The following is a 143,391-nucleotide window of genomic DNA, read 5'->3' as shown; positions in this document are numbered from 1 at the left end:
AATAGAGTCCTTTGCTTTCGGCACGTTTTTGTTGGATTTTCATTTTAAATAACTAAAATTTATTTCATCCAGTGAGGTACTCCTAATCTCTTTCATTTGGGGATGCTGGATGACCAAGGATAAGTACTCTGGTGCTGTGACAAAGTTGCCAGGCTTTGACCGGGAAAATCTACAGCCTTTGTTGACCACAGAGTAATGGCCAGACCGTGAGGTCCTGACGGTTACTGGCAATCCAAGTGGCCCTAAGCTCAGCTCAATTAGACTAACATTAACAGAATGCCTAAGTAATGAATAGGATGAGAACCAGGTACCCAGAGAAGTGTGACTTACAGCAGAATCAAAATCAGACAAAAACCAAGGTACCAACAACAAAACCTGAGGATTGGCAGTTACTAATGAGGCAGACTCCTTTGCACACAACAGGCTTCTAAGAAATGGAGTCAAACGACGAAAAGAACTTCCAGACTAACAGTCCTTTGCTCGTGCATCCTACCATAGACTTGCTATGAACTGAGACTCCACGGAAAGTTCATAGAGCTTTGGTGTGGGGCGGTGCGCACGGGCCCATCCACGCTGCACCCTCTCCTCTGCCTCCGTGGTAATGGATGGGGCAGCAGCCACGGGGCGTTTTACCGGAAAATGTGAAGACGTTTGGACTCGAGACAAAAGAGAACTTGTAAACATATTTTAGTCTTTGGGGAAATCTTCCTGCAAAGTGCTCTGAAGAATGCAGACACAGAGAAGAGAGCCGGGAGGAAAGAGAAATACAAACTTTAAAACAAACAAATAATAGGTTTAGATTAGAGAGTTTGTTTCATTAATTAGCCTAATGGCCTAATAATTTGCCTTCGATCATTAGCGACTGGGTTTAAATGAAACAAATTGGGTAGGTACAAAGTGCTTATCAGACCTCTCTTGCTTCTTTCCCTTCTTTCTGGATTTGTAACTGATGGAGCCTCTCTCAGGACGCGATTTGTGTAGAAGAGACCTGGGCTGGACATGGGACTAGTCATTTGTTTCTGTAAATTAAATAATCAACACATCTACACAGCAGTGTGGAGAGCTGAGGCAGAGGTGGGGACTCTGAGCCATTAATTCTCAGCTGCTGGAATAAGGCAGAGCTGGGGCTGCTTCGTAGGGAGAGGGTTGGGGCCTCACTCTCAGGAGACACACTGTGTACTTGTGAGTTTGTCCAGAAAACATTTGATACCTGACATTTTTCTTTCTTCCTTTCTTTCTTTCTTTCTTTCTTTCTTTCTTTCTTTCTTTCTTTCTTTCTTTCTTTCTTTCTTTCTTTCTTTCTGTTGTTTTTGTTTTTGTTTTTCAAGGCAGGGTTTCTCTGTGTTGCTTTGGAACTCACTCTGCAGCCCAGGCTGGCCTTGAACTCACAGAGATCCGCCTGGCTCTGCCTCCCGAGTACTGGGATTAAAGGTGTGTACCACCACTGCCCGGCCATCTGATGGTTTTCAAAAGGTAATAAAGTCTCACAGGAAAAAGCAGAACTTTATATCTAGTTTGTAGTTTGGTGCTTTAAAAAAACAACAATAAGCCGGGCGGTGGTGGCGCACGCCTTTAATCCCAGCACTCGGGAGGCAGAGCCAGGCGGATCTCTGTGAGTTCGAGGCCAGCCTGGGCTACCAAGTGAGTTCCAGGAAAGGAGCAAAGCTACACAGAGAAACCCTGTCTCGAAAAACAAAACAAAACAAAACAAAACAAAAAACAACAATAAAAATCAATATCTTACTGTGGAGACCAGACTGTCCTCAAACGCGTGATTCCCCTGTCTCAGCCTCTTGAATGCTGGGCTCTTAGGCATGTGCCACCGTGCTCTGCTCAGCTTAGCACTTCTTTTTCTGTAATGCTGACCAGTCTTGTTCCTCTGCATAAATAAACCTACAGATAATTCAAGATTTTCATTTTTTTTTATAGTTTTTGTTGTTGTTGTGGTTGGTGGTGGTGTTTTCAAGACAGGGTTTCTCTGTGTAGTTTTGGTGCCTGTCCTGGATCTCACTCTGTAGACCAGGCTGGCCTCACAGAGATCCACCTGCCTCTGCCTAGTGAGTGCTGGGATTAAAGGCATGTGCCACTGCCAGCCTGGCAACAATTGCAATGTAACATGCTAAGTGCACCTGGCAACAATTGCAATGTAACATGCTAAGTGTACCTGGCAACAATTGCAATGTAACATGCTAAGTGCCCTAATAGAGGCGAATAGAAACTCTAACAGAAGAGATAAATTAAGTCTGTCTGGGTTTAATAGGTGTGGATTCATGGAGGAGGTGACATGGCCTGGATCTTTAAAAAGAAGAGGAGGCTGCTGGGTGTGATGATGCACACCTTTAATCCCAGCACTCAGGAGGCAGAGGCAGGTGGATCTCTGTGAGTTTAAGGCCAGCCAGTGTATATACTGAGTTCCAGGCCAGCCAGGAATACCCAGTGAGGCAAGACGAAGAAGGAGAACAAAGGGGTGGGGGAGGAAGAAAGAGATGAAGGAAGGAAGGGAGGAAGGGAAGAAGAAAAGAGGCAGAAGTGTTGCTAGAGTTTTCCTGCCTGGCCCACAGTCAGGGCAAATCTCTCTCACCCGCCAGTCCCAAGCCGCTCAAACCCGATCAAGTAAACACAGAGACTTATATTGGTTACAAACTGTATGGCCGTGGCAGGCTTCTTGCTAACTGTTCTTACAGCTTAAATTAATCCATTTCTATTAATCTATACCTTGCCACGTGGCTTGTGGCTTACCGGTACTTTACATCTTCCTTGTCCTGATGGCGGCTGGCAGTGTCTCCCCTCCCAGCTTCCTGTTCTCTCAATTTTCCTCTCTGTTAGTCCCGCCTATACTTCCTGCCTGGCCACTGCCAATCAGTGATTTATTCATTGACCAATCAGCAACACATTTGACATAAAGACCATCCCACAGCACCTCCCCTTTTCTTTTCTTAAAAAGGAAGGTTTTAACCTTTACACATCTCCAAAGTCAGCTTGGTATATTTGGGAATTTGGGCGTAGCTTCTCTTACTACTTCCTGCTGGAGGGGGGCGCTGTATCTTCTGGGGAAACAAAGAAAATTTTAGGATCATGGAGTAGTCCGTGAGGCTGTATCATCTGAGCCAGTTGTCTTGAAACGGTTCTGGATGTTGGATCATCTGGGCCATGGTGTCATCGGAGACCTTTCAGGTGGTCTTGGCTGGTCAAACCTGATGTGTCTTAATCTGGAACAAATCCATAGCCTCTTGATTTCTGTGGAAACAAAAGAGACTCTTTTCCAAAGCAACATATCCTTACATCCAAATTTTGAAGTCAAAGTATCTTTAAAATATACATACTGGTTTAACTCAGCTTCCTTTACAATCAAATATCTCTCTGTAGTTAAGAATCCCAAAGACAACACAATCCAGACTCTCTGTGTAATAGTCATCTCTACGTGGCTTATTTTTTATATTAATTTTACTGTCTCTTTAAAGACTTTTTTTTTAAAACCATGTATTTGTTTCTATACTGTATATATCACCTTTTTTTTGTCTCTTTCAAGCCTACGTATATTTTACACACATTTTAAACTATTACATCTGAATCTGTCTTATTGTGAATCTATTGCTTTAAGCTGCAGCAGCTGTGGCTGCTGGCTCCGCCCACCTCAGCTTCCCAACATGGCGGCAGTATGCTTACCGCCAGCTCTGGGAGCCATCGTGGGTCTATGCTTTTATCCAAGCAGCATATAGCCCAGAAACCTCTTTTTTTGTTTTGTACTAGCAAAGGCTAAATCCACAATGCAGCTTAATGTGCCATTTGCAGAGGCCTCATTCCTGCCATACTGCAGATCGAGCGTGCACGCACGCTAGGAACCCGCCAGTAGCTCAAACCGGCAGCTGCCGCTCATTTGAGAGAGACAATTAGGAAGCTGTTTTTAGCTCCGTTTTAGAATCTTTTTTCTCAGGTTTTAGGTGGAAACTCTTGCCACCACGTTGGACGCCATTTGTTGCTAGAGTTTTCCTGCCTGGCCCACAGTCAGGACAAATCTCTCTCACCCGCCAGTCCCAAGCCGCTCAAACCCGATCAAGTAAACACAGAGACTTATATTGGTTACAAACTGTATGGCCGTGGCAGGCTTCTTGCTAACTGTTCTTACAGCTTAAATTAATCCATTTCTATTAATCTCTACCTTGCCACGTGGCTTGTGGCTTACCGGTACTTTACATCTTCCTTGTCCTGATGGCGGCTGGCAGTGTCTCCCCTCCCAGCTTCCTGTTCTCTCAATTTTCCTCTCTGTTAGTCCCGCCTATACTTCCTGCCTGGCCACTGCCAATCAGTGATTTATTCATTGACCAATCAGCAACACATTTGACATACAGACCATCCCACAGCACAGAAGGGATCACTGAGTGGAAAATTAGGGCAAGCGCATCATGTGCAAAGCACTTATGGGGATGCTGGGGATGTAGCTCAGCTGATAGCGTGCTTGCATGGAGCCCTAGTAACCTGTAACTAGGGATAGTACTGTGTGCCTGCCCATAATGCAGCATTTGGGAAGCAGGAAGCGCAGGAGTTCAAGGGTCAGCCTTTGCTGACCAGTGAGTCTGAGGCCAGCCTGGGATACATGAGACCCTCGCTTTGTTTTTATTGTTTTTGTTTTAAAGCATTCAGGATAGACTTGTGATAAGTAGATTATACTTCAGTAAAAGCTGACTGGGAAAAAAAATAAAGGAAAGTGCTCAGGCATTAAAATGTAAAATACATTGGGAAATGGTGTGAAGGTCTTTGCCAGCAGCCGGAGGGTGCGTGTCTGAGTGGAAGGCAGCAAGGTTGGGTTGTAATCGGACGGTGTGCTTTTGTATGTCATAGTGAATTTAACTGGGAGGACATTCCAGAGACGGGAAATCCACAAATAGAGGTGTGAAGGAGGAGTGGACAGCGAAGCCATGGAGCTTGTTACCGTGGAGCTTGTTACTGGTAGGAAGAGTTGCTGTCACCTACCACTGAAAGTAAATCATGTTTTATTGACAGCTGAGGTGAAAAGAGACACATAGTGAGTTAGATAGCTTGGGTTAGCCGAGAAAGAGAAGCCTGTCAGTCTGTCAAAAGAGACAAACACCTTCATAGCAGTAAACTCAGAAGTGTTTCCAGGGCCAGCGAGATGGCGCAGAAGCTAAACGCAACGGCCACCAAGCGTTGACAACGTGGGTTCATCCCGGAAACCCATGTGCTAGCTCGCTCTTTCTTTTCTCCCTCCCTCCCTCCCTCCCTCCCTCCCTCCCTCCCTCCTTTCCTTCCTTCCTTCTTTTTCTTTTTTCTTGTCAACTTGACATAAGCCTAGATGTATCTGGGAAAAGGGAAGCGTAATTAAGATGACTGCATCAGATTGGCCTGTCGGCAAGTCTGTGGGGCATTTTCTTGATTAACGATTGATGTGGGAGAGCCCAGCCCGAGGACAGTGCCATCCGTGGACAGTATGGAGTATATAAGAAGTATGGAGTATATAAACTAAGCGAGCCAGTAAGAAGCATTGCTCATGGTCTCTGCTCTGGTTCCTGTCTCAGGGTACCTGCTCTGACTTCCTCAGGGATGGACCACAAGCTGTAAGATGAGATAAACCTTTTCCTCCCTAAGTTGCTTTTGGTCATGATGGTTTACACAGCAGTTTTACAACCATCTGAAATCTAGTTCTAGGGGATCTGATGCCCTCTTCTGACTTCTGAGGGTATCGGGTACATGTGTGGTGCACATACATACATGACAGCAAACATATATGTAAAATAAAACAAAATAAATCTAAAAAAGATTAATAAGATGAAATAAGTCACTGGTCATATTAGTTTTGTATTCATACACACAGAGAGAAGCTGTTTAGAATTCCGGAAGCAGCATTATAAGCTATGTCTGTTAGGATCAACTTCTGTTTGGTTTTGTTGAAACAGGATCTTGTTATATAGCTTGTGCCGGGTTGGAATTTGCTATATAGATCAGGATGGCCTTGGGTTTGTGACAATGCTCCTGCCTCTGCTTCTGAGTGTTGGGATTATAGACTTGCCTTTACTTACAATACTTTAAGACCTTTTTACCACAGCATTGTTCTGTAACAGTGTCTATTGTGCCATTTAATGGCTGTACATAACTTAACAATGTCTTATTGCTAAACCTGCATTCACTTTTCTAGTATTATGTATGTGTTGATGGTTATCCCTGCAAATAAACTACAGCGGCTATTCATGGTGGTTTTGGCTGAGGACAGGGGGTTGGTAATGTCAGAAATTGGAGTCAAGGCATTTAAAAGCATTATCTATTTATTGATGTGTATCAGTGTTTTGCCTGTTTGTTTATATGTGCACCAGAGACCAGAATGGGCTGTCAGAGTCCTGAGTTACAGACAGTTGTTAGCCACCATGTGGGTGCTGGGAATTGAACTTGGGTACTTGGGGAGAACAGCCAGTGCTCTTGATGGCTGAGCCATCTCTCCAGCCCTTTTGCTTTTTTCTCTTCGCACCAGAAGAAGTTCAGGGAAACACTGAGTATCCCTACCTGGGACCATGCCCATCCCTGAATCAAATCCTGATGGCGGGGCCAGAGCACTGAGGTTGAGTTCTGTGCCCATCAGGTGGGTGGCTCAGCTGCCCAACACCATTCCGATAAATTAGCTTACTACTGAATAAAGAAAGAGCGAGTCCTTAAAGGAAAGGATGTTGGTCAGACTCAGATCAAACTTCCTGAACTCAGATTTCTACAACAGGGCTACCTCAACCAATATACACTTCCCCGCTCATCTAGACAGCGGTTTTCTGGAGGTGCTGCCTGCTTCTGGTCCTGCCGCTGTCCACTTCCCCTACACGCTCTGCTATCTGAGCCCTTCTGTTTTCTGAAACTCATCTTTTTCCTTCTTGGTTTATGTTGTTTTACTTCTTGTCTGTTTTATCTTTGATGCACGTGTGGCGAGTGCGTGTGCACATGCGTAGAGAGGCGTGAGGTGGGGTGCCTGTCCTCCTCCACTGCCCTCTCTATATCAAAGCAGTCTTTGGTGAACCCAGAGCTCACAGCTTGCTTTGGGGACTCACTGCCTCTGCCTCACCTGTGCAGGCCACCACCACCACCACCACCACGCCCACTCAGCTTTTAAAGGCGTCCTGGGGACTTGAACGCCAGTCCTCACATTTGTACAGGAAGCACTGTACCAGGTGTTTTCTTTTGGGCCACCAGCCAGCTCCCAAATCATGACACGGAGACTTATTAGTTATGAATGCTCAGCCTAGCTTAGGCTTGTTTCTGGCTAGCTCTCTTAAGTTAACCTGTTTCTATCTACCTTTTGCCTCGGGTGGTTTTTTTTTTTTTTTTTTTTTTTTTTTGGTTTTTCGAGACAGAATTTCTCTGTGTAGCTTTGGAGCCTTTCCTGGAACTCACTTGGTAGCCCAGGCTGGCATTGAACTCACAGAGATCCACCTGGCTCTGCCTCCCAAGTGCTGGGATTAAAGGTGTGCGCCACCACCGCCCAGCGGTTTTTTTTTTTAAGCTTTCTTCTTTCTGTATGTCTTACTTCCACTGCTTCTCTATGCCTGTCTGTCTGTCTGTCTGTCTGGCAGCTGCCTGATTTCTGGCCCCAGGTGTGTCCCCCTCATTCTCTTCTTTTTTCTCCCCATCACTTCCTCCTCCTATTTATTCTCTCTGCCTGCCAGTCCCTCCTGTCCCTCTCCTGCCTAGCTATTGGCTGTTCGGTTTTTTATTAGACCAATCAGGTGCCTTAGGCAGGCAAGGTGAAACAATGCAACACATCTTTACATAGTTAAACACACATCCTTACATCGTTAAACAAATGCAGCATAAACAAATGTAACGCACCCTTACACAGTTAAAATAATATTCCACCGAATAAATCAATGTAACAGTCTTTGCCTAGTTAAAATAATATTCCAAAACAAAGCACCTTATCCACTAAGCCATCTCCCTAGCCTTATCTATCTATCTATCTATCTATCTATCTATCTATCTATCTATCTATCTATCTATTTATCTATCTTTCTATTTATTTAAAGAGATACCCTCCCAGTTATTTCCTAAGGCAAGTTGTGTTGAAGGTAATTTTTGGAAAACTTTAAAGATTTTGTTGGTGGTGGTGTGGGGTGGGGTGGGGGTGTGGCAGGTGCCATGGTCCATGTATGGAGGTCAGAAGACAACTCTGTAGTCATTTCTCTCCTTCCCCTTTACATGGGTTCCCATGATGGAAGTCACAAATCTTGCATGGCAAGTGCCTTTGCCCACTGGAGCCATCTCACTGGCCCCATTTGGAAACATTTTAAAATGTGAAAATATCTTTGTTCTGTGTTCCATATGACTGGTTATTTGGCTGTGACATGTTGGGTGGGAAACAATTTCTCCAGAATTGTGAAAACACCAGCCTATCATCTTCGAACTCGTCCTCACTCTTCAAACACTACTGGACTTGCCAGGGTGACTGTGGATCAAGGACAACTCATTTTAATTTGCATTTTAAATGAGCTGCATGAGCCATATTCTGGCTGTCCCCTGTGGACAGCCTCTACTTTTGTCTTTCGCCAACTCTAAAGAAGAAAGCACTTAAGATTTCTTTACCTGTCCTCTCTAAAGAGAAACCACATTGTAAATCTTTAATGTTCAACGTGGAATTTGTGTGTTGTTGTCTAAGGGAGACAGAGGTGGAGGGTCATACTGTCTTGTATTTGGCATAAAACTTAATTCCTCATTAGATATTTCTATTCATTCAGAAGATTATTTTTGGATTGATTGGTCATATCCTGAAAAGGAATTAAAGAAAAGCTTAGAGCCGGGTGTGATGGTACATACCTTTAATCCCAGCACTCAGAAGGCAGGCGCTGGCAGATCTCTGAATTTGAGGCCAGCCTGGACTACAGAGCAACTTCCTGAACAGACAGACTTAGACAGTGAAGAAAATTATGGAAAACAGAAAGCTGGTGAAGATGTAATTGAACAAGAGGGCCATGTTCCAGCCCCAGCAAGCAGCAGAACTTGGTAGCTTTGGCCACGTGGTTCTGGCTTTAGAGTCAAGCACAGAAGAAAGCAGTTATATAGAATTCCTAACTAAGACAACCACCATGTCCAACTTCCAGCTCTGAAAAATATTTATTTACTTAGTTTGTGTGTGTGTATGGGGGTGTATGTGTACATATTCATCATGTGGCTGCAATGCCATATGGAATCAGAGGATAGCTGAGGGTGTTGGTCCTCGCCTTTCCACTTGCTTTGAGGCAGGGTCTCTTGTTTTCTTGATATTCTGTGTGCTCCAGGGTAGCTGGCTGTGACCCTACGGAGGTCTCTATCTCCTCCATTATTGTAGGAGTGATGGGATCACAATACCACACGCCACTTTATGTGGCTTCTAGGGACTCCAAGCTCAACTCATGAGTTTTGCACAAGTGCTTTTACCTGCTACGTTATCTCCTGGTTCTTAACTTTGGTCTTTAAAAAAAAAGGTTTGTTTTGGTTTCTAGTTTCACATTTTAGGATTAATCTGATGATTTCTACAGGAATCCAGCCGGGGTGTTCGTCATAAGACACTGCTCCTACACATCTACTGGGAGAACTGACATCGTGGTGTTTAGTGTCCCCGCCTCCGGCGGCAGCGACTATCACTTCCGGTTTATCTGCTCTCCTCCCGTCAGGATTTGACAGTTGCCGGCACTCAGACTTACATATACTTGGAAATTTTACCTTACGTTTTTGTTTTTGGTGGAGTTATAAATGTTACTTTTAGTCTCAACTTTTACTCTTTTCATGGCTAGTGTTTTTAAAATACTGATTTTTGAACCCAGTGTCCTTACAGCTTACTAGAGCTAGTAGTGCTTTTTGTACAACCCACGGAATTGTCTGTGTAGATAACATGTCATCTACAAATAGAGATAGTTTTCTTTCTTTCTTTCCGGTGTTAACTTTTTTCTCTTTTTCTTAGCTCATTTCATTAGTCAGGACTCCTAGCAGGATTTTGAGCAGAGTGGTAAAAACTCTTCACCTTGTTCCTGACTTTAGTAAGAAAACATTAAGTGTGTGATATTAGTGGTAGGTTTATCATAAATGCCTTTATCAAGTAGAGGTGATTTATTTCTAGGCCTAGTTTACTGAGAATGTTTTCCAGCAATAGATGTCTTAGGCAGCTTTTTGTTACTGTCTTAAATACCTCAGAGAAATCCAATTATAGAGAGAAAAGGTTAATTTTGGCCCAGAGTTTTGGAGGTTTCACTCTAAAACTGTTTGGCTTTGATGCTTTAGGCCTGAGGTACGTCTGGTAAGAGCAATGGCGGGCCAGAGCCATTTACTGCACCGTAGAGTGAAAGAGGTGGGTGTCCTAATTCAATCCCCTTAGAGGGCATATTCCCAGGGACCTAAAACCTGCTGGCTCCCGTCACTAAGCTTTCCAAAACCTGCTACTAGTGCCAGGCTGGGGACCAAACCTTTAACACATGGCCTTTGGGGACATTTCAGATCCAAACCATGTCAGATGTTGTATTTTATCAAATTCCCTTTCTGTGTCGAGATGAACATATGGTTTTCTTTCTTTTTTAGCTTCCTGATATAAGTTATATTTATTGATTTTTCAAATGTTGTGCCAGACTTGTATGCCCAAGCTAAGCTTGACTGAATCATGAATTGTTATTACTATTATAACCATAAAAGGGTTTTAATTATTTTTATGTAAGAGTGTTTGCCTGCATGTGTGTATACCGTGTGTGTGTGTGTGTGTGTGTGTGTGTGTGTGTGTGTGTGTGTGTGTGTGTGGTGACCTGGTGACTGTGGAAGAGTGTCAGATACCCTGGCACTGGAGTTACAGACCGTTGTGAGCTGCCATGTGGATGCTGGGAATAGAGCCTGGATCCTTTGGAAGAACAGCCAGTGCTCTTAGCTGCTGAGCCATCTCTCCAGCCCCTTACCATTTTAAAAACGATTTTATTTTTAGTTATGTGTCCGAGTCTGTCTGTGTGTTGGGGCGGCATGTGCATATGAGTGTAGGTGTTCTCAGAGGCCGGCAAAGGGCATCAGATTGCCTGGATCTGGAGTTATGGCGGTAAGCCCCCTGACGTGGGTACTGGCAGCCGATTCTGCAAGAGTCTATGCTCTTAAGCCCAGAGCCAACTCCAGCCTCCGTCATCTTCTCCTCCCAGACAATCTCGCTGTGTAGCCCCAGGCTGGCCTTGAACTCACTCTCCTTTCTCATCTTTTAGAGTGCTAGGCTTACACAGCAAGCTTAGCCCACATTAGCTTTTTATATTGTTACATTCTGTGCTCAGTTCCCTTCTCCCTCTCCCCTACACAGTACTTACTTTGCTATCTCTGGCTTTCTATGCTTTGGGATCTTCTCCAATTTTTCTCATTTCCATGTAAGAAATTTAGCTTCATTCTGGCTCCTCGAAGCGTAAATGTTCATATCTATCCCACCCCTCACCAGCTGAAGGACCCGAAACCGGAATGGGCCTGCTAAGAAAGGAGATGGCAGGAGGGAGGTACAGGCTTTTTATTCATTTAGAAATCTTATTGTGAATTATTTATCCATTTTTATTGGATAGTTATCTGGTTCTTATTTATTTATAAGAGTGCTTTATTAAATCAAATTTCTATGAAATTATTTCTATGGAGCAGCAAGATACTGTAGCTTTCCTGTGGCTGAGCGGATACAGAAACAAAGCTAGAGCTTTGAGGATGACGTCTTGGTGGTCTTTATCTCTTTTGTTTTCATGTGTCAGGCTTGGCAGCAAGCCTTTACCTGCTGAGCCATCTTACAGGCCCTGGCAGTCTGGGTTTGAAAAGAGACTGAACTGGGCGGCTTTAACTGTTCACAGCCCTTTAGGATCCAGGAGTGCTCTCAGGAACATCGAAAGCCAGTGCAAATGTCACAAGGGTGAACTGAGCCAGTCCCAAGGCCTGAGCAGATGGAACTACAAACTCCAGATTGGAAATGCCGGATCAGAGAACAGCTCAGAGGCCAGACCAGGACCGATAGCGGAGAAAGCCGTGAGGACCAGGCCGACAGAACCACAGTGGAGACAGGGTGCCTCGGAACACACTGGGGAGGCACAGTGAGAGCAGACCAAGCGGGTGCCTGTTCTCTGTTCTCTGGCCAGGCAGGCTCACCCTGCTGAAGTTTCTGCTGTTGCTAAGGAAGCATTCTTCGTAAATCCTGCTCCCGTCACTTAGAACTCTGCCATTGGGTTCTGTGTCCAGAGCATAGCAACTGTGGGACTCTGTTCGATAAGCCCACAAGCTCAGCTCAGTGTATGCTGACAGGATAGAATGACTTTGAGACAGGGGGCTTGGTGCTCGGTACCCTTTGTTCCCAGAGACGAGACTGGTCCAGCCCCCAGCTGTAGGTGTCTATGTGCTAGTGAGGACCAGTGGGTCAGGCCACAGCCAAAGTTTCATCAGAAAACTTGGGGTTCACTTAGGCTACAGATGATCCAGAATCAACCATCGAGGCATCAAATCTCAGTGGATTAATTTTTTTCTCCTCTGTGTTCACACAATGAATTCACCCACATGACCAGCAATGTGGTAAGAAGTCAGCTGAGCTGAGCACCCTGCTACCTTCCTGTCCTTAGACCTACCTAAATGTAGCTAATGTCTTTACCTGAAGAAGATACAGTTTTGTCTGGTTTTGAATTGTTAAATGAAGTAACTATATGTACTGTGCTGGTTAGTGTTTGTCAATAAACTAGAGTTTCCTGGGAACAGGGAACCTCGTTGAGTTGTCTCCATCAGATTAGATTGGCCTGTGGGCATTTTCTTGATTGCTTACTGATGTGGAGGGACCCAGCCCACTGTGTGTGGTGCCACCTACCCCTGGGCTGGTGGTCCTGAGTTCTATAAGAAAGCAGGCTGAGCAAGCCAGGAGGAGCAAGCCAGTAAGCAGCACCCCTCCGTGGCCTCTGCATCAGCTCCTGCCTCCAGGATCCTGCATGAGTTCCGCCCCTAGCTTCCTTCATGATGGACTGTAACCTGTAAGCAACCCTTCTCCCCCGGTCACGGTATTTATCACAGCAACAGAAAAGCAGAGTAGGACATATGCTTTGTATTGTTCATTATTATTTTGATGCATATAACCGAAGGGCACAATGTGCTATTGGATGTGTGTAACAATGTGAAATGAGAAAATAGGGTGGTTCCCACTTCCTCTTCTTCTTCTCCTTTTTCTTCTTTTCTTTTTTTTTTTTTTCTTCTCAAAACAGGGTTTCTCTGTGTAACCCTGGCTGTCCTGGAACTCACTCTATAGTCCAGGCTGGCCTTGAACTCAGAGATCTGCCTGCCTCTGCCTTCTGAGTGCTGGGATTAAGGATGTGTGCCACCACCACCTGGCCCATTTATTTTCTTGTCTTTCTTCCTTTTTCTTTCTTTCTTTCTTCCTTCCTTCCTTCCTTCCTTCCTTCCTTCCTTCCTTCCTTCCTTCCTTCCTTCCTTCCTTCCTTCCTTCCTTCCTTCCTTCCTTCCTTCCTTCCTTCTTCCTTCCTTTCTTTTATATGTTTGGGTGTACCCTGTATGCCTGGTGCCCTTGGAGGCCACAAGAGGACCTCAGCTCCCTAGAACTGGTTTTTCGAGACAGGGTTTCTCTGTGTAGCTTTGCGCCTTTCCTGGATCTCGCGCTGTAGACCAGGCTGGCCTTGAACTCACAGAGATCCGCCTGCCTCTGCCTCCCGAGTGCTGGGATTAAAGGCGTGCGGCACCACCGCCCGGCCAGTCTGTGTTCTTAATCACTGCCATCTGTCTAGCCCACAACTTCGTCTCTTTAAAAGTATTCTCCTGGCCGGGCGGTGGTGGCGCACGCCTTTAATCCCAGCACTCGGGAGGCAGAGCCAGGTGGATCTCTGTGAGTTCGAGGCCAGCCTGGGCTACCAAGTGAGTCCCAGGAAAGGCGCAAAGCTACACAGAGAAACCCTGTCTCGAAAAACGAAAAAAGAAAAAAAAAAAAAGTATTCTCCTTGCCGGGCGGTGGTGGCGCACGCGCCGGGCGGTGGTGGCGCACGCCTTTAATCCCAGCACTCGGGAGGCAGAGCCAGGCGGATCTCTGCGAGTTCGAGGCCAGCCTGGACTACCAAGTGAGTTCCAGGAAAGGCGCAAAGCTACACAGAGAAACCCTGTCTCGAAAAAACCAAAAAAAAAAAAAAAAAAAAAGTATTCTCCTGAGGTATTTTTCTTTGTGAGGTATTTATTTATTTAGTTATTTATTTATTATTTATTTATTATTTATTATTTATTTATTTATTTATTTATTTATTTATTTATTTATTTATTTATTTATTTATTTATTGTTTTTTCGAGACAGGGTTTCTCTGTGTAGCTTTGGAGACTGTCCTGGAACTCACTCTGTACTCCAGGCTGGCCTGAACTCACAGAGATCCACCTGCCTCTGCCTCCCGAGTGGTGGGTTAAAGGCTTGCACCACCACCACCCGGCGAGGTATTTATTTTTAAGGCAGGATCTCATTCTGTAGTTCAGAACAGCCTGGAATTCACTATACACCCCATGTTGTCTTGAATTCATGGCGATCTCCTTGCCTCAGCCTCTTCAATTCTGAGTTCTAGGCACAAACCACTGTTGGCTGTCTCCTTTCATTTTAGAGATCATTCTTTGTGTTTCTTTATAATTTTGTCATTCAACTCTAAGTTCCCAAACACTGGATTTTAATATATACATATATGTAACAATAATAATTAAGAAGAGGTAATGGCTTTCAGGTGATGTGGCGGGGTAGGGGGTGTTGACACAGGAGAAGTTAGAGGGGGAGAGGGAAGGATGGAAAGGATATAAACATAGTATTCATGTTTGAGATTTCCCCAAAACTGATGAAGTTGATTATGTCATTCTAATTCTTTTTTAAAGATACCAGCTTCTTCTCATTCCTTTTCTTTAAGGGTTTATGTGTCTCTGTGAGTTCCTGTAGAGGTCGGAAGAGATCCCCCAGAGCTGGAGTTTCAGGCAGTTAGTTAAAGTTGCTCAATGCAGTGGGCACTGTGAACCAAACCCAGGTCCTCGGGAAGAGCAGCCAGGGCTTTTAGCCACTGAGTCAGCTCTCCATTCCCTCCATTCCTTTACCTTCCTCTTAGCTTCTCTGTTGGCAAACCTGAACCACTGGAACTGTGGTTTCCAACCTCCTGGCTTTGCTGGTTTCACTCTCATGATCCAGTTCACGGCACTCGCCTACCCTCTGTATTTCCTGCAAAATTGGCAGCTGGACCCAGGGGCTTCGTTGGCCTTGGTTCATTCTGGTAGCGTCATCCTAAGTGCGGTGACGTTGTTGCAGTGGAAGGCAGGTAGCATTAGGCTGGATCTCCCCACGTGATGTCAGCAGCTGCTAGTTCTCAGTATCAAGGTCCTTAACTCATGGTCGGCAGCAGAGTGGTGATGCTCTCCTTGACATTTTCTTTTCCCTTACCCATTGGAATACTTGGACAATGAGACATTTCCCTCTTTTACCATTTTGTTCTTCAGATGTGGTCAATGGGATGCTAGGACTACATTCTACCAGCTGACCAGGGCTGAATGTGTGCAGTCCTTTCCACCCACGTGTTCACCGATGTCAACTGGGAAGCTCCTCCCCTATCCACAGCCCTTTCCATCCACATGTTCACCAATGTCAACTGGGAAGCTCCTCCTCCATCCAGAGGAGAACCAAGGCTTCTCTTGCTAGGCAAAAGCTTGGCCCCCAAGCTACCTCACCAGCCCTCACATTGGAAACTTGAAATTGGCCACAGTAGTAGTGTTTGCACCACAGAAATGAACAAATGACACAACCCAGCCCCCTTCCCCAAGAAAGGCAGTTGTTAAACATTCAACAACACATGACCAGGTCTAGGTCATATGGCACCAGCAGGATAAACACACATTCCTTTCTTCCTTAAAACCTCTCAAGACAATGGAGCTGCTCCCTCGGATCCTGCGAGGTGATGACATAGGATTCTCCTTATGTCCTTGTGAATTTGCACACCTAAATATATCAGGAGCATGTCACTCCATTTCCCTCATCATCTGCATTTCAGATCTCACAATCTCTGGATCTCACAGTCTCTTTGGCCAGTGGGTGGATCTGGGATCTGCAACTCAAGACGCTTCACTGGGTTTGTGATTAATTCAAGTTTATAGTTACTGTCTTACTATTGTCTTTAATTTTTCCTACCTGAGTTTTTCTTTTTCCTCTGCACGTGTGTTACTTAAGTGTGTATGTGTTCATGTGGGTGTGTGCATGTGTTTGTGCATGCAGGTGGAGGCCATAGGTTGATGTTCTCTTCCTCCTTCACTCTTGGGACTGGGTCTTTCTCTGAACCTGGATGCACCAATTAGGCAAAATTAGTTTTCCAGAGAACTCCAGGGACCCTCCCATCTCTACCTCCCTAGCACTGGGTTTCCAAGTAAACACCACTATTCCCAGCTTTTTAGGTTCTGAGGAGCCAAACTCAGGTCCCCATGCTTATACATCAGGCACTTTACCAACTGAGACAACTCCTCAGCCTTGTGTCACATCTATTTTAAAATCTTCTTGTCTTATTTTGCCTCAATCAATTATTTTTCATTCTTTGGACTTTTAAAAGAAATTTTACTATTACTGTTGTTGTTACTGTGTGTGTGAGAGAGTGTGTTTGTGCACAGTGTACACGAGGACATAGAGGACAACCTTGGGTGTTGGTCCTGGCCTTCCACCTTGTCTTTAGTACAGACACAACTGTAGCTGAAGTTTTCCTGTGTCCCGGCCTGCCAGCAGTCGGGACAAATTTCTCCTACTTGCGTCCCCAGGTAAACACACAGGGACTTATATTACTTATAAACTGTATGGCAGTGGCAGGCGTCTTGCTAATTGTTCTTATATCTTATATTTTTTGGTTGTGAGCCTAGCCTTTAACGGCTGATCCATCTCCCCAGCCCCTGTTCTTATATCTTAAATTAACCCATTTTTATAAATATATACCTTGCCATGTGACTCGTGGCTTACCAGTATCTTACATCATGCTTCTCCTCATGGTGGCTGGCAGCATCTCCTCACTCAGCCTTCTTCCACCCAGCATTCTCCTCTCTCCTTGTCCCGCCTATACTATCCTTCCTGCCTGGCTACTGGCCAATCAGCGTTTTATTTATCAATCAATCAGAGCAACATATATTCACAGCATACAGGACATCCCACAGCACACAACTGTAAGTCAAATTCATTCTGGCTCCATGGAGGAGAGATGGAGTGAGGTGAGGAAACCAGCCAGAAGTGAAGTGAGGACCTGCATCAGGGTAGTGGAGGTGTAATGGACTGACCACCAACCATAGTTCAGTGATATAATTGATAATACTTGGTGACTGCCTATATCAGGTCAAGGAAATGGGGCATCAGGGATTCCTGGGCACCCAGATTTGAGCAGAGCTGGATACAACACCATTCAATGGGGGCCAGTCTAGCTGTCAGTATTTTAAAGCCAGGTGCCACCACTGTTGCTAGTCTAGGAGAGGAGGCAACTTGATTGAGCCCCTTTCTGACCTTTGCCTTTCTAGGAGAGGAGCCCCTTGGCGGAGCCCCTGCCCGAGAAGTCTTGGTGTTAGATATCTGAGCTTAACGCCTAGGAGGAAAGCAAAGACCTTCTCTATGTGCCTCATCAAAGGCATCATCACTTGAAAACATGGAAGCCTAGTGATCTCCTTTCCATTAATTCCAGATCTATTTCCCAGCCACTTCCTCCTATCTTCACATTCCATCTCCCCTAGGCATGTGATGTACTAAAACTGGAGTGCCTAAAAAAGCACAGCTCTAATCCTATGCCCTTCCTATGAAAAAACATTTGAGGAACTTGTTCATTCATTCACCCTAATTTATCCATTCAAAAAAAAAAAAAAAAGAAAAAAAAAAACCTGTTGCTAGTTGAGTGTGTTATCACTTGGAATATAATGATAAAGAAAGCAGATATTGCTCTCATTTCATGACATGTGCAGTCTGTCCTGTATTCATGGGCCTCCCCAAAATGACATGCCCATCACTCTCAGTTTCTCCCCTCTATCTCCAGAGAACAATCCTAAAGTGCCTCATATCACACAGGCTTCCAGAGAGCTGAGAACAACCATTACCTCCCTCTTTTTTCTGACTGACCCTCTCAGTCTGAAACAAGGCCTTTAAGAGAGGAAAACTGTTGTTCAGCTTTCCACAGCCCCACATTGGGTGCCTTCTGCTTTCTTTGGCTCTTTGCTCTTTTCTCTTTTGGCTCTTTGGGGGTCCTGCTCCCAAATAAATCACACACAGAGACTTATTCTTAATTGAAATGCCTGGCCTTAGCTTGGACTTTTTCTTGCCAGCTTTTCTTAACTTAAATTATCCCATCTACCTTTTGCCTCTGGGCTTTTTCTTTTTCTTACTTATGTATATTTTACTTTCACTCTTACTCCATGGCTGGTGTGTAGCTGGGTGGCTGGCCCCTAGCACCCTCCTCTCCTTGTTCTCTTGCTCTTTCTTCTTTTCCTCCCAGATTTCTCCTTCTATTCTCTCTTCTTGCCAGCCCTGCCTATCCTTTCTCCTGCCTTGCTGTTGGCCATTCAGTTCTTTATTAGATCATCGGGCATTTTAGACAGGCACAGTAACAGAGCTTCACAGAGTTAAACAAATGCAACATAAAAACATGTAATACATCTTTGCATCATTAAAGCAAATGTTCCACAGCATAAACAAAAGTAACACATCTTAAAATAATATTCTACAACAGAAAACATACCATAACACAGTGAAACAATCTCTACTACATAGACAGAAGTTTTCCTGTGTCCTTCCTGGTCACACCACCACTCAGTCCCAAGTAAACACACAGAGGCTTATATTAATTACAAACTGCATGGCCTATGGCTCAGGCTCATTATTAACTAGATCTCATAACTTAATTCAACCCATTTCTATTAATCTGTGTTTCCCCACGTGGCTTCATGGCATTACCTGTTCTCTCACATCTTGCATCTCCTGGTGGTGGCTCACAGCTTCTGCCTGACTCCACCCTTCTTCATCTCCATCTTCAGTTTGAATGTACCACCTAACCTTATTCTGCCTTGCCATTGGCCAAACAGCTTTATTTATCAGCCAATGAGAACAACATATATTCACAGTGTACAGAAAGACAAGACATCCCCTAGCACTACTTGGATGTCCCCATGCCTATCCCTCACCCCCACTCCCACCTGGGCCCCATCTCCACAACTCTTTTCTGGGTCAGCTGAACAGTCTTGACTTTTGCCACTTGGGTCCATATTTTAAAGTTTCGAGGCCTTCTGTAAGCAAACCAAAAGTGTGTGTAATACATTGCAAAGGTGGAACCATCAATAATACCCTGTGAGGTAAGCAGGAAGTTGGGCTTGTTTTCTGGTTATTGAGAACAGCTATATGTAGCTATCTACGGGCTAGATTCTCCAGAGACTGTGGTCTGTGGAGTCACTTGTTCTAGACTTTCCCAGTCTCCCAGTCTTTGCCTAGAATATACAGATGAACTTCCCATGAATGACCACAGGACATCAGAGCTTGGAACTGACCTTGGGGATGACTGAGTGGATCTCCTTGGATAGGGTCACGGTTACACCAGTTATTGTTTGGGTACTATCTACTCTAAGTGGCCATTACAGACTAGTAGCCTTAACTTGCCCCTCCCCCACAAAGAGTCATTTCCCTTGGAAACAGAAACAGTAACCTTAGCTAAGGCCTTCTGCCCCAAGAATCTCAGTGGCCTCATTTGTAAAGTGATGGAGATGTCCTTGAGACATTTGAGACTGCTTCAAATTCCAGAGCAAGTGAGTCTGGAACAGGAGACTAGCAAACAACAGCATGACATCCAACCCAGAGCTAAGTGGATGTCACTTTATATCAGTTACTTTTTGTGCCTTTAACCTCAGTATCTGATGTGGACAGGTTACAGGAGCAAAGATTTACTGTGGTTCAGTTTCAAAAGGTTCAGTTGTGGACCTTTGGCTCCACGAATTAGGCTTCATGGTGGGAGGAGCATGTGGTGGAGGGGAGCTGGTTGATACACCGCCAACCAGGGAGCTGAGAACAAGGAGCAGTCAGGCATAATGGTAGTATGCCTGTCCCCAGTCACCTAATTCCTCCAGATAGCCCTCACCGGTGGGAGTTTTTATAACCTTGAAAGATGGCACTGCCAGCTGAGGGCCACACTCTGAGATCATGAACCAGTGGGGGAGGGGCATTTCATACTCAGACTGTACCATTTCTGGCCTCTTTACCTGGTCTCACACAGAATGAAACGGAAAGTGTCTCTCCAGGCCTTTTCAAATGGTCTGATTTTCTAACTACTAGAGAGCACTTAATATTAAACACGACTTAATATTAAATTCATCTTCTGTAATAACTTCATCTCGGGACTCTTTCCAGCTCTGTTCACCTCCTGAAGGAGTGTGGAAAGCAGCTGAACCCTGCTGTTTTCACCCTGCTGGCAACTGTTTAGATACCTTGGGTTGTTTCCTTACCGTTGGCTTCATGGGCAAAACAATGCTAGGTACTTATAAACAACCATCATGACAACTGTGAGGATATTTCCTGAGTAACCTAACATTTGACAGCAATCATATTCGGCAGGCCACTGTGTATCGATTGTGGCAGTTTGAATGAGAAATGTCCCCCATAGTCTGGGGCATTTGAACACTAGGTTTGCAGTTGGTGGTGCTGTTTGGGAGGTTTTGGAGGTGTGGCTTGTTGGAGGAAGTCTGTCACTGGAGGTGGGCTTTGAGAGTTAAAGACTGGCACCATTTTGAGTTCTTCCTGCTTGTGGTTCAGGATGTGAGCCCTCAGCTTCCAGCTCTGGTCGCGCCATGCTTCCTGCCACACTCCCCCGTCATGTCAGACTCTTAACCCTCTGGAACCATCAGCCAAATAAACCTTCCTTCTCTAAGTCACCTTGGTCATGGTGTTTATCACTGCGATAGAAAAGTAACTGGTACACAGGTCCCTGAAACTACCTGACATTTAGCTACCAGTAATTAACTACTGTCATTATCCCAGACTGCTTCTTGCCTTGTTCCCTGCTTCCTGGCAAGACTACAGACTTACACAGATAACTCATGTGAGAATTTCTGATACTGGGCTGACAGGATGGCCCAGCAGGTAAAGGCACCAGCTGTGCTAGCCTCATTATCTGCATTTTATCCCGTGATCCCACTGTGGCAAAAGAGAGCCAACTCCTGAAAGTTGGCTTCTGACCTCCACATGCACACACTGTGGCATGAGCACACACACACACACACACACACACACACACACACACACATACACACACACACCAGACACAAATAATAAATAAAATAAAATTTAAAGAGAATTGCAAATATCAATAAACACATGAAAATACATGCAGCTTTGCTGGTAATCAAATATGTACAAATAAAAAATTAAATGTATGAGTTATCATTTGTACCTACTCAATTAGCAACACTTTTCAAATGATAGTGCTCTGTCAAAGATGAGGTAAAATGGGAGTCCATGCATGCACAATAAATCCACATATCCCTACTAGAACACACTTTAACTTCGAGACAGGGTTTGTCTGTTAGCCCTGGCTCCCCTGGAACTTGCTCTATAGACTAGGCTGGCCTTGAACTCAGAGATCTGCCTGTCTCTACCTCCTCAGTGCTGGTATTAAAAGCGTGTGCCACCACCATCCAGCTAACAGGTCCTTTGACTCAGGAGTTCTGCCTTTAGAATTCATTTCAAAATAATCAGAAAAGCAGATGTTGACATGCACAAAGATGTTCATCATAGTGCTGTTTAGGGGAAAATGGAAAATAAAATATCAAAAATAATTGAATGGTTGAATTTATAATATATCTTTATGAAAGACCGTTCTGAAACATTACAATCATCTCTTTGAAAAACTGTTAACACAAAGAAGTGTTAGGTTATGATATTCAGGCCGAAGATTCAAATGTAAAATTATGTCAGTCACTCAATTCTGTAAGAAAATAAAATAGAAAAATAATGGCTTGTGGTAAGGTTGAATATTATTTTCTAAAGTTTCTAATTGTGTACTATAATATTGTTCCCCATAGAGATAGTATCAATTTGCCCTCCTCCAACAAACTATATAGGAGTTCATATCTGCTGATCCTCAACAATACAGTGTGGTAGAGATTGTATCAATTTGCCCTCCTCCAACAAACTATATAGGAGTTCGTGTCTGCTGATCCTCAACAATACAGTGTGGTTTGGATATTACTGATCTTCGTCGTTGTGACTGATAACACATGGCAGCTCAATGTCTCTTTCCCTTGAAGGAAAGGCTGATTTACTGATTTGTGTGGGTGTTTGGTCTGCAGGTATGTCTGTGCACAGCCTGCCTGCAGTGCCTGTGAGCCCAAAAGGGAGTGTCCAGTCCCTTGGAACTAGCTACAGTTGTGAGCCACCATGTAGATTTGAACCTGCATCCTCTGGAGAACAGCCAGGGCTCTTACTCACTGAGCCATCTCTCCATCCCCTACTTGAAACTTTTTATGATTGAGGCTGGGCGTTTCTACAGCTTCCAGAGTTCCTCATAATTGCTTCACTATAAATTATCTACTTCCTGTCGCTTGACCGTTTTCCTTTTTTTATTTTCACATTTTTTATTTTATTTCTATTATTTATTTATTTATTTATTTGTGTGTGTGTGTGTGTGTGTGTGTGTGTGTGTGTGTGTGTGTGTGTGTGTTCATGGACAACTTGTGCACAATTTGTGGGACTGGAGTCAGTTCTCTCTTTCCACCATGTGGATCCTGGGGATTGAACTCAGGTCATCAGTCTCAGCGGCAGGCACCTTTACTGGTGGAGTGATCTTGTCAGCCCTGATCGTTTTTTTTGGATGGATTGGTTTTTGATCTTTTCATGTTGGTTATTGCAGACCGGTTGATTTAAGAGTATAGTGACTTCATCAAGTCACTCTGAACTCCCGTCCACAAAGCAGACTCCATGGAGTTCCACTGACTAGTTTAGTGATAGTCTCCAAACTATCACTATACAATCATTCCAGGAGTCAGTAATTTGGACAGAGTACATGGGGGGGGGGACTTGATTCCATTATGTGGTATCTAGGTCCTCAGCTGGGTCCTCACTCGGGCTGGTGGTGACTTGGTATCTGGAAACTCTAATCAGATATCTGATGTGGATACTGACTGGCACTGCCTGTGAGAGCCGGTGTGCATTCTACCCTAACCTCCTCTGCGTGGGAACTTTAAGTCTTGAAACCAGTTAGTTCCACTCAGTATGAAAACTGGCAAAGACTCTTTTAACTGGCTGGCACTATATTGGTGAAGTGAGTTCACTCACCTGCTGACTGTGGGCTAGGACTTCAGCTGAGTTGAAAGGTGGCCTCTCATGGAAGCTCTCTGGGGAGGCTGGCTTGTACCTCACAGCACTGATAGGCTCCTAGTGTGAAGAGCCTTGGAATGCCGGTCAGAAGCGGGATTGCCTTCCCTGGCCTGGCAATGGAAGTCACATAGAATCATCCTTAGTGTAGCTGTGGAGGCCCACAAAGGTTTCTAGTGAGATCTGAGCTTGCTTTACCCAGCAGGGCTGCATTAGAGGATTGCTTGGCCATGTGTGTGGTTACCAGGTGATTGGAAGGGTCTGCACCGGGCTGTGGTAGGGGAAGGTCTTTTGCTCCATCCCTTGGTGTTCCTATAAACAGCCCTTTAGAAGAGACAGAGGGGCCAGTGGATAAGGATCCAGGCCCTCCCGAGCTATCCTGTGTTTCTATCTGTTTCTCTCCCCTCTATCCTTCTCTCTAAATCTCTTATCCCTCACTCCTTAGGAGTACCCTGGGGGAAAATGAGGGAGCCGGTCTCCCAGCTGGGTTCCCACATGTAGTCACAAGGCTGCTTAGATTTATGGGGGGAGAGATGGACATGTCTCTTCTGCTCATAGGGAGTGTCAAGTCACATTAGGAGTCTGTGGGTTGGGAAATTTTGCCACAGAAAACTCTTATGACTCTTCATACTTCTGGAAACTTTCTAATTTTCTATGCACTGCAGAAAACAAAATATTTTGTGATCTTCGTGTATTCTTTTCTATGCTTGTTCACCGTGCTCCCTTGTTTTTTGTTGTTGTTTGTTTTTGGTTTTTTGAGACAGGGTTTCTCTGTGTAGTTTTGGTGCCTGTTCCAGAACTCGCTTTGTAGACCAGGATGATCTGCCTGCCTTTGCCTCCCTCCTGAGTGCTGGGATTAAAGGTTTGTGCCACCACTGCCTGGCCCTATGCTCCTTTGTTTTAGTTACTTTTCTATTGCTCTGAAGAGACATTATGACTAAGGCAACTTATGAAAAGGCTTTTATTTGGGGGCTGGCTTACAGTTTCAGAGGGTGAGCTCATGTCCATCATGGTGGGGAGCATGGCCAAAGGCAGGCAGGCATGGTACTGGAGCAGAAGCTGAGAGTTTATATCTGATCTGTAAGTGAGAGGCAGAGAAAGAGGGAATGTGCCTGGCATGGGCTTTTGAAACCTCAAATCCCTCCCTAGTGACACACCTCCCCCAGCAAGCCACACCTCTTAATCTTTCCCAAAACAGTCCACTAACTAGGGACTTAGCATTCAAATAGATGAGCCTGTGGGGCCATTCCCACTCAAACCACCATGCTCTCTAATGGGTTATACCAGCTGGTGCCACCGTTAGGTGCACTGGTTGGTGCTCCCCATGGCTGTGACCAATACCTGATGAATTCAGTTTATAGGATGAGGGATTAGCTTGGGCTCATGGTTCAGGGGATAGAGTCCATCATGATGGGGAAGGCATGGTAACGGTGCCTCATCTGTGACGGGGGAGCTTGAGGCACAGCTTGTTACCCGGGAGCAGGGAGCTCAGGGCAGGAGCAGAGTTGGCCTGTAACCTCTCAGAAGGCTGCAACCAGCAAGTGTCCAAGTGTTCAAACACGTGAGCCTGTGGGGCACGCTCCACAAATTTTAACAGTGAGAAGCATGCTTGTCTGTTGAGGAAACACCTCTTCTCTCCCTGCCCAGCTTTTCTGCTTAGTTTGTGTGGTATTTTGTAACGTGCTCAGTAACTGGTAGAGAGAGTAGGCAAATTTTTGGAAGTCAGTCTCTCCAGGTCTCACTTTGTTCATCTGTAAAATGGGAGCTATATCACCACACTCCTCTGCCTTTCAGATTTCTCATGAGGATGAAAAGATACGCCGAGTGTGAAAGTTAGAAGGGTAAGGCACTACTTGAGGGCGAACGATCACCTTGAGAATGAGTGGAACAGGTTGGGGAAGAGAAAGGAGGTCATTGGATGCTAGCTTTTAAATAAACCACAACATCTGTGAGCTTTTTTTAAAAGAATTTATATTGTATGTGTGCTTTCCGGGTGCCTGTGGAGGTCAGAGACTCTCAGCTCCTTTGGTGTGAGCCACTCTGCTGTGCTGGGTACCAAACATCAATGCTCTGCAAGAAGAAGTTCTCGTAACCACAGAGGCACCCCACCAACCCCATACCTGTGTTAATATCTTAATGAAATGACTTATACTCCAGGCAGCCATGCCTGTGTGGCCCAACAAGCACCTTTATAGTGGCAGGAAGTGGCTGTCCACCTGTCTGTCTGGTGGCTGTCCACCTGTCTGACTGTGAAGTGCTGCCCACAGATGCTCAAAAGTGGACCCCATTTTAACAACCTCTCTTGTACTTAACATCAGTTTGTTTTGCTTAACTCACTCCAGAGAAGGGGGTCTAACCTCAGCACTGTGGTACAGGAGGCCAAGGGCGCTGTCTGTGACAGCTGCGTGAGTGATGTTTTCCACATCTGTGTCTGTTTTCTTCTCATAGTGAGTAAGAGAACGAGGTCTCTGGACCTCTCGTGCTCACCAACAGTTTTGGAAGCTCTCCACTTAGTGAGGCCTCGGAGTTCCCGGGGGAGAGGTGCTTTGGTGTGCTCTAGCAGCTCACTTCAGTCAGCCACCTGCCTTAAAGCCTTTTCTGTTGTTTGTGACAGGGTCTCATGTAGCCCAAGCTGGCTCCAAACTCGCTAAGTGGTTGAGACTGGCTTTGAACTGATCCTCCTGCCTCCACATCCCATGGACTGGAATTTCTGAGGGGTGTGTGTCACTGCACCCAGCTGACTCGAATTTCTTTCTCTTCAAAGTATCCTATCTTCAGAATCCTGGACTTCTCATCTCACAGGGGCCTCTCCCTTCTCAGAAGTCCCAAGAGCACATCTAAGACTTTCTATGAGAGCATTTCATAGACTCTCCAAGTAAAAACGAATAACTAGTATTTCATATATTAAGCAGTTAGACCCAAACAATTTTGTAGTAACTAAGTTATTTAAGTCCTAGTAACTGTTAGAAAAAACAGTGCAATACGTTGAAAACATTATTACTTTATCTCATTTTTTAATTTAAAAAAATATGCCTTTATGTGTGTGTGGTGGGCAGTACGTGCACATGAGTGCAAGTGTCTTTCAGGGCTGGAGTTATAGGTTGTTGGAATGGAGCCAGGGACCTTTGCAACCTGCTCTTAACTGCTGAACCATCTCTCCAGCCTGTTTTATCCCATTTTGAAGTCACCCCTGTCATTTACTGATGGGATTGTGTGTCTGTCAGAGCCCCAGAGTTTTTATTTCCTCTACCATTCTGTCATGGCAGTCAACAAAAACCCCAGCTTTTACAGACACACAATGGCGCAGGAAAGATGGGCCTGACCCAGTGTTGAGACAGTGAAGTCCAGGGAGCTGTTAGGACGCACAGGTCCAGTAGATTTTGAGTATTGACATGTTGCCTTTAAAAACTGAAAATGCCCCATAGTAACTGAGTGAATTAGCTCTCCCGTTCTGGGAGCCACAACTGTGGTTTGGCCACAGTTCTGCTGCTCCCACTGGTGACAATGGCTGTATTCTGCTTCTGTGACAGCTACCTGAAAACACACATTGTATTCCTCATCACAGCCTTTGAAAGGTCAGGGCCGTGTCTAATTGGTCTCTGTGTCCGCCGTAGCACCTCTCAGGGATGGTAGCTAGCATTTAATGACCTTTACAGAGGCAGGGCATCCACACAGGCCACATGATCATTCTCTTCCCAGGACACTACTCTACCTCAGTGAGCTAGCACGGTGCCTTGCTCCTCAACACCTCGTCAGTGTTACTTAAAGAAATGAACTTGTGTGTGCTTACTTTGGTCCACACCTCGATTCCTGACAGCAAAGCAGAGCAATTCATAGGCCCCAGTCAGACCGAGTAGATGCCTCTACACAGCCAGTGTGAGGTGGGGCTCAGCATGCTGGACACAGCTCCTCACTTGCTTCTGCACTCCGATGAGCATTTTAGCCTTCCCTCCCCTGTGAAGCGTGATAACAACAGTACAGGGGAGAATTGTAAACGCCGAAGGAGATGTTGCCTGCACCAGGGCTTTGAAGGACATCCACGTGGTGTGCCCTAAAGGATTACAGTTCAGCTGTGGACCAGCAACCACGGGCACACCCTACCCTTCTCTTCCTGACTGGATTGATGGGGGAGGGGAAGACTAAGCGGAAAGGACTGGGGACGGAGGGGGGGCGGGGCACAGGGGGCTATAAGTAGCTATTTCTGATTCCCAAGTGACCATGCTTTAGGCTGAAGCTGAAATTCCCTGTGAGCTGCACTAATGGAGAAATTAGTATCAGTTGACATAGTAGCATATGCTCTGAAATGTTCTCCCATTACGCTTCATGAGAAATGGCAGGAATTCCTGGTCCATTCTAGGAAATCTGCCGCGACAACGTTAGCCTCTGGGAAAGCATGCCCTGATATCCCCTAGGCTCTGAAAGTCAGCTGGTAACTCCAACTTCTGAAGGATGCACAAAGTATTACTAATTTCTTAATTAAATATTACATTATTTCTTTTCAATTTCATACCGTGTATTTTGATCATATTCATCTTCTCTCCCCAACTCCTCCCAGATCCACCCCTACTAACCTGACGTCACATCCTCTTTTTAGTTTTTGTAAGAGTCTAGTAAGTCAAATTTGTGCTGCCCAAATACTCTTGGGTGTGGGGCCATCCCCTGGAGTATGGTCACCCTACCAGGGGTCACACCCTTAAAGAAAACTGACCCACCCTCTCACCAAAGCTATCAATTGCCAGTAGTTCCTTTCCTCATGGTGGGACTTTATGCCAGGCTGAGATTTTGTACCGCTTGAGCTCGGGCAGGTCTTGTGCATGCTGTCCCAGAGCGGGGAGGACATATGTGCGACTATCCTATTGGTGTCTGGGAAACACTGCTCCACTGGAGTCTCCCGCTGCCTCTGCATTTTACAATCTTCCTGTCCCCTCTTCCATGATAATCCCTGAGCGTTGGAAGAGGGGGTGTGTTATAGATGTCCTAGTCAGGCCTGAGAGCTCCCAGGTCTCTTACCCTCTGTATTGTGAACCTGTTAGGGGGTCTCTGTGTTAATTGCCGTCTCCTGCAGGAAAAGCTTCTCCGATGAGGCTTGAGAGATGCACTAATCCATGGGTATAATGATAGCTCATTAGGAATTAGTTTAATACTACGTCCATTTAACAGACTCTAGCACCTATGACCTGTCCAGCTACAGGTTCTTAAGGCTCAAAGTCTGTGAAAGAAAATTGTCTTTGTCCATCAACAGAGGGCTCATGAAAACATCTCTTATTCTTTGAAGGGGAAAAAAAAAATACTGTTTTCGTGAAACTGAGCATTTCAAAGCAAATGTTATTCTGACAACTTTGTGAGTACCTGCTGTTTGTTTTCAAGCTAATCAGCGTGTGTGATATTGATTGGCCAGTAGTGACATTTTGAAAACAAGTCTTCGCTGTCATTGGTAAGTGTGTGCTCTCTCACAAGCCAACAGCTCTATTAGGGAACCATCAGGACTGATTTGCAAGAAGGGTCTGTCTCTTTCAGTGCTGGTAAGGAAGCAAAGAAAGAAGGAACCAGGAGAGAAGGGAAGACCCGAGCTTTACAGACTGTGCAAGGCAGACAAGTGCCTTGGGGACCCAGGAGCTTGACAAAGCAAAACAACAGCTGTCATTTAGCTGGGAAAGTCCAAGGCATCCCAGCTCTCACACAGGATGTGTGTTTCACCCTCCTGAATCCTCACAGACTCTGGAAGTCAGTATTATCTCTGTGTTATGATGAAAAAAAACGGAGCCCACATCTGCTCAAGGACAGAACGCTAGAAAGGGCTTGAGTTAAGATTCAAGCCATGTCTGACCCAGCAGCCCAGATCCTTTCTAGAACATTCCTCTGATTCAAAGAACAGGCTGAGACACAGTGTCACAGTACATCGTGGCAAAACATGAACAAAGCCTTGTTTTTAAGAAAATCTGGGTCACCTTCCTTTCTTCTGTCCTACAGAAGACAGGAGAGAACATGGAGAAAATGGTCCCCGTGCCAGGGTCTCCCTGGGTCCAGCTCTCAGAACTTAAGGAGAAACACCAGCCCACACCCCCATCCCCCCCCCAATTCAGACTTGCCCAGTTTGTCTTTGACTCCAAGGGGTGGGTCCCAGCTCTCAGAACTTAGGGGTCAGGAGGAGTACCAGCTCACATGCCCATTCTCTCCATTCAAGTTTGTAGTTCTCTCCTCCCTACCAAAGTCAGAGAAATCCGGCTGCAGCTCTTCGATAGTGAAGACACAGGTAGGCTGGGCTAACACACCCAGAGAGCAGGACAGAGCCTTTTCTCTTTAAAGGTTTCTCCTTCTTTCCTTCCTTCCTTCCTTCCTTCCTTCCTTCCTTCCTTCCTTCCTTCCTCCCTCCCCCCCCCCCCCCTCCCTCCCTCCCTCCCTCCCTTTGTTCCTGTCTTCCTCTTTTTTTTAAGGCATATTTTTATTTTTACTTATGTGATTACATGTGTGTCTGTGTGTGGGTATGTACACCTGCAGGCTGGTGCCAGTCAGTGGAGGTCAGAAGGAGATGTCAGAGCCCCTGGAACTAGAGTTACAGGTGCCTGTGAGCCCTCTGACATGGGTGCTGGGAACAAACCTCTGGTCTTCTGGAAGAGCAGTATGTGCTCTTTTGTTTGTTTGTTTTCGAGACAGGGTTTCTCTGTGTAATAGCCGTGGCTGTCCTGGATCTCACTCTGTACACCAGGCTGGCCTTGAACTCACAGAGATCCGCCTGGCTCTGGTGTGCTGGCATTACAGGCGTGCGCCACCACACCTGGCATAGTGTGTCCTCTTAACCACTGAGCAGTTTCTCCAGACCCTTCTCCGAAGCCCTCCTTCCTGGGTCATTATAAGGCAGCTAATTTGACATTGACAATACTGTGGGAATAGACTCCAAGGCCATTCTAGCCTGTGGATCTATCAGGGTGCCATGTGAGAACCAAATTTAAATTGTGACCCCGTTGCCTGCTGGCTGGGTAATCTTGAGCAAGTTGCTTAACCTTGCTGAGTCTCCTCACCTGCAAGCTAGACACCATAATGCCTGTTTGTTGGAGCTTTGTGATAATTAATAGCATATTGAAAACACATACCACACAGGTGAGGTTTCTCTCTGTCCTCAGAGCCTCCGACAGGCTCTTTGTTCTCTGCCTAGAAGATGTGTCTCTTCTCCCTCTTCAGGTGGTTAACACGGATTCATCTCTAGTATCCTTCAGTAGACAACCAGAAGGAACTCGATAAGGTTGGCATTAGTTTTATCATCTCTAAGATGGTCAAATGGCTCAGTTGGTAAGGGACCTGCTGGCCAAGCATGAGGTCCAGAGTTTGGATTCCCGGAACCCACATGAAATGCCAGGTGTGGTGGCATCTGTAACCCCAGATGGTTTCCTAGAGCTCATTGGTCATGGTGCCTAGCTGAATCAGTGAGCTCCAAGTTAGTTCAGAGACCCTGCCTCAAAAGAGAAGGTGAATGGGCTGGGTGTGGTGGTGCATGCTTTGATTGTTTGTTTGTTTGTATTTGGTTTGGTTTGGTTTTATGAAACAGCGTTTTTTCTGTGTAACAGAAAAACTGGCTGTCCTGGAACTTACTCCATAGACCAGGCTGGCTTGAACTCGCAGAGATCCACCTGCCTCTGCCTCCTGAGTGCTGGGATTAAAGGTGTATGCCACCATGCCTCAAAGTGGTCATGCTTTTAATCATAGCACTCAGAGGTAGAGGCAGGTGGATCTCTATGAGTTCGTGGACAGCCTGGTCTACATAGTGAAACCCTGTCTCAAAAAAGAAAAGAAAGAAGGAAAGGAAGGAAGGTAGGTAGGTAAGTAGGTAGGTAGGTAGGTAGGGAGGGAGGGAGGGAGGGAGGGAGAGAGACAGAGACAGAGACAGAGACAGAGACAGAGACAGAGACAGACGACTAGGCAGGGCGTGGTGGCCACCCCTTGAATCCCAGCACTCCAGGGGTAGAGGTAAGTGGATCTCTTTGTCTTTAAGGTCATCCTGGTCTATACAGTGAGTTTCAGGCCAGCGAGAGCTACAGAGTAAGACCCTGTCTCAACAAGTCGGGTGAAGAGAGTAGAGGAACATATTCAACATTAGCCTCTGGCCTCCATGTACAAGAGAGGCCTTACATGCCTGTGCCTATACAGTCATGAGAGGTACATACAACACACACATAAAATAAAAACAAAAACAAAATAACATGGAAATGCTAATTATATATAATGCCTAGGGCTGTTACATGAAATAATAAAAAACTGGTTAGAATAGTGCTTGACAAATAATTAGGAATCAGTACTTTTTTCTTAATTTTCAATACATTTTCCAAAGGATATTTTGCATAAAGCCTGTGTTTAGCTTTTTAAATTCTCTTTGATATACTTTCTTTTTGAGACAGGGTCTCAGTATTCCAGGCTAGACTCAAACTTGCTGTGTAACTGAAGCTGACCTCTCAAGTCCTGGGATTCCAGATGTGCGGCTCCCCTGGTTTATGTGGTGCGAGGGGCAGAATCCAGGTTTTTGTGCATGCACACCCACCCCCCACCAGCTACTGTTCTTTAAACACCAGCCACCTCGTCTTTTGTCCCAGGGTTTCTACTGGCTTGCTTGTAACTTGCCAAGGGCTAGCTGGCCAGTGAACCCTAGGGATTTTCCTGTCTCCACCTCTCCAGCACCAGGATTGTAAGCATACACCACCACACTCAATTTGTATTTAATATGGGTTCTGGGGTTAAATTCAGGCCCGTATGCTTCCGGGGTAAGCACTTATTGATGGCACCATCTTCCCAGCCCACCCTTAATTATTACCTCTACACATATTGAGAATGACGTCCGACAATGTTATAATTAATTTCCCTTCTTCTATCGAGCATAAAATTTAAAAGTCAAGAGGAAAATTATAACCCACTATATTACTCAAACTTTTTAAGATTTTTATTTTATGTATATGAGTGTTTTGCCTTTATGTGTATGCACCATGTGCGGGCTAGGAACTGACCCTGGGTTCTTTGAAAGAGCAGCAAGTGCTCTTAACCACTGAGCCATCTCTCCACTCCCCCCCTTTTTTTTAACCATTGCTGTTATTCATTCTCCATTATTGATAATTTAAATTTGTTTCATTTATCATGTCCTATAGCATACTCTACGGAAGGTCTGTGGGCCACAGATTCTCAGGCTTCTTCATCCCACTCTTTGCCTTCATTCCTGAAGACTATCTTTGCTAGGTATGAAAATCCAAGTTGATGCTGACTTTCCTTCAGCACTTACAAGGTATCGATCGTACCACCTTCTTCTGGCTACTGTGATTCTTCTGAGAGGGCCACTGTCATTTGACTGGCATCCCTGGGTCAGACCTCTTAGTGTTGACACTGTTTCTCTGTTTTCCATTTTCAGTGTAATTATGACATTCTGACATGGGTTTCCGTGGCTTTATCCCTTTGGGTTTGATATTGACTTCTTGACTGTTGGCTGTCTTTTGCCAAATTTGGGAGAATTTCAGTGATTTATTTTTTATTTTTTATTTTTATTTATTTATTTCGTTGGTTGGTTGGTTTGGTTTTTCAATACAAGGCTTCTCTGTGTAGTCTTGGCTGTCCTGGAACTCACTCTGTAGACCAGTCTGGCTTCGAACTCACAGAGATCCACCTGCCTCTGCTCTCTGAGTGCCAGGATTCAAGGCATGCACCACCACTGCCTGGTAGCACTTGTTTTTAAAGATAGTAATGTAGTTCAAGCTGGCCTTGAACTCACTATGTAACCCAGGCTGGCCCTCAAACTTGTGATCTTTTGCCTCAGCCTCCTGAGTGCTGGGATTATAGGCGTGCACCACCACACACGGCCTGTGAACAGGTACTGCTGCGCAAGCTTTTTCAGCACTGTTCTTTACTCGTTTTGGGAATCTGATCTTGTGACTGTTAGCTTAATTCCGTTGGGGGGCGGGGGTTGTTTGGTTTTTTCTTCATTGTATTTCTTTTGCTCAGGAGAAAGACTATTGATCTACCGATTTTTTTTTTTAATCCTGTATTATTTTTACTCAGTTATTGAGTCTGGCCAGTCAGTTTTTGTTGTTGTTTGGTTGTTTGGTTTTTTTTTTTTCTTTTGGTTTTTCAAGACAGGGTTTCTCTGTCTACTTTTTCAGTCTTGGCTGTTCTGGAACTCACTCTGTAGACCAGGCTGGGCTTGAACTCAGGCATCTGCTTGCCTCTGCCTCCCAAGTGCTGGGATTAAAGGCATGAGCTTCCCAGCAAGTGTTTTAACTTATTTTCTTTTTAACTGTGTGTATGGGGGCAGTTAGTGCACATGAACTCAGGTGTCTGCAGAGGTTGGAAGTTGCTGGATCCCCTGGAGCTAGAGTTACATGTAGTTGTGAACTACCCGATGTGGGTGCTGGGAACCAAACTCAAGTCTTCTAGAAGAGCAGTCTGAGCTCTTAGCCCTCTCTCCAGGCCTGCCAGTGAATTCATAAATTCTATCAGTAAAGTTTCCAGTTCTATAACATCTGTTTGGATCTCAACATCTATTTTTTTCCCAGGGGTGGGGGGGAAGCAGGAGCTGGCATTGTATGTTTTCATTTATGTCAGAGAAGTCCTAAGTGTGTGTTGAGCATTTTCTTGATAACCCCAACACCTAGCAAATATATTTGGTATCTGCTGTCTGTTTTTTCTTATTCAAAGTGAAATCCTTCTTGTTTTTGTTATGACGGGTGATTTTTTGTTTTAAGTTAGATCTTGGACATTTACGTTTTATCCTGAGATCTAAATCCTACTTCAGTCTATATTGTAGCAGGTAATAATTGACTGTCAGGGACAGAACAATGTCACCACACTGTCACAGGGTGGGAAGATCACTCTGGTGTGATGTGTAAAGTAGAGTTAACCATAGCAAGGCAAGGCGATGCTCCCACTGACCAGTGCAGAGGAGTAGCAGGGGACGGTTGGGGGCCACTTTTCCCGTGGTATTTGGCTGGAATGGGGGTATTGTCACCAACCTTTCCTATCTCTTTAGCTCCAGAGATCAGGATCTGTTTCTCTGTCTCTGTGTGTCTCTTTCTCACCACCCCGCTCCCTGCCCAGTATTTCCTGCCTGTTGGTTTCTTTAGTGCTCTGTCTGAGATGTGTAGGAAAGAATTATATCACCCTGAGTCCTCAAGTTCTTTGACTTGTGCCTTCTCTCTGCAGTGTTCAGTGTCTGCCTGGGCTGTTTATATATCACACTTAGGGGTTTTAACTGTGTCTAGAAGAAAAAGGGTGTCTCTCTCATTTTATCTGGGACTGGACATCCTAGGGTTGTGTTTTTCAATTCATATAGCACAGCAAAATGGTGAATTTGTATTTGGTAACTCAAGTTCTTCAAACGCTCCTCTTTTCCTCTTTGGGACAGCTCTACACGCTTGTTAGTTTTGCTCCTTTGGAGACTCTTGTCGTTGGCGGCCTCTGGACGCAGCAAATTTGTCAACACTTGCACTTACAGCTTGCTGGGCTACTCTGATTTTCACTTCCACATTTGAAGTGGTGAATTTTTATTTTTATAGTTTGGTGGCTCCAGTTGAACTCCAACACACTAGCCACTACCTTGGTCTCCTGAGCATTTGAATTATGGTGGTGTGTGGCCACGGATGGCTGGAATGTTTACATTTAACAATTGTCTGTTGGGGCTGGAGAGCCTGCTCAGCAGTTAACAGCACTTGCTGCTTTTGCAGAGAACCTGAGTTCATTTCCCCGGCATCCTCACTCTAATCGTTTCTTTTCCATCTCTGTGTGAGTCTCTTTACAGTTCTTAGGTTTTTGTTTCTTTGTTTTTAATGTATTGTATTGCCAGGCGTAGTAGCGCACGCCTATAGTCCCAGCACTTGGGAGACAAAAGCAGGACAAGGACCCTGTGTCAGCCTCGGGTATAGAGCAAATTCCCGGTTAGCCTGGGCTCCATGGGACCCTGTCTCAAGAACAAAACCAAACCGAAGCGTTCTTTCTTCTTTACAAGACAGAATATCTATCCCATATGGTTCTGGGTACCAACTTGATGCTATCCCTTCAAGGACTTGACTCCCCTCAGTGACATCTGCTCTGCCTTGCCTGCTCCCATTAGTACCTGTCCAGGCCAGCCTGTTGTGGCCCTCTTGGGAGCAGCAGTTCAGAATCAAGAAAGGGAAGAAAGACACTACTACTTCTTCAGTGGTTTAATGGAGAACAAGGTGTTTTTTTGGACCTACTAGGCGGAGATGAAGTAGGAGAGACCTCTAGGGTCTCTGGACAGTCCCCAAATGAATGGGGAGGGGCTGGCTGCTGTGTGCCACCTCACTGTCTGCTTCCCAAGGGTACCTGGTACTTGCTAAGCTGGGTACCCTGGGGTGGAGCTACATTGGCCCAAAGGAAGGGCCAATTATCAGCTCATTTTCACAAAGACATCTGATAGTGAATGCCTTTTCTTTTTCATTTATGTGTGTATGTGTGCCTATGTGTGTGTATACCGGGTGTGTGTGTGTGTGTGTGTGTGTGTGTGTGTGTGTGTGTGCCTGTGGAGGTCTATGGAGGCCAAAAGAAGGGGTTGGATTCCCTGGAGCTGGAAATACAAGTAGTGTGAGCTACCCAGTGTGGGCCGGAAACAAGCTCAGATCCACTGGAAGAGCAGCAAGAGCTCTTAACTCCTGAGTTAGCTCTCCAGCCCCTGGACACCCTTCCTAATCCACATAGGATGCTGCGCAGGTGAGCAGTGGCTCTGGGAAAGGCAGTTTGGCCCACTTGGAACATTTCCCCCCAGGGGGCAGGTCTCAGTAGAATCAGGATATTTGCTCACAAGAGGACAGAGCCGCCTCTCCCTTCTTATTAATCATCCATCTCAGTTAGGATGAGGTGGGCCCCTTGGGCTCCTCTAAGATTGACAGCTCTCACTGCAAACGTACTAGGGAGGCAGGCCACTGTCTTAGTTACTTTTTGTAATAAATGCCATGACCAAGGCAACTCATAAAAGAAAGCATGTAATGTGGGGCTTACTGCTATAGAGGGTTAGAGTCCATGACCATCATGGTGGGGAGCATGGCATCAGGCAGGCAGGCATGGTGCTGGAGCAGTAGCTGAGAGATTACATCTGGATTCACAAGCATGAACAGAGACAGCTAACAGAGACAGAATGGCATGGGCTTCTGAAACCTCAAAGCCCAGTGTTACACCTCCTCCAATGAGGCCACACCTCCTAATCCTTCCCAAATAGTTCCACCAACTAGGGAGCAAGTATTCAAATATATGAATGCACCACAGCCATCTTCTAGGGTCTTGGACCTTGATTCACCATGAAATTTTGTACAGCATGGTGGAGCAGCACATTCATTGGTCCTACAGTGACTATCTTCCCCGAGGACACCCCCAGAGGTGTCCTGTAGTCCTCAGCTACAGAGTCCAGTGTTCTGTGTCCTCTAGTCACCCCAGCGGTGAGCTCAGCTGTAGGCAGCAAGCTCCTATCTGAAGAGAATGTCCCTGGGTAGTCACTCTAAGGTGACTTAGGGAATGTCTTCGTAAGGTGATTTGGTTGCAGCCATCTCCCCTCCACACACAAGATAGAACCCTGCTGCTCAGAGACACTCGGATCTGAATCCCATTATCAAGCTCTGCAACTCCATGCAGACATTTGACCTCTCTGAACTTGGCTCACTTTCATCATCTGTGAGATAGGGGGAAAGGTATTTGTCCTGCGTCACTCGAGGAGCTGGAAAGAATGAGACGGGGGGGGGGGGGGGGGGGGGGGGACACAGCTCTGACTCGGGTGTTGACAAGTGTAAAATTCCTTGGAAGGATAGAAGGTTTGACCATAGTGCTGGAAGATGGTACCGTCTGTTGCTGGGGTTGTAGGAAGAAGGCTGGTGGTGTGAATTTGCCACCACCCAGTATATCCAGAGCAGAACTCCCTGTAGGAAAAGGACCACGGGTAGTGGGAGAAACCACACTAGGAACACAAGAGAGCAGTCACAGTCGCTAGGGCGTGCACTCCTGGGAGCTGATCTCCCAAACCAAGAGATAGAAAAGACAGCATAGGAGATGCCGAATCCATTCCCCTATGTTCAACACTGTCCCCCAAACACTGAAGAATCTATCACCAGAGGAATGAGATCAAAGTGTACCACGTAAAGGCCATAAAGACCTTGAGTAATTTTTTTTTTTACTTGTGAGAATCATTCTCTACTCTATGCAAATGTCCTGATTTCTCCCTCTGTTTCCAAGTCATTAAGTCCATTGCATTAGCAAAATATTAGAATTCCAGTGTTATCAGTAGCATCAAGGAAAGAAATACAAGCAGACAGGCTTATGTGAGAGCGAAGGGAGCAATCCAGAAAGAAAATGTGTGCTCCAGACCCATAACGAAACAGAAGTGCCAGGAGGCCATGGTTAGTGGGTGACTGCAGTAAGTGATTAGGAAGGTTTGGAGAGTGTAGAAGACTGAGCAATCCATTAAGAAGGACATGGTGGCCAGGCATGGTGGCGCACGCCTTTCATCCCAGCACTCAGGAGGCAGAGGCAGGTGGAGCTCTGTGAGTTCAAGGCCAGCCTGGTCTGTAGAGCGAGTTCCAGGACAGTGAGGGCTACACAGAGAGACCCTGTGGTATCACTGTGACCAAAATGCCCAACAGAATCGGCAGAGGAAAGGAAATGTTAATTTTAACTCGTGGTCGCCTGGCCTCACATGTTTAGCAGAACAACATGGCTGTTCTGTTCATGGCAGCAGCGTGTGGTGGAGGACAGCTGTTTATATCTCAGCGGATCAGAAAACAGGGAGCATGTTGGAACCATGGGCCAGCCTACAGCATCCAAAGGCCACACCGAGGGACCTACTTTCTAAAGTCCTCAGTTCCCCTTAAACAGTACCATCAACTGGGGAATCAGCATTCCAAGCATGAGCCTGGAGGGAGGCATTCTCATTCAAGCTATAGCACGGACTTCCTAATCCAACTCAGTTCTTAGGACTTTATGACTAGATGATTCATTCTCAATAAGTGAGCAAGGATGTCTGCACCTTCATTTTCAAATCTAGGGAGTAAGAACTGTTGCTTTTAATGCCAACATTTCTCCATGTAGAGCAATAATTCCTTAGCCTCCGGCAGTCACGTGGTCTTCAGGACAGCTGCCTGGTTGGTTCCATCTGTAGAGCACAGCAGCACCTCTCCTTTGTGACTAGATAATGTTAACTCTAGAATCCAGATCTCAAAAATCAGTCAACAAAGGGCTCCCAGGGGCTTGACTGTCATCAGATACCATTCTTTCTCTTTGCAGAGGAGAAGCTGTAGCCCAGAACCGTGGCTTGCCATGTGCCAAGGAAGGGGGAACCAGAGTCAAGAACTCTGGCAGAGATGTCATAGAGGGGTGTTTCTTTGGTTGTTGTGACCACATTGGGCTCCTTATCCCTTATCCTTATGAGTGCAAGACACAGCTGTGCTCCACTATGCCTGCATTGGATGGGGCTTACTTCCAATGGTCCCCTGCAACACTCTTAACAGTTCATGGGACTTACTTCACCAGAGTCTGTTTTTTTTTTTTTTTACCCTTTTAGCTCTTTGGTGGGGCCACCCAGCTCCCAGATAAATCACACGGAAACTTATTATTACTTATAAATGCTCAGCTTTAGCTTGGCTTGTTTCTAGCCAGCTTTTTTGTTGTTGTTGTTTTTTCGAGACAAGGTTTCCCTGTGTAGTTTTGGTGCCTGACCTGGATCTCGCTCTGTAGACCAGGCTGGCCTCGAACTCACAGAGATCTGCCTGGCTCTGCCTCCTGACTGCTGGGATTAAAGGCATGCATCACCACTGCCTGGCACTAGCCAGCTTTTCTTAGATTAATCTGTCTACCTTTTGCCTCTGAACTTTTTTTTTTTTTTTTTGGTTTTTTGTTTTTGAAGACAGGGTTTCTCTGTGTAGCTTTGGAGTCTGTCCTGGACTCACTATGTAGCCTAGGCTAGTCTCGAACTCACAGAGATTTGCCTGCCTCTGCCTCCCAAGTGCTGGGATTAAAGGCGTGCACCACCACCGCCCAGCTTTGTCTCTGAGTTTTACCTTTCTCTATTTCTGTATATCTTTTCTTTCCATCTTATTCCATGTCTGGCTGTGTGGCTGTGTAGCCGTGTGGCCGTGTGGCTGTGTGGCTGGCTTCTCCTTTTCTCGCTTCTTCATCTCTCTTCCCAGATTTCTCCTCCTATTTATTCTCTCTGCCTGCCAGCCCTGCCTGTCCTTTCTCCTGCCTCGCTGTTGGTCATCCAGCTCTTTTTTAAACCAATCAGGTGTTTTAGACAGGCAAAGTAACACAGCTTTGCAGAGTTAAACAAATGCAACATAAAAGAATGCAACACATCTTTGCATCATTAAACAAATGTTCCACAGCATACACAAATGTAACATCTTAATATTCTACAAGAGTCCCAATGCAATTGCCTTTATTATGCTTCCTCATTAAGAAGAATTTGAATATAAGCCACTATTGCATTCCTTATCCAGTATGGATCTATATTAAAATCATTGCACTTCAAAGGGCTTAAGTCCATGATGGTCACTCAGCCAGGCTGAAGGAGTGGACAGACGAACGACTGCTTGGAACCACTAAGGACTCATGCCATTTAGATGTGAAAGAGACCTGAAGATCACTGAACCCCACTTCTCCTTTCTGCTGAGTCCCCAGGCAGGAGAGGATTTATACAAGTAGAAGAACACTATGTCACCCCTCCTCTGTCCTGCTTCAAGCCACAGTGATTTCTTTCACCCATCCTGCTTCTCAGTATTTTGATGTGAAGTCATTAAAATTGCCAATATGCTTGCATTCTGGCACACAAACTAAATATTTATAATGTCTAATATAAAATACTACTCCATACAAAATGGAGGGGTCAGATTTTTGTTTTTGTTTTTTTAACCCTATGGAATTTGATCATTCTGAAGAATACTCTGTGTTCTAAATCACTATAGACAGTAAAACTGAAATTTGAAGCAGTAAACTATTCTATTTTGGGAACAATAGAGGTGTAGTCAGGAGGAGCTGGGCATTCTAAGAAGGGAGTTGTATAAAAGAGCTCACTTTTAAGTCAGCTCTTAGGAGTATTTGAATGCAAAGAAGATTAGTACAGATAAAGGGAAGGTACAGGCACTTAGCAGATGACAAATGGCACCCTCACTGCCATCGAGAGAAGGAACTTTGAGCTGAAATGGTACTTATGGGAAATAAATTAAAATCTCAGATGTTTTAGTCAGGAAGTCTCATTAGGATGCAACACAGAGTCTCATTATGGGTTATTATATGGCGTGACTAAAAAAAGGAGAGACATCTGAGAGGGACGAGGCTCGACCAAATAGCAGTCTCACCGTGTCTGGTTCTGTATTAATACAGCAACACCTGATGCTGTCCTCCATCAAAAATGACTCTTCGGGGTGACGAAGGAGAAGACTGACTGATTTGTATTGAAATGACAGCTGTTAGGGTAAACCTCTTCTGAGAAGCTTACGTGTGTGTGTGTGTGTGTGTGTGTGTGTGTGTGTGTATTTGCCAATTTATTCATTCACTCAGAAGCATTTATGGCATAGTAGGAAGACAAAACCCAGTAAGGCATTATCTTTTTCAAGAGGGTCCCAAGAAGACAGACACACTAGCAAAACACTGTAATGAGTGTGTGTGTGTGTGTGTGTGTGTGTGTGTGTGTGTGTGTGTGTGTGTCGGGGGGAGGGGTGATTTATCTGACAGATGTGGAAATTTATCAGATACACTGAGGGAGACTAGGAGGGCTTGAAGAAGCAGAAAATATTAAAGGATGAGTTTGTCTGTCAGGCAGGGTAGAGGTGGGAACTGAGGAAACCTTCTAGTGGGTGGTGAGCACTCACGCCAAGTCTTCAGTTGTAAGAAGTTCTGATGTGAGCCTCAGGGCAGCTGCTTTAACTGTACGCAGGAAACTTACTCTCTGGACGCTCAGCCTCTTTCTCTGAGGTAAGCAGAGCAAGCACACTGTTATAAGCAGGTAACAGCCGATGGATTAAGCATCACTAACAGTGCTGGCTAGCAGGCCATCCCCCTGCCCCAGAGCAGAATTTAGATCATTGCCAGGTTGCAGGTGTTCCTGTGATGCCCCCTTTCCTGAGGAAGAAACCCAGAACAGAGGTTCTAGAACTTTCCCCAAAATTACACAGGGTAAAAAAGTGGCAGTATTGGGATTTGAACCCAGGTGCCTGGCTCTTAGTCTATATTTTTAGCACAAAGCTTGTGTCTTCTTCTTCTTTTTTTTTGATATGGAATGCTTCATGAATTTTTGTGTCATCCTCTTGCAGGGACCATGCTAATCTTCTCTGTATCCTTCCATTTTTTTAGTATATGTGAAGCTGAAGCGAGCACAAGTTCGTGTCTTTTATTTCATGATGTAGCCTGGGAACATAGGTGTTTGGTGGGCAGGTGTGCAAGGAGTGGAGATGGGCCTTTAGCCATAGTAGGGCATTAAGACTTAATTGCCAGGCATGGTGGTGCACACCTTTAACCACAGTACTTGGGAGGTAGAGGCAGGAGGATCTCTGGGTGTTCCAATCCAACCTGTCCTATATAGTGAGCTCCAGGTAGAGAGACTGTATCTAAAAAAAAAAAAAAAAGAAAAAAAGAAAAAAAAGAAAGGAGCAGCAGAGGAATCTTCAGGAAAGGGACTTATCAGATTGTGTTTAGAGACTGTGGCAGCGTAAGAAGGATGAAGGAGAAACTGGTGAGACGGGAGGTATTACCACAACCCTGGTAAGAAGCAGCGAGACTGAGCTGGACAGAGCTCAGTGGTTAAGAGTGTGTACTGCTCTTGCAGAGGACCTGAGTTCAGTTCCCAGCACCCATGTCAGGTGACTCACAACAGCCTGTTACTCCACCTCCAGGGATCTAATGCTTCTGGCCTCCATGGGCATCTACATTACATGTTCATATGCACGTGAGTGCACACACACACACACACACCCACACACACACACACACACACACACACACCATTGTTACGAGTCTTTCTCTTTAGTGCCAGCCCCCAAATAATGACACATAGACTTCTTACCAATTATGAAAGCTCAGCCTTAGCTTAGGCTTGTCCACTAGCTCTTATAATTTAAATTAACCCATTTATATTAACATAGATTTTGCCTTGTGCCTTTTTACCTTTCTCTCATTCTGTATATCCGACTCCCAGGTCTCATTGGCATGTCTCTGCACCTCAATTTTCTCCTCTGACTTCCTCTCTGTGTGCCTGGAAGTCCCACTTACACTTCCTACCTAGCTATTGACCATTCAGTTTTTTAGTACACCAATCACAGCAATACATTTTCACCCAATGTACAAATATCCTACAACATTTCTCCCTTTTTGTCTAAATAAAGGAAAGATTTTAATTCTAACATAGTAAAACTATATACAATAAGAACAATTATCAGGAATTAGATTTACAATGTCCAGTCTTATCTGTATTTGGCAAATTCAGATAAAATATTCCATTATCTATCCTATCTTGGTGAATCCAAAGTTTTGTACCTAATTTACCTTTTATTCTAACTTGTATTACCAATCCAAAACTATCTTTTTAGACTTTAAAACATTTTCTTAGATAAACAAATTAAGCTTTTATGTCTCTCAACCCTATATAGTTTACATCTATTATGTAAGTTTCTTTTCTGAATTTGGTAGCAAGGAAAATTGTAACTATAACTATCTTGTCTTTAATTCCATCATGGACTCGGAGAAGGATATATTACCTGAGTAAACCAGAAGTGCAGAGCAAACAACTTCCAAAACTATATAAACAACAGAGACAGCTGGCTGCCTGGACAGTCACTCAAGTTTCCTCTGTAGTATTGGGTCATCCATCTTTGGCCTACCAGTCTAGAATATCTGACAGATTTTTCTGTGAAGAAGGAATTTGAAGGACTGTCCTACCTTGTCTTGGCAAGGTTTAGCAGTCACTTTCTTTTGTGTCCTGCATGTCCAGTTTGTAGAGCATGCTGTCAGCAGCTGAGACAAGGGCAGTTTCTTGCCCAGTGGCTAGTTTTGCCACAATAAAAGCAAACTCCATATGGAGGTTCTTTGATGCTCATCATCCTTTTTTTTGAAGTGAATTGGTGCTGCCAGGAGCAGGTATATCTCACTGTCATAAAAGCCTTAGGTCATTAAACTTATTAAATGCCATATTATGTTGGTCTCTGAAGTATTTGAAGACCCTCTATCTATCTAAAATATATCTCTGTTTAACCTTGAAGGCATACCTAACATAACTACAAGTTTGATTATTATAGATGACTACTAACCTGTATTTCTTAATTATAGATTATATTTTTAAATGACCAGCATAGGTACAATACGTTAAACAAGAGTAGAAACATATATACACTATAAAAAAAACTTAAATTTGTATCAATATACAAAAATACATACCAATGTAAAATATTTGAGACTAGTGGTTATTCAAAAGTAGACCCAACAATACACCTCTTTATCCCATCATTATATGCTATATGCCCCTTTTTCCCTTAAGAAATGATCATTGAATCCAACCTTGTTGCTTAGTTTCCTCTCTTACCATGACCAGTAACAATTTTCAGCCAATCCATGTAAACAATTACAAACATCCATACCCCACCAAATGACCACCCACCCCACCTCTTGGGAATGTGGTCATCATGTTCCTATTGTCTGAGGGCAATGGCATCTTTAGGGGACCCTAAGAAAATGGGGATAATGGTCAAGTCTTGGGAAAACTAGCCGTATTATTTGTTGTTCAGTCTCTGCGTGATGGGAAACTGTACAGCTTAACTGAAGTCTTGGCTGGATAGTCTGTGGGGCTGGACCATCTCAGCCAGCAGCCGTGAAGTTGTTCTGGATGTAGAATTTTGATGAAACTGCTATAGAGTCATTCTGAGAGGTTGGATCACCTGGACTACATGTCTCCATTGGTGTTTGGTCCTTTTTTCTTTTCTAAAAACATACAAACTTTTAAAGGTAACATATATATCTGTATTAACCCAAGTTGGTTTGTACAAGTTAGCTAAATACTTTTTTTTATATTTGAGCAGAAAAAAGGCATCTGTCAACTTCATAAGTCTATTTGGTATAACCAAACCTCTCTCCATGCCATGTGAAAGGACAGTATTAATAATAAGTCATGAGGATTTTTAGCCAACAAGATTTATCTTGTCTCATCCAGTCTCAGAGCTGTTTGCATGAGGGATCAGCATATACATCACCTATCTCGTAGTTTTTCTTGATTAATTTCTTTATGTCTGTAGAAAAGATTTTCAGGAGGTCTCCCTGATCAAATCTGGTCTCTATTAATTTTGAAGGAATCCACAGCTTCTCATTTCCTGTGGAAACGAAAGTACAGCTTCTTCCCCAATGCAACATATTTTCCATTCTGAATTTCCATTCTGAAGCCAAGACATCCCTAAAGTGTATAGGCTGGTTTAATTCAGCAGTCCCTCTCATAATCCAATGTCTCTCAGCAGTTGTCATTTTTTATTCATTAGCATTTAAAAAAATTCAATGCCAACAAAGCACCATACAGGTTCCAGACACCCTGTGTACTTCCCATCTTTACATGGCTTTTTAAAAATACTCTTTTACTCTCTTTTTAAAGACTTCACTTTATAAATTTTAAACTATTTTTTATGAGTGTCTATACATCTTTTCTTTTCTTTCTTCAGCACCTAAGCACATTTTTAAGCATGCTATATCTGTTTAGAGGTTTTCTCAGTCTAGATCTGACTTTTTGTGCATCTGCAGCATTTTCTGACCATGAGGCAAATTTCATACTCCTCTGGCTGCTGGCCATGCCCCTCTGTTCCCTGAGGGCCTAGCCTCATGTCATTGGATACTGGGTGGGAGCTGTGTTTACTGCTCCAGCTCTGGGAATTTGTTGAGTGTGAGCAGCAGGCATTTTTCCTATAAACTGCTGCAAGGGCGATAGATGAAGAGGAGTGTGTAAGAGACATTAGGGAGACAGGGTGGACTGGACCTAGTGGCCGCCAGGAGTGAGGTTTGGCTTTGGTGCCTGTAGGAAGATGGTGCCTGCACAAGTAGAGACAGAAAAACATAATTTAAGGGAAAGATATGCATTTGTTCCTGGCTCTGTTGAGCCTGGGACCCTGGAGGGGTATTCGGGAGGTGTTCAGGCATCATTTGTGTGTCTGGGTTTGGAGCTCAAAAGAATGACTGGACTTGAGTCACCAGTCCATAGAAGTCAGATGCAGAAAGACAATGTTTTCTCTTATATGTAATTTAGACTCCATACATACACATATACTTGAAAATGGGAGACTATTTGGGAAGATAAAGAGAGCTGACTAGCCGGGCGGTGGTGGCGCACGCCTTTAATCCCAGCACTCGGGAGGCAGAGGCAGGCAGATCTCTGTGAGTTCGAGGCCAGCCTGGGCTACCAAGTGAGTTCCAGGAAAGGTGCAAAGCTACACAGAGAAACCCTGTCTCTAAAAACCAAGAGAGAGAGAGAGAGAGAGAGAGAGAGAGAGAGAGAGAGAGAGAGAGAGAGAGAGAGAGAGAGAGCTGACTAGGAGGAGGAAGGGGGATAGGAATGGGGTGGTAAATATGGCAGTACACTAGGTACTTGCCTGAAATGTCATGATGAAGCCTGTCACTTTGTACAATAAATATGTTCTAATAAAATTAAGAAGAATTGCTCCATAGGAGTGCAAAAAGAAAGACGTCCAACAGGCAAAGAATGGAACTGTGGGATCTACCAGGCTGGCAGATGAGGGAGAGCCAGCCTAGGAGGCTGTCGGGCAAGAGCGGCCAGGATGGCAGCCCACAGAGTGGGGGCTCTGAAGCCAAAGGTAGCCCTGCTGGAAGGACACCTCTGACCTCAGCAGCTAGGAAATTGGTGACGGATAGGATCAGACCTGATGGGAAAATTTTGCTCTTGTTGGACAACATGGCTGAGCTCTTGCTTTCCTGTCTGACACATGCCCTGTTTGGTGCTTAATCTGTACTGTGGGCATAATTTAGTTATTGATCTTCGTCTATGACATAGACATTCAATTAAACTTTTTTTTTTAAATTGTAGGTTCACAGGCTATTGTGAAATATATTTAATTTTCTTAAAGCTGACTTTAAACTCAACATGGCTTCTGAATCTTCCATTTCTACCCACTTCCCCTAGAGGTGCTTACCCTGTCTAGAACAGAAACAGGGAAGAGAGGCATCCACCCATGGAAATGGGTCTTCCAAAAATGGAGCCACTGGCGAGAGAGTGGCCTGGGTTTGGGACTGGAAGCTCGGGAGCTGGTGGGAGCTAGCGTGTGCAGGCCCGATTGGTTCCCAAGGGCCGAGGGCTGACCTGTAGCTTGCCCCACCTGACCTTGAATTAAGGATCCCGCCTGTCTCTGCTCCATTTGATTCCCAAAATGGCCAACATTTGACAATCTGGTGGCACCCCTTCCATCCCCAAAATTCATCCCATGAACCGGCGCCATTAATAACACAACATTATTACCATTGACCAGGAATAGCCTCCTCTAACTCTTCAGTACAGCTCCACTCCTGCCCCTGTTTCTGTGAAATCTGCGACATCCTGGGGTCTTCATTCTGGTCCTCTGCCTGGAACGCCTTTTCCACATTCTTTTTCTTTTTCTTTCTCTCCCCTCCCCTTTTTTGTTTTTTCCCCGAGACAGGGTTTCCCTGTGTAGTTCTGGTGCCTGTCCTGGATCTCGCTCTGTAGACCAGGCTGGCCTCGAACTCACAGAGATCCGCTGGCTCTGCCTCCCGAGTGCTGGGATTAAAGGTGTACACCACCGCAGCCACAGCCTGGTGCCTTTCCACATTCTGTTGGCCAACTCCAGTTGGCGGTCCAGTTTGATGTTCAGAAGGCATCCCCTCCAGCAGGCCTTCAGCAGGTGGGATGGTGCTATGGATGCCAGATCAGCACTTTATTAAGTCGGGTAGGCTGTACGGTCTAGAAAACAAGGACCATGTTTTTCTGGAGGGCGCTCCTCCCGTGTCTGGCACAGCATAAGCCTGGAGGTCTAGCTCTTGCATCTTAGAGACTTGCATGGGTAGAGAAAGGTGGTAGGGTTTTAACACAGAAACTGGGTGACCCGACTTGGGGGAATCAGAAGAGGCATGACTGCAAAGCCCCAGGTTACTCCAGCAGTTTATGGCTTCCAGATTTTCCGAGCCACGCAGGAGAACAGAAAGATTGGGGAGTATGGCTTCTCAGGGCAGAGGCAGGGGTAGTGGTCAACAGTGCCTAAAGTGCGGTCACTCCCTTCCACTTCCCTCAGCAGGAGAGACTGGGGACCAAGAGTGGGGAGACATAAGAAAGAATAAAGGTCCTCTGTGTTCCCCAGGGTCTCCTACCTCGAGGAAAGAGAGCTGGGAAGGCAGAGGTTAGAAAGGGATCATTGTGGGTTCCATCTCAGGCCGCGGGTCTGGGTGACCTTGGGGTGTCCCTTTCCCCTCCCGGCCTCAGTGTCCCCGTGGGGACGCTGCGTGTCCCGGGGCGGGTGAGGTGGGGAGAGCCAGAGGAGGCAGGGCCGGGGTGGGAGCAGGACCGCCCACTGCGGCGGGCCAGGACCTCCGGAGCCGGCAGGGGCGGTGCGCGGGGCTCCTCCCCCGGGGCGGGGGTCGCGGCGCCGGCAGCTGGCGGCCCCGCAGCTGCAGCCTCAGCACCTGCCGCCGCCAGACGGCGCGGGCGCAGCCGGGCCCGGCGTCTCCCCCCTCGGGCTGCAGCCGCGGCGCGGGAGGCGGAGCCCGAGCCGAGCCCGAGCCGAGCCGCTGCCCGAGCCCGGCCCGCTCCCGTGGCCGCCGCTGGGCGGGGCGCCCCTGCCACTGCTCCCGCCGGCTCCGCGTGCGCGCGGGCGGCGCCGCCTCTGCAGGTAAGGGCGAGGCCCCCGCGCCGCCGCAAAGTTTTGGGGAGGACCTGAGTCCCCCACATCCCAGGCCTGCGCCTCCGGGAGCTGCCCCCTCGGCTTCTTCCGCGCCGCCCTCCACGCTGCGCTCGCTCCCGGGTGACCCGCGCCGCTCCTCGTGTCCTCACTCCCGGCGCCCGTGCCTTGGCCGCCGGCTTGCTTGGGACCTGCAACGGTTAACTCTGTACACGGGATCCCTGTGCCTTAAGTTTCCGAGGTCTGCACCGTGTAGTTAGTGGGAGGAGCGGCCAGCCGGGAGGCAGACCTGGGTTCAGGTGCGGCCGCCGGCAGCGCCAACTTTCTGAGTGACCTCAGATGAGCCCTCCCTGTCCGGTCTCGACGGCCACACCTGGACCAGAGTGGGTTGAGTTGTTCTCCAGGGCGATCAGCTGAGGCGTCATGTCTGTATTGCTCTGTTTTGAGTGGAGGAGCACCCGGAGAGTGTTTCGGCTCCAGGGCTCATGGGGCGTGGAGAGGAAGGTTGGAGACACCAGAAGTCAGTATTGGGGGAAGGGGGTCACGTCACTAACTTACAGCAGCCTTGGCTGAGTTTTAGGATGGGTGTGGTGAAAGCCTCTGGAAATGGAGGCGCTCCAAGGGCTAAGTGTCCCGGGGCGATCCAGGCTGTGTGACCTTGGGCAAGTCCACGCACGGGTTTTGGCTGGTTTTGGTGCCTTTCTAAGGTAGGGTGGAAGTAGTGTTCATGAGATGTATTATTGAAATAGATTGAGATAGATTGGCTATACGCTCTACAGAAGGGGATTCTCTGAGCTCTGCCTTGGAGGGTCAGTTTGGGTGGAGCCATTAATTCACCAAGAATCTATCCAGCACTTACAAATTGGTGTTTGGAAAATGAAGGAAGCATTTGGAGTTTGCTCCAGGAGTCTCAAAATAGACATGGCAAGGGTTGGCGAAAGCGCGCCTTGCCTTCTCCGGTGCATTGGCCCATCATAAAATATTCAACGGCATAATGATTTGTTTTCAAAGTGGCTTATAGATCAGGAAATGTTTCTGTTTGTGAGGCGGTTATTTTTTGCAAAAACCTCACCAAATTGAGGGAGGAAGATAATGCACTGTTGTAGGGCCCTGAAGGTTGCTTGCGGGTATTTATTTCCAACCTAAGGTGAGGTTGAGATGCTTTCCAATGCAGGACATGGAGACTCACTCTAAACCAGGAGCCCCCTGGTGGGTGTGGTGTGGCCATGGGCTTGGAGAGGTCCATGGTTCAGGAAGGACAGGCCCTGACTTCCAGGACTGGTGAATTATGGTGCAGCCAGAGCAAAGTTGAGAGTGTGATACCTGACCATGTGTGGAGCAAGGCGAGCTTTGTCTCATTGCCCAGCGTCTTGTGCTGCAATTAGTGTCTCCCCAGTGAGAGACATCTCATGGAAGCAATTCTACTTGAATTCCTCCCTAGACATCCTGGTTTTAGGTTTCAAGCCTTATGAAGTCAGAAGGCTGGGGAGGTTGGTTTTGTGCCTAGGTGGACTTGTGATACCTAAGTTTGCCTTTCCTAGGTGATGTTCTGATTTGGAGACTAATTGGCCTAGAGCCTTTTTATCCCCCGCAGAGGCATTCAGACACAAGCTTGACTTACCCCCCTCCTCATTCTCTAGTGCTGGGTTCTCAGGCACTTTCTCACCACGCATTGGGAGGAAATGAGGAAAATTACTGACAGGTTCCCTCACTGCACCAGCTGAGGAGTAGAGAATTATACCGCGGGGCTCCTGGACTCCATCGGTGGGGGCTTGTGGAAATGGACTGTGAACTCCAGCTGGAGAGTTGGAGGAGCTGGCATGCGGGAAGACTGAGGGAAGGACAGGATCGCAACAGGTGGAAGGGGAGGTCGTTTTCAAGTCAAGGGATGGGACAGGCGAGCAAAGTTTAGGTCACGGGAGAGCAGGGAGTCTGGCGGAAGCACAAAGCCCGGCAGAGCCCGCTGAAAGCAGAGGAGGGGTGGGAAGTGCGTCAGTCTCCACTGGCTGTGGGATTTGGGTCCTCTGAGTCTCGATTTTCTCATTTGTCAAAGGAGAATAGAGATAATGGCCAATGCACAAGGTAGAGCGTATGTGAAAGCAACAACCATGGTGTTTGTATGTAATAGTGTTTGGTCAGAGTGGGTACCTCTTTTAGCATGTTCATGGGCAGCAGGTTCAGTATGTGCTGTGCACTCGTGGGATATAAAAATGGTGTCTTTGTTTGAACTTGTGCATCGATGTAGAACCTTTCTCCCAGGGTAGAGCTCTGGTGACAGTGTGTTCCTTTTCAGGGAACCTCCTGATCCCAGAGACAGGCACGTGTTCTCTGGAGGGAGCTCAGATCTGATTCGGACACTGACAGCTTCCAGTGTCCCGTAAATACCGAAGGTGGTGGAGGCTACCGATGGGGTCATCAGAAGCCACAATCCCTGCCCTCCCACAGGCTTATCACTGTGTGCTCAAGGACCCAGGCAGGAGGATTTGACAGTCACTTATAAATGTGTCAGCTTTGTCCATGTAGGGAACTGGGCCCTGGCTCCCTTCTGCTTTTGTGTAGGATGCTGAACACTTAGAGTGGTCAAAGAACGAGACCAGAGGGTGGAGAACAGCACTCGATACTTTATGACCCCGCGTAGCTCGACATAGCATCCACGACACTCCCCCCCCCCCCACCCCTGGTTCATTCAGCAGTTATTCATAGGATGGCTATGTGAACCAGAGAATTATTCTAGGATAACAAAAGGCTAGGTCTCTCTGCCTTACCGAAGTTTGTGTTCCGGTTAGAGAAACAGAATAAACAACTAAATACACAATTAAGGCAATTGCAGGTTGTTTGCTTTTTTTGTTTTGTTTTTCGAGACAGCGTTTCTCTGTGTAGCTTTGCGCCTTTCCTGGAACTTACTTGGTAGCCCAGGCTGGCCTCGAACTCACAGAGATCCACCTGGCTCTGCCTCCCAAGTGCTGGGATTAAAGGCGTGCGCCACCACCGCCTGGCCCAGCAATTGCAGGTTGTGCTATGAAAGAGACACTCGGGGCAGTATGGGAGAGAGTGATAGGCACAGAGCATGGGGGCCTTAGGGACGCTTGTCTGGGTCTCCAAATGCTACCGCAAAGGATCTAGGAAGGGGCTGTGCTCAAGCTTCCTGGAAGAGAAGACAGATTTGGGCCACACTACCTGGATTTGTCTATTTATTCTGCATGTATTCTACCTTTAGGTTACTTAGTATTTAAAAAACTGTGTGTGTATGTGTGTGTGTGTGTGTGTGTGTGTGTGTGCGCACAAGTGTGTGCCACAGTGCATGTATGGCGGTCAGAGGACATGACAACTTGTGGAAGTTGGTTTTCTCCTTTCACCATGTGGGTCCTGGGAATTGAACTCGGGTCTTCACGTGTGGTCGCAGGAGCCATCTCACCGGCTCCGGGTTGTGTGATCTTCTGAGATTCTATTTCTTTATTTGTATACCAGGGAGATTGTTGTGTCCTCTTGGTAAAGTTGTTGGGAGAATTAAATGTGTTGATACATGTAAAGTACTTAGAAGAGGGGCCTGGAAAGGTGGCTCCCCAGGTAAAGGCACATGCTGCCAAGCCTGATGACCTGAGGTTAGTTCCCAGGCTCACATGGTGGAAAGAGAGAACCAGTTCCCAAAAGCTGTCTCTGACTGCCATGTGCATGCCCTGATGCGTTTACACGTGCGTGCATGCTCACACAAATAAATATGATTGTGTATCACACATATTATTATGTGTAATATATATGATTTATTTTGTGTGTATGAGTGTTTTGCTTTTATGTATGTATGTATGTCTGTGTACCATGTGTCAGCCTGGTGCCCTTAGAGGTCAGAAGAGGGCATCGGGTCCCCTGGAACTGGAGTTATGGACGGTTGTGAGCCACCATGTGGATTCTGGGAATTGAACCCAGGTTCTCTGCAGGAGTATCAAGTGCTCTTAGCTGCTGAGCCATCTCTCTAACCCCTAATTTAAAAAAAATTACCCAGAAGAGTGGCGTGTATGTGATAAACACCAAGTAAAAGGGAATAAGGACCATCCCAGGTAGAGGGCCTGGGTGTTTTCAGGGTGAGACAGGCTGTGTGCACAGATGCTATCCCCACAGTTACTGGGCACATTCTGGACTAAGCCATTTGAGGGGTTCAGGAGAGGGGTCTCCAGGTCGCAGCACCCGCTCGAAGCTGCTGTTGCTTTGCTTGGGGAACGGCATGATCAGCTGACGTTCTTCAGGATCTCTTGTCCTCTCTCCCTCACGGCCCTTCCTCTCTCTCACCCCTCTTCCCTTTCTCTCTACAAGCCCTCCCCCTCCCCCCGAACAGCACCCTTTAGTTGCTCACTGATGAACGAAGGGAACGCTTGAGTGAGGTTGAGTGTCTGCCCATACCAGCCCGGATCCCGAATCCCTGACCTTGCCTTCTGGCCAAAGGGTGGTCACTACCCCGTCTTCCTCCCAGGCTGGAGACTCCACAGCAGGAGATGATAGTCACCTATCGCTGTGAGGAAAGTCATCGATGACTTGTCCTCGATTGCTCCCTCGTTATGGTGGTTACGAGTCACCCTGATATTTAACTTCTACAGCCTCTCAAACTTCCCATCTTTCCAGTCTCTCTCTGATTATCAGGCTTCTGTCATTTCTTCCTGAAGTGGCTCTGATCACATCCTGACCTTTCTCGTAGACTTCACTGGGTCCTGTGCTGGAAGTTGAGCTCCTCCAGTCTTGTAGACATGCCATACACCCTTCTTCACCCGTCCTCCACTCTTCGTCCCTCACCCCTGTCTCTCGGCCGCCTTATCAGGTCTCTGCCTAGCCTTAGTGGTCTTGGCTGTCCTTGGTGAGGACCAAGCTCAAGTCCTACCTCCCTAGGGAGCCGTCTTTCTAATCCCCTTGTCTCGGGTGTTCATCAGTCCCCGACCTCCCGGCACCCTTGGTAGTGCTCACGGAGAAGCAGTTGTTTGGAAGGTTGTGTGTGTCGTCCTCTGCGCATGTAGATAGAACCCACAAGAGGCCCCCAGAATGGCAGGTGCAGTGCCCCACTTCTCCCCACCCCATCCTCCTGTCGTAGTGCCCAGCTGTGGTGCATGCTCGTCACACACTTGCTGTTCAAGATTGACAAAAGCCTGTGACTTTCCTGAGATCAGAAGTGATTTGAGTGAAGCCAGAAGCACGCCGCCGCCGCCGCCGCCGCCGCCGCCGCCGCTGCTGCCGCTGCTGCTGCTGCTGCTGCTGCTGCATAAGGGTTGCATGCATGTGGTCCTCAGCTGAACCCACTCGTGCAGTTCTCCCGGCTCTAAATTAGGGCCTTACTGGGTGAAGAGTGATGCAGCCTCAAAATTGAGGAATTTTGAATTTAGCTTTTCAGTGTGACCTATGCTAAATACACATGCTGTGCGTGTTTGAGCCTTCAAGCTTTGAACGATAATATCATAAAAAGCCTTCTTTTGACAACTTAATTCATTATTGTAGGGGGGAGGGGAGAAACCCAAATTTCCAAGCTTTCCCAGCTGGCACCTTTACCCGCTGGGCCATCTCACCTGCCCATCAAAAGCATTTTTTACTGTACCAAGAGATCTGGTCCAGTAATCTTGCAAGTATCACACACGCCCATGTGCCCAGTGCCCTCCAACACACGGTTCTGATGTGTGCGTGCTGTTGTGTTTTTACTGTAGTCTAATGCATGCAGCGAACGGGCTCGGAAGCATAGCAGGAGCTTGTGTTTGTTTGGGTGAGTATAGATTCCGTCTGCAGCTCTGCACACAGGACGGTTTGTTTTGCTTTGTTTCTAGATTAACTCTCTGCCTGAGGGACAGCGAGAAGCCTGGTGTGGCGCTTTGCCAGTTGATGGGAAGCAGTAGCTATTATTTCACTGATGTGACATGATGTTTTCAGGGACTCATCTGATGTTTGTGGTGGGTAAAAATGGTCCAGGCTTCCAATCATTCAGTAAGCCAGCTGATGAACGATGTGCGTCCTTAGTGTTGGTTCTTTGGGAGAGAAAGAAAACACACACACACACACACACATACACACACACACACACACACACACACACACACACACACACACACACGCTGGAAAAGAGGTGGCAGTAGATGTGAAAGTGTCTTCTTTTAACCTCTCTTGAGGAATAATCTAAGAACCCAGCAGTTTCTGTAAAAGGGCAACATGGCAAATTTTCAAAATCCTGAACGGAAAGAGCTTCAGAGGAATTCATCCGGAGGTAACAGCGCTCCCTTCTCTGAGATTTTGACTTAAGAGAAGACAGATGTGCAGGCAGATGAGAAAGGCTGTACTTCCTGTCCACAGTATCCAGAATATGGACAGGGTGTAGGCTACAGCCTCTTAACCTTCCCTAACAACCCATCTCCCACCAAAACACCCACCCCACAGCTAATAAGTTGATGAGTTACTTCTGTGTTCTTAGTTGCAAATACAGAATTCAGAAGGGTGGTCTACAGCCATACCACCTTGAATGCACACGAACCCATCTTAGAAGCTAAAGAGGGCCAGGCCTGCTTAGTTCTTGGATGGGAGAATTTAGATGGAGGAGAAAGAAAAGGCAATTATCGGAGAGGGATGCTTTTTATTTCCTCTTAAGATAATTGAGCTGGTACCTGGAGTCTGTGCTCTCTGGTTTTCCTGGGAAAAGAGCATCAAACTCAGGCTGCGCAAGGCTCCCGGGCACCTGCTCAAGTGCTGTTTGTTGGCCGATGGTCAGCTTGGAAAGCCATGTCTGTCTGGAACTGCATGCCTTTCTTCCTCTCTGGGTCAGGGAACAACTTTTTTTTTTTTAATACGGCACAGGAAGAATTGATTGTTTCTCTCTGAGGCTCATTTCTGGGGAGGTTCTGTGCTTAGTTTTTCCACAAACACCATGTAATAATAAAAGTGGGAACATGCCTTGTCTTCTGCCAAAAACCTAAATTCACATCTACTTAAAGGATATTTTAGCTGTCAGTCACAGACCCTCCAGGGCTGCCAGCTGGTCAAGTGCACCCTTTGTCTAGGGCAGGAATTCCCCTAGCATGCCCAGAGGTCTACTTGGACTGACCTTCCTCCAGGCGCTCTGATCCCACCCTCAGCTGACTCTGATTATTAGAAAGTTTTTGTTACGCTGACCCACAAATTGTCCTTGGGCAATGAATTGCCCTGCTGCCTTGATTGTGTTGAGTCTTCCCCCTCCCAAATCCATTTCTTCCTTCCTACAATAAATAGTCATGTAGGTATTTAGACATTCAGAGATCAGGCTTCTCCTGCATCTTCAGGCAAAGTATCTTAGATTGTCTGGTGCCCCGCAAAGGACTAAGTTAGGACACAGCTGTGCAGGGGTCTGCTCAGCCCAGGAGCAAGGTTGTCACCTTACTTCAGGGTCTGTATCTGGGTTATTTTAACTGGAGTTAGAGTCAGAGCCTGGCCTCCAGCAGCCCTCAAAAGCAAGGCTCGGCCACCATCCTAAGACTCGAGAGAGAAAAGGGACTGTGAAAAGCAGAGAGATTTATTTAATATAAATTGGTCCAGTGACCCCACCCCACCCCCAAGTCCATCATTGGAGCACTGGCATGGGCTTTAGGTTTAAGCAGAGGAAGAATTGGAGCAAGGGACAAGAGGTATGCATAGTTAAATAATCCTGTTTTGGGCGTGGTTTCAGTGGTCATAGCTTTGGTCTTGCAAGGGTGTCCAAAGAACTTCACATTGATTGAGAGGACAAGTTGGGTGTTCCAGGGTGTGGCCCCCCTCATGGACTATGTCCTCAATTGAGAGGTAGACTGTCCCTTGAAGTTCCCTTAATCCAAGGTAACTCAAAAGGAAAAAGGGTCAATAACTTATCTCCAACCTGTCAATCCTAAAAGGGGGACATTCCTTGATTGATTAGCACACAGACCTTCCTATCCAAGCAAGTGACCCACAGTAAAGGAGGCGGGCACGAAATGAGGGTCTCTATCCTGCTTTTAGTATCCTGTGGGCTCAAGGGAGGCAAAGCAGCTTCTTTTAAGTAGAAAGGCAGCTTCTAAGTACTTAGAACCAGTGGCTGATACCGGGTGGCCTGGCCAGCCCGACTCTGCCTGCTTCTGAGCTGCTGTATTAGTTACCTGTAGATGCTGTAACACCATCACACCATGGCTTTTAAAGCTTCCACAGGAGGTCCCAAAATCAAGGTGTTGGCACTGCGGTCCTCTCTGTGGAGGCTGGGACAGGAGTGGGGGCGGAGCAGGGGAGGAGGATCCTTCCTTTGCTTCTTTCAACTTATGGTGGTTATATTTCTTTTTTTGGTTTGTTGTTTGCTTGTTTGTTTGTTTTTGGTTTTTCGAGACAGGGTTTCTCTATGTAGCCTTAGCTGTCCTGGAACCTTCTCTGTAGACAGGCTGGCCTCGAACTCACAGAGATCCGCCTGCCTCTGCCTCCCAAGTGCTGGGATTAAAGGTGTGCGCCACCACCGCCCTGCTGTTGTTATTTCTTGACTTGTGGATTCATGGCTCCAGTCTCTGCCTCCTGGACATCTCCTCTGCTTTCTGTATCAATTCTATCTCTGCTTTGCTCTTATAAGGACATTCATGATGGGTCTACCTGGACCATCCAGGTGGGCTGCTCACCTAAAGCCCAGTAATGGAATTCTATGTCGAAAAAAGACTTTTAGTTCCCAAATAAGAGCATATTTACAGATTCCTTGATTTGAGATTTGCACAGATTTCTTGGCTCTCTATTTTACTTACATTCTTTTGCTTGGGAAATTTTTAAATTACATTGGTGTGTGTGTGTGTGTGTGTGTGTGTGTGTGTGTGTGTGTGTGCGCCTGTGCATGAGTCTGCACCATATGCATGTCATAACTGGTGCCCTCTGTGAGCCACCATGTGGGTCCTGGGAATTGAACCCAGGTCCTCTGGAAGAGCTGCCAGTGTTCTTAATCACAGAGTCATCTCTCCAACCCCTAGTGGTTATATATACATGGAAGGGGGGTTGTTATGTAGACCAGGCTAGCCTCAAAGTTTTGATCCCCCGTCCTGACTCTCCCTTTTGGTGCTCAGATTATAGGAATATTCCAACAGGCCAAGCCCACCTCTGCTTTCCAGTCCCCGTGTGTTCATTCTCTCCTGTCGGTCAGCATCCTGGCTGCTGCCCTACTGGGTGCTTGTACTGCTCCGATCACCCTCTCCCTGTTTTGGGGGGTGGGAGGGGCGGGGCCTCTGAGGCTCAGGCTGCCCAGAGCAGTGCAAGTCTTTCTGGTCCACGCCCTCATTTCAACAGCGTGCTCCAGCTTGTCCGTGGAGTTTTATCAATGGGAAGAAGCTGCTGCTGCTGTTAAAATATTCAGCAGCAGCTCTTAGAGTTACAGACAGTCCCCCGGTGAGTGCCCTGGACAGAAGAGACAGGGGGGAATCTTAGGTCTTTGTATTTTCCCCCAATTTAGAACACAAGAATCACTTGTTTTCCCAGGGCCCATATACACATCTATTTCTATAAAAACAAAGATAATAAAACAAAAAAAACAAAACCAGGAAGTATTGGTTGGAAGTCCTGAAAAGAATGTTGCGTGAGCTCCCTTCCCGTCAACAAACTCCGTGCAAAGCCCTGCAGTCTTTTAAATGTGATTCACAATCTGCTGCTGCCTTCTGGGCTGGGGGGGGGGGGGGGCGTTTAGAGCACCCAAAAGCCTTGGGGCAAGCAGGAGTGATGGGTTTTATATGCAGTTCGCAGAGCTGAGGGAGAGCAGGGGACAGGATGGTGGCTTCACGGGCCAAAGTCTGAGCAGCTCCAGATTCTGCTCAGGGCTGTCCCCTTTGCTCCCAAGGTTCCAGCCTCACATCTGCCCAAAGCACCCTCTGGGGCTGCTACTCCATTCCCAGTTCACCCATGCTTTGCCAAAGGCCTGTGCAGGGCAGGAAGCAGGGGAGGGTGGGGAGGAGACTGATGAATCATTTAAGTCCCTGCCTCACTTGCAACTGACAGTCATTTGGCTCTGGGCAAGGTGCTGTACCTTACAGAGACCCTTGGGCATGCCTCGGGGAAAGATCTAGAAAGGCTTTCGGAAGGGACTGGCATTTGAACCCAGCCTCCATGAGTGAGTAAGACATTTAGAGGGAGAAGCAAAGCAGAACTATGCATTCAAAGGAATTGAGCTACAGCCTCACCAGGGACCCAGGTTGCTGTTCGGGGCCCATGGATGATGTGCAGGGGCCAGCATGATGGGCCATAGCTGGATCATAAGAATCTCAGGTTTAAAGGAGACATTAGACTCACGTGGTAAGAAAGATATTCACAGGGAGCTGCTTGGAGCCTGAAGGGCTGGGTAGGGGCAGGGCAGAGATCTGTTCTGGTTTTGCCTGGTGAGTCTAGAGGATGATGCCTTTCCATTTTGACAAGCCTTGTCTGCTAGAGCTGCTTTAAGACGTCTTCAGTTTACCTGTCTGGGATGGGATGCCTTTACAGGGCAGAGGGAGCCTTCCCTTCTGCCACTTCCCAGTTCAAGATGCCATCCCTAGAATTGCTTGGTCAGGGGGGGATTTCTAGATAGCCTGTCCCATTTTGGGGGGACCTTCTCCCAGGTAGGCACTGAGCCCTCCTCCTAGCTCACTCTGGAGGTTAGAAGCCGAGCACTCCAGGGCATAGACTCAGTGAGCTGTGCTGATTGAAGAAATAAACGAACAATGATGGTTATGACTGCTGGCATGGTTGCTTCTGTCTGGCTTCCGGCCATTCCGTGGCTCTTTTTATGGTCACCAGGTATATTGCCTAAGAGCAGATGGGGGCCTCTGGGGTGTTGTGAGGTAGACCTGCTTCTGGAGTCAGCGTGCCCTGCCAAGCAAGGGTGGCGAGAACTTGGGTGGTACTTAACCACTCCAGACTCATAGTATGGAGAAGCCGCAGCCCAGCTTCCAGCCTTCTGATCTACGCCTTGTTGTCCTGGACACACCTGCCATGTGCTCCCACTGGCTCTTCTTAGTGCCCTCTAGCCTTCAGACGGGAGACCGGAGGTCTGTGTGGGACAGTGGCAAGTACTTGGACTCGTGGCTCCATCAGCCTGGGTTTTCCTGGCTTCATGAATGGGCCCCACTATTTAGTTGTTCATTCATCTGATTGTCAGGGCATGTTAAAACTGCAGAAGCGTCAGTAAATGCCCACCTCCCTTTTCTATGACCTGAAGAGCTGTCAGGAGAAGAGAGACAAGGCGTGTTTGGTTGGCTGGGCGTGGCGGCACGTGCCCAGGCCCCTGATTTTTCAAGCCCAAAGCGTTGGTGATATTTTGGGGTTTTATTATTCTTTGTGTTTGTTTTGTTTTGTTCCTGAGACAGTGGCTCTGTCCATCCTTCATTTTATCATCGTTCATTTCTTCAGTTCACACAGTTCGTTGAGCCAGTGCCCTGGAGTGGTCAGCCTCTAGCTTCCAGAATGAACTAGAAGGAGGGCTTGGTGCCTACCTGGGAGATGGGTCCAGAAAAAATGAGACAGGCTATATAGGAATCCCCTGTGACTAAGCAATCCTGGGAGTGTAGTTTTTCAGGTAGCCCTGGCTGTCCTGGCACTCTCTCTGTAGACCAGGCTGGTCTTGAACTCGCAGAGATCCGCCTGCCTCTGCCTCCCAGGTGCCTGGGTTTTGTTATTTCACCAGTTGTCACCGAGTCTGTGAATCTGGCGAGTACCTCCCTGGCAGGGAGGGCCCCAGTGACTTCTAGTCCAGCAGCATTGACTCAGCATTTAATGCCTCAACGCAGGCTGCTAATCCACTGCCTGGAGAGTTCTTTTAGGCATGAGCAACTGTGGGGGTGGGGCAGTTCTCAGTTTTGTAGAGGTCACTTGGGGCGGGGGGGGGGGGGGGGGGGGGGGGGGGGACGACCCAGCAACTTAGCCCAGGGCTCTCTATAGCTAGGAAGGAATCCCTAGCCCAGGGAATCTGATGAACTTGGGGAATGTTCAGCCTTTTGGCCCTTGGGGAAGAATTATCTAGACCTGTTTGCTGCCTTCATGAAAACATGAATGAGAAAGGATTGAATTTTTGCCTTGAACTGGAATTGTCAGTGTGGAAAATCCCAGTGGAGATGGCGTGTGTTAGGGGCCTTTCTCCTTCTGACTTCCTGCGAAGGAAAAAGAAAAAATGCAAACCTCTCGAATTGATTGACCTTTGTGCACAGGGGCTCTTGGGATATGCAGCTTGGCTGGACAAGTGCAGCTGTGTGCCTGAGAACCGGCCATGTAGATGCAAAATTCACACCTGGAGGAAATTACTCCCCCTTTTAATATGATTGTGTTCGGAAACTAATCTTCAAAGACAGTTTCAATTTTCCCAGCTGTCTGGGCAACAGATCCATATAGTCTGTGTCCAGGCATCACCTCTCTTGTATTTATTCTGCTCAACTTAATTTGGTTAGATTCTGTACACTTTTATAGATTGCCTATTATGTAAGTTCAGTCGGATGTTGAGAGCTTGGGGTATGAGAGAATATATCACCAGCCCTGAGTTTTCTTTTCTAGCCAGGCTCCCGAGACTTGTGCCCAAGAGTTGTGGAACAGTGCTCTATTCACCGGGGATTGCTGAGTAGATTGGTATGCCAGCCAGAGCTCCTGCCCCAGGCACTGAGGTCCTGATGGATGGAAGGATGCTGAGGAGGGTTCTGTGGGAAGGCTCTTAGATGAATCTGCAGCTGAGATGGGCCAGGCGGGGATCACAAGTCTGAACTAAGATGCTGGGGAAGAGAGTGGACCACAGGTGAGGTAGCTCAGTAGTTTGGCCTGAGCTAACCTGTCTGTCTTCAGCCTCTCTATGCCTTGGTGATGAAAATATCCCCTCTGTGGCTGGTGCTTTAACAAGCTTCTGGACTTTGCTCTTGTACACCCCGCCCGCCCCCACCCTTAGCCCTGTTTTCTTCCCAAGCTCATTATTGACCCTGCCCTGGCTTCTCACAGCACCCTGGCTATTCTTTCCTCTTAGCGTGGTGCCACCCCCCTCGCAAGAGATAGCAGTGGGATAAAGAAAGACTAAATAAAGTGACTGACGTGTTCCATGTCTGGCTCACCGGTTGAAACTGAAATGTTTGCTGAGAGAGGCATGGGGGTGAAAACAGGTCCAGAGCGGGAAAACCACCGAGGTGTCCTCAGAGGTGGGAGAGACCCCTTTAGAGGAGCAGATATATTTTTTTAATATATCCAAAAATGTGTTTATTGGGCCGGTTCCCACTCATCTTGAATCAGGTGCTTTCCAGTGCGGCTTCCTCCTGAAGGAGCATCCTTCTGTCAGCCATGCTTTTCCACCTGTGGGCTGACAGAGGACAGTGGAGCAGCCGACAGACAAGACCACTGTCTGTGCATGGCTAAAGACCGTGGTGATCTTACAGCATCCTGGGCATTGCACCTCCATAAAGTAGGAATTGGGGCTCTGCATCAGGCGCTTTTTCTTACGTTTCCTCTTTTCCTCTTCCGGAGAGGGATGAAGGAGATCCTTTTCGTGAGGCATGTTCTCGTAGGGAGATTGTCACCACCAGAAAAGCGACTGCCAACTTTCTGATGATCAGACCCGCACTGTAAAAATACTCTGAAGAGTGCTGTTGACACTGACATTTGGGGACATCTCCAATAATCAAAGAGCTGCAAATAAAAGCAGCGACGCCTCTTTATTGTCTTATTTTTGAGAGAATGTCTCTTGTAGCCCAGGCTGGCCTCAAACTGTCTGCAGCTAAGCATGATCTTGACTTTCTGATCCTTCCACCTTCACTTTTCCAGTGTTGGGATTACTAGTGTGTGCCAACATACCTGGTAATAGTCCGTGCTTGGGATCAAACCCCGGCCGCGTCATGCTGGACAAGCACTCTACCAATAGGGCTCCATCGCTAGCTGCAATGTTACCTTTATACATCTATCAAATTAAAGGACAATGAGCATTTGGGGGGAGTGACTCTCCCACAGATGGAGGGAGTAAATTTGAGATAACCTGTCTGCCAGGCATTTTGGCTGTATTGGCTTTCAAAACTCATATGGGTTTGGTGCACACTGTAATACAAGTACTCAGAGGACGTGGGCATGTGTCGGGGGTCAAGATTTAATACCATCCTTGGCTACATAGCATGTTCGAAGCCAGCCTGGGTTACAAACTGTCTCCCCAAACAAAACCAAACAAAAAAGCTCTCTGCGTTAGTGTATAGTCTTTCACCCAGTAGGCCAGCCCTAAGAATAACCCGTGATGTGTCAGGCAAAGATGTCTCTATTGTCTGTAAGACACTGAAAAAAGAACCAAGTGTCCAGAATAGGGAGTCTCTTCAGACAGGATGCTCTGGCCGGGTGGTGGTGGCACATGCCTTTAATCCCAGCACTTGGGAGACAGAGGCAGGCAGATCTCTGTGAGTTCGAGGCCAGCCTGGTCTACAGAGCGAGATCCAGGAAAGGCGCAAAGCTACACAGAGAAACCCTGTCTCGAAAAACCAAACAAAAAAAACAAAAAAAAAAAAACAAAAAAAATAATAACTGTAGCAGAATAGCAAAGGCACAGGGGAAACCAGGTTATAACTCATCTAAAAGATAAGTTCTCAAGTTACGTTGAAAAATGTGTTTTCATACGAAAAGGAAAGGTAATTAGTACCTTGGAGATTTTAGAGAATATTTTCTTATTTCTAAAAGATGAAAAATTTCTGCCAGGCACATGTATGGCTCTTATAATCCGAGAGGGAAAATGATGTTGTTTAAGAAGAACAGAGACGCTTTGGGGAGTATTGTTTGAGCTCAGGTGCTTTGAGAGCCAGCCTAGCACATCATCGATCTTGCAGATTCTCAAACAGGTAGCATTTGCGAAGGCAGCGTGGTCTTGGGTCCATTTGTGTGAATATTTATAGACGTGAAAGCTTGGGGCGGGGAGGAAATAGATTGATTTTTTTTCCCCTTGAACTTTTGAAATTATTTTCTCCACTCCATTTGTAATTGAACCCACATAGCTATTCTTACTCCTTCCTTTCTTGAGTAGTACAGTAGGCCTAAAAATATTAACTGGCTTAGGATGTGGGCTTTGCTAAAATCATTCCCCTTGAAGTCTTCAGGGGGTCCTCTCATGCTTTGAAATGGGACCCCGAGGAAGACTGCCCTCTGACATTTATTTTGCCCTTCTCCTTGATGTGTTTTGGCCTTTATTTTCTAGCAACCTTAGACTCTCACACTGGAGACCAGTCCTGAATGTTTGGGATAATGGGTCCCATCAACCATAGAAGGAAGGAACCCGGGGGATAGGTAGCAGGGCTGGGCACTGTGTGCTGGAGAGGTTGATGTGGGGGCCAATCTGGCATCACCTTATCCTGTGGACGTAACATTAGTCTGCAGAAAAAAAGATCAGAGCCGGGAGTATCTCGTTAAATATTAATTATAGTGATGCCTTTTGCCACGCATCTTCAGAGAGCTCTGGGCATTTCACAGACATTACCTCATCATTCATTCTTGTGAGAAGCGTTCTTGGGTGAGAAGTTGATGGCTAGGGTTATGATCCTCTGTGGGGGCAAAGCATATCAAATATTTTATTGTATTACTTTATTTATATACAAGGTGCTAATTACCCTTCTAGACTTTTTTATGTGTATTTCTAATTTTTTTTTCATTTTATTAGTGTGTGTGTGCATGTGTGTAGGCATTGTTATGAATTATGTACGAGTAGGGAACCCCCCAGCTGGCCAGGCCAGAGTACCCCATGGTGGCGGCTCGTGGAAAGTCATTCACACCCAGGCGCTGCATCCATGTGGAGAGTTTATTGTAATAGAGAGATGAAGAGAAAGATAGGGAAGAGGGAGAGAGGGGGGAGAGGGAGAAGGGAGAGAGAGGGAGGGAGAGGGAGGGAGAGAGGGAGAGGAAGAGGAAGAGGAAGGGGAGGAGTTTTCCCTTAAAATGAGGCTTTTCCATCAGGATGCAGGGCGGGTCAGAATATTAACAGGCTTGTGCACCCCCTGTGGAAGTCAGAGGACAACTTTGAGGAGTTGGTTCTCTCCTCCCATTTTGAGATCTAAGGCTCAAACTCAGGTCAGCATACGCGCCTGTCAAGCACGTTTACCTACTGAGGCAGCTAGTGGCCTAGTTTATTTTGAAAAGGTCTCAGCCAGGCCTTTAATCCCAGCACTCGGGAGGCAGAGCCAGGCGGATCTCTGTGAGTTCGAGGTCAGCCTGGGCTACAGAGCGAGATCCAGGACAGGCACTGAAACTACACAGAGAAACCCTGTCTCTGAAAAACCAAAAGAAAAAAAAAAAAGAAAAAGGAAAAAAAAGAAAGAAAAGGTCTCCTGTCACCTGGGTAGGCCTTGAACTCACTGTGTATCCAAGACAGTGACTTGGAACTTCTGATCCAATTGCCTTCACCACCAAATGGTTGGGATTACAGGCGTGCCCCACCACTCCAGCTTATGCTGTGCAGGGAATAAAGAGTGCCAGGCAAGCACTCTAATGAATGAACTGCATCCATAGCCCCCTGCCCCCTCTTTCCTTTGAGATAGGGCCTTACTCTGTAGGCTTGGATGTCCTGGAACTCGTAATCCTCCTGCCTCAGCCTTCCAAGTATGTCACTACCTCTGGCCTCCCAGACAAATGTTTTAAATTGTTAAACTTGGGAGTGGTAAGGACTAGATAACAACCGGTAAAAGAAAGCAGAGGTGGGCTTTGTTTGGATTGGCATGTCCTCCTCCAGGTCGGCCTGCATTCCTCAGAAGGAAAATGGCCTCCCTGCCCTTCCTCGCACTCACGCTTACTGACGCTGGGGTGATTCTGGGAGTAGAATTTAACCTCCTTACTCCACACTTAAGACGTTTGTTGGCCTGGCTTCTCTGTGTCAACCCCACCCTCACGCCTCAACCCGACTCGACGTACCCTTTGTTTTTTGTTGGTGTTTGTTTATGTTTTTGTTTTTGTTTTGTTTGAGACAGGGTTTCTCTGTGTAGCCCTGGCTGTCCTGGAACTCTGGAGATCAGGCTAGCCTTGAACTCGCAGAGATTCACCTGCCTCTGCCCACCGCGCCCAGCTGCCCTTTGTTCCTTACCACCACCGTGAAGTCTGGGTCTTGAGGACAGCCCAGTGCCCTTCCCCCAAGTACTTTCTCTTTCTAGTGTCTCTCTGGCCAGCGTTGCAGGACTCCCTCTCCTGTGCTGCGGAGATGGGTCCCCTCCCTGGGACCTCGCTCTACTCTGAGTTCTCCCACAGACTCCTGGGTTTCCTACCAGCTCCGGGCCTTGCTGCCTTTCACTGTGTCTTAGTGGCTCACGTGTGCTCCCTGATGACATCCGCAGCTGGTTTTTACTGCAGGGGCAGGTGGATTATCTTTATGTCTCTCTGAGCGCCTTGCACACATTCCAGATGTAAGTGCTTATTGAGTGAAAGAGTGATAGGGGCACAGTTTTAAGCTAGAGGTCTGCGGTCTATGCCAAGTCCCAAGGGACGTGAAGGACAGAGGTCACTGACTGATAGAATCCCACTTAGCCTGACTCCGCCGCTGCCCGGCCTGACCCTTCCTTTGACCCCGTTCACTGCAGCCCTTGCTCCCTACCTGCCCGCTACACGCATGCCCATGCCATCGCTCTCCACTGGGTATTAAATACCTTTCTTCTCTTTTTTCTTTTTTGGTCTTTTTTTTTTTTTTTTTTTCCAGAGCTGAGGACCGAACCCAGGGGCCACTGAGCTAAATCCCCAACCCCGTCTTTCTTCTCTTGTGGTGGTTTAGTTTAGCACAGGTAAGCAGAGACAGTGAGAGCCCCTTTAACGTTACCCTGCTTGCTTATCTTTCTATTCTTTTCTACCTCTTGTGCTAGGCATCCGTGATGCACAGGATCCTAGAGTTATAAAGAGCTTTACCGGGAGCCTTCTCTGTCCCTGAGAGCTGGCACGAGGGCCCCGATCATTTTGTGCTCCACCTGGGGCTGGCTGCATGAGGCTGGGCAGGTTATTTAATCCTTCTGTGCCGTCATTTCCCCATCTGTTAAGGGAGGATAATGTGCTTGGGGGTGACCTGCCCCTCCGGGCTCCTGCGAGGCTTAGTGAACTAATGCTCTTGCCGTTCACGTCAGCCGAAGGTGACTGGGCAGAACCAGCTGGGGACCAGGTGTTGGGTCCCCATAGAATGGACCCATCCTAAGACCTTGGGTGTTACCGTCTGGGTTGCCCTTGGCACAGAGGAAGCCAGTGTGCCAGTCAAAAGCCTCTAAGGTTTCCTCCTTTGGCTGGCTCAAGTGGCTGAGGTCTTGGGGATGACAATGGCATCCAGAGGACTTCCGGGCTTGGTGCACTGAAAGGAGAGAAGCCAGCCCAGTCCCGGGAGCAGGGCTGCAGCCTGGGCCAGAAACCATCGCACTGTGCCCACATGGCCTCACCATCCTCTCCGCTCCACCGTATTGATGAGCTCTGGATACCCACATTCCTCTGGCTGCAGTCCTGGGAACGTTGGCCTTTTATCTTTAAGAATAGCCTGGGAGCAGTGTCCCGGGATGAAGGGGAAGTGTCCTTGTGGAGAAGAGGTGAGGGATTCATGCCTTGGAGGAGTCCCTTCAGCTCAGACTGACTGGTGAGTAGTCATTTCCCACTCTGAAATGAGTCCTGTTTGCTCTAGACTGCTCTCAGAAAGGGACCACTTTGACTTTCAGCTGTACTGTCTATTCTGTGCATGTGTATATGCAGCCATGAACATACCAGGAAACATTTAATTAAATATATGTATATTTAAATACATATCCATTTCAATAGCATGTTTGTTCTCAAGCATTCCACTAAAATCTGAGTAAAGGTCCCTTTTTAGTCGTAATGGCAACGTAATTATCAAGGTTTCTTCTCAAATATGTCTGGCAAATATCTCTTATGTGTGTGCTGGCGAACACTTGTATCATTAGTCATTTGTATGTAGATAGCATAATTATTAAATACTTCTGGCACTAAATTGCTCACAGATTTTCAAAATTATGGGGTTGTAGGATGTAAATACCAAGGAAGATTTCAGGTTCTCTGCAGGGTTCCTTTGTGTGTGTGTGTGTGTGTGTTGTGGGACTGGGGCATGGGTGCCATGGGACAATTGTGAATGTCCGTGGGCAGCCCTCGGGGAGCTGGTTTTCTCCTAGCATGACGTGAGCTCCAGGAGCAAACTCAGGTTGTCAGGCAGTGAGCACCTGGACCAAGGAGCTGTCTTGCCGGCCCCAGCTCCAGGTTTTGTACAGCACAGTGGTGTCCTGATTGGGTAATGAGTGGGCTTGGGCTACACAGTGACCTGGTGACAGGGTAGGGTCAGTTTTTTACTGAACCTCTTTCAAGTTCAGATTCCTCGGTCTATTGTCTAGACCTCTTTAGACACTGTAGACTTTAACTTCTGAAATGCACATAAGATGGGGGAAAATTCACAGTTTCATTGAACTTTTCCCTACGTCTTGATCTAATTACAGTGAAATTTCTAGTCTTAGAAAGATGACCCCGCCTTCCCATAGCTGGTTCCCTTGACCCCGAGTCTCTGGATGACCTGACAGTCTGCTCTGTGAGTCCTTGAAGTGTGGCTCCCTTCAGGGTTACACACCTGTGGTCCGAGTGCTGGAGATCCAGAAGCAGGAGGGTCAGGAGTTCAAGGTCATTATTGGTCTGGGCTACATGGACTGTCTCAGAAACAAACAAAAACCAAAAATAAAACAGGGCCAGAGGTATGGGGAAGGGAGGGAGAGAGGGAGGGAGGGTGAAAGACTTTGCAGAAGTCATGATGCTCCTGTTGTGGGGTAACAGCCAACACAAGTTTTTTGGGGTTGTGTTTGCTTGTGTTTGTTTTGTTTTCTGAGACAGGGCCTCCCCGTCTTCCTGGCTGTTCTGGAACTCACTGTAGAGCAGGCTGGCCTCAAAATCACAGAGATCCACCTGCCTCTGCCTCCCAAGAGCTGGGGTTAAAGGTGGGTGACACTATGCCTGCATGCCTAGGTGAACAGTAGTTTTGGCGTGGAAGATTTGGGGCTAAGTCAGTACATTCTAGACAGAGGAAGAACAGTAAAGGCATGTCAGGGATGCTGTGGGTAAAGGCATGGCAGGGATGCTGTGGGCAAAGACATGGCAGGGATGCTGTGGGCAAAGGCATGTCAGGGATGCTGTGGGCAAAGGCATGGCAGGGATGCTGTGGACAAAGGCATGTCAGGGATGCTGTGGGCAAAGGCATGGCAGGGATGCTGTGGGTAAAGACATGGCAGGGATGCTGTGTGTAAAGACATGGCAGGGATGCTGTGTGTAAAGGCATGGCAGGGATGCTGTGTGTAAAGACATGGCAGGGATGCTGTGGGTAAAGACATGGCAGGGATGCTGTGGGTAAAGACATGGCAGGGATGCTGTGTGTAAAGACATGGCAGGGATACTGTGGGTAAAGACATGGCAGGGATACTGTGGGTAAAGACATGGCAGGGATGCTGTGGGTAAAGACATGGCAGGGATACTGTGGGTAAAGACATGGCAGGGATACTGTGGGTAAAGGCATGGCAGGGATGCTGTGGGTAAAGACATGGCAGGGATGCTGTGGGTAAAGACATGGCAGGGATGCGGTGGGTAGTTTTGGATGGAGGTTATTTGAAGGTGATTAGAAGAAAATGAGGCTAGGTAAGTAGGCCAGTATCCAAAGCAGGAGGCTCTTCTTGTGCCCACCTAGGAGTCATTCTTCATCCCGGAGGCAGTAGGGAGCCATTGAGCGGTTTCTCATAAACGAGGCCTGGGCAGAGCTGTGTTTCCAGTGGGGTTAGCAGGCAGTGTGGGGCAGGGGGAGTGTGAGGAGAGCCTCTTGTTATTCTTGCTCTGTAACTTCTGCCTCAGTGTGTTGATGGATTGGAAATTGTCTTAATGTTTAACTAGGAGGTAATTGCTTTTCTTAGGATGGCCATTGGATTTTGAAAGGGCATAGATTATTGTCCCGGGGGAGGCAGCTCTAATTTCATAATCGGGCATGTGCAGGGAAATAGAAACTGCTTAACAGAATGGCTTTATAGGAAACTTCTAGAACAAACTGCTTCCCTCCTTCTCCTTTTGCTTTTCAACATTTTATTTTATATGTTTGTGTCCACTTTACCCAGTAATGGTCTGGGGATGTCAGGCCCCATAAAATCCACCAGTAGTGAATACCTAAACATGGGTTTCATTCACTTTTTCCTGTGGTGGTATTGTGTTCCCCAATATATTGTGCACCCTAATAAACTTATCTGGGGTCAGAGAACAGAACAGCCACTAGATATAGAGGCCAGAAAATGGTGGCACACATGCCTTTAATCCTAGCATTCCAGAGGCAGAGATCCATCTGGATCTCTGTGATTTCAAAACCACACTGGAAACAGCCAGGCATGGTGACACACACCTTTATTTATTTTTTTTTATTTTTTTTTTTTTTTTGGTTTTCCGAGACAGGGTTTCTCTGTGTAGCTTTGCGCCTCTCCTGGAACTCACTTGGTAGTCCAGGCTGGCCTCGAACTCACAGAGATCCGCCTGGCTCTGCCTCCCGAGTGCTGGGATTAAAGGCGTGCGCCACCACCGCCCGGCCGACACACACCTTTAATCCCAGGGAGTGATGGCAGGAAGCAGAAAGGTATATAAGGTGTGAGGCCTGATTCAGCTTTTAGGCTTTTAGCAGCAGTTCAGCTGAGATCCATTTGGATGAGAACTCAAAGGCTTCCAGTCTGAGGAAACAGGATCAGCTGAGAAGTTGGCGAGGTGAGGTTAGCTGTGGCCTGTTCTGTCTCTCTGATCTTCCACTGTTCACCCCAATACCTGGCTCTAGGTTTGTTTTTTATTAATAAGACCTTTTGAGATTCATGTGACATTTCCAACTCTTGTTCATCTTCCCTCACTCCAGACTGACTGTTGAGCACCTGGTGAAGCTCGTCTGACCCGTGTTGGAGTGGCTGTGAGAGGAATGTCTTAGGAGAGAATGTCATGTGCGTCATGACTGGTCATATATGTTGTGCCATTGGCTTTAGTCACTCAACCAGTATTAACTGAACACCTGTCTAGCACTGGAGTCATGCAAACCAGAGAATTATGGTAGAAGGCTTATTGTCTAGCAAGTAAATCATCAGTTCTGAGGGAGGAAAGGTGCTGGGCACTACGGGAGCACCTTGCTCAGAGTCAGAGGTATAAAGTGGAACCTAATAGTTACTTGGTGAGGGCTGGAGAGATGGCTCAGTGGTTAAGAGCACTGGCTGATCTTCTAGAGGACTGGAGTTCAATTCCAAGCACCCACATGGCAGCTCACAACTGTCTATCTATAACCCCAGTTCCAGGGGATCTGGCACTCTCTCAAAGAAATACACGCAGGCAAAACACTAATGCACATAAAATAAATAAGTTATTAAAATTAAAAAAAAATCATTTGGTGAGGAGTATGCCTAGAGTTGGGGGCATAGGGTCTTGGGAGTGCCTAATTATGAGTCTGGGGTTTGAGGGGAGCCATAAAGTTGCCCTGAAGTCAGATGCTCAACCCCATGGCTGTGCTGAAAGCAGGACTTTTTTTTTTTTTTTTTTCTCGAGACAGGGTTTCTCTGTGTAGCTTTGCGCCTTTCCTGGAACTCACTCTGTAGCCCAGGCTGGCCTCGAACTCACAGAGATCCGCCTGGCTCTGCCTCCCGAGTGCTGGGATTAAAGGCATGTGCCACCACCACCCAGCAAAAGCAGGACTTTCATAGCTCAATAAAGCTGTCTTAAAAAAAAAAAAAATTCATTCAGGGACTGTGGCTGTAGCTCAGTGGTAGAGTGCCTGCCTAGTGTGTATGAGGCCCTGAGTTTGAGCCCCAGCCCTACCAAAACAGACAACCAGAACAATAGCAGCAAGGGTAATAACAAAATCTCCAGGGAAGCCAGCAGTGGGAGGGCTATGCCAGCAATGAAAGGTCCCACTCTGGGAGCAGAGCAGGAGGAGCCTAAGCAGGGCTGGAACTCTCTGGAGTGTGAGAGTGTGGAGAGGCTGAAGGGAGAGACACACGGGGCCTGGGCAGTCAGGGCCTTGACGGCCTAGAAACAATGACGGCAGCCCCCGTTTGGGTAGCGTCTCTATGCCAGGCACCACGGCACGTTCTGAGCAGTTACACGCATTCCTTCCTTCAAGCCCACACCGGCCTTGTGCGACAGGTGCTGTTATTGTCGCCACTTTATCAGAGGGGAGCTAATCTGCCCAGAGTCACCCATCTGTGAAGGAGCAGAGTGGAGACAGAGCTCGCAGTGAGAACCTAATACATCACCCTAAAAGTTACGGGTGACGGAGAGGTTTGTGCAGGAGGAGTGACAGTCAGAGGCACGTCTTAGAAGATCATTCCGTGACATGTGGCATAGATAGAGAGAGAAACACCAAGGCTAGGGGGCCAGGTGCTGCAGTGGTCCACCTCTGAGGCCATGCCAGCTCCACCATGTCCGGTGGTGGTGGAGGCGGGAAGAAGTGGAGACTTGGGAAAGCACGTTCGCAGGAGCCGAGGAGTGGCTAGATTTTGCTGTTGCTCTGGTTTCTGTTGTTTCGGGCAAGGCTGGAGGAGCTTAGACCCAGGGTCTCATGCATGCTAAGCCAGTACTAACCACCAAGCTACCTCTACAACCCCCAAACGCTGATGGATGCCCCCCCAAGCCTGGGTTCTGGGCTTGGGAAGTAGAGTGGGGAGGGTTGCTGTTGGTACAGCTGTCAGGGTCCTGTCCCTGTGTGAGCTGCTGGCAGCTGCTTGTGACAGAATAGATTCAACTTCTGACTTCTCTGCCCATCAGAATCTTAATGGAGGTAGCGGGGCTTTGGGATGTGTCTTGATTTAAGGGTGGAGATGAGGGTACAGAAAGAAGGGCTTGCTGAAGCTCCTGTGGGGGGCAGGATTGGGGTGACCTGAGGTGTGTCCCTGCTGCTTCTTAGACTGGTGTGCCTTCACTTGGCACATTCGTACTCTCCAGGGAACCCGCGCTCCATCCCTTCGCAGAGACCTCTCTGAGCCTTAGAGGAGGTTTCCTTGCTGCACAAACAATAAGAACAGACACATTCCTAGAATTTACTCCCGAAACCAAAAACCCCACATGTTAGATCAAATTTGTATTTCTCACTGTCTTTGCCCAACATCGGGTTTGTTTCTTCTAGAAGAAAATGGCTTCACAGATTGTGGTCATATAGGTATATAGCCTATGGTTTACAGCCCATGTTAAATCAAAGTGTTTGATTTGACAGCAGTTTCTGGAATGCTCTACGGTTTCTGGTTAGAATTCAAGAAAGAGAGCGTGCGGTGGCTTGGCTACTCTGCTGCTGACTCTCACCCTTTCCTTCTTGTATACCTCAGCAGGCATTTAGTTACATGTCCCTTTCCTTCTCCCCATGGGCAAAACTGGGCTCTGCTGAGGCTAGGGACAGAGCAGAATGCTTCACAAGGGCTGGCTTTCTACATTTCCGGGGCCCTGTGGTGTGGGGGGATCTGTGAATCCCACTGGCATCCCTTCACAGCCGTCAGCGCCGCTCCTCACGGCTGCCATCGCCCAACAGCTGACCCGATTCCCTGAATCGCTTGCTGTACACGGTGCAGTTCTGCCAGAGGGAGAAGGTTCCCGGGCAGAATACTTAATTAGGGCCTAATGAAGACAGCCAGAGCGACCCTTCGGCCTGAACCCTGTGCAGGGTCCTGACTGGCAGATGGCACCTGGCACTCTTGGCTCTATGACAGCAATCAGGCCTCATGCAGAGATGAGCCAGACCCATGGTGCCCTGAAGAGTTATTTCTTAGACTCTACAGGGTGTGATAGGCATCCTTTTTCTTGAGAATCCCACACTCTTGACTTGTGTTCACGAAGAGTCATCTGTGTGTTTTATTTTGTCTAGAACATAAGGAATTCTTCAAGGGCAGGGGCCATGACTGGGTAACCTGGGTCCCCGATACCATGCCCCAGCACAGGTCTCAGTGAAAGAGGGGATTGACGAGAGTGGAATGAGTCATACTGACTTAGAGGCCCCTTTTTAACTTGAGATGGTTGAAAATTCTTCAAACTAGAGTCTAAACCCCAGGGTGTGGACTTGAAAAATGCAGAGTAAGACCATGGCCAAGTATCTCATCTGTGGGAAGCGTATGAGACAAGGGACCACAGGGTCGAACAAAGCCTTGGTGTCACCAGCCGTGGGTCACAGCCCTGTGAAGTACACCTTGGGCCCAGCTCTGGAAGCCATTGTTGATATACTATGCTGTGATTGTGGTTGGTTTTGATCGGAGAGGATTGGAAGCCCACCTCACTCCCTAGACAGACACATGGAGTCACAGCTCAGTCTGCTAGAGAAGCGAGCCGTGGCTCTGGGACCCCTCAGTCTAAATTTCCCAAGCAATGCAGTTGTGGATTTTGGTTTTGGTGCTCATGGTATCAAATGTGCCCAGAGGGTTTTGGAAATTTGCTAGTGCCTAGTGATATCTGATGAATCATTTCATAGTTAAAAACACAGACCTAGATTTTAGTCCTCACTGTACAATTTGGTTGAATTATCCCCCGATGATTAGCAATACTTCTACTAATGAGAATAAAGACATTTGTAATAACCAACATGTCTGTGGAGAAGGAAGAGACCCTCCTCAGTGCCTGGGGGTCACCAGACGCCACAGGCTCTAAAGAGCTCTGTGCTGAAGGTCCCTGCAGACTTCCATCCCTGCTCCTGGACGCTTTGTGCACCTGTGTAGTGTTGCACCCCAACAGGAAGGGTCCTGGTTGCCAAATCTGTGGTTCCATTCCGGATGGTTTTTGTTGACTCCCTTGTATATTTTTTACCTGGTCAGTTACATACTTTTTGAAATAATAAAATGCACAACAGAAAGTTTACCTGCTGAGCATCTCCAGCCCTAGCTGTTTTAATGTATACAGTTTGGTGGCATTTAGATATATTCACAGTGTTGCGTAAACATTACTACTATCTAAAGTTTTTTATCATCCCCCAAGTAAATCCTATACCCATTAAGCAGCATTTTTCAATCCCTCCTTCCCACCAGGCCTGGCAGCCACCAGTCTTTCTGTCTCTGTGTAGACTTGCTAACTCTGGACATTAAATGTAAGTGGGAGCATACAATATTTTATCCTTTGGGTCTGGCTTCTTTCAGTCCGCATGTTTTCATGATGTATCCACGTCATAGCATGTATCAGTACTTCATTCTTTTTAGTGGCTGAGACATATTGCATTGTATGGATATGTCGTGACTTCTTTACCCATTTGTTCATTGATGCCCTTTTGGGTTGTTTCTGCCAGCTATCATAAATATTTCTCCATGAACATTAGTGTACAGGTTTTCATTTGAACGTTTGTTTTCAGTTCTTTGGGGTGTATACCGAGGAAGGGACTTGCTGGGTCAGTGTTACTCTAAGGTTAGCGCACTGAGAACGCTCTAAACCGTTGACACAATCTGGTCAATCTTTGAACCTTCCTTCTCCTTAGTCTTCTCTAGTTGCTCTCGGGCCTCCCTGGCTAGCTCTTCTCACATGGCATCCCTGGTTCTTTAGCATCTGGAATGACAGTCCCGCCCATTCCCCCCTCAGCTCTGTCCATTCTCCCCCAGCGGTGTTCAGTGTTAGCTGTGCCCTGCAATCCCCAGGGTTCCTTTAACAGCACATGCCCACCATTGTGCATATTATCTAATTACCGTGGGGTGGGAGAGACGTCCCATTTCACTGGTGACAGGCTCTGGAAAGTCTAAGGTAACTTCCTGGTGGCATGGTTAGTGAGAGTTGGGGTCCAAACCAGGACATGTCAAAGCCTCTGCTCTTGACGTAAGGGGTCACTGGAGAAGACCTCTGAGCCCAAATGGAGGGAGGAGGGTCATGATATGACACCAGATGAGAGCATCTGGAAACTGCTTGAAAACTGTAGAGGTCTCCAGCAAGTGGTCCTTTTGTCCCACTCTGGATTAGGTGACATGTCTCTGACTCCTCCAGGGACTGTGAGGATTGGATTGCACGGTCTCTCCTATCCACCCCCACCCCGTCACTGTCTCTATCTGGCATCCTGCTGCTGATCAGTGTTTCTTATAGGAACATGTAGAAATCAGAGCGGGCTCAGGGAGGAAGAAAGGGAAGCAGTGGTGTTTGTTTAGGTGTGTCCTGGCTAAGTACCTGGGTACAGATTTGACTCAGAGACTTAGAAAAATGGGCAGAAGCCCAGGGTGAGATCTCAGAGTCAATGAAATCCAATGTGAAGGGGCTGACACTGATCCCATCTCTGTCCCCCAGCATTTAACACTTTCTGCACTCCTTTATTGTGCTTGGTGTAATAGGAGCCCCCACCAGAATGTATGAGGATTTAGAGTTTTGTTCCCAGTGTGTCCCAAGGCCTAGAAAAATACCTAGTGCAAACAAGATTCTGGATTCTGGATTTTCATAGGAAGACTGTAAGAAGGGCTGGGGGGACGGACGGTTCAGGAAGTAAGCGTGTTTGTGGTGCAAGCGCGAAGACCTGAGTTCACACCCACAGCCCTCACATAAGAAGCCCTGCATAACTGAGTGTGCCTCTAGCCGCAGCATTGGGGGGTGAAGACACACACTCCTGTAATATAATCAGGTTGTCCAAGTTCATTCGCACAAACCCTTCACTTTACAGCTGGGAAAACTGGGATTTGAGTGTAAAGGGGTGTGTGTGACTGGGTCCTGTGTCCAGCTGGTTGGTAACAGCAGGGGCCCGATTACAGATCTTGTGTCTCCCTACGGAGAGAGCTCCGTTCCTCACCCACTGAAGACAAGGGGCTTGGCAGCTGCATGTAATTCAACAGTGACATTTGCTTTTATCTCTGAGGGTTGCCTCAGGGACCCCAGGACAGCTGAGGTGAGGTGTAGGCCATACTGGTATTGGAGTCAGCCCTTTCCCACATCCTTTCCAGGGCTCATTGTCCATCTGATAAGGAGAATGAATTGTGTGACCAACTTCCCATCGTCCTCTTGGAGTGGCCTGGGCCCCGTGCCCCCAAATCACTGTCCAAAAAAAAAAAAAAAGAAAGAAAGAAAGAAAGAAAGAAAGAAAGAAAGAAAGAAAGAAAGAAAGAAAGAAAGATGCGGCCTGAGTTCCCATCAGTGCTGGTTGCTGCCTCTCTGGAGCTCCCAGAGGGCCATGCAGAGGCCATCTGCAGTGAGCTAGATAAGAAGCTCAGCTCTCTCTGAGATGCCCAATCTTGTCAGGCAGATGTGTAATCTGAGGACATGTGATCCCAGGATACCCTGGGCCATCATTTCCAAGAACATTTGTGTTTACCCTCTGCAGCACTGAGGACGATTTGGGGTGATGATGGAAATGGATATTTTCTGTTTAAATTGATGTGTATGCGTTTTTCTGTGACTAGGGGAAAAGCCAGACCTGACCAAACCTGTGGTTCAGTGAATATTAGTTTAGGGTGCCGTTAATGCGGAGGCACCACACCATGGTGTCATTTCCATGTATAGAGTGTGCTGTCAGGGTGGTGGCCTGGCAGTTTGCTGACATGGACAAAGTCACAGAGGCAGCTGGCAATCATCTGTCATTTGGGAATGCCGCCATGGATTGTGGTGACCCTGGGTGCTTTCTCCAGAGTTGTGTCCTGTGTCTCGTTTGCACCTGGTTCAGCGTGAGATGGCCGAGGATGCTGATGGCCAGGGCCTCGGACACTCCAAGTGTGAGATGAGAAGTTAATCACACAACTTATCGTCAGCATCAGATGGAAAACAAGCCCCGGAAAGGATGTGGGGGAGGACTGTGTCTAACACTCATGCTATGGGGCAAAGGAAGCCTAGGGAGCCAGTTGGGAGTTACTGGTTTTTCTTTGGTCCATGGTAAAACTCCTGTTAGGCACCAGAAGCCCTTTTCTCTAAAACAAAAGGCGTTGGGTGGAGATATCTCTTGAAAAGACAAGCTGAGGAAAGGAAGATGGAGGAGGCACAGGCGCATGAGATGAAGTAATGCCATTCAGCTTCTCCTGGACTGCTTTTATGAGAAATGAAGTAATGCCATTCAGCTTTTCCTGGACTGTTTTTATGGCCCGGGTGAAATGACTTGTGAATAGATTCTGTATCAGACCAGTGTTGACTGGGATCCTTCAAGGGAAAAGATATAAAATGCCTCCCTGGGGTCCTGGTGGCCGCTTCTAGAGAAGTGTCATGTGGTCTAGGACAGATGCCCCTTCTTTTTTCAGAATGACATTTTCTTGGTAAGTGGCGTATCAATCTGAATTCCTTCTAAGAAATTCAGGTGAATTGCTTATCCTTCACCAAGCTCCTTATCTATCCTTCATCAAGCCATGGCTGCTGTAAGGAACCACAGCAATAGCAACTCCTTTGTATTAGAGATGTACATACAAGGCTGGGTGTGGTGGTGCACACCTAGTCACCCAAATTGGATCCCTAGAACCCGATGGTAGAGGGAGAGAACTGACCCTTGAAAGTTGTTCTCTGACACACACATACAATGCAATTAAGAACTTTTTAAAAAAGACAATAAAACTAAAAAGTTAATATGAGCTTTCCTAAAATATTTACTAATAACTTTTTCTTTGGTTTTAGAAGTTTAAATAAATTATTCTGATCTTACCACTGCATTTTAGGCTTCTGTGTCTCTGTCATTCATTCAACAAACACTGCACAGTGCTCAAAAATCACTGCTAGGCTATGCATGGGTCCTACTCTCCTCCTCCCTTCAGGGAACTCATAGTTGAGGGGACAGAAAACAAGCCCGGAGTCCCCATGGAGTTAGAAAGCACAGGCAAGATGTAGATGAGCTGGCCTCAGCTGGGTAGAAGGGCATGACGTGGTACTGTGATTGGGGGCCTGTGAAACTGACCTGAATGTGGTGAGGCCCGAGCTATGTGCCGAAGGTCAAATCTAATTAGAATTAGTTCCAGAGAAATGGGAGGTCCTCACAGACACAGTGAAGGGCTTCAGAGGAGGAAAGAAGCCTCGGGATAGAGGATTGAAGATCTTTATCTGCTCCAGGCCTCAGTTTGTCTTCAAGTTAGCCCATGAATCTGTAGGTAAAAACGTTAATTTCTCCTCATTAGGCTTTGAGTACTGTGTCCCCCTAAAAGGCTTATGGATTGAAGCCTTCATTGCCTGCGGTGGGATTTTGTCAAGTGATTGGGTCCCAAGGCTCCGACCTAATCAATTAATTAATCCCTTGATGGATTCATACGTTGGCATATTGGAAGGTGGAACCTCCCTGGGCTAAGTAGTCACTAGAGGAATGCTCTGGAAAGATGGACTGTGTTCTCAATGAGGTGAGCAACTTCTGTGTCTACTACTGTGATGTTCAGTCTTATCCCAGGCCCATAGCAATGGAGCCGGCCAGTCAAGGACTGGAAACTCTGAACCAAACAAACCTTTCCTCTCTTGCACCCAGTCACGGACTGGAAACTGAGCTCAAACAAACCCTTTCTCTCTTAAGATGTATTCGTGGGTATTCCATCAGTCATGGGAAACTAACACACCCCTTTCCCCCAAATTTGTCATAAGAGCCGTCTTTTGGTAGAAGATAAAGTTATATTCATGCAAAAAGCTTGGAATTTAGGGATAAGGAGCCCTAGAGGAATAAAGGGAAATTACAGGATGGTAGCATTTCAGATCTGTGGAGAAATTGCTGGTGAGGTTAGCAGACATAAGCCAGAGGCCTTGCGACTTCCACACAGAGAGCAAGCCAGGTGCCCAAGTCTGAGCTCAGTGCTGTCTTCAGGAGTCCCCAAGTTTTATCTAAGACCCACGTTAAAATGAGCATTCTCAGGCCCCACCTGACACCCGCTGAATCAGTTCTTCCTTGCCTGTGGTTCTCTCGTTTCTTCTTTTTAAAAAAGGACTTAAAAAGTGTTTTTTATGTGCATGGGTGTTTTGCCTGCCTGCATGTCTGTGCAGCATGTGTGTGCCTGGTGCATGTGGAGGGGGCTGGAGTTAGAAATGGTTGTGGGCCGCCGTGTGGATGCTGGGAACCAAAGGGTTCCAGTGCTGTTAACCACTGAGCCATCTCTCCAGCCGCTGCCTCCCAGCAACTCCACCGCTGCAGTGAACATTGTTATTTTGTTTTCTCTTTTAAGCAAAATTGTTCTATTTTTCTTTTCAGAATAACAGAATCACATGGTGTTTCTATATTGTTTAAAACAAGGAAATTGAGTTATATGTAACAAATGACCTACAGCTTACAATGTAACCATGTATAATATTCTCATTTCTATTTATAAGATAAAATATATTAATAGTTTTCCTTAAATTAAAGTTTTATTTCTTAGGATAAATCCTACTTAACTGTGATACATAATCCTTATAATGTACTGCTATTGGAGTTTGTTGGCAATTTTTAAATTTTAAAACATTTATTAAGAATAATTTTATAAAGGAGAGGAATAGATACAAAGTACATGATAAATATGCATGAAAATGGCTTAGGTAACCTGTGTAATAAAAATGCAAAGATTAAAAACATGTATTAATTATAAAAGAGTAATGATTTAAATGTATACAAGAGCAGAGAGAGTAATATAGTGAACTTTATGTATCTATTTCTCAGCTGGAGGAATTAACATTTTCTTACTTGGATCTTATTTCAGAATTGTGTGAGCGATTCACAAATAAAATTGATCTCAGTATCCTTTCTTTAGAATAGTCTTGCTCTGACTTTAAACTCACAGCTATCTTTGCATCAATAAGATAGTCTGGTTATATGCTCTCCTTTTCTGTGCTGAAGAATATTTTCTATTAACTCTGAGGACAGGGTTCGAGTTCCTTACAGTTTTCAGGTTGTTGTTATTTCTAGTTCTTTACATGGGGGCGCAAGGGCATTGGCCTCCTTCAGTTTCGGTAGATCAGGCTGTAGTCGATTGGTCTTCATGGAGCTAAAGGTTAAAGAAGTTTGTGGAAACCACAGAGTAAATGAGCCAAGGCGTTTGCACTGGGCAGAGCGCAGTTTGAGAGCTGACTTCTGATTTAGGAGCTCTAAGCTTACTTTCCCCTCTCATTCTTGGTGACCTGCATGGAGTGGCTTTTAAACTCATTGTTTTATTTCTATGTATGTGTGTATGTACGTAGCATGGTTGGGCAGGTAGCATGGAGGCCAGAGGGTATTGGATCTCCTGGAACTGGAGTTACAGGTGCTTGTGAGCCGCCTGTTGTGGGTTCTGGGAACCGAACCAGGTCCTCTGCAAGAGCAGACATTGCTCCAAACTGCTGAACTCCAGTCCCATTTGTCATGTCGTGCCCCACCTCCTGCCAGTGAATGTATTCTTTTCTTTTAAATTTATTTATTTTTAGTTTATGTGCATTGGTGTTTTGCCTGCATGCATGCTTGTGTGAGGACGCACAGACAGTTGTGAGCTGCCCTGTGGGTGCTGATGATTGAACCCAGGTCCTCTGGAAGAACAGTCATTGCTCTTAACCACCGAGCCACCTCCCCAGCCCCCAGTGAATGTGTTCTTATCGAAATGGGTCTTTTTGCTACAAGCATCATGGTGAGCACATCAGGGGAAGACCAGAATTGACCTCTTAGTCCCCTCAGCTCCCCTTTCTTATTTCTCCCTGAATAGCCTGCATGGAATGTGTCTTCCGTGATCTAGGGAACTCTTATCAGGATTCACTCTCATGCCAGGGGTTGATAGTGAGGTCTTGGAAGAGGCCATTTCATGAAGCTGTCGTGAAGCCAGGAATCTGCTTGCTGGAATTCAGAGCCTTACTGGCTAACTGGAATGGTACGTTGCTAACAGGAAGCCACCTACCGCAGCATAACTAAGTATAGTCTTCGTCATTTCTCATTTTGTTAAGAATAACTTACAATACAGGTTTGCGAATTTTTGTTGCTCTCATACAAAACCATATTAACTCGGTCTCAAGTGGTATTTTATTCTAATTTGCTATCTTTTTCTGCTTTTATTTTAATTTTGTTCACTTAGGGAATGCCGCATTCACTCATTCAACCAATATTTGCTAGGGTGACATCGTCCTGAGAGAAAACAGAGATGTCGTAGTTCTTGTGCTCAGATTGCTAATAGTTTACTAGGGAGATAGAAAATGGTGGGGAAAAAGCCAAGCTAACGTAAGATCTTCACTAATAGGTTGAAAAAAATCACAGGCTAGGCTTGGAGAGATGCTGACTGCTGTTCCAGAGGACTCAGGTTCAATTCCCAACACCCACATGACAGTTTTCAACTGATAACTCAAGTTCCAGGAGATCCAATGCCCTGTTCTGGCCTGTGTGCACCAGGCACATATGTGGTACACAGACATACATGCAGGCAAAACACTCTTACGTACATACACAAAACTAAAATAAAACATTAAAAAAGAAAAATCACAGAACAGCACAGGTGTGTCTTTAAAATTTGAAGCCTTAAATATCATTCGTAAAAGCTTTACCTTCCCTAAAGAGAAGAATGCGTTTCTATCTCTATAATATGTCGTAAAACGCACAAGCCTAGGGGCTGGCGAGATGGCTCAGCAGGGAGAGGCGCTTGCTGTGCGAGCCTGGCCACCTGAATTTGACCCCTGTACCCCACAGGAAGGTGGAAGAAGAGAACTGACTCCACAATTGTCCCCTGACCTCCATAGGAGCACCATGGCATGTACACACACACCCCACTCACACATTATAATAGTGCACACGTGCGAGCACACATGCACACACACACACACACACACACACACACACACACACACACACAAATAATAATAATAAAAAACACAAGCCTAATCTCTTTCAGGGATGATCATTCCTTTTTTTTTAATAGATTTTAAGGATAATTTCTCTTTCTCTCTTTTTTTTTCAACTCAAGAACTTAGTGTGTGAGGAGCCTTTCTTGAAGTACATCTGAGAATTACTTTTTGTGTCCTTTATATTTGAAACACACTTTTCAGTTCAAGACATTTTATTATGATTTTTGCGTTTCTTTGCTGTGTTTTCCTCTTTTAATTCCTGTTGTTGATAAGTTGAACATACTCAACCTGGCTCTTGTCTGATAGTCCGATTGAATTGCTATTCAACTTGAAAGGTGTCACATAAGTGATTTCTGCCCTGCACGTTCTCTGCTTTCCCTCTGTTGTTAATTTTTCTGTAGCACGTGGCAGCTTTGAGTACCACCTCTCAGACCCCTTTGGGATGTTGATACCCTCAATTTAATGCCTAATTGCTTTTAAGATGTCTGTTAGCTTTTCATACTCAGTCCACCCGTCTATTTGCAAAATATTTTGAAAGGGTCTTTTCATACTCTGTTCAGTCCATACAGCCAGGAGTGGCTTCTGCTTGAGAATTTGGGCATTTAAGGGGTTTGTGCAGAAATGGTGTGAAGTCAGAAAAGACCGATCTAAAGCCACCCTGGACTGTGAAGAACTGCTAGAGGAGCCAAGGATGCTTAGTGAGGCAGAGGAGACCTAAAGGCAACACGATGTCTGTGTTGAGTCCAGAGGCCGAAGAGGGAGTGGGTGGGTGCGCACAGAGAGGATGTGTCACAGCAGCAGTACTACCACAGGAGACCAGGACTGTAGAGAGGTGGGATTCAGCTGCGGGCAGACACTTCCGTGCAAGGGGATGGTGCCAACAGTGAAGGACAGAACCATCGGGGGCCAGATGATTCTTGGCATTGGGATTGTAGCAGAGGTTCTAAATGGTTGGGGATTATCTGCCTCTTTCTTTGTTCCATTAGCCTAGCAGCCTGGCAGGCAAATATTAAAGCCATTAGCAGGTCATTCTCTTGACTTTAATGGTCCTGCTTGGACCTTGCTGAGTCAGGGAGCACTTTTAATGGGTTCGTTGATGTGGCCATCTGTCTGGTCTTTGGAGATCCCTAGATGACGGCACGGGCTTACCCACAGTTCAGATATATAACGCAAATTAATTATTTTAATTAGAGTCATATACGTTTATAGAAATCAGTTAGCTGAACTGTATTTGGCAGCAGTCTAACAATCTCTGTAAGTAAATGCTGCAGTTGGATGACCTTCCCTGGGAAAGGAAAGCTGGTCTTCAGTTCTTGTAGGTGTATGTGAGCTCTCAGAAAACTCTGCAGTCCTTCAGAGACTGGAACCACATGAGAAATTTCACATCTGTGGTGCTGTGTTTGCTCCAGAACTTCCAAACACTCAATGTAGGATTTTAAACCTAAAACAGAGGGCAACAGGTGTCAGCTCTCCCGGCTCCTACTCTAACGGAGGCTTCCAATCACATGGCTGGAGGAGCTGCAGAAGCTGCCCGGCCCCGACTCCATGGAAGCTTCTCTCTTATATTCCTAATCTTAATTCTTTACAAAATTCATTCCCTCCTTGGAGCTCAATAAAGGTCTTGACTGAGTGTGAACTGAAGTACTTCCCTCTGTGGCATTTCTCCATTAATCCTGGGTCTCCATCCCAGAGTCATGGGGATATGTACTGTCCATAGCAGCCTTTTGGCTATTTGTGAACCGTGATGATGCAGGCTACCTCTATACTGTCCACAGCAGCCTTTTGGCTATTTGTGAACCACGCTGATATTGGCTACCTCCAGGTTTTGTCTAAGATATTTCCAGATTGCTTCCCCCCTCTTTCCATGCTGGGAATGGAATCCAGGGTCTTGCCCATATTAGACATTCGTCCCTCATCCCCAGCCCAGTGTTCTCTGATTCTCAGGGAATTGTCACATGGCTTATTTTAAGCCTCCTTACCATCCTAGTTCCTTGAAAGTGTGATGCTAAAAAAAAAAAAAAGACAGTTAATATTCGTATCCTATGTCCGCCAGCTAACTTGATCCCCTAGATGAACTCGTGGGGGCAATCACCTTTGGAATCAATATCCTGGGGATGTCACTACACATTTACTTTCCTGTCTCTGTATTGTTGGAAATCTAAGACCTACGTTCTTTCTCCTCTATTGTCAGTATCACAGAAATCCAATGTGATTTTCGTGTCTGCGGCAGGGAACATTAAGTAACCTTTATTGTAAGAGTGCCTAGAGGTAAGGAAGGCGTGCCGACGTCCCAGTAGAAAACCAACAGGAACAAACGCAGGAAGAGCAAATGTGAACAAGCAGGGCCTGTGAGAAACATGTAGACAAACCGGCTGCGAAGTAACTTAAATCACACTGTAACGGGCCTTTGTGATGGAAGATGAACGTGATGTGTTTCCAGCTAAAAAGTGCAGAGTCTTGGGAGGCAGAGGCATGTGGATCAATGTGAGTTTGATACCAGTGAGAGCTGTATAGTGAGACCCTGTCTTAAAAAAAAATGTAGAGGAGTATAACATCCTATTTTTGTGGAAAACATACTTTTATATTGTAAAATATGGGTTTCTGTAAACTTAGGTGGGAGTTAGCATATTGTTAACAGATGTTAATCATGTGACCTCTGAGGTGATACTTGAAGTAGCCTGGGTATTTTGGCTTATTTTAACGTGATAGGGTGATGTTGTCTATATTTTTTCAAAGTTTGTTTGAACCAATAGCCAGACATAACTTTCTCCATCCTATTAGAACATATTCTTAAGGGATGTGTTTAATGTTTATGAGAGTATGAATATTTACTTTTCACCTTCTGTATTATACAATATAAATATTTAAAATTGTAATTTATTGTTGCTGGATTCTAACGGCTCCCTCGGGGGAGTGGGTGAAAAAGCGCGGTGTCAGTGGCACAGACCCTGGGAGTCAACAGTTGGAGGCAAACAACAAACTTGTTTATTTAATAACAGGGAAGCCTTCTATACCCTCCTCCCAGCACCCAGTCTGTGTCACAATCTGGTGGCGTTGCGTGGTCGTCCCTCATTGGCTGGGCATGATCAGGAACTGTGACAGCACCTGTTGCTAGGCCCTCAGGCAGACTCCAGGTTGGCTCATAAGGAAGTACGTTATGTGCATGCCTTGGCAACTGGTTTGAGCCAATTTCCTGGACCCTATGGGCATGTCCTACTACAATTTATTTTTATTTTACGTGTGTGGGTATGTTTGCCTGTATATGTCTGTGTGCCACATGTGTGTTCTGCTCACAGAGGCCAAAGAGGGTGTCAGATCCCCTGGAACTGGCATTATAGACAGTTGTGAGTTGTCGTGTGAGTGTGGAGAACCAAACCTGGGTCCTCTGGAGGAGCAGCCAGTGCTCCTAACCACGGAGCCATCTGTCTGGCCCCCAGGAATGTAAATATTTGGGTCAAGATTCGCAGTGTTTTCATCACGTTGATAACTAGAAAAATATTAATGTTTATAAATTCCTTTCGGGCAGGAGTGTGGATTGGCACTATCTTAGAAGCAATATAGACTTCAGATTTTTTAAATGAAGATGAGCCAGCAGAGCATGGTGGCGCACACCTTTAATCCCAGCACTTGGGAGGCAGAGGCAGGGGGATCTCTGTGAGTTCTAGACCAGCCCTGTGTACATAGTTCCAGGACAGCCAGGGCTACATACAAAGACCCTTTCTCAAACAACAACAGACAAACACAAAGAATATGTGCTTAAAGAATTTCACTGCTAAATGTTTATCTTAAGAAAATATCTGGTAAGTGGCCATTTGCCATGAATAGGATTTTCACTGCAAACCTCTGAGTGCGTGTTTGAGTGTGTGTACACGCGTGCATATGCATGCACTTATGTACACATGTGTACATATGGATAGCTGAGTTCAATGTTGAGTGTTATCCTCTGTCTTTTTCCATATTCGTTTTTGAGATAAGGTCTCTCAATGAACCTGGAACTCACCATTATGCTAGGCTGGCTGGCTGGCCAGTAAGTCCCAGGGATTCTCTGCCCGCCTTACACTCAGCCTGCTCTCCCTGCCCGCCTTATACTCAGCCTGCTCTCCCTGCCCGCCTTACACTCAGCCTGCTCTCTGCCCGCCTTACACTCAGCCCCACTCTCTGCCCGCCTTACACTCAGCCCCGCTCTCTGCCCGCCTTACACTCAGCCCCACTCTCTGCCCGCCTTACACTCAGCCCCGCTCTCTGCCCGCCTTACACTCAGCCCCGCTCTCTGCCCGCCTTACACTCAGCCCCGCTCTCTGCCCGCCTTACACTCAGCCCCGCTCTCTGCCCGCCTTACACTCAGCCCCGCTCTCTGCCCGCCTTACACTCAGCCCTGCTCTCTGCCCGCCTTACACTCAGCCCTGCTCTCTGCCCGCCTTACACTCAGCCTGCTCTCTCTGCCTGCCTTTACATTCAGCCCCGTACATGGGAACTCAGCTCCTCATGGTTTTGTGGCAAGCACTTTGCCAAGAGACTCATCTCCACTGTTTTGTAAAAGTGAAAATTGAAAACAACACAAATGTATGATGATAGATTGACTAATTTATAATCAGAGAAAAGACCATACTATAAAGCCATTTGAAATGACAGTATAAATACTTACATATGATATAGATGATAGAGAATGATGTTCACGAAACTATAAGAGGGAAAATTATAAGACCCCATTTTAATTTAAAAATGAGCTGGGCGGTGGTGCCTCACGCCTTTAATCTCAGCACTTGGGAGGCAGAGGCAGGTGGATCTCTGAGTTCAAGGTCAGCCTGATCTACATAGTGAATTCTAGGACAGCCAGGATGTTACACAGAGAAACCCTGTCTCAGAAACAAAACAAAACAAACGAACAAAAAAGCACACATGTAAAAATAAAAGAAGAATGATAAATTAAGCTAACATTGGAGAGTGGGGTTTTACATAATGTTATTGTACTTTCTAATGCTTTACTCTAAGCCTATATTATTTCAGCCTAAAAATTAAGTAAAAATATTTGAAAATTTAAAAAATGTAGAAATTTCTAGGATAAGTGGGTAGCTTTCAACCCCTAGAGACAGCATCTTGAAACTCTTCTAGTTGTTTCCTCTGGTGTTTTACTACAGATTTCTGGAAATAGTTTTCTTTCTTTTTTTTTTTTTTTTTTTGGTTTATTGACACAGGGTTTCTCTGTGTATCTTTGTGCCTTTCCTGGAACTCACTCTGTAGCCCAGTCTGGCCTCAAACTCACAGAGATCCACCTGCCTCAGCCTCCTGAGTGCTGGGATCAAAGGCGTGCGCCACCACCTGGCTTAGTTTTCTTTTTTGAGACAGAGTTTAGCCAAGGCTGGCCTTGAACCCCCTGCATAGCTGATACTGACTTCCTTATCCTCATAAGAGTTAGGACTACAGGTGTGACCACTTTGCTCAGTTTATGTGGTGCTGGAGGTTAAACCCAAGGCTTTGCATGCTAAGCCACTACTATACCAACTGATAATAACTAACCATCATGGTAAATGAGGATTAACTTGTACATACTACATGATTTTTCTTCACTATATTTTCCTGTGTCATCATATTATTATTATTTTGAGAAATCACCTCAGTGTTTACATTATTATAAAGATATAAATAGTGTCCAGTGCTGAGCCAAATAGTGAGCCATACTTTTCTTTCCTTTGTAAAAAAAGATTTATTTCTATTTATATGGACATGTGCATGTGTGTATACGCACATGTATGCAGGTGCCCCTGGAGGCCAGAAGAGGGCATTAGATCCTTGGAGCTGGAGTTACAAGTGGTTGTGAGCCTCCCTGTGTGCATGCTAGGAACTGAACTCAGGTCCTCTGCAAGAGCAGCCAGCATTTGTAGCATTTGAGCTTTAAGTAAATAATGCCATTTTTATTCTCAATTTTTATATTTGGTCTATTTTTCCTACCAAATGTTTAGAAGCTCTTTTCTGTTTCTAGTTTTTAAAATTTTGCCTGGCATAGTTACCTGTACCTTTATTCTTAGCACTTGGAGACAGAGGCAGGTAGATCTCTGTGAGTTCAAGGCCAGCCTGGTCTAGATAGTGCATTCCAGGACAGCCAGGGCTACATAGTGGCACCCTGTCAAAAGATAAAATAAAATAAAAAGTTACAGTGTTGTTCCCTGCAGTTTTCTTCATTCATTGTACAGGATGGGTTTGGGGGTGAGGTGAGGAGAGGGTCTCCCTGTATAGATGAGGCTGGCCTCAAACTCATGATCCTCTCGCTCTGCATCTCCAATAGCTCTCACAGGCGTGATCAGCTGCCTTTGCTGAGGTAGATAGTCTCAATCTGGAAATTTTAGTTCTTTGGGAAAAACTATTGAATTGAGACATTGTGACCATGGCAACTCTTATAAAAGGCAGCATTTAAGTGGGGCTGCTTACAGTTTTAGAGGTTCAGTCCATTGTTGTCATGGTAGGGTGCATGGTGGCATGCAGGCAGACATGGTGCTGGAGGCGTAGCTGAGCGTTTTACATCTGGATCTGCAGGCAGTAGGAAGAAAGTGATACTAGGCCTGGCTTGAGCTTTTGAAACCTCAAAGCCCTCCCCCAGTGACACACTTCCTCCAACAAGGCCACACCTCCTAGTCCTTCTTAAGTAGTGCCACTTCCTGATGACTAAAGATTCAAATATAAATGTTGTGGTTTTTTGTTTGTTTGTTTGCTGTTTTTTTTACTCTTTGGGGGCCCACCTCCCAGCTCCCAAATAAATACATGGAGACTTATTTATGAATGGCTGGCCTTAGCTTGGTTTGTTTCCAGCCAGCTTTTCTAACTTAAATTATCCCATCTCTCTTTCACTACGTTTTGCCTCTGGGCTTTTTAACCTCTCTTTATTCCATATATCTTTCTTTCCTTCTTACTCCGTGGCAGACTGGCCTCTCACTCTCCTTTCTCTTGAGCCTAGATTTCTTCTCGTATTTATTCTCTCTGCCTGCCAGCTCTACCTGTCCTTTCTCCTGCCTCACTATTGGCCGTTCACCTCTTTATTAGACCAATCAGGTGTTTTAGGCAGCCAAAGTAACACAGCTTTACAGAATTAAACAAATGCAACAAAAGAGACTGCAACACATCTTTGCATCATTAAACAAGTATTCCACAGCATAAACAAATGTAACACATCTTAACATAATATTCCACAACATGTGAGCCTATGGGGGCTTTTTACTGTTATTCTTTGTAATTATATGTGTGTGTGTTTTCGAGTGTGAGGGCACATGTATGTGTAGGTGTGTGCTGGTATCAGCTTTCATCACTTTTCCCCTTTTCATGGAGATGTAGATAGACTCTCAGTTGAAGCCAGAGTTCACCAAGCTTGTCTAGTCTAGCCAACTCACACCAAGGATCCCCTGCCTCTGCCTTCTAAGGCTGGAGTTACAAGCAGGCTGCTACACCCACCAGGCATGTATGTGGGGTTTGGAGAGCTAAGCTTCTGTCCATATATGGCAAGCACTTTACCCACTGAGGTCAATGAAGGGGCCATTGATGGCAACAATATGCACTTTGCCAGAGTTGAGGGCAGCTGTGCTGACAGGGTGTCCAATACAGCCAAATCTGTTTCCTCTGACCTTCACTATCATGTCTGAGTTAGTATGTCACAAGAAGATGTAGTTGTCTCTGGAATGTGGAGGATCACAGAGCCTAGAATTTATGTTTTATTGTATGTATGTCTGTGTTCACCTTTTGTTCATTAGTTTGTATTTGCTTCCATTTATTGAAAAGCATATGCTTCCAGGTTTTCAAGGCATTTGGTTTGGGGGTATCCTGTGCTCATTTGGATGTGCCTTGGCAATCCTCTCCCCCTGCACCTCTGGGAGGTGCCCCACTGTCACTCTGGGTTGCCTCTGGATTCTTTTTGATTGATGATGATGATGACGATGATTTAGTTTTCGAGACAGCATTTCTCTGTGTAACTCTGGCTGTCCTGCAACTCACTCTGTAGACCAGCGGGCCTCAAACTCAGAGATCTGCCTGCCTCTGCTGGGATCAGAAGCATGTGCCACCACCACCCGGCCCTTGATCATCATTTTTCAGACTATTCACTTTTCTTTAGTCATAGGGAAGGCTGCTCTTTCACCGCACAGCACCGTTTTTGTCAGAACTGGTGCTTGTATCATGCTGGCCCTACCAACTGGAAACTTTCTTATGCAAAATAGCACTGGGGAAAAGTAAAATGGCTAAATGCAAATAATCCTGCTTTGGGTCCTGGAACAGAAAAGGGACACTGGGGAAACTGGTGAGATTTTAATATTGCCTGCAGTTTGGTTAATAGTATTGTGCTGATGTTAATGTCTTAATTTTGCAAAAAAAAAAAAAAAAAAAAAAAGAAAATATTAAAGATTATGTAAGATGTTATTTCCAGAAAGCTGAGGGCAGGGAAGTTTGGCAACTCTGTGTTATCTTTGCAATGTTTTAGACACCCCAAAGTATTCCTAAATAAAAAAGGAAGTTTCTGTTCGGGATGTGTGTGCATGCATTTTGAGACAGGGTATTATGTTGCCCTGTTAGGCCTTAAACTTACTGCATAGCTGAGGATGATTTTGCACCTGAACTTACGATTCTAGGCATGCGCCACCCACCACACCCGATTTATGTGGGATTGAGCTGAAGGCCTCAGGCATGTTAGGCAAGCAGCCTCCCGACTGAGCTACATTCCCAGCCCTCAAAAATAAAAAGCTGACATAGAACAAAACCCCATCTTACAGATGTGTAAAACTCACCTTTGAACCTGCCCTTGCTGTCTGTTCGGGGAGGGAGGCAGAGTGAAGCCCTTTAGCAAATCTATGTGGTAAATGGTGTTTTAGATTTCCTGCCCTTTCTGGGGTCATCTTAGATGGCTTTTATTTTTCTTAATAATTCTCCTTGTCAGCCAGGTGGTGGTGGCACATGACTTTAATCCAGCACTCAGGAGGCAGAGGCAGGTGGATCTCTGTGAGGTCGAGGCCAGTCTGGTCTATAAAGTGAGTTCCAGGACAGACAAGGCAGCACAAAGAAACCCTGTATAGAAAACAAATACCTCCTGTCTCCAAGGTTTTCTTGAGCAATTGTATGGTGCTAAACAGCATAATGGCCTATAATTTGTTTTTATTTGCTTTGTATCCAATTTTATTTTCCACTATTGTATTTTTATTTTGTGTGGTTATTTATTGGGTTATGATGAAATTACTTTGGTGAATTGAGACCAGTGTTTTTAAAAAGTGAAATGGATTAGACAATAGAAATATCAATATACATTGATTTATGAAACATTAATCTTGAAATATATCTCTTTTCTTGGTGATCTGACAACATCTATCAAAGCACAGATGCATGTAGCTTTTGACCTATCACTAGTGAATCTATCCAGATATACAACTGTATACATGCAGAAATGATGTATATACTATGTAACTCATTGAGTATTGTTTATAATAGCAGAAGACTGGCAATAACCCAAATGTCTATCAACAGAAGACTACTTTTTAGATTACAGTACCGTACTGTAATCTAGATATAATGGAATAATCAGTTAGCCAAAAGAATGAAGAATGATTCTATGTACTGATATAGAAAGATATCAAGGATATGTATTCAAAAGAGAAGAGAAAAACCTGGTGCAGAGCAATGCATATGATGTGCCCCTTTTGCAATGAAAAGAAGTATAAAATCTTGGTTTGTATTTACTTGCCCAGGCATAGAGAAACTCAAAAGGAAAGAGAATAGTATGGGCCCAGGAGCTGGACAGAAGGGGCCACATACTGTATAAGTATTCATTTTTACCATGGTAAGAAGACTTAAGGGTACCTTCTTAGCAAACTGTTTCTAAGACAGGGTCTCACATCCTGAAACTTGCCATATAGTTGAAGAAAACCTACTTCTGATCCCCCTGCCTCCACATTCTGCGTCCTGGGATTACAAGATTGCACCATCATGCCCAGTTTATGAGGTGCTGGGAATGAAACCCAGGGTTCTTTGAATGCCAAGCAAGCACCCTACCAACTGAGCTACATCATTCCCCATCTCGTCACACGATTTTTAGCTCACAATACAAAGCCTTTACATCTTTTTTATAAGCTGGTATGGAATTATGCGGGTAAATTAGCTATTTAAAAATTAAGTATAAAACATTGAGCAAAAACCCGTATTCAGAAGAATATACCAGTCATATGACTAAGAGTGCTGTCCTGGGCTACAGAGGCATCTCAGTGAAAAACTCTGGCTGCTCTTCCAGAGTACTTGGGTTTGATTCCCAGCTCCCACATGGGCAGCTCACAGCCATCTGTAACTTGAGTTCCAGTGGATTCAACACTGTCTTCTGGCCTCCCTGGGCACAAAGGCATGCATAGATTGTGTATGTAACAGGGAGGCAAGACACCCTGCAGATAAGGTGAAACAAATCTTCAAAAAAAGAAGAAGCCGGGCAGTGGTGGCGCACGCCTTTAATCCCAGCACACTCGGGAGGCAGAGCCAGACGGATCTCTGTGAGTTCGAGGCCAGCCTGGTCTACAGAGCGAGAGCCAGGACAGGCACCAAAACTACACAGAGAAAACCTGTCTCGAACCTCCCCCCAAAAAAAGGGGGGGATTCTGTCCTGTCAGGTGTGATGGTGCATACCTGTAAATCCAGCATTTGGAGGCTGAGGCAGGAGGTTCATGAGTTCAAGACCAGCCTAGGCACATAGCAAGCCCTTAATCTCAAAGTAACAAAAACAAGAAAAAAAAAAAATCTGGAAGGAATGTTGTCACATGCTGGCAGGTCCTGGTGGCAAGTCAGCAGTGAAACCTTACCTATTTGAATTCCACCATCCTTAGGTGTGAGATGTAAAGGCATTCTGTTTGCCACAAGCCTGGGCTCAGACAGGGGATGCTGAAATGTTTGCTCTGTGGACTGTGAAGATCTGGGCTAGAAGGGGAACTAGTTATTTGTTCAGTGGGCTTTCAGCTGGGCGGGCATAGGAAGCATCACATGGATGTGGCAGAGTCCTGGACCAGGTTTGGGTTCGTGTCCTAAGAACACTCTTCTTTCGTTCATACCATTTAGGTAAATGGAAGAGCTGGAGGGCAGTTTATCCCAGACTCGGAGAGCACACAGAATAGAACAAATGGTTACAAGATGGCTTCGGCGCTCCCGGGACAGCTCAGCCCGGTAAGGCTCCTGGGCTGGCAGGGGGGGCGTGTCCGTGGAGGTTTGCTGCTGCTGTGGGAGGCAGCCTGTTCTGAGAGGACCTGGGGCTTGCTGTCTGTGGCTTGACCTTGCCATCTGCAGAGAGATAGGACAGGCAACTAGGCCAGCAGTTTGAATGGAATGCCTTTCCTTATACCCCTGCCCCAACATGCACCCATATATACAGTCACACTCACCCCAAACTCTCACACACACACACACACACACACACACACACACACACACACATCATCATCATCATCATCATCATCATCATCATCATCATGCATACTTATACGCATGTGCGTATACGCTTTCTGGGCACTTGATGTAAGAGTTGATATTCTTGCCATGTCCTCATTTCCGGCAGCTGTTCCTTCCCCCATAGTCCCTATTTCTTTCTAAACCAAGTAAAATGATATTAAATACAGACCTGAAATGGCTGCTACAAGAAAATTTTAAAATAAAATTGCAAAGCCTCCGTTTTGCTCTGGATGTCCCATCTGGTCCTGCCACGGAGTTGAAGTGACAGTGACAGGTGTTCCGGAGACACAGCCCTCCGAAGGGGCTGGGACAGCTGCTCTGCTGCTGCTGACACACTTGCTGCAGGCCACACTGCCTGAGCTCAGGCTCTCTGAGCCCCGGAATGCCGCGGGGATGCGGCCTGTAGAATTAGCTCCCTTTTACACAAACAACAGCTTAGGCTCGGAGAGGGACCAGAGTGCCTTATATGAGACCACTCTGGGCGGATGGTGGCGCACGCCTTTAATCCCAGCACTCGGGAGGCAGAGCCAGGCGGATCTCTGTGAGTTCGAGGCCAGCCTGGTCTACAACGTGAGTTCCAGGAAAGGCGCAAAGCTACACAGAGAAACCCTGTCTCGAAAAACCAAAAAAAAAAAAAAAGACCACTCTCAATCCCGCTCACAGACCTTTGATGGCCTCCATTTCATAAATACATGGGTGTTTTGCCTACATGTATGTCTGTACCACGTGCGTGCAGTGCCCACTGAGTCTAGAAAGAGGCCTGGCCAGATCCCTTGGAACTGGAGTCACAGATGGCTGTCAGCCACCATGTTGGTGCTAGGAATGGAAAACTAGGTCCTCTGGAAGAGCAGCTGGTGCTCTCGACTATCTCTGCAGCCCCTACCTGATAGCCTTTCAAAAAATGTTTTTATATTAAAGAAAACAATAACAACAAAATAAGTGTAGTGGTACATGCTTTTAATCCCAGTACTTGGGAGGCAGAAGCAGGCAGATCTCAAAGAGTTCCAGGCTGTCTTTGTCTACATAATGAGTTCCAGGCCAGCCAGGGCCACACAGTGAGATTTTATATTAAAAAGCAGCTTTTTTTTTTTTTTTTTTGGTTTTTCAGAACAGGGTTTCTCTGTGCAGTTTTGGTGCCTTTCCTGGAACTCGCTCTGTAGACCAGGCTGGCCTCAAACTCATAGAGATCCGCCGGCCTCTGCCTCCCGAGTGCTGGGATTAAAGGCGTGCGCCGCCACCGCCCAGCAAAAGAGCAGCTTTTATTAATATATATTAACTATACATAACAATGAGTTGCATTACGTGTTTTCATATGTGCACATAATGTGTTTGATTGAATTCCCCCATACTCTCCCATCCTGTCGCCTCCCACTTCTGTTGACCCTCTTCCTCTTTCCAGATACTCACATCTACTCTCCTTTTTTAAGGTTTGTTTTTGTTTATGCATGTGTGTATGTGTGTGTCCCATTGAGTTTCATTAGGGTTATTCACAGAGGTGTGGATGAGTGTTGATTTACAGTGACTACACAACTGAAGAAAATGTCCCCCCCCCCCCCCCATCAAACTTTAACCGCACAGCATCCCTCAGCGAGGGAGTCCCTCCTACTGCTAAGACAGAGGGTGGCTTCCGTTTCAGGTTGGACTTGGTACCTTCCTCAGAGGACAGCATTCATGCCTGATACTGTGAATGTGGTCAAAAGCCCCTGGCTGGGGAGGTCAGAGGCCCCTGCTCTTTTGCAAAAAAGACATGATATGCCTGTCAAATTGCCCGTTTTTTTAAAAAAATATTGTTGTTATTATTATTATTAGTTTGTGTGAGTGTGTGTGTGTGTGTATGTGTGTGTGTGTGTGTGTGTGTGAGAGAGAGAGAGAGAGAGAGAGAGAGAGAGAGAGAGAGAGGGAGAGAGAGAGAGAGAGAGAGAGAGAATGAGAATGAGAATGAGAATGAGAATGAGAATGAATATGAATCTTGGGCATCAAACTGGGTCCTCCGGTTTGGTGGCAGGTGCCTTTAACTACTAAGACATCTCCCCTACCTTTACTTTCCTTATTTCTTTTTTGAGATAGATTCTCACTCTGTAGACCAGGCTGGCCTTGAACTCACAGAGATTCACCTGCTTCTTCTGCCTCCCAAGTGCTGGGATTAAAGGTGTGCACAATCATGTCTAGCATTAGCTGTTTCTTTCTTTCTTCCTTTCTCTCTCTCTCTCTCTCTCTCTCTCTCTCTCTCTCTCTCTCTCTCTCTCTTTCTTTCTTTCTTTAAGACAGGGTTTCTCAATGTAGCTCTGGCTGTCTTGGAACTCGCTTTGTAGACAAGACTGGCCTCAAAGTCACAGAAAGTTACAGACAGTTGTGATCTGCCATGTGGGTGCTAAGAATTGAACCTGGGTCCTCTGGAAGAGCAGTCGGTGTTCCTAACTGCTGAGCCATCTCTCCAGCCCAAATATTTTCTTGATTTTAATTTTATTTTACGTGTGTGCGTGTTTTGCCTCTGTGTTGTGCTACATGTGCGTGTCTGGTGCCTGCAGAGACCAGAAGAGGTGTTGGATGCCCTAGACGTGGAGTTACAGCTGGTTGTGAGCGGCCGTGCGGGTGCTGGGAACTGAACCTGAGTCCTATGGAAGAGCAGACAGCGCTTTTAAACGAGAAGCCATGGATTTTTTTTTTTTAATTTTCATCCTTCCTTCTTCCAAGAGGACATCTTGATGGCTTACAGTTTTAAAACACCAGAGAAACTGAAATAGCGATTAGGAATGTTAAAAATACATCACAAACACTAGGCCAGGACTTAGCATGCGAACACTCACATTAGCCCGGGGTTTCCTGGTGGCCAGGGCCAGCAGTGAGAGAAATTCCCTGAGGTATTTATTGTGGCTCAGGAAGCGGTTACCTGCAGTCACACCATTTTGCTTGCATATTCTCTGTTTTGTTTTGGTTTTTTCTTCAGAACTTCAAAGACCAAATAATTTCAGTCTTCACTTTTACTTATAATTGCCACTTTCTACAAACTATTTAAACCTTATGCTTGATTTATATTACCTGGGAGTAAATCAGCTCAAAGTGGCCTAACCTTGTGAAATAATGGCTAACTTCATGCACCTGGAGTGATGTTACGCTCCTGTAATGTGCCTTCAACCGGTGTTTACTGCAGGGAGTGTCAATTCTCAGTGCTACTCAGATTTTCTGAGTTTGAAATAAGTTCTCACCAGGTGTTATTGGTACCGTCATTAGTCAAATTCAGCTGTAGTAGATTTGAATGCATGTACCCAGGCTGAGGGAAGCCGAGGGGTGCTTGTAATTCCGGGAAGGGGAGATTATGCAAATACAGTGAAGCTGATTCCCAGATGACCACTTGACTTCATATTCCATTATGACAATAATGTGTTCAGTGTCAGTGTTCTTTTGGAAATAGCTAACCCATAGGGCTGGAGTGATGGCTCGGAGGTTAAGGGCATGCATGCTTCTTGCAGAGAACGGTTCCCAGCACCTGCATCAGGTCATTCACATCCACCTGTAACTCCAGCTCCAGGGGATCCAGGGCCCTTTTCTGGGCTCTGCGGGTTCCTGCACTCAGGTACACATACCTACACATATGCACATAATTTCAAAATAATAAAATCAAATCTGTTTCTTTTGAAAAAAAAAAAAAGAAATAGCTAATCCCTCAAATGGCCTCTTGATAAGATTTTTGTCTTGGTTACTTTTTTTTGTCTTGATATGGGCTAGAGTCGTTTGAGAACAGGGAATCTCAGTTGAAAAAACTAGATTCCCTGTTTATAGGGATTTCCCTATTTACACTAGATTGGTCTGTTTACAAGCCTCTTGGGCTTTTCCTTGATTAATGATTGATGTGGAAGGGCCCATCCTGCTGTGGATAGTGTCACCCCGGGCAGGTGGTCCTGGGTGGTATAAGAAAGCAAACTGAGCCACGAGGAGCAAGCCAGTAAGCAAAGTTCCACCAGTCTCTGCAGAAGTTCCTGCCTCCAGGTTCCTGCCTCCAGTGCCCACACTGACTTCCTTGGATAGTGGACTGTAGTGTGAAACTGTAAGCTGAAATATGAACCCTTTCCTCCCCGAGTTGCATTTGGTCATGGTAGTTTATCACAGCAATAGAAACTACTAAGACAGGTTTGAAATTAATTAATTCATTAATTATTTTAAGGCAGAGTCTCACTGTGTAGCCTAGAGCTCATTATGTAGACCAGGCTGGCTTTGAACTCACAGAGATCCACCTGCTTCTGCCTCCTGTGCTGGGATTAAAGGTGTTCTCCATCATGCCAGGCATAAATGGCATGATACAGGCCTGGGGGTGTAGCTCTACAGTAGAACATATGCTTTATATGTGCAAGGCCTTAGGTCTTAGCTACGGAACTACAGAGCATGATAATTATGCAGTACAGGCAAAAAGAGCTGCATCATTGTATAATTGTACCACAAAATTCATAACTTGTCATTTTCCTTACAATTAAATCAGGTTTTTTGTTTTAGTTCCCCCCCCCCCACACACACACACACCCCACACACACCGTTTGATTGTTTTTAGACAAAGTTCCCCTATGTAGCCTTGGCTGATCTGGAACTCACAGAGATCTGCCTGTCTCTGCCTCCTATGAATTATTATGTGTTTGTTTGATTTTGTTTTGTCCTGTTTTTTGAGACAGGGTCTCTCCACATAGCCCTGGCTGTCTTGGAACTCACTCTGGAGACAAGGCTGGCCTCAAACTCAGAGATCCGCTTGCCACTGCTGGGATTTAGGCGTGTGCCACACTCGTGACCCAATTTTTTTATATCTGTGGGATTATAGAAGTAAGGCTATGCTGTTTTAGAAGCTCTCATTCCATTTCTCCTTTTTTTTCCAACAAAAGTTACTATATTTATATAGTTAAATGCATTTCCTTTCCTTGATGAGTTTCTTTATTGCTTCTAAATTTAAAATAATCTTGACCTGGAGCTAGAGGGGTGGTGTAGTCAGTAATGTGCTTGCCTTGCGAGCATGAGGACCACAGTCCAGGTCCCAGCACCCATACAACAGCTGGGTGCAGCAGGATGTGTCTGTAACTTTAGCAATGGTGGGTCCCTAGAGTTCCTTGGCAGCCAGTTCACCCAGTGCTGAACTCCAGGTTCAGTGAGAGATCCCATTTCAAAACAATACATTGAAAAGAGAATGTCTCCAAAAAGGAAACAAAGGGATTTTGAATATTCTCGTGGAGAAGAAAGATAAATTACCTTGATTTGAACATCACATGATGTATATAGATGTATTGGTACCCCATAAATTTGTATAATTATGTGTCATATATATGCAAAAATTTATTATTTCAAAAGGAAAAAAATAAGGTGGAATATTATCCAGGAAGGCACCCACATCAACATCTGGCCTCCACACTCATACACACGCAAAGAAGAATTGTTTTGTAAATTTTGACCTAATGAAAATTTAATTTTTAACGAAGTATAGTTTAAGATAGCTATTATTCTATATTTAGTTCTTCAGTGTGGAACTTATTTTAATATAACCTAGGAAATAAAGATACAGCTTAATTTTTCCCCCAAGACAGTAAGCAGTCGTGAGTCATGGTCCTTGTGTGTTTCCCTGCTTAACTGACGGGACTGTTGCTGCATCCTGAAGTGGGAGATGGCATCCGTTTCTGGGACGTTGATCCTCCTGCCTGCCTTATATAGCTGGGTTAAAATTACTTATATTAATTGTATCCTGCGTCTCATTTCCTGCTAAACTAGGCTTTTCTTGGGCTTCATTTTCGGGGCTTTTATGCTCAGTTGCCGTTTTTTGCCATCCAGAATCATTTCACTTGGTTATTAAAATAAGCATGAAATTGACTGACTTTTCTAATCTTTGGAGATGAGAGCTCTCCACAGCAAGATTTTTTTTTTTATCTTTAAGCTCAAAAAAGATTTCTTTCAACCTAGCTTGACTCTTAGAACTGAATATATTGAATATATGTACACACACGTAAACACATATGGCATCTCAGTAGTCACAAGCCCTTTCTGCTGGTTTCATACACTTTCCAGATTTATTTGTTCATCCCCATTATAAATAGTCTACTAGGCCCGGCAGTAGTGGCGCATGCCTTTAATCCCAGCACTCAGGAGGCAGAGCCAGGCAGATCTCTGTGAGTTCAAGGCCAGCCTGGTCTACAGAGTTGAGTTCCAAGACAGGCACCAAAGCTACACAGAGAAACCCTGTCTCGAAAAACGAAAGAAAGAAAGAGAGGAAGAGAAAGAAAGAAAGAAAGAAAGAAAGAAAGAAAGAAAGAAAGAAAAGAAAGAAAAGAAGGAAGAAAGAAAGAAAAAGAGTAGTCTACTTACCATAAAAATAGAGGCAGCTTTGCTTGTCCTTTCTAATATTCATAATGATATATCCTTTCAGGTACCAGATTGTTTTTATTGCTTCTTGACCTGTGAGCAAGTTGAAAGATTTGAGAATAGTCTAGAAGGCTCCTGATTAAATCTACAAATTACATTTAATCTACACTATTTCCTAAACCCTTTGCTTGAATTGTTTGTGACATATTCTCAGGCTGGCTGTGAACTCATTGTGTTGTCTAGGTTGGCTGAAAACTTGGGATCTTCTGCCCCAGCCTCCCAAGTGTTGGGATTGCAAGCTCGTACTGCCATGTTAACCCCTGAACCATGTGTTTAAAGTAATAACACACCTGGGACGTAATATAGTAATAGTACGATAGTAATGTGGTAATAGTGTGTAAGGCCCTGGGTTCCATCCCTCTTACCACAAAAATAATAAATAGTGATAATGGACATTCCCCTCTCAACTGTGGGGGTGCTATACTCACAATACCTACATTGACTGCCCCCCTAGATACTGTCTTAGCACAGGAATATTCCTCCAGCTATGACAACATGCTAATTCCCTTTCTGATACGGACTTGCCTCTAGTCCAGCTTTTTCTGAATACATTTCAAATTACAAAATCTGGTTTATACCAGATTCAGCTTTTAAAATCACTCAAGCTAAACATAATAAGGTGTTTAAACATAGATTTAAACTGCTTCTCCGAAAGCTGCTGGAACGTGAGAGTGATTCCGAACAGAGGCAAAACACTTCCCAGAGTTTCAGAGAACAGAGAGAGAAGGCCAGAGGGCGTTTGAAGTATAATCTATTTCCACCTGGCATTTTTTCTTTTCAGTGTTATTGATCAGCTCAGCATGAACTTATGACCCATAAGATTTAGCATTAGCGTCTACAAACTGTTTGTGATATATTGAATGTGTTTTCTCTGCTCCTACCTTAGGGGTAAATCCAGTTATCTGATGGGAATTGCATTAGTATAACGATGTGTCTTCTGCACTTTGGGTGTAAGCTCACAGAAATGACCTCAGATTTATGGTTGGAGCGTACCAGGCATTACCACAGTGGTAGACAGATATTTTTGGATCACCACTTAGTTTTCTATTTCAAAGATGTCTCAGAAGAGGACATTTCGTTATAGAAGCCATTTCTTTCAGCCACTGTCAAATATTAAATGTTCTCTGCGAGAGCGGCCAGTCCGGTCATGTACTTAGATAATCCCTTTCCAAGCAAAAGCTAGACGTGGCCTTTGGGAAAAATGTCAACTCCAGACTTTGAACCAAAGTCGCTGACGCTACCCAGGGATTAATGGACACAGTGGGGCCTTGTTTGTCTACCATTGTTAAAGAGTACGCCCTCCAAAGGGAGAGTGTTAGATAACTGAAGCCCACTCATTTGGAAAGCATCGAGATGGATTCTGTCGAAACCCCGTGGTAAGAGTGTGTGTTCTTTCTTTTAGTCTCCAGTTACGGAGACTCCAGCTGGCTGAGTTCCTCATGTGGATCAAGAAAGGTTCAGCTCTCGCAATGTAAACTACAGTCTCGAGAGGCCTGCAGCTTGCATTGGCCATTACACATATGAGGTCTGTTTGAAGTAAGGGAGTAGCTGGGTGTGATAGTGCAGGCCTGTAATCCCAGCACTCAGGAGGTAGAGGCAGGAGGATCATGAGTTCAGGCCCACCCTCAGTTACGTAGGGCGTTTGACGCCAACCTGGGTTCAAACTTCATAAGACATGCTCAGAAAAACAAAGGGAGGTGCCAGGGAGACGGCTCAGTGAGTAAAAGTGCGTGCCACACACGCCTGACAACCTGAGCTCCATCCCTGGAAGCTCTGAGGAAGCCGAACGCAGTGGCGCATGCCTGTCATCCCAGGGCTCCTGTTGTGAAATGGGAGACAGAGACAGGGGAACTGGCTACAAGCTTGAGGGCCAGCTGTCTGGTGACAGAAACAAGAAGAGAGAACCCAATTACCCTGTGACCTGTGCGTGCACGCGCGCGCGTGTGTGCGCACACACTATTAAAAATAAGAGGGAGACTTCCTGGTTCTTTGGGCACATTCAGCAGATGGATATTACCCAAATTATAAGACTGTATAGGAATTGAACAGGTAGAGTGCATGGTTGGATATGTTGAGAAAGAGAACACTCTTTGTGTGTGTGTGTGTGTGTGTGTGTGTGTGTGTGTGTGTGTGTGTGTGTGAGACGTTTCCAGGCAGAAGAAAGAGCTTGCCTAAAGGCTAGCATGTTTAGAGAACTCAAAGGAGACCAATTCAGATGGAACTGAAATAACAGAGAGTGAGTGGCCTGGTCTTGGAGGCCAGAGTGACGAGGAGGGGCTGTACTGAGCCGTATTTACAGGTTTGAATTAGGTCAGTCAGGGGACACAGAGGAACAAGACAGAGGATGAAAAGTGGGGCAGCTGGTTAAGAGCCTGCTGGCACAAGTCCACCACAGGACCCAAATAGAATGGTCGCCGTGGAGATGGGAAGAAATGGACTCTTTCAAGATCTTTTGGTGTCAGGACTGATTTGATGTTAGGGGTCAGAGCAAGGGAGTATCAGGAAGGACTTCTGGGAATCAGGCCTGAGAAATTGCTGTCACCCCAAGATTACCATTACTGAGTCTGGGACGTGGCAAAGATGAGTCCTGGCTAGGACAGTAGTCATAGAGCTGAGTGACACCCAAATCAAGCAAACGTAAAGGAAAATGAGCAGCACTGAGTTATCCAACATAATTCATATTGCTAGTTACTAGTGGGTTTATATACATTTACACTTCTGGCTAATTCATTGGCTTTATCGGATCATTACCTTAAGGAATGTCACAGCTAACTAATGAGCAGTATCATGCTGCATATCTATAGTATTTTGTTCATTTACACACCCAATAAGCTCTGTCAGTCACATCCTGGAGAAGCCTTGATGCTTCCTGTGCACTAACATCTCCCCTTGGTGCTGTGAGAAACACCCAAGTTAATTTCTGCTCCCATGAGTCTACTACAAGCAATGATATTTGGGTTAAATAGCTTTCAAAGGTTCAAGTGCTCTGGGGTATAAGAGGCCAGAGCTCTGAGGAAGAGAAGACATTTCAACTTGGACTTGGCTTGTCCTGATGATTTCATGCAGTGATTAGCTGGAAAAGTTAAAAGCTAAAGGTTAAAGCTAGTGTAGGTGGGACGATCAGGCTAGAGTGAGGTCTGGGAAGGGGCATGGGCCAGTGGGTCCTGGCCAGCACTTCAAGACTGGGGTGAGGGACATGGGGACAAAGGGACTTGTGTTCTGTGAGTGGTTAGGAGATATGATGTGGGGTGTGTGTGTGTGTGTGTGTGTGTGTGTGTGTGTGTGTGCAAAGCAACCACTAGCTCATCCTTAGGAAGGGAGTTCCAGTCATAGCTTAGAGGTTGTTCATCTCTTTATCAAAGCGAAAATATCTCATGTGTTTATTATGAGGGCTACGTGAATAAGTTACATATAAAACGGGCAGCAGTGGCACACGCCTTTAATCCCAGCACTCTGGAGGCAGAGGCAGATGGGTCTCTGAGCTCGAGGCCAGCCTGGTCTACAGAGAGTTCCAGGACAGCCTCCAAAGCTACACAGAGAAACTCTGTCTCAAAAAAAACAAAACAAAACAACAACAACAACAAAAAAGTTACATATAAAAATGTACTCCTTCATTGATGGGCATGCTCCTGCTGTGACTGCTGCTGCCAGTGTTGTTCCCATTAACTGATCAATTTTGCTTTCTTCTTTTGGATTTTTGAGACAGTCTCAGGTAGTCCGAGCCAGCCTCAAATTCACCGTGTAACTGAGGATGACCTTGAACTCTTGATCTCTCTTCCTCTACCTCCCAAGGGCTGGAATTACAGGCATGTGCCACCATGCCTGGATTTAGTTTTCTAAATTTATTTTTTAATCTGAGAGAATTTCTAATCCATAGGACATTAAATCTGTGTTTTAACGGAGCGCTTTTGTTCTCCGTTTAACCCCCACCCCCACCCCAGGAACCTGGTCTTGTACCGATTTGCCTTCCTTTACGGCTTCAATGACAGTTTCGTCATTCCCCTTCCATAAACCTCTCTGACCCTGAGTTAATGAACACACACCACTAATTTTGGTCGTGGAATCCTCTGGTGCTGTTTTCTAACTACCTAGCATTAGTTCATTAAAAATGCCTGGCACCGAATATCCCTTCCACTAATCTGTTTTTAATGAGTTGTTGGAGTCTTTCTGTGGCCGGGTTTTGTTTTATCCTGCAGCTCCAGTGATTTCTAGTCTAGGAAAAAGCTGGGGCCGGGGGTGGTGGCAGAGAGATGGCTCGGTGTGTAAAAGTGCTCACCCTGCAAGCCTTCCAACCAGGGTTCAGTCCTCAGAACTGAGTAACGATGGGAGAAGAGAACCGACCCCACAAAGCTGGCTTCTAACCGCCATGTGTGTGCAGTGAATGAGCACACACATACACACAACACACACATACACACAAACACACACATACACATATATACACAGCACACACATATATATACACACATACACACACACACACACACACACACACACACACTAAATAAAATTAAATGAAAATGAAGAAAGGTGATACTTGCCCATTTTCTATGCTCATTTCTCTTATTTTCATCCCTGATTAAATGTTCTAAACTTTCTTTTGTAACATTAAATAGGCATAATTATCCTTTGCTTTTTTAAAAACACAGATGATGTTTTTTAAAAGGTTATTTTATGTGTATGAATGTTTTGCCTGCATGTATGTGTATATGTTCACTGTGTGTATGACTAGCATAGGCCAGAGGGCATCACATTCCCTGGAACTGAAGTCACAGACAGTTATGAGCCACCATGTGGGTGCTGGGAATTGAACCTGGGTCCTCTGCAAAAGCAGCCAGTGCTCTTAACTGCTGAGCCGTCTCTCCACCTCCAAATGTTGAGCGCTTTCTGTGTGTGTGTTTATGTGCACGTGTGTGTTTTCGTGCTCATGTGTGTATGCGTGGATGCATGTGGAACCAGGGGTTGACATCTGGTGTTGTCTCCATTATTAATCTTGTTTGTTGATGCAGAGTCTCTCACTGAACCTTTGGTTAGATTGACTGTCTAGCAAGTTCCAGGGGTCTGCTTATCTCCACCTCTCCAGTTCTTGGGTTGCAGGGTTTATAGGGGTTATGCTGCCTGGCTTTATGTGGGTTCTGGGGACCCAAACTCAGGTCCTCATGATTTCTCCGCTGAGCCATCTCTCCAGCCCTCAAATAATGAATTTTTGCTTTCAATGTAAAGTATATCATTTATATTTAGAGCATTTATAGTCTGGGTGTGTGTGGGGTGTGTGTGTGTGTGTGTGTGTGTGTGTGTGTGTGTGTGTGTGTGTGTGTGCCTGGGTTGCTCAGGCTGGCCTTGACTCCTAGGCTCCACTGTCTTCCTGTCTCAGCCTTCCAGCAGAGAACAACAGATGTGTTCTGCAGCCATGTTATAGCTTTAACACCTGGAGAGACGGCTCAATGGTTAAGAGCACTTGCTGCTCTTGCAGTAGACTGGAGTTTGGTTCTCAGCACCCACATTTGGGTGGCTCACAGCTACCTGCAAATCTAACTCCAGGGGATCCATCTCCCTCTTCTGACCCCAAGGGTACTTGAAGGTGTGTGTACATACACACAGATACATATGTACATGTAGACATATAAATTTAAATTTTTGTATTGTTTTTGTGTTGTTTTTCTGAGACAGAGTGTCATGTAGCCCATTGTGGTCTTGAACTCGTGATCCTCCTGCCTCTCCCTCTCAGATACTGGCTGCTATGGCTGGAGTTTTGTTTTTGTTTTGAAGTAGGGTGTCCTTTTTGTTTGTTTGTTTTTAGAGACAGGGTTTCTCTATGTAGCTTTGCGCCTTTCCTGGAACTCACTCTGTAGTTCAGGCTGGCCTCGAACTCACAGAGATCCGCCTGCCTAGGCGTGTGTCACCACTGCCCGGCCCGTAGAGTGTTCTTATATAGGCTGTATGTTTCCTTGAGCACCTCCTGCATCAGCCTCCTGAGAGCTGGGATTATAGGTGTACTCACTACACTTGGCTTAAAGTTTTGGTTTTTAAATCTGGACTGGCTATGGATTTAAGACACATACATTTTTGTGATTTCCTGTCGTATGGTCTCTCTTGTATTAGGTCTCTCTGCTGATCCTTCCTCATGGGGACTCATTGGCTTCCTGGAGGAAGGGCCCTGCCTCTAAGCAGCGGGCCTTGGTTCCTCTCTCCAGAGTTCGGCTGTGCTCATCCATCAGTGGGCTCCTGGACGGAGAATGCGTGGGGTCCAGAGAGCTGGCTCTGGGAGACAGTGTTTCAAGCTTCCCGATTCTTGGTGGGACTGTGAGGTCTTTATAAATGGCACAGTCCAGTAGGTACAGCCCTGCCGCATCAGGCAGGGTTCCTGACAGTGTTTAGTAAATAGAGGAGAATCAATTATAGACACGTGCTGCAGAGGCCTGAGGGAGCTGTTACTTCTCCAGTCCTCTTGTTTATAATAATGATAAACACCTCGGCTCATTGCTTCTTGCCCTTCCTCAGAAGGAACTGCTGAATGTTAGGGCGAGAAAAATCATTTGCTGCAGATAGATGAAAAATAGTTTCGGATTCGCTTTGTGGTTTTAAGGGGTAGAAAATACAGCTTTCAATTTCCCTGCTTTTAGATGTAGAGAGAATATGTATGTTTTTAGAAATTTAATACTGAGGCAGTCCTTGCTCACTGGCATTTCAGATGGAAATCCTCACAGTTACAAAGCTTAGCAGAAAAAAAATGCATCATAAAGCTAAACAGATAGAGCACCTAAGGAACATCCATCTATAAAATAGGCCGTCATCAAACATCTAAGCAGAGTACCTCCGGGGCTGGAGAGACAGTCAGAGCCTAAAGCACTGGCTGCTCTTGCAGAGGACCTGGGTTCAGTTCCCAGCACCCATGTTGTGTAGCTCCAGGGAATCCAGCGCCCTCTTCTGGCCTCCATGAGTCCCCACACATGTGTGCACATGCACACATGGACATACACAGACACACATAAAAAAGTTAAAGTGAAACCTTTAAACAGAATAGCTCTTGCTCCTGTATTTCCTGGTTTTCCTTCTCTGCTCAGGCAGGCCTCCTCACTGGAGTGCCTGTCAACCATCTGCCCCTCAGTCATTGCTTCTCTTTTAGACTAGAACCTGGGCTGTGTTTCTCTAGGTGCAACCCAAGCCCTCCATCCTGTCTCCATCCCTACAGAATGGACCCAGCTCTTCCGCCTTCTGGGTGCCCATAGCAGCCGTGGCCCCACTTCCAGAGCGTGGTGCTAAGTCCTGTTTGGTGCTGACGCCAGCACTGTGTCTCGTCCCTCTCCGTTTGAGGCCAGCCTAGACTGTATAACCATTCCTTATATCCCAAAACCAAGCCCTGAAGATTTAGCCTGGTGGCTGAGCTCTTGCCTACCACAGGCGAGGCCCTGGTTTCTCCGAGCCTCTGCACTGGAAGAAAAGGCCTGGTGTTTACTTAAGTCTCCTGTCTTTCTGTCACCCCTGGGGCTTACCCAGCTGGTGTCCACTTTTTGGAGTCCTGCATTTGTTTTTTTGTTTGTTTGTTTGTTTGTTTTTGTTTTTCTTTAAACCCACTCCTTCTCTTCCAGGGCTAAAGTTGCTGCAGCTGATGGGCCACCCGGGAACCCAGCCCAGGCTCTCACGACAGTGAGGCACACCGTAACACTCGACAAGGATGCCCTCCTCCAGAACTATGGATTTCACATTTCCGAGACACTTCCTCTCACAGTGGTGGCTGTCACGGCAGGTAGGGGCTGATGGGGAACCGTGGAAGGGTTTTGGCCTCTTAGGGAAAGTAGCTTCTCCTCCTGCCCCCTCTGGCCTGTAAGAAAAGGCACAAAACTGCTACCTGGGAAGCTGGAAGATTCTGACCTCATTCTGTCTTGGGCTTTTCACCTGATTTTTGTGCCAGAATGGAGTGGCCTGGGAGCACTCGATACTCTGAGCCCTAGGCTCCCACTGGCCTCAGCCCAGGGCCCTGCACTCTCCTGGCTTCCAGGCCTGTGTCAGGGCGGGGAAGGTATTTGGAGAAGCTGGACCTCCTCTTTGGATCCTGCATGTCCAGCCTGTCAAGCTTCTGGAGAGAGAGTACGTGTGTGTAATAGAAACCATTGATTTGTTTTCGTTTGAGTCTCTGTGACATATAGGCTGTGCCGGACGGAGAGGAGCAGGCTAGGAGCCCGGTGCTTTTCTCAAGCTTGAGCTATGTGTCCGTGTTGGACTTGTGGCTGGTTAAAGTGTATTAATTTCCACTTATATACATAGGAAGGTACACACTTTCAATTCCTTGGAGGGGAATAGACCAGCCCCTCGGCAGCCGCGATGGCTTAGACGTTTCTGTTGCTTTTCTTTCTGTGGACCGTCTCCATCTCTTGAAACTGAGGGAGAATACGTATCTTTCCCATGGTTTATAATAAGGAAAAGTATGCTCCATATGAGCCACTGCCCAAGGGACCTCGGCTACCTTTCCGGGGTACACTGTGACTTGTGGGGTCTCAGCCTTTCTAGCCTGAGCAGTGACCTATTTTCTGTCCAACAGGTGGCTCCGCTCATGGCAAGCTTTTTCCTGGCGATCAGATTCTCCAAATGAACAACGAGCCAGCTGAAGACCTTTCCTGTGAACGAGCAGTCGATATTCTCAGGTACTCCGCTGTCTTCCAGCATCCAGGGCCGCACAGGTGATGGAGGAGCAGAGCTAGTCCTTAGGAGAGCTGTGGCTGGCCCCGTGCCCAGGCAGGCTCTGGCCCCTGTACAGCACCAGGAATAGTGAGTGTTTGGCCCTGACTGTAGCGTGGTCTGCTGTCTTCCACCTGCCTACAGAACTTTGACGGGCATAGAGTGCTTATTTCTCAAACCTTCACTAGGCCCAAGACTCCATGCTAAGCACTGTGGGGCGTGTACTGGTGGATACTACGTTGGCCCTGTCCTCTAAGGACTGATGGTAGCATACGCCAAAGCTTGAACTAAATACGTGCTGGTATGCTGGCTTGTCTTTAATCCTGTCACTGTCTTCTTGGGTGTTCTTTGCTGTTCCGGCCTGACTGACATATATGTGATTTCACTGGTGTGACATCTGTATCTCCCTCTTGTGACACTGTGATTTACGTGAATGTTTCCCTTTCTGCCTGGACCTTCCCAAGAACAAGACAGATGAGCAGAGGCTACTCAGTGAGATGAGAGGCCGTGTGGCACTGAGAACCCATCACCGGACTGAAAGGTAGACAGATGAGCCGTGGTGAGGTAGGGGAAGCCTCGGAGACAGCGTCAGGACATGCACGCCTTGGCTTCTAAGTTTGGTGCTGCTTTGTGACTTTAATATTAATAGAGACAAGAAGCAGAGTTAAGTGAGAGTACTCTGTGCCTTTCTGGGAGCTGGCTGGCCTGGCTTCATGGGTGTGTGCTTCCGTGAGCCTGTCCCAGGCAGCCCTGATAGGTGACACACACAGCCAGAGGAGGGACTGACGGTGCAGAGCCCCACCTCTGCCCTCAGGAAGCACAGTCTTTCTGTGGAGACAGACAGACAGAGTTCAAGGGAAGATTCACAAGGAATCTCTGGAGCCAAACCCAGGATTGCTTCAGGAGTGCCAGGAGCTTAATTGAATCTGTGAAGCTGACAGGAAAGGATTCGATGATTTTAAGTGAATATAGAACCTTTGAAGTTTGCTTTCTAAGTTATTGGGCTGTTTTCCCAAAAAGGATCGCTTCCAACAGATTTTTCAGTGCCACTGATACTTCTGTCAGCCTTACACTCCAAGGGATCAAGGAATGTATTTATAACTTTAAGCCACAGTCTAGAACTGGTGTTTAGGTAACAGTTGGCCCCTATCTGCTTACTGAACATCTAGTCTGGGCAGGGAACCCTGGGAGGCAGAGGCAATCTGCTCCCCAGCCACTTATAAGCCTGTGCAGGTCCGTGTGTGTGTACAGCCTTCTGGGACGAGGATGAGCAGGCGTGAGAAACAAGGTTATGTCACCAGAAGTCCTCCAACAACAAGGCTACAAACATGAGAGACTCCCAGCTTAGGTAAAAGCTGTAGCTTGACAAAGCAGAGAAGAGTCCAGAAATAGTTCAGCCATACCTGTTTCATTTTATCTATTCATTTGAGACCAAGTCTCATGTAGCCCAGGCTGGCCCCAAACTCACGTGACCTTGAACCTTACATCTTCCTGCCCCCACCTCTCCAGTGCTAGGAGACAGGTGTGTGGCACCACATCCAGTTTATGGGAGGCTGAGGATCAAACCCAGGGAGGGCTTTAGGCATACTAGACAAGCACATGCCAGCCTCTGCGGCAGGACCTTTCTTGCTAGGTAGAACTTGGGTGATGATCTGGGTAAAATAATGAACTAGGGCCATAAGACTGGGAGCAGGGGAGTGCTGAACACTGCCCTTTGCCTCAAGGATTGTTCTGGGGAGTAAAACCCAGATGATGGAGGATCCTGGGTGCCAGTTTGGCAAGATCCAGTGTCATTCTCTCTGAGAAGGGCCACCACGGGGTTATAACTCTGCTCCCTGTACATGTGGGAATCCCAGCATGGATTGCTGTTGTAGCTTGGTGTCCTATGTCTGAAAGCAGTGTGTTGCAAAGGGTAAACAAACTAAAATAGCTTGACAATAACAGCAACAAAAATCTCTAGTTTCTCCAAAGAGCTTTGAGGCCCAAATATCCTTTGTAGAGCACCAGGACCTTGGATTTATGTGATTTACTTCTGAAAAGGCCTGAGCTCACATGAACTGGAGCAGAGGCGACCCCCAGACTGTGCGAATCTTCAGGTTGAGCTTAACCTTTGCGGGGGAAATGATGTACCCTCCTCCACTGGCCTAAATGTTTGTATTGCAAGAAGTCAGATAAAAGTTTGCAAACTGCTTCTCTTTGTAAGTAGACATGGCAAGGCAGGGTGGAGATCTGCCCCAGCTCCTTGGTCCTTTGTTAAAGAAAGTGGAGGTGTGACAGTTACCTGTTTGATCGCTTTTGAAATCTCCAAGATAATTTGAGATAAAAATGTCTATTCAGTGTCTTGATTATATGCTTTGGACTCACTGAAGTGACTGTGTGTACCGAAACACCACAAAAGAGTTGACTCCTAGCTGATAGATGTTATCGACAGAGGAATGTTTAGCCTATGTGTTTGGAAATAATTAAATTACCTGTGTTGCCACTGTGCTTTTAAAAATAAAATTATCTTTAGGCATAAAACTAGCCAGTATCAACTGCGTGAGTTCCCTACCGCAGGAGAGTAAAGGAGGAGGCTTAAGGTAGTGGCTGTGGAGTGTCCACATGGCAGAAGAAGGCATCCAGGCAGGAGCACTCCTGGGTCCTCCTTAGCTTTGCTGAGCCCAAGAAGCCTTTCTAAAGAGGTGTTTTATCACAGTGTGCCACACACACATACCACACACACACCACACACATATATACACATATACAACACACACCACACACATATATACACATATACAACACACACCACATACACACTACACATCACACACACACATACACACCACATACACACACTATACACACACTACACACACACCACATACACACACACACACCACACATTACACACACACATACACACCACATACACACACACCACACACACTACACACACACACCACATACACACACACACACACCACATCACACACATACACACACACACACCACACACACACACACACACCCCTCACATCACACACACACATACACACATACCACATATACACACCATATATACACACCACACCACACATACACATGCGCGCGCGTGCGCGCGCGCGCGCGCGCGCACACACACACACACACACACACACACACACACACAAATGACTGAATATTTTTCTTTATCCTCTTCTGTTTTTCAGGGAAACTGAAGATGCTCTTTCAATTACAGTTGTCCGCTGCACATCGGTAAATCTCTCTCTCTCTCTCTCTCTTTTTTTTTTTTTTTTGTCCTATATGTTAGTTTCACTCTCCCTGACCCTGAGACTCTGGTGCTCCTTGAAGATATCCCTTATAAATAGGGCAAAGGGTGGCAGCTGCCAGGCCGTGGGTGACTAGTTAGCCAATGCTATCTGAAGACCTCCTGGCCACTGGTGCTGTGGAGGAAACAGATACGGTCCAGACCTTGGGGACTATAGTTCAGGGGAGGAGACCATGTGTAATGCAGAGTGGGCTAATGGGGGGGACAGCACACTGGGATGGGATGGCTTTGGACAAGTCCCTCCTTCTAGTTCCCAATGGGTAAAATGGTGGATGACAGTAACTGCCTTGTCTGCCTAATGGATTGTCCAAAGCACCAAATGAAGTGTCACGTGTGACAGTTTTATCAGCTGAGGTAGGATGTAGTTGCCATGAGTCAGAAAATATCAGGCCTGGGTCACCAACAGGGCCAACAGGGCCCTTGATGCGGGTAGAGGGAAACTCCTGGGATTGAGTTGTAAGAGCAAACTGACCGGGGAGGAAACATTGAGAAAAATGCACATTTTGAGAATTTGGCTACACATACATCAAAAAAGGGAGCAACACAGGGAACTTTAACGATATATTTAATAACCTAACCTAATTGACCATATATTAGATTATCAAGAAAATGCAGTAACACCCCCCCCCCCCTGTTGTGCAGTATTAGTTGAAGACGTGTTGCATTCATTTATGCTGTGGAACATTTGTTTAATGATGCAAAGATGTGTTGCATTCTTTTATGTTGCATTTGTTTAACTCTGTGAAGCTGTGTTACTGTGCCTGTCTAAAACACCTGATTGGTCTAATAAAGAGCTGAACGGCCAATAGCTAGGCAGGAGAGGGATAGGCGGGGCTGGCAGGCAGACAGAATAAATAGGAGGAGAAATCTGGGGAGAGAAGATCGAGGAGCACGAAAAGAAGGAGAGAGGACCCCAGGGGCCAGTCACCCAGCTACACAGCAAGCTCCGGAGTGAGAAGTAAAGAAAGGTATATGGAATAGAGAGAGATAAAAGCCCAGAGCCAAAAGATAGACAGGATAATTTAAGTTAAGAAAAGCTGGCTAGAAATAAGCCAAGCTAAGCCTGGGCATTCATAAAAAAGAATAAGCCTCTGTGATTTATTTGGGAGCTAGGTGGAGGGCCCTCAAAGAGCCAAAAGAGTTTTTAAAAAAAAAAGCATATAGGTATGGGTGTGGAGGCTTACACTTAAAATCCCAGCTCTCAGAAGGCTGAGGCAGGAGGACCAAATGTTTGGGGCCAACCTGGACTTCAGAGCAAGTTCCAGGCTATCTTGGGTTATAAATGAGACCCTATTTAAAAATACACAAACAAAATATTTAAGGCTATAAAGGTTCCTTTTCCTGAATATAATTTAAAGTAAAAACTAACCTGGGTGTGGTGGCCCACACATTTAATCTCAGCACTCAGAAGGAGGGCCTATGAGTTTGAGGCCAGCCTGGTCTCCCTAGTGAGTTCTAGGACAGCCAGGGCCACATGGAAAAGGCCCATGTCTCAAAACAACAACAAAATTACTATGTGTTGAAGCTGTGATCAGGGTAGAACTCAGAGTCTTAACTGTTTTTACTGTCTGAAAAGAAATACATCAATTAAGTTTTGGTGAAAAGAAGTTGGAGAAAAAAATAAAACTATTTAGATAATCAAATGTGGTGGTGCATGAAATTGTCAGGCAGAGGCAGACGGATCAGAAGTTCAAGGCCAGCTTCAGCTAATACCTAGATGAAGGCCAAGCCGGGCTATATGAGATCCTGCCTCAATAGACCAAAACAATCAACTAAAATGATTAAAGAGAATAATAAAAATAAAAATCTACATCTTATAGTGAATCCTTCTTCCTCAGCCTCCTGAGTGCTGGTATTATAGGTGTGTATAACCACCCTTAATGTTTTTAAGTAGTTGGGATACAGGCAACCTTATCACATACATATGGTGTTACAGAATATATATTGCTGTCATGCCTGATGACCAGAGTTCAATGCCTGGGACCTAGATAGTGAAAGAAAAGAACCTCCATGTGGGCATTGTGCTCTCTCTCTCTCTCTCTCTCTCTCTCTCTCTCTCTCTCTCTCACATACACACACACACACACACACACACATGCACGCACGAACACACGTGTATGCACACAGTAAATAAATGTAATTTTAAGTAAATAATAAAAATAAGATGTAAACAATATGGATGACTGACTGTCAGACCATTGGCTATTGAAGGATTTCCTGTGCATATGGGGATAGGAAGAAATGGCCTTTCAATTGTGTGGAAATGTAACATTTTTGTGGTCCAAACATTCCATAAACAAAGAACTCATCTCCTCTTCCTGTTCAAGAAGTTTTTTCTTTTATTTCTTGGGAACAACAGGGGGGAAAGTCACCCAATTAGGATTAAAATGTTTGCTCTAAATATGACAAGCTGGATGTTCCATGCACATCTATTTTCTATTCTAACCAGTTTGTCTATGAAATAATGTGAACTCAATATAAAAATGGGGATAGCTAATCAGTGTAAATAGCAGTGCAGGTGGTAAGCCGTTCTTTTTATTTAGCTTATTATCATCTCAATGGGAAGCATCTCAATCTTGATTAGGTGGGGGTTTCCCACAGCAAGTCCATGAAATGGACAAAATAGAGCCCTTGGTTCTGTGAGGCAGAGAACAGCACATAGCTTTAGTCCTTAAAAATTGAAAAGTAGGGAAGGAAAAAAAAAAATGTCTATGTCCCAGTACCAAGCTTTCCAGGTAGAATGTGAGTACCACACTCAGGAGAATCTGTAGGAACACCCATTTCTGGCCACCTGGACCCCTGAGAATGTCCTGACCATAGGCTGACCTCCTGGGCCTCGGTCAGGAGCATTCAAAGCATTTTATAGACATGGCAACATGAGCAGACATGACATGCTTCAACAAGGAAGCTTGGCATTGCTGTGGTCATGGTGGATTCTTAGAATCCTCAAATAATTTTAACAGATTGGGAATTATCTAGTCCAAAACTAGAGCCAGGCGATGGTGGTACATGCCTTTAATCCCAGCGTTCGGGAGGCAGAGGCAGGGGGATCTCTGTGAGCTCAAGGCCAGCCTGGGCTACAGAGTGAGTTGCAGGAAAGGTGCCAAAGCTACACAGAGAAACCCTGTTTCGAAAGACCAAAAAAATAAAAATCCAAAGCTAGAACATTAACTACTACTTCTCACAGCTAGGACACAGAATTGATGGAAAAATATATTCTGGCTTAAAATTTGCATTTTAAAAAATTATCCTTGTTATTTTTCTTAAATTAGGTGTACTGGTATGTGTCCGTGTGTGGGTTTGTATATGTGAATGCAGTGCCAAGGGAGCTAAGTTACAGGCAAGTACGAGCCACCTGATGTGGCTGCTAGGAATTGAACTCAGGTTCTCTGGGAGAGTAGCAGGAATTATTTTGTTGTTTCTGAGACAGGGTCTCACTATGTAGCTCTGGCTGTCCTGGAACTCGCTCTGTAGACCAGGCTGGTCTTGAACTCACAGAGATCCACCTGCCTCTGCCTCCTGAGTGGTAGGATTAAAGAGTATGCTACCATGCCCGGCTGACAATTTTCTCTACTCTTAACACTTTCAAGCATTAACTCTGCAACAAGAACACATTTTTTATCAGTGAACCCAGGAAGAGTTCAGAAGTCCTAGGACAAATGGTGGTTCATATCCTCCAAATTGTTCCTTTAAATATCAGTGCACTTACACAAGTGGTTTGCAGAGTGTTAAGATGCTGGGCTGCCTGGATTGTGGTACTGACACGCAGATGTGAAAACGCAGGAGCCACCATGGGGCCCATGGCTTTTCCATGACGGATGATGGTGCTTTCTTTCTCAAGGCAGCCAGTTTCATGGTTCCAGGAGTGACGGGCCCTATTTCCATGTAACTCCCACTGACTATCCTACTTCAACATAGTCTGCCTCGTCTGAGGTAGCTCTTCTGAGACTTGGCAGCATGGCTTTCATGTCTTCACGCTGAACAATTACTTCTTGGAGGTGTGGTTTTTGTGACTTTTCTCTCTGCTGATGGTTTTCTGGATGGATTACAGTCTTGTAGTGATCCTTGCTGTGATAGTTTGAATATAATTGGCCCTCAAAGGCTCATAAGGAGTGGCACTATTAGGAGGTGTGGCCTTGTTGGAGGAAGTGTATCACTGTGGGGGTGGGCTTTGAGGTCTCGGCTCAAACTTCACTCACTGTGACACTCATTCACTTCCTGTTGCCTGTGGATCAAGATGGAGGAATCTCAGCTCCTTCTCCAGCACCATGTCACACCATGATGATATTGTACTAAACCTCTGAAAATATAAGCCACCCCAATTAAATGTTTTCCTTTATAAGAGTTGCCATGGTCACGATGTCTCTTCACAGCAATAGAAACCCTAACTAAGACACTTGCAGATGGTCTAATCCAGAAAAGTCCCTGGTTCCACCAAGAGCCAAAGAGTGCTCCTGGGAATGAAGGGTCACTTCTGATGTGCACCAAGAATGCTCGTGGAGCTCGGGAATGGGTTAACACTAGGCCAATCACACTGTTAGCTTGGGTGAAATTTGTGGTCAGTGAAATACTGAGCTGGTTTTCAAATGAATAGCTTCTAAGTGAGTCCACCACCCGTGCTTGTCCAATTGATTTTTTTTTCCCTCGGATCACTCTCCCTATTAATCCCTGTCGGGTCGTGTTGCCTTGGCGGGTGTTTTGGCCACAGGGCTTTCATAGTCCTGAGACTAAAAGGCTTATTTGTACAGTTGCCAGCTATAATCACCATGCTTTCTTGTCAAGGAACCTCCTCTTCTCAGGTCTCCTCTGCTCCTAGTGCTCTTCCAAAGTGTGTTGTGTTACTATTTTTTAGGGAACTCCCAAGTCATCCTTCTTGACGGAGGAGAAGAGGGCCCGGCTGAAGACCAACCCTGTGAAGGTGCACTTTGCTGAGGAGGTGCTGGTCAGTGGACACAGCCAGGTGCGTCACCAGTGAGAGATGGGAGTGCTTGCTCAAGTGGACAAGCCTCTTCTAGCACATGCTTCCCCGAAACTCTGGACTCTTCAGAAAGCATTTGCAGGAGGCTTAGTGTGCTTCCTCTGGGAGGTGGCTGCCGGCCCTGGACAAGGGAAGCTGGTGGGACCCTGGCTATGTGGGATGAGGAACAAGCTCTGGGTGTGGCTACCTGGTGTTCACCAGCCCCAGTCCCCTGCTGTGATTGCCCTACAGGTTCCACTACTCATTAGGAGCTTACCATTCCCTCGAAAGGAAATATTAATATATTGCTAATAATGATGGTGGAAGCTAGGATTGCTGTTTTGATTTTTGTTGTTGTTTTTGGGTTTTTTTTTGGTTTTTGGTTTTTTGTTTGTTTGTTTGTTTTTCGAGACAGGGTTTCTCTGTGTAGTTTTGGTGCCTGTCCTGGATCTCACTCTGTAGACCAGGCTGGCCTCGAACTCACAGAGATCTGCCTGCCTCTGCCTCCCGAGTGCTGGGATTAAAGGCGTGCGCCACCACCGCCCGGCATGCTGTTTTGATTTTTAACATCTGAGCCCGGCATCTTATTGAACCTCTGTTATGAACTGTAAACCTTTTCTGTGCCTAATCCTCAGTCACCACCATATCCTGTAAAGGATGAATTGTAACAAAAGAAGAAACAGAGGCTTAGATTAAGAGAATTAACTGCTAAATCACACAGAAAGGAAAGAGAGGAGCCTGAGTCTATGTGACTTCCTTTTTTTTTTTCCCTAGACATGCTCTCTAGTCCTTTGTGATAGAGAGATATCCAGGGTGATGGGAGAAGGCTGGGAGTGTGGGGAGTGTGATGTCAGAAGACATATTTGTTAAGAGAAATTTAGGCCTTCCAATTAATTGTTTTAAGATTAATTATTTTTTATTTATGTGTGTATATCTGTGTTTGTCTGTATACTGTATGTGTGTATATCTGTGTCTTTCTGTATACAGTGAGTGTGTGTGTGTGTATGTGTGTATGTTTGCATGCATGCTCACAGAAGCCAGAAGAGTGCATTGGATCCCCTGTGGCTGGAGTTACAGTTGTGAGCACCCTGTGGATTCTGAGAACTGAACTCAGGTTCTCTGCAAAGAACAACCAACATTCTTAACCATGGAGCCATTTCCCAGCCTGAGGCTGATGTTTTTAAATATGAATTTATTGATCAAAGGCACATTTACTCATAATTTACAAAATGCCTGGCAACTATTGCCATTCTGAATCCAGCAACCAGTGTTAGATTTTAAAACTTCCAAGTCAAAACCCCTTGTCATCCAGAGAAACTGAAAGAATGGGGTCCGTGGCCATTTAAACCAAGGATCCGGTTGACCTGGTCCACATTTATTCTCTTTATTTTCTCTCTGCCCTACTGTCTGACAGACATCTCCAGTTAGACCCGAGAGAAAAAGATAAGCTTGTTCAGAGAGGGCCCGCAGGGCCTAACACGTCAATCTGTAACCTGGGCTGCTGCCTGTCGGCAGGGATTTGAGTCTCAGAGTTAACACTTGTGAAAATGGATTGAACCTCTCCAAAGATTAAATTTAGATTCAACATGTGCATTCACGTACTCTTAGCCAAAAGGCCAAAAAGCGATCAACTTGCAGACTGCAGAGTAAATACATGAGGAGCAGTGGGAATAAAAAACAGCCCAGGACAGAGAGAATGAAGGCACCACGGGTGTGGACCGGGTAACCTGGACTGTTACCTTAAAAATGGCCATCATCCCTCATCCTCTGGTGTCTGTTCTGAAAAGGCAAGAGAAGGACACATTTTGAGACAGGCTACTGAACTGGTTAAGGGTTTTGGTGGGGATGGGCAGTTTAGAGGACCAGTCCTCCCCAAAAGTGTCTCTGGGAAGCTCACAGGTTGGCATCTGCACCAGCCATCCACGGACGAGGCAGTGAAGCCGGTGAGCACTCATCCCTGTGACCTGCCTCTCCTTCCTCACAAGCGTTTAGAGGCTGATAACACTGATTGAACTTCCCTTGAAAAGTGAGAAGACAGCTCTAAGGGCGCACACCATTCTAGAACCGTGGTTCTCAACCTTCCTAACGCTGCAGCCCTTCAATACAGTTCCTCATGCTGTGCTGACCAACCATAAATCATTTTGTTGCTTCATCCTAACTGTAATTGTGATACTGTTATGAATCCTGATGTAAAATATCTGACATGCAAGATATCTGACATTGGACTCTTGTGAAAGGGCCATTCAACATCCCACCCCCTGCAAGGGGTCGCAGCCCACGGGTTGAGAACTGTTGCACTAGGTTGTTCTAGAGTAGTAAAAGCCAGCCTTGGAAATGGGTCTGGCTTGGTTCACAGTTAAAGAGACACAAAGGAAGCTGTTACAAAGTGATGGAGCTGGTGAGCTGCCAGCTCATCAGTAAAGGAGCACACATCAGAAAAAAATGTCAGCCTGGATGCTGAGAGAAGCGTTACAATCGTGCCCCCACTGGGGGCTTTGTGAAGTAGTGTACAAACTTACGGGGGAGGTGGAAAAAGACACAACTCAATGTCTGCCATGAAATATGGCCAAGACATCTCACGTCTATAAATTTAGAATATAAGGAAATTCAAATGCAAGAAATGCAGATACAAAAAGATAGTTGTAGTATCAGTATTTTAAATAGCCAAACCCAGAAAGACGCTGTGTGTCTAGAATGGAGAGGTGGTTATGTCAACTCCAATATTTCAGTTCCTTAGAATATTCTAAAGCCTTTGCAATAATAAATAGAGAGCCTACATTAAAATTATGTATGAAATGTTGAAGAAGAGTGAAAGAATGTAGAATTGTGCACAGTCTGTTTTTCAGCTCTCCAAAATCCATGTACAAATTTAGACAAGAATTGAAAGAAGCTTTAAAGAGAAACAAATGGTGTGAGATGTATGTCAGGGCGGTGGTTTTTTGGAAGCCTTGTAAATCACAGATTATAATATTCTAAGGAGAAAAGCCCAAGTGGGAAATCCAAAATGAGATTTCTACTCCCAGAGCCAGAAATGGGAAATGAGAGCAGAGGGGCTGCTTGAATCAAGTCCCACATCGTGGCTGAGTGGGATTTGGTATTGGAGCCTGTCTTAGCTAGGGTTTCTGTTGCTGTGATTAAACACCATGACCAAAGCAACTAGGAGAGAAAAGGGTTTACTTCAACTTACAACTCCATCACTGAGGGAAGTCAGGGTAGAAACCCAGGGCAGGAACCTGGAGACAGGAGTGGAAACGGAGGCCATGGAGGAAGGCTGCTTACTGTCAGGTTCCTTCCCCGGCCTTTCTGAGCCTGCTTTCTTATACACCTCAGGACCACCTGCCCTGGGGAGGAACGGGCTGGGCCCTCCCATATCAATCATTATCAAGAAAATGTACTAAAGACTTGTCTATAGTCATTCTGATGGAACATTTTCTCTTCCCAGATAACTCTAGCTCGTGTCAAGTTGACCAAAAAAGAAAAAACAAACAAACAAACAAAAAAACAACCAGGACAGAGTGTGACCCTATCTCTTACCTCCATAAATAAAAACATTGTATCAAAAAAAATTTTTTTTGGTTAGCTATGATATTTCACCCTAGAAGACTAGATTCTCATGGGGAAAATGCTGTCAGGTGGTCTTTTTTTTCTGGGGGGCAGGGGTGAGGAACTTTCTTGCCCAGTTGGGATTTCTACCCAGATTCTCCATAGAGACACATAGATACTCCTCATAGTCCTGGTTCAAATCCTGGGAACTCGAGAATTTCTCACTAGTTCTCACTTAGTTTCAGCTCAACTCAGAGATCATTTGGATCCCCTCAATGTTTCCCTGCTCCCAGGAATCCTGACTGGCATGGAGTTACTAAAGACTAGCCCTATGCCTCCTACTCCCAAAGCCTGTAAGAGTGGCAGGGTCCCTTTGAGAGGTGATGGTTGGGGTCAGTGGAGGGACAGGGTGTCTCTCTCTGTCCCCTGCTGATGCTTCACTGCAGAGCTGCTGTAGTAAAATGGGGGAGGGGAGGCTCTAGGGAAGCACCCCACTTCCGCCCCCACCCTTATTCCACACCAGCCCCACACAGAACGGTCAAGAATCTCAGAAAGGCCCCACATGAAGAGCACAGAAAATGACAGATAGAGCGGTCATCATTTTTCAATTGTGTCCCTTAAGGGTGGCGACCAACAGATGCACATCAATGAACAGTTGTCAGCCACCGACGGGCTCCTGCAGTACTCGGACAGGGCAAGACTCACCTTTCCGCCCCACTCCCCATCACCTGAGCCCCTCGCATGCATGTTCCTGGACAAAGCAGATCCACCTGCCCTGGAGAAATCCCCAAATGCTAACAGGCAGCTGGGGATTGGTACACCAGAGCCAGAAGAGTGGGTCAGCGCCGTAACACCACTCTCGTGTTTTCCAGGGGAACTCTCTGCTGTGTATGCCCAATGTGCTCAAGGTGTACCTGGAGAATGGACAGACCAAAGCGTTCAAGTTTGAGGCAAACACAACTGTGAAGGTATGAAGAGTAAACCTGGACCTTGCTTCCTAGCTTAATGGACTCCCAGACAGCCTGCCCTCTGTCTGCCTTAGTGTTCTGCCCACTGCAATCTGAGTGCCCATGCCAAGATATGTATCATACTATCTCATTTGGTCCCACAGCCACCCAGTAAGATGGTGTTTTTGTTACCTCCTGCAGGGAAGGGACTCAGGATTCCGAGAGGCAAAGTGCCTTGTCCAAGGTTATAGTACATCTCCTATGCCTTCACCCTTAACCACCAGACTTCCCTGCCTCTTGTCTCCACCTGCTACCCAAACACCAAATTAGCTAAACACCAAAGCAAGATGTGAGAACAAGCCCGGGCCCTTGCATGCTCTTATACATAACAAACTCCCTCTCGAGAGTCTCTAAGAGGGGGTTATTGAGCCTGGTAAAGACCGCGGGAGGGAGCCTTCAGTCAAGTTTAGAGAGAGTGGGCATCCCAGAAACTCCAATTGTCCACAGCAGAGTAAAATGAAGCTACAAGAGGTGGGATGCATCTTTCTCATGCCAGCAGGGAAAAGGACATGTACTTGAGCAGCTATGAAGGGCAACCAAGATTTCCGGTGCACACCAGGAAAACAGGCATTATCAAGCGAAGCACGCGGTTGGGAGCACAGGCTGTTCTCTTGGGGGAGGGAGGGGTGGTAGCCATGGAGGGCCTCCAGTGCCAGACAGCACTGTCCGGAGATGGGAGAGATGGCTCCAGTTGTTCTTGAGCACGGAAGGAAGAGGTGCCAGAGAGAGGCTGCAGAGAGGAAGCAAACTGTCGGCGTTGTTTTTAGAACATTAAAAGCCGTGAGAGCTGAGTGTGGTGACGCACGCCTTTAATTCCAGCACTCAGGAAGCAGAGCCCAGCTCTTTAGGGGCTGAAGAACAGGTAGAGGTGGGATGGTGTAGTTGTGGGTTATAGACGGCAGCAAGACACATACACTTGTACAAGTACACACACACACACACACACACACACACACACACACACACACACACACACGCACGCACATACACCTAGGAACATACCTAATATTTCACTCTTGTACCTTCCTTTGGCAATTTCCCAAGGTACTCCAAATTCCCACAGTTTCTCCCCGAGTGTGACTTAGAGGGTAGAGAGAGCCCTTTGGAACCCGGGAAGCTCCAAGCTGTTGGAGGAGAAAGAGGGAGAAATGGATGGGTTTCACTCACGCCAGCCACTCTGCTGAGCACTTCCTTGTGTGCTGTCTAATTTAACATCTGACTGACCTTGAGAGGTGACTGACTTGCAAGCACTATCCCAACAGGCCCCATAGGTCCCCAACTTGTCATGATCCACTGGCTTATAGTTGCCATCAAGTTTGCCTGTTGCTGAACTCTGGGCTGGGCTTGCCTCCCCTGTTCTTCTGCTTCAGGAGGGAGGTTTTGTGAGCGCACCAGGCTCAGGCTTCTGAGAGGCAAAGTGGCTTGTCCAAGGTCATAGTACATCTCAAATGCCTTCACCTTTAACCACGAGACTTCCCTGCCTCTTGTCTCCACCTGCTACCCAAACACCAAATTAGCTAAACACCAAGGCGAGATGTGAGAACAAACCCAGGCCCTTGCATGCTCTTATACGTGATAAACTCCCTCTTGAGATTCTCTAAGAGGGGTTTTACTTCTGTCATCTTCGATCAAAGGAGTGTGGACGAGGGCAAGTAAGCCTTCAGGGGCAGCCAAAAATACCTGGAGGGGATTTACAATAAAAGTTCATGTCACAGGGGAATTAAGAAGATAGAGTTATGACGGTGAACAAAGGCTTAGCCAGATTAATACTGGCTAATCTTATCTGCAGTAGCCAAATTTTATAAAGTGTGTCTTTCCGTGGTGGGTATAGACAATCCCTACTAGTGAAAAACGGAAAACTCACGTGAGCTCATCGGGGACTTCTCCTGCCCACTCCCTTACCAAGGGAAGAAAATTCTTAAATCAAAAAACTTCCGTTCTGGGACCAGGTATATAGCTCAATTGGTAGAATTTTTGCCAAGTCGACATGAATCCCTGGGGTCATCCTCTAGAGCAGTGGTTCTTATCCTGTGGGCCACGACCCCTTTGGGAGTTGAATGACCCTTTCACAGGAATCGAATATGAGATATCCTGCGATTCAGGTATTTGTATTATGATTCTTAACAGTAGCAAAATGACAGTTGTGAAGTAGCAACAAAAATAATTTTGTGGTTGGGGGTTTCCACAGCCTGAGGAACTGTATTAAGGGGTCGAAGCATTAGGAAGGTTGAGAACCACTGCCTAGATCTACATGATAAAAGACCAGACAATAAATGTTTTAGGTTTTGAGGGCCATCAAGTCACTTACTCAACTTTCCTATCATAGTGACTGGCATGGCTTTGTTCTCATGAATTTTAACAAAATCAGCAATGAGCTGGGCTTGTTCCATGGCTGTGGCTCCACATCTCCTCTCTGGATGGTAGGTGGAGGACTGCTAGGTGGCAGGAGGGTCCATTGGACAGCACATTGCCAAGACAGCAAATATGTCCAGGGAAAGCTGGGAAAAGGGACTGACAGAGTCGGGCTTGCCAGCCAGCCAAGAAGCAATAATATGGACCAGTGAAATGCCTCAGCCGGTAAAAGCACTCACCACCAAACCTGACAAACTGAGTTTGAGCCTCAGAACCCACAATGGTGGAAGGTGTAACTGGAGAGTTTCTCTCCGGGTACCGCCAAGCCCCAGCAGTCCTGCAGCCCACTTATAAAATAATCACTCAGACGCTTAATTTACGTATAAACTGTGTGGCCTCGGCAGGCTTCTTGCTATCTAGTTCTTGTATCTTAAATTAACCCATTTCTATTGATCTATAAGTTGCCACGTGGCTCGTGGCTTACCGTTATCTTAACATCTGCTTCACATCCTGGCGGCTGGCAGCGTCTCTCTGCCTCAGCCTTCCACTTCCCAGAATTCTCCTCCCTCTTTGTCCCGCCTATACTTCCTGCCTGGCTACTGGCCAGTGAGTGTTTTATTTATCACTCAATCATAGCAATACATTTACAGCATAGAGAACATCCCGCAGCAGGAAGGAGAGAACAGATGCCTGTCCTCTTACCTCCACAGGCACACTGTGCCGTGTGCACAACTACACACAGGCACAGAAAACGAGTGAATTAAATGTAACAAAATAAAAGATTTTTTTTTCATAAATTGAGCAGTCAGTCTGCAATGCCAAAAGTATATATGTCCATGTTTCATAATAATTGTATGGTTAAGAGAGAGTGGTGGGGCTTTCTGTCGTGGTAAGCACAGTGCCTGGCACACAGGAGGTGCTGGATTAATGCTGTGGAGTTGCAGAAACAGATACCCTTTGCGGGATTTAGTCACTGGTTCAGTTGTGGAGGGGGGTGGAACCCATGGTGAGGGGACTGGTAGTCACAGGGAGCAGGCAGCACTTAGTGGTTTGGGGCTTTAAATCTGAGGTTCTGACAGGAGTTCTGGAGTGCATCCACAGTGGGCAGTCATCAGGTGGCACTCCGATGAGCATCTCCTAGGCCCCAAGCGTTGGCGTATGACTGACCCCAACTCTGCTGGCTAGTCTTATGTCCGCTTGACACAGACTAGAGTCATCTGAAAGGAGGGAACCTCCACTGAGAAAATGTCTCCATAAGAACCAACTGTGGGGCATTTTCTTAATTAGTCATTGATGGGGGAGGCCCCAGCCCATTATGCGTAATGCCGTGCCTGGGCTGGTGGTCCTGAGCAAGGCTGAGCAAGCCATGGGGAGCAAGCCAGTAAGCAGCACCCCTCCCTGGCCTCTGCGTCAGCTCCTGCCTCCAGGTTCCTGCCCTGGGTGAGTTCCTGTCCTGACTTCCTTTGCTGATGAACAGTGATGTGGAAGAGTAAACCCTTTCCTCCACAGCTTGCTTGTGGCCTTGGTCTTTGTCACAGCACTAGAAACCCTGGCCAAGACTCCAACATAGGTGAGGTTTACACTGTCAGCAAGCTGCTGTCTATTAGGGTAGAAGGTAATGAACAAGAAAACAAATGCTGGGAGTGAGCGTGTGTGGATCACCGCCCGCCAGCGAGTGTCCTCAGTGCCTTCTGTGGGGAAATGAATGCACACAGCAGTCCGGTTGATAGATGTCGATGTTCCACCAATACTTCCCAGTGCTGCTTCCACCTAAAGCACTGTGCCGAGCCACACAGAACAAGCAGTGTGTCCGTGGGCACACAATGAAGTGAGGACGAGCGGTTCAATCTAGAATCCTTTCATGTACCTGCTATACTACTGTCTTTTACATAAAGAACATAATTTATTAAAGAAATGGACATTAAATGATGATGGGGCTACCCAGGCAGTGGTGGCGCACGCCTTTAATCCCAGCACTCGGGAGGCAGAGCCAGGCGGATCTCTGTGAGTTCAAGGCCAGCCTGGGCTACAGAGTAAGTTCCAAGAAAGGCTCTAAAGCTACACAGAGAAACTCTGTCTCAAACCTCCCACCCCACCCCCCAAAAAATGATGGAACTAAACATGCCCCAGGAGCTGGGGACCTAGCTCAGTGGGAAAGCTCTTGTCTAGTATGTATGAGGCCCCAGAATGGAAAGCAAACAAAGATGGCCCTGGAACTGAGGATACTAGGCAGAGTATCATTTAGATACAATAGCCACACATTACCTCTCTGAAGAGGTGACATGTGAGCTTAAACTTGAAGGGAGAGAAACAGCCTTGTGAAGAATGATGGGAAAAGTGTGTAGGTCAGAGGGAACAACGTATGTGAGTGCCTGAGGCATTCGCCATGACAGGGGCCCATTGGAGAGAAAGGGTGAATACAGCCCGGCAGCCATCAAACCTCAGCACAGCACTGTCTGCCGTTCCATCTGGATAGCCTCCCTGGCAGTCTGTAGACATTGTTTCCTCCATTTCAGAAGAAACTGAAGCCAGTCTGTCATAGTTGCATGAGGTCACTGGTAGGATTCTGTCTAGAAAGCAGTCAAGATGAGGCAAGAGACTGGAATCTCCCCTTGGTACCTTCATCCTCTGAAGAAAAGCAAGATAGATTGGTGCCGTGTGGTGCAGGGCCGTAAAGGTCCCACGTGGAACTGGGGCCCGCCTGTGTTAGCAGTAGACGCCTCTACGGCAGCTTCTCCCTCCCAGATATTCTGGGGGACCTGTGAGAAGGCACAGGAAGTCTTCCCACTCATCAGGTGACCCTGTTTCCTCCGCTGCCAGGACATCATTCTCACAGTGAAGGAGAAACTGTCCATCCGAAGTATCGAGTACTTTGCACTGGCCCTGGAGGAGCAGTACAGCATCTCCCGCCTACACCTACTGCATGAGGAGGAGCTCATCCAGCAGGTAGGAGGACCCACCCTGCTCTGGGGAGGCCAAGCTCCTCAGCCACATCAGGGCTGGGGCCTACTGCACTCGCTCAGCCTGGGGCTAGCAGGACAAGACTCAGGCCTGGTTTGCATCTGCTCCTATGAGGTAGGCAGGGCATAGTCCAGGACACACATCTTATAGATGTGGAGATGGAGGCTTGCATGGGTACGGTGGTTTTCCCCAGTCATCACATATCTGATAAAGTCTTTTGCTTCCGGCTCTGATGATCTTTCCTGGCACCTGCTGTCTCAGGACTACTAGGGGACATTGGTTACTATGTCCAAGACCATTTTTGTGGCACTTGCCCCACTGAGCTGCACCCCCAGAGTAGGACAGGCCAAACAGCCAGTCCATCTGTGCTACCCAATCCTTTGGCCATGCAAAAAGTTGTACTGACTCCTTAAAGTCAAACACAAGTCAGTTCAACAAATCATTGTAGGGTGTATACTGTGAAAAGATCAGTAGACATTCTACAGTTGAGAAAGGGACGAGCTTCTTCAGCATGGAATGGGGAAGCCTTGACCTTGGAATCACTCAGCCTTCCTCACTGCAAGTGAGTTATGATCCAGTCATTTAAAATATATATAATTACTTGCATTTGCGTTGAGGAAGAAAATCAAACTAAACCCCCAAAATGGTTGAAGTGGGGAAGAAGGGAGGAAGAAGGTGCAGAACGGTACAAACTACATCTTTACTTGTGGAGACTGACACACTCATATGCATTTCCTTTTCCTCCTGGCTGTGATAAAATTCCTGGCAGAAGCAACTCAGGAAAAAAGAGAGGTTAGTTCTACCTCAGAGTTTAGGAGCTGCAGCACATCATTGGAGAAGCTATGGCTGCAGGAGCAGTTCTTGTCCATGGTGGTGGGCGCTGGTGGCAGATGATCACATTGTGTTGGCAGATAGGAAGCAGAGAGACTCTAGACAGAAGCAGACCCAAGATACACCCCAGGGGTTTGCACCCCTGCCTCAGGGACCCACTCTCTCCAGCCAGGCCCCACCCCCTAAAAGCTCCACAGTCTCCCAAAATAGCCATGCCAACTGAATTGACCAAGTATTTAAACGTTCAGTCCACAAATCGAGGAGTCCTAGGCTGTCTCTGGGGAGGGCATTGAGTGGACAGGGGTTCCTCTGACAGAAGAAACATCACCCTTTTGAGTCATACACGTTTTATACCACAGGAAAGAAATCAGTCTGAGAGAGAAGGCTATGCTGTCTGGGGAAAGACTGAAATAGAACAGGCCCCCCCACCTTTCTCTCTTCTCTCTTGTGAAGCCGCCTTATAGAGCGCCAAGGTCACTGTGTCCTCTTTACCCTGGGCAGGTAGTGGAAAGGGAAGAATCGCAGGACTCCCGCTGCCTCTTCAGGGTGTGTTTTGTTCCCAAGGACCCCCTGGACCTGCTGAAAGAAGACCCTGTGGCTTTTGAGTATCTCTACTTGCAGGTGACTGGGCTGAGCTACCTGCCGTGACAGTGTCCTCAAAGATGCATTGGGTTATTCTGGGTTGGTGGCCGCTAAACAACTCTCCCAGAGGGATTGTCTTTTCCTGGAGGACAGTGGCCCCCATTACCCCTCCCAGTAGTCCTCTGAGTTGCTGTAATGGGAGATTTGCAGGAGACTAATCAAATTTAGGCTTAGTCCTCGATGTAGATGATACATTTTTTTCTAATACTATTAAGCACTGCTATCGTTTCCATTTTTATTGCAGAACAGGGCTTTAGTGCTTTGGAAACTCACAGTAGAGATGATGGGACTGGGTCTTAGAAGGTGCATGTGTCTGAGGTCCCTATGTAATAGTCGAGCCATACCTGACTGATTGGTTGATTGCTATCTATCTATCTGTCTATCTATCTATCTATCTATCTATCTATCTATCTCTCTATCTCTCTTTCTTCTTTCCTTTCTTTTTTCTTTTTGTTTGTTTTTTGTTTTTCAAGGCAGTGTTTCTTCTTTGTAGCCCTGGCTATTCTAAAACTAGCTCTGTAGCCCAGGCTGGCCTCAAACTCAGAGATTCATTTGCCTCTGCCTCTTAAGTCCTGAGATTAAAGGCATGAGCCACCATGCCCGGCTAGAAACCTGGTTCCCAGCCTGGGCCTGCCCTCTATTGCCTGGTCTGAGATTAATTTTGTTATTTTGATTTGGATGAAAAGAGTCATCTGGGAAAAATCACCAGTTTACAGAAGAGGCAATTCAAGTGGTGGGTTGACTGGTCCAGGTCTTACAGAAATGGTACCAAGAAATAATAACAGCAACAGCCACAACACCACCAATGCATTATATTCACATTTATATAATTCTGTGTGCTTTATGCTTGCATTTCTGAATATTGTCTTTTCTTTTCAATGTACATTGGTGTGAGAGTGTCAGATTCCCTGGAACTGGAATTACAGACAGTTGTGAGCTGCTATGTGGGTGCTGGGAATTGAACCGGGTCCTCAGGAAGAACAGTCTGTGCCCTTAACCACTGAGCCATTTCTCCAGCCCATATTGTCCTTTCTAAACCCCACAGAAATCAAGCAGTGTAGATCAGATAGTATGCATTTAACAATGGAAGGCACCGTGCTCAGGAGTTCTTAATAATGTAACTAAGGTCGCACAGCCAAGAACTAACTGTCAGAGCCAGCCCTCAGTGCTGACTGCTGGCCTGCAGTCTTTGACCTGAGAGGACAGGGGGCCTGATGTGCATTCTCTTGTTGCCCAGCTGCTCTGTGTAATCTCTTGCAGAGTTGCAGTGACGTACTCCAGGAGCGCTTTGCTGTGGAGATGAAGTGCAACTCTGCTCTCCGGCTTGCAGCCCTGCATATCCAGGAGCGGATGTATGCCTGTGCCCAGCCACAGAAGATCTCACTGAAGTACATAGAGTGAGTGGCAGGGTCGGCAGCTGTGCCACATTGTGGCCGCTGGCTTCTAGCCAGGGTGGACAGACTCCACAGAAAGCTGATATTCACCCATCTGCCTTTGTCTTCCCATCTGTTCCCCTTTACCCAGCCCGACTCCCCTATCTGGGTAGAAGCCACTTCCACATGCAATGGCACAGGGTCCCTTTGGAAATTTCCAGTCCCTAGAAGGAAGTCCGAGGCAGTCAGTTGGCAGCGTCTAAGGGCAGGGATGTCTTGGAAATATATTCTTCCAACAGGTGTGAACCAGTTGCTATTGCGTTTTGTCCCCCTCCCCCAAATGGGGGAGGTGTCAAGTCCTACGATCCATGTACCTCTTGATTCTTAGCTCTGAGAGCTAACACCCTGTTATGCTAAGCCCCTCCCCAGGTCTCTGCTCTAGCGTGTCTAAGCGTCAAAATCATACGGAGAAATCGGAATTTAAAAATAGAACAGATCCCTGGTTCTACCCCTGGTATAATGAGTCAAGGAGCAACTTTCGGGGGATTCTGAGGCTTCTAGGCTAATGTCATTCTAAAGCTTAGCCTTGGGGATTGGCAGGTGCTCTCTGTCGCAAGAGTGTTTGGGCAGTGAACATGGCTAGTGGTAGAGCACTTGCCTAGACCCTGGGTTTGTTCCCTAGCAGAGGGCGGGAACGTGGTTCGTACGTATGGATGATCATGCCACATACTTTGTTATTGAAAGGATTGTGAACAGGCCTGTGGGATGGCTCAGCAGGTAGAGGCTCTTGCTGCCAAGCTGACAGCCTGAGTTCGATCCCCAGGTGGTAGAAGGAGAGAGTTGATTCCCACAAGTTGTCCTCTGACCACCACACATGAGCACACTTGCTAAAATACAGCATCTCAGACTCTTCCTACAAGTTTGACTCAGTATAGACACACAATAAAAAAATAAATAAAATTAAAAAGATTGAGAACTTCTGCTTTGATTCATGAAATATCACACAACACCCAGACCAGTCTATTTCCAGGTTAGTCGGGAGGTCCTAAATTCGGAATATGTATAATGTATATCATGTGTGTCGATGGGGGGAACCCCCACTCTTTCTCACTCTCCTTTTATAGAGATAAATACGGATATAGACAGATCTCCCCTTTCTCTTTCTGTGTCTATACCTCTGTCTCTCTGCCTGTGGGCATCCCTCCCACTAGAGAAAGGTGCTCATGTCTACTGTGTGTTCGGGATTCTAGATCTGAAGTCCCTGTCATTTGCTCTTCGTGAGAACCAAGTGCACAGTAAACATGGACCCCCTTGTCTCCAATGTCTCATGGCAGGAAAGACTGGGGAATAGAGAATTTTATATCTCCGACTTTACTCCGAAATATGAAAGGCAAAGACATCAAGAAAGCCATTAGTTTCCACATGAAGAGGAACCAGAATTTGCTGGAACCCCGACAAAAGGTAAGGTAACCATAGCCTCTGCCGACCCACCCAGTTGTCTGTCATGAAGCCTTGGGGGAAATGTTCAGCGTTGCCTGGATTTTAGGCACGTGAATAACTCTGATTTTAACACTTTTTTTTTTTTTTTGTCTATTAAAGCAACTTATTTCTGCTGCTCAGCTGCGCTTAAATTATCTTCAGATCCTTGGGGAACTCAAGACATATGGTGGGAAAGTCTTCAATGCTACCCTGATGGTATGAACCAGACCACGGTGGACTCCTGCTTGCTTGGGACCTTGGATGTTTACAGATTGGCAGATATTGATCAGACCCTGGCTTGGTGTATGTTAGCCCCGTGGAAGATGCTAGGGGAGGCAGAGCGGAATTAGTTCTGATTTCTGCCCTCAAGGATGAAATAAGCCACTCCACAAGACAAGGCCAGGAGGCAGGCTATGACCACTGTTAAGGGTGGGAAGATAGATGCCACCATGGCTGACTGAGTCTGGGTCCGAGGAAGAGAAGGCTTTCAGATGGTCGGACGAAGCCTGGCTGGAAAATGGGAGACAGGCACTGGGGTGCGGTCTGTTGTAAGCAGCACCCTTGGGAGTTTGGGTACAGAAGGGCAACAGGAGAGCGGGGATCGAGAGATGAGAAAGGTGGACTGGGTGCCAGGCTGGGCCCTGATGTTGCAGACCAACACACTGAGGCGTGGGCCTGAGACAGGAGAAGGATGAGAGCCCTCTGCCCTGAGCCCATTCCTCTGTGTGTGTATAAGGACAAGGCCCCAAAGGTGGGAAAGATACTGGATTTCAGAACAGAGGGATCTGAAGGGCCTGGGAAAGCTTGTAATGTTCCCACAGGCTCTAGCCCTCCTATCCCAAGCCTGCCTTGACTTTTCCTGTCTCAGGAAAGAATTGGCCCCAGGAAAGGGCAGCCAGCTATACAGGACTGGCTCTGGGCTTGACTACAAATGTAGAATCATACGAACTCTGCTGTCAGAGAACTCAACATGTAATATCTGAGTGTCAGTGATCGAAACAAGCAAGATGCACCCAGTGTTCCCAGAGACATACAGACGTGGCGTGGGGTCCACGTGGCAGCCGAACGTGGCTGTTCGGGCTGAGGAGGCTGAGGCTTTCCCTTGGCATAAGATGTTGTTTGTTTATTTTGTTTTGTTGAGACAGGATCTCATGTAGCCCAAGCTGGCCTCAAATTCGCTGTATACCGGAGGATGACCTGGAACTGGTCCTCCTGCCTTCGTCTTCTGAGGGCTGGGATTACAGGTAGTGCTGCTAAGGCCAGGTGGCTGTGGGTTTGGAGGGAGCATTTAAGGAAGGGTCAGGATTTACGTAAGTCATGGTGACAGGGTGAGAGTCCAGGAGAGGCGTGCAGTCTGAATTCAGACGCACGGATGACAAAATGCAGATGATGGTATGGAAGAGTCCTCTGCTGAAACGACTTACAAAGGGGCCTGAAGAAATGGCCTAGGCGTGAAGAGCAGACAACCTCAGTTCAGTTCCCAGCACCTACGTCGAGCCACTCCCAATTGCCTGTAACTCTAGTTCCAGGGAATTCAACACCCTCTTCTGGCCTCCACTTGTACTGCACTCATGTACACAGAGACACGCATATACACATAATTTTAAAATAGTGAAAAATAAAGCGTTCTTTTCAATTCAGCTCTGGGTGGGCCCCATGCTGAGGAGTCGTCTCAGGGAATGGCGGTGAGGGGCTAAAGTAGGAAACAGGCTTGGCAGAGAGGGGAGCCAGGCGTGGCACACACTGTAATCCCAGGACTAGGGAGACTGTAGCAGGGGGATCATAAATTTGAGACCAGCCCGGGCTACACAGCAAAACCATTTCCAAAAATGACAGAAAAGAATCTGTAGGGAGGGAGATCATGTGCAGTATGTTTTCACGAGCTTGAGAATAGAAACTAATTGGCCTTCCACTCTTGTGCAGTTACAGGATAGAGAATCCTACATTGCCCTTCTAGTTGGAGCCAAGTATGGCATTAGTCAGATTATCAACAGCAAACTCAACATCGTGTCCACACTCGCGGAGTTTGCTAACATCAGTCGCGTGGAGCTGACAGAAGAATCCGAGAAAGTGAGCATGGTCAAGGTGTATCTTCAAGACATTAAGGTAACACAGAGGAAGAGACTCTGGCCCCTGGGATTGGGTGTGCAATTATTCTAGGGTAGTTTATATGAGCTTTGAGTGATAATAAAGTCCACTGTTTATCTGGCTAAAAGGATCTGCCTCAAGTGGACCATGGCGAGCAGGATACATTATTCTGAGAGGCTCCTGAGAGGGTTTTGTTCTATTTGTTGGGCTATGTGTTTTATTGATGAAGAATTCTGGACCTAGAGTTTTAAAATGGATAAATAGTTCAGGGTACCTCCTGTGCCTTTCTGGAAGGTTCTATATTCACTATTCCCTCTTTTGATTTCATCCAGTGTGCTCAAAAATGGCCCTGTGTTTTCTGCTCATCTTCCTCCTTTTCCTGTGCTAGGTCGGGTCTTTAAGGGACCAGTTGTGTGAATGAGTAGGGGGATGGGGGTAGGTAGGGCATAGTGGCACTAAGGACAGAAATAAAGGAGACAGTATTTAGATTAGAGAGGAGGGACCCACAGTGTGTCAGGGTGTGCAGGTGTGTTTATGTGCACATACATGCTTGGGCATTTAGATTTAGCTCCTCGCTGTGAATATACGGGCAGCTTGGGGGCCAGTCTGTGCACCATGGTTGAATATACTTAGTATCTCTCCTTGGCCCAGTAGGCCTTGTTGTATCTTGACCCTCTACAAACAGAAAAGTTCTGCTTGCCTTCACAGGTTCTGACTCTGTTGCTGGAATCCAACAGTGCAAAAGACCTGGCGTGCTTGATTGCTGGGTACTACAGGCTGTTTGTGGACCCGGCTAGCTCTGTTTTCCTCTGGTCTGGAAACAGACAGCAGATTCACCGAGTGTCTGCTGAAGAAGGTGAGGAGCTGAGTCTTTCCCAGTCAGGACAGGCTTATTTATTTCCAACCAAGCAATTGACCTTTCTTAAATAGGAGAGAAGCGTTCTTAGTCTTTGGAATGCTCCTAAATGCCAAGGAGCGCTAGAAGGTCTCTGATTCCCTGAAGAGTTTCCTGGAATCGTCTCTAAGATCCATTGTGTCTTTTTTCTCGGCAAAAGGGGATGTCACTTTTTCAGAACGTGGGCGCACTGGTCTCATCCACGCCTTTGCCCTCTTTCTCATTCTCTTGAATTATGATGGAGACTCTCAGCCTTACATTCAGAAGAAGGGGTACCTGGGGACAAAAGAGACTTGAAATTATACCATGTAAAGAATGAAAGGGGCGAGTATTAAAGGGCAGGGGAGAAAAACAGCCTCCCGGGCGGCTTCCACGTCAGCTGTTCTATTGATGTGGCTCTTCCAGGGGTGTCCTGATAAATGTTTAATAATGGCCTCTGCAGGGGGAAAGCCCCTGCCCTGAAACAATTGCCAGACGCCCCTGCCATCACCACGATTTCAAGCTGCCAACATGATGGTTGACAGAGGTAGACAGAGGTGCTCAGCAGCTTACCGTTATATAGTGCCTCCTCCTCGTGGCAAAACAGGCCTAGATCATCCCAGGAGACTAGATTGGAGGGTGGAATGCTGCCGTCCATGCCATCTGTGGTAACCGCAGGGGGTTGTTTCCACAACCCTTGGTGCTCACTAAAATGTGCACATGTTCAGTCCTTTCTATGAAATGGTATATAAGTTATACAGAACCAGTGCACTGGTTCTGTATAAATTGTATAGACTTTAAATCAAACTCTAAATTATCTACCCTACTGTCAATGCTACAGAGAATGGTCCAGGATAGCTTTGCTTTCAGTTTTGAGTGAGTGAGTTCATTAGTCTACAACAAGCAAAAGTAAAAGAACAAATAGCGGGCAGCAAATACATAGTAGGACATCAGATTTGGTGCTTACGTCACCCAGCAGGAATGACTGGAGAAGCCTTGTAAAAATCGTCACCTGGAGCCGGCATAGTGACACACACCTTTAATCCCGGCACTTGGGAAGCAGAGGCAGGCGGATCTCTGTGAGCTGGAGGACAGCCAGGGCAGTCACACAGAGAAACCCTGTCTTGAAAAAAACAAAAAGTCATCTGGGGACCCTGATGGATAAAGAGCGTGCCAGGCAGTGTCGTCTTCGTGGAGGAGCTTCTGGTTTCCCATTCCCACTGCCCACGTTTTTATGCCATGGGATAAGCAATAGTTCCAGATGTCCTCGAGGACACAATTTTTCTAATCCTCTTTGGCGGTTTGCTGTTCTACTTTGTCCCTGTGACCAGCCTGACCCAGGGAAAGTACTTTTGGGGGAAATTCGAAATAAGCATGTTTGAATGGGGCCATCTCTTGCTTCCTGAGTCAGCACTCAACACGGATGCAAATAAGCACATGACAATGTACTGATATAATTTATATTACAGTCAAATGGTCTGCCACTAAGCTATTCCCCCATAATTTATATTATAGTGTGCCATTGTTCTCCTGTGTTGTTGCAGGAACCATAACGAAAAGAAAGGCTTGTACATGTTCAACACGGTCGGTCACTTTCTGTGTTTTCCCTTCCAGCAGGATGGCAGGAAGCAGGACACGCAGGCGTCTGTCAGACCTGGACGTTGGTTTGTAACTCTTCGTGTCTCATTTGTCACAGGCTACGAGTCTAGGGCCTGCAGTGACTCGGAGGAGTCCTCTGAAGTGGATTGCGTACTGGAGCCCCTGTCTGACCGGCGCCTGGTGAAGCTGAGCCTCTGTAGACCATTCGTTAGAGAGGAGCAGCCCCCTGGAGACAGTCCCACAGCTGAGGCGAGCAGGAGAGGCCCGAGTACCTGCGGGGCCAGCAGCATGACGGACAGTGCTGAGTCCGAGGCATCTGACTCAGCCAACACCGAGAGCCGAGGCTGCAGGACCAGTGGCTCCAGTGAGTCCATGGATGCTCTGGAAGAGGACGACTTAGATGCCTGCTCCTCCAGCGGGACCAGCTTCTTTCACTTTGGCCCACCAGGCTTCTCAAAGGATCTTGATACCAACAGCCAAGAGGAAAAAAGTAGGATCGGGACCAGGGGTTTCCTGTGTTTGCTGGACCTAGCCCAGGATGCCAACCCTCAATGCCAGCAGATCGAGTGTCCCCAGGGCCTAGCTTCAGGGGCCTGCAGCTGGGGACCGGAACTGAGCATGGGCAGGCTAGACCCCAGGTTGTATGAGGGCAGCCGGACTGACTACTACAGCCTGTGTTCCAGCATCTCCCCAGGCAGCCACCTGAGTGACAGCTCAGGGAGCACAGCTTCGCGGCAGGGAGCGGCACCGCCACCGCCACCGCCACCACCGTGGTGCCAGCAGGGCTGGATGGAGGCTCAGCCTGGCTCCATGCTGGAAACCCTGGCCCTGCACCCACTGCCACTGCCGGCCTTTGAGGACGGCAGCTCAGATGAGGAATACTATGATGCAGCGGACAAGCTCACACCCCCAGACACACTCTCAGGTGAGCCCCGTCCCCCATCCCAGCAGATCTATAATGCCCTTAGCTAGCTTCCAAGAGCCCAGGGCCGGCTTGAGAGCAGGATATGAAGGCTTTGTCTACTCTTGAGGAGGCCACCCTGGATTCCCGTGGACCAAATTACAAGCATCCTGGCCTTGAGTCAGGACTGCAAGGGAGGTTTGGAGAATTGTGAGCAAGGGGAGATGAGAGGAATTCATCCCACTGTGGGAACCAGGGAAGGCTTCCCAGAAGATGTGTCGAGTGGGCTGGGCCTCGTCAGGTGGACAGAACACGCAGTAAAGGAATGGAGTGCCCAGTTGAGAGGGTCACTGTGCCACTGCGGATCCTGGAAGCAACAAAATAGCATCATTGGTGTCTGATGGCCTTTGGGAGTCCAGTGGTTCCTGACATCGGGTCGGGATCTGTTGGCTGGGTTCCTCATATATCTCCAAAAAAGATTGTGAAAATTTAACCTACGATCCACGATATGCCATCTCATACAAACAAAACACCACTGTAAAGTCTTTCTACAAAGGAAGACTTGCCGAGCTAACCGGAAAATCTCGCAAGACACACATATGTGCACACACTCACACATACTCTCTTACACTGTCTCCCCACTCTGAGGTTAAAAGCTGGCAGACATGGCTGGGCCCAGCCCTCTCCTGTGCCTCTCTAATACTGCCCTCTTGTGGTTGCTCTGGACAGAAACGCCAGCTCAGCTCCTGAGGGCACCCTGTGAGGCTCTCTGTGGTGGCTTCTGCCTGCCTGTCCCCACCCCCTTGCCCTGTATCTTAGCAGACCTTGGTATATGCTACTGCGTCTGCCCTGAGCCTCAGCTGCTGGTGCCCATCAACCATCTAGTCTCCGCTGAGGGCTCCATTCTGCAGGGGACGTTTTGCCGGTTTACCAGACCAGGGCCAGCTGCTCATCTCAGTCACAGGTTGTTCCGGGGGCGGCGGCGGCTTTGTGCCTGTCCCTTGGTGCTGCCTCTAGTTGTACACTGTCGTTGTGTAAAGGCTCCCTGAGTGCACACAGCACCTGGGCATCGTCACTACATGAATGAGTGAGCTCATACCACCTCTGTTGACTTGGTTTCATTTCTTCGTTTGTTGGGGGCTGATTTTGGTTTTTCCTGTTGTTGCCTCACTGTGTGATTGTGGCTGTCCTGGAGCTCACTCTGTAGACCATGGGAACAGAACAGCAAAGGGTATGCTGCACTCCACTCCACAAGAACCTGGCTAACCTCTTCCGGGGCTCTCCCTGACCCCAACTCTGCCCTGCTGAGCTAGCCCTTATACTAGCAGCAGGATGAGGGGTGCAGCTGAGACTGGCAGATGGGACTCTTATGGGGACCTAGTCCAAATTCAGGTCCATGTGAGGCACCTTTTCACAGGGAGGGGTCAGTGTGCTAAGCACACTAGAACTGGGACTCTTGTGCCTGGGTTTCAGTCTAGCTCACGACTCACTGTGAGCGCCATCAGAGGGTATTGGTCAACAAGACAGCAACTCCCAAACATAGCAGCCCATCAGAATCACCCAAGGAACCTTGTTTAAAGTCTGTCAGTTCCTCAGATTTAACCTCAGCAGTTCTGACCTTGGAGGTCTGAGGGGTGGCCTAGAATTTGGTCATTTCAGTACCACGCAAGCAGGTTGGGGATGTTTGGTCTGAGTGTCTAACATGCCTCCAAGTCCCTGCTAACATGCAATCCTGATTTCTTCTGCCCAAATCCCAAGACCTTTTCACATACTGCTGCTCCTGAGAAAGATCATCCTAGCATGTGTGAACCCTCATGACTGACTGATGATCAGGGTCCCTGTTTGTCCAAAGAAAGCACCTTCACCCCCTTCACATGCAACATAAAAGTAGCAACAGAAGCAGCAGCAGCTGTGGGCATGAGTTAACATCATGCAGAAAAGCTTGAAGAGCAAAGAGCCTGGGGATTTCCAGCAAGTCCGAAGACCGGGGTTCAGGCATGGCTGGCAGCCAGGCTAGAAGTGTTTGCAGCAGAATTCAATGGCATTCTTGTCAGGGTACTGTGGCCGCAAAAATGACTTCTTGCTACTATTAACAGTTATTGAGTTACAGTCTGGAGATGTAGCCCAGGCTGGCTAGAAACTCAAGTATATAGCCTAGGCTGACCTTAAACTTCTCAGGCCTCCTGAGTGATGAGATTATAGACATGTACCATCCATCACACACGGTTTTAGTTTTTTTCTTAATTTTAAATTAGTTTTATGTGTATGGGTGTTTTTCCTGCATATATGTCTGTGTACTGTGTGTGTGCTGTGCCTATGGGGGCCAGAAAAGGGTGTCAGATCCCCTGGAACTGGAGTTACAGATGGTTGTGAGTCGCCATGGGAATTCTGGGAATAGAACCCAAGTCCTCTGGAAGAGCAGCCAATGCTCTTAACTACTGAGCCATCTCTCTAACACCCTTTAAAAATGTTTATGTGAGCCGGGCGGTGGTGGTGCACGCCTTTAATCCCAGCACTCGGGAGGCAGAGGCAGGTGGATCTCTGTGAGTTCGAGGCCAGCCTGGTCTCCAAAGTTCCAGGAAAGGCGCAAAGCTACACAGAGAAACCCTGTCTCAAAAAAACCAAAAAAAAAAAAAAATGTTTATGTGTGTGTGGGTGGGGTGCGTGTGGTGTGGGTGTATGTGGTGTGTGTGTGGTATGTATTTGTGTATTTGAAGTTCTGGATAGTTTTGCTGACTGCCTGGACTATGAATCTCATCTTCGGAACTGTAAATTAATATTCCGTTGTTTGAGAACATAAGTGTTAGAGTGCTTGTCCAGCATGCGTAGGGTCTAGGTTTGATCTCTAGCACGGCCAGTCTCTACCAGAGTGCACGAGATGTCATCTCCTGAAAAGAAACTTGAGGTACCGTGACTAAAGGTAGTAAATGGGTCTTGGACAAGTAACGTAAGAAATGTCTACTGTAATCCTTATTCCCATCTTTCAGATGAGGAGACTGAGGCAATGAAATCTTAACTTGTCCAAGGTTTAGATCTTCAGTCCAGGCAAGCCTCCATGCTTGCCCAAGCATGGACAACCTCTCTCCTTCTCTGCGCTTAATGTGATTTTTCCTTGTCTTGACTTGCAGGGCCCAGAGCTGCCGATCTTAGTGCCGAGAGATTGCAGAGTCAGTCTAGAACCCGTGGCTCCGAGGAAAGCCTGCATCCAGGACCAGAGGGAGGAGAGCCAAGCAGGCGGGGAGGGGTGAAGAAGTACGCCAAGACACTGAGGAAAAGAAGGTCCTTCCTACAGACAGACCACACCTCCCAGGTCTCCTTCCCCCTGGAGCCATCAGCCTCCCAGGAGAACATGGATGACGTGTGCTACTATGACAGAGAGCCCTACCTGAAACTCGCTGCCCCTTCCCCAACTGTGTCCTCCTGGCAGGACGTGCAAGGGGAGCCAGGCCTCCTGGAGACCAAGGCCTTGGGGTTGCTGGCTTCCCTGAGGGAGACAAAGAGCAAAAATCCAGCCTCCAGGATCATGGAGATGGAGCCAGAGACCATGGAAACCAAGTCAGTCGTTGACTCCCGTGTGTCTTCTATCTCTGCCATTCGCCTCCGAATTGACCCCGGCAATACAGAGAATCTGGGGACTACTCCGTTGGCTGTCGCCATCGACAGCTCCTCAGCAAGCACCCCCCAGAACCCTCACAATTCGAACCCAGATTCATCCAGCCCACAGGCCGCTCAGATCAGGCCTTTCCAAATCTTATCCCCATTTCAAGACCTAGATGGTACTACCCCCAAAGAACTCGCCCCAGAGCCTGAGGATAGCACCTTCCCTCTCTCTGGTGCTAACCCTAATCCAGACAGCCCAGGGCCACATCCTCTCCCTCAAGGAGACACATCAGAGCCGGAAGGGGTCCAATCAGAAATGGAATCGGAATCTTTTTTAGTGAATCATATACAACAGGGTACCCCCAGATTCACAGGGTCCTTGTCTCCTGGAGATGGGACAACCCATGGTGAGTGTGGCGTGAGTTCAGAAGGGACTGCCTTTGCTTCAGAAGAGGGGCAACAAGGACAGCTGTCTTTGGGAAGTGACAGTGAAGTTACATACAAAAATGGACCCAACTTATTTCAGGAGGAATTTGAGGAGGGCTCAGATAACGTTTCACCAGCTCTTGATGTTAACGCTCCAGCTGATGAAATAATGGGCTCCCTCCCTTCAGAGGCTCCTGGAACATGGACAGAACAGACCCTGTCCTTCTCCCTCAAAGACTCCCAAGGGAAACAGAGAGAAGCCGTGGGCCAAGAACAGGAGCTGTTGGCAGAATTGGACTTGGGCCCTGATTTCTTACTTGGGGGGCAGACCGCTCCATCAGCCTTCCCTCCAGAGAGGGTCAAGGCAGAGCAGCTTAACCATGTGATGGGGGAAGACACAGACCCTGTGGACACTCCTCCGCAAGTCTGTGTCCATACAGTACCTTCCCTGCCAAAGCTTCCACCATGTCAAGAGGAGCCCCGCTCGGCAGATTCAGGCCACGGCTCACCATCAGAAAGCAAAGGTGACAGTCCGATCATCTGCCTTCCGCCTGAGAGGTCTTTCCTGTGTTTTGCCCCAGAGAGCCATCCTGAAGGCTCCCCAAGTCTTGGCAAGGCCACCTCCTTGGGTTTCGCTGGCATGAACGACGTGGTGCCTGCCGGGATTGGCCTGGAACATTGCAGATGCCACTTCTCCTATGCCGCGTGCTTTCGAGGCCTGCAGCCAGAGACAGAGGAGGAAGATGGGGACCCACAGACACACCCTGTGGCCCCCCTTACCTCACCACCCTCTGCAGGAACCCAGGTGACTCTGCCCTGGAGGCCAGCCCGTGCCTACAGCTGCACCACACCCCTGTCCAGGAAGAGCCACATATGGCCAGAGTACTGCACCAGGGCTCTGAGACAGCTGAAAACTGCCCCTGCAAGTGCCCCGGAGGGCTTTGTCCAACTCACGGAGAGCCTGCTGGAGCTACAGGACATTCTAGAAGCTTCCTGGGGGGTTGGGAACAAACACCCCACTGAGAAGTGCACCTGGCACTTTTCAGAAAGCCGGAGCCGCCTGTGCATGGGCTCCCAGAAGCTGCTCTCCAGCTGTCAGCATGTGATCAGAATGGACCAATCCCCCGAGGAGATGCAGAGTGCTGTGCGCGTCACCTTCCAGCACCTGGTCCAGCTGGCTGGCCTCTGCTTCCAGTTTACAGACTGCAGCCGCTGCTCCACCCGGCACAAGGAGGTGGCCGGGAACCTGAGGGACGTGGTATATACCTACCACCAGTTTGTGGAGGCCGCAAAACTGACCTGTGAGAGAGGCTACCAGGACCTCAGTGTGAAACTCTTGGCTCGCCAATGCACAGCCCTCACAGCTGCCGTGTTCTGTTTGACCCAGAAGTTCCGGGCATCCACTGCTCTGTGAACAGGTCACTTACCCAGGGCTCCTTTACCCTGCCTGGAAAGTTCTCCAAGAAGCCTCGTCTAGTTCTCCACCCACCCCCTTCAAATGTTTACTATATAGAGTATTCGAATAAACTGCTGCTTAATCCTAGCCTGTCTTGTTCTGAGTGGATAAATTCGGATTAAAAATGTTCACTCCACCTGGGCAGTGGGGTTGCGTGCCTTTAAGCTCAGCACTCGGGAGGCAGAGGCAGGAAGTTCCCTGTGAGTTTAAGGCTAGCCTGGGCTACAGAGAGAGTTCCAGTACAGCTAGGGCTACACAGAGAAAACCTGTCTCAAAACGCCCCCCCCCCAAAATAAAACTAGGTTCACTCATATTCATTCAACAGACATTCACTTCCTTTGCACCAGGCCTGTAACAGGAACTTGAGAAATAACAGGTTGTATGACACAAGCCTTTTCTTCTCTGATCAGGTTGTGCTAGGGTATAGATGAATAAATGTCCATCCAACCAACAGGTATCAGGCAGAAAGTCTCAGATTTTGTCCCAAGAACTCAGGAATTGCTGGAAAATAGTCTTGATTCCCCTGTTACATTAATTTGGCACTAACCTTCACAAACAGGTGGATACATGTGTTATTGGTAGATTGGACCCTTCAAATCAGCGCCTGGACCTGATGATATTTAGTCTTGGTTGCCTCGCGGCTGCCACTAGGTGGCAGTAAATTCCCGAGCTGCTTGGTCACCCATGGGCAGCGGTATTCTCTGCCTTATCTGAAACTGAACCCCTGACACTTGCACTATGTTTCTGTGTTTAATATTATAAGGCAAACACTAAATCCAGGAATCACATTTTTCATTATTGGACTAATATTAGGGCAGAAGAAATATAATCACTGCTTTCCTCACTGGCTTCTGCTGGTCAAGTTCATCCTACTTACCCAACACGGATGTGGACAAGCTGCTTAAACTCTTCTTGTTTGGAGTTTTTCTCTCTTGCACACGAGGAGACTCATTGTCCATTGATAGGGCATAAATCTCGGAAACAATATAGTAAATTGTAAGTGTTGGTAACAGAATGCTCCGTGTTTCTCCTAGTCTGAAAGTCCGCCACATACATTGTTTTCCCAACCCAGACAAGGTTTCTTTGGGACACCTTTTGTTCTGGCTTTTCTTGTCTGGTCAAGTGTGGTTTGGTGGCTTACTCTGGGCCATCAGAGGTCATCAGAGAGGTCCGTTTTTCCTCCTCTTACTGACACGCTGTGAGGTCAATGCTCTACCCCATTATACTGACACGCTGTGAGGTCAATGCTCTACCCCATTAGGCACCCTAAGTCCTCGCTTTGGCCAGCAAATGCAGGATCAGGGATGAGTCAGTCACAGCCTAAGCTCTCTCCAGGCAGAGTGGGAAACCACACTTGGACAATGAGAGGACACATGTCCCTTCCCCCCACTGCCACCTATTTGTCACTAGTACATAGTTCATCAGTGCGTGTGTTGGGAGAGAATTAGTTTCCTTGGAACAGCCTTTCTTATAAAGCTTCAAATAAACTTTAAACTCTTTTTTTTAAAAAAAAGATTTATTTATTATGTATACAGTGTTCTTCCTGCATGCATGAAGAGGGCACCAAATCTCATTACAGGTGGTTGTGATCCACCATATGGTTGCTGGGAATTGAACTCAGGACTTCTGGAAGAGTAGCCAGTGCTCTTAACCTCTAAGCCACCACTCTAGTCCAACTTTAAAGTCTTGACTGCACCTTTGAAGTGATTTCATGACTGAAAAGTAACAGGACACCAGGCTAGAAACCAAGTTGCATGGTGTGAA

General features: G+C 46.6%; 2 protein-coding genes and 1 non-coding gene across 7 annotated transcripts; 1 reads left to right on the top strand and 2 right to left on the bottom strand.

Moving 5' to 3' along the window:
* Positions 1 to 29,372: 29,372 nt before the first annotated feature.
* On the top strand, positions 29,373 to 141,714 carry Frmpd1 (FERM and PDZ domain containing 1). 5 transcript variants are annotated; one of them, XM_052716576.1, is made up of 17 exons: positions 29,373 to 29,561; positions 32,437 to 32,570; positions 92,779 to 92,883; positions 107,142 to 107,299; positions 108,092 to 108,194; positions 111,420 to 111,465; positions 116,391 to 116,498; positions 120,911 to 121,006; positions 126,218 to 126,343; positions 127,691 to 127,810; positions 129,092 to 129,228; positions 130,539 to 130,665; positions 130,804 to 130,899; positions 132,607 to 132,789; positions 133,480 to 133,627; positions 135,342 to 136,169; positions 139,274 to 141,714. In XM_052716576.1, exons 3-17 carry the CDS (start codon positions 92,783 to 92,785, stop codon positions 141,583 to 141,585), a joined length of 4,689 nt encoding a protein of 1,562 aa, XP_052572536.1. In that variant the 5' UTR covers positions 29,373 to 29,561; positions 32,437 to 32,570; positions 92,779 to 92,782; the 3' UTR covers positions 141,586 to 141,714. The 5 variants fall into 5 exon arrangements, with proteins under 5 accessions (XP_052572536.1, XP_052572535.1, XP_052572534.1 ...); XM_052716575.1 differs by lacking the exon at positions 32,437 to 32,570 and having other exon boundaries at positions 29,374 to 29,561; XM_052716574.1 differs by lacking the exons at positions 29,373 to 29,561; positions 32,437 to 32,570 and adding an exon at positions 48,047 to 48,144.
* On the bottom strand, positions 41,536 to 41,646 carry LOC128097999 (U6 spliceosomal RNA). Its single transcript, XR_008214051.1, has one exon. It is a non-coding gene; the product is annotated as a U6 spliceosomal RNA (small nuclear RNA).
* LOC128096697 (40S ribosomal protein S27-like) lies at positions 61,112 to 61,955 on the bottom strand. Its single transcript, XM_052716580.1, has one exon. It carries the CDS (start codon positions 61,604 to 61,606, stop codon positions 61,331 to 61,333), a length of 276 nt encoding a protein of 91 aa, XP_052572540.1. The 5' UTR covers positions 61,607 to 61,955; the 3' UTR covers positions 61,112 to 61,330.
* Positions 141,715 to 143,391: the final 1,677 nt, after the last annotated feature.

This window comes from Peromyscus californicus, unplaced genomic scaffold (assembly GCF_007827085.1).
Source record: "Peromyscus californicus insignis strain IS unplaced genomic scaffold, ASM782708v3 Scaffold_5__1_contigs__length_169319896, whole genome shotgun sequence".
Classification (NCBI taxonomy): domain Eukaryota; kingdom Metazoa; phylum Chordata; class Mammalia; order Rodentia; family Cricetidae; genus Peromyscus; species Peromyscus californicus.
Note: the sequence above shows the minus strand (reverse complement) of the source record. Positions and strands in the feature narration are given on the sequence as shown.

Excerpts from the sequence above, each read along its gene's own strand:
- LOC128096697 (XM_052716580.1), bottom strand. The coding sequence starts at position 61,606 with ATGCCTCACGAAAAGGATCTCCTTCATCCCTCTCCGGAAGAGGAAAAG.
- Frmpd1 (XM_052716576.1), top strand. The coding sequence starts at position 92,783 with ATGGAAGAGCTGGAGGGCAGTTTATCCCAGACTCGGAGAGCACACAGA. Across the intron at positions 107,300-108,091 it reads AGTGGTGGCTGTCACGGCAG|GTGGCTCCGCTCATGGCAAG; the intron begins GTAGGGGCTGAT and ends TCTGTCCAACAG. Across the intron at positions 111,466-116,390 it reads CAGTTGTCCGCTGCACATCG|GGAACTCCCAAGTCATCCTT; the intron begins GTAAATCTCTCT and ends ACTATTTTTTAG.